Source organism: Bufo gargarizans, chromosome 11 (genome assembly GCF_014858855.1).
Source record: "Bufo gargarizans isolate SCDJY-AF-19 chromosome 11, ASM1485885v1, whole genome shotgun sequence".
NCBI classification, from domain to species: Eukaryota; Metazoa; Chordata; class Amphibia; order Anura; family Bufonidae; genus Bufo; species Bufo gargarizans.
The window spans coordinates 76,695,417-76,805,004 of record NC_058090.1 but is presented as its reverse complement, the minus strand read 5'-3'; the positions used below and the strand labels follow the sequence as shown (position 1 = coordinate 76,805,004).

Genomic DNA, 109,588 nt, shown 5'->3' with positions numbered 1-109,588 from the left:
GTTCATCAATGATGTCCTTAGGTAGAATTGTTGTTGTCTATTTAGACGACATACTAGTCTACTCGTCGGATCTGGTGTCTCATCGAAGACACATGTGTCAGGTTTTCCAGAAACTGAGGGAGAACCGCCTCTGCTGTATTGGATTGGCCCCAGCCTAAGGATCTGAAGGGACTGCAGCGTTTCTTAGGCTTTGCCAACTTCTACCGCAAGTTTATTAAGAATTTCTCTGCAATAGTGGTACCTCTCACAAACCTCACTAACAAGGGAGCTAATCCTTCAAAGTGGACGAGAGAGGCAGACAGAGCCTTTGAAATGCTTGAATTCCTCCTTGACCCCAGGAAAAGACGATCAGTCCTAGAACCCTGGATCAAACCCCCTGATATTATTTCTAGACCTCTACTTATCATTCTCAATAACAGATGTTATTATCACTGGCTTTATTATGACAGTTATATTATATATTATATAACTACACCTGACAATATTACATTGCTTTTATTACTGTCATATTTTAATCTTTCCTAACCTTAAAATTATTATTAGACTCTTATTATTATCATCACTATCTATCTTATTTCTATAGATTGTTGCTGCTGGTGGTATAAGAGCTTGTTGCCGTCCATCACCGGCAGAATGGTCGGAGGATGGTCCAGATGATGTTCTTCTTTCCTCTGAGGTTGGTATTATTGTACTGCTGGATGGACTGCTGGCGGATCCTCTGTCTTCTTCCTGCCTGATTTTGAACTTTTCTCATGGTCTTGGTCTTTTTATCCAATTTTTCTTTGGACTTATTCTCAGTAGTCTCATCTTCCTGCTTCCGGGATGTCTCTGAGTTTTCTCGCTCTCTCTTGTCCTCCTCCACCTTTAGGTCTTTGCACAGTTGGCTTTCTGTCATCAGTGCAGGTTCTGGATCATCTTCATCCAGTGGTCAAGACAGGTATTTCTTATGAGCTTTGTAGTTGGTCGGCATGAGGCGCTAAGAGCAGATTCAGTCAGTGGTCTATGAGGCGTTCTTATGAAACCTTCCCATCTATTGACAGAACATGGAAGAATTGGGTATCTGGACAGCATGATAGGCAGTAGGGTCACTGACCATCCTTCTTGAAGACTGCTGATGGGAGGAATCGCATGCAGTAGATGACGCATTGTAGGTCTCTCTCCTCCACGGTACAAGGATAAGCTGAAGAGGGAAAGACAACCAGACAATGGGTGGAATTTATTATTGACTTAAAAAGTGTGAAACGCAGTGTTTGCAAATTTTTAAAACGCCACTTTCAACAATTTTTGTTATAAGTGTATTTTCTGCACTGCCCTTACCACTTTCAAAAAGTGAACATGGTGATGGCAGGGAGGGGGAGTGGTAAGGGCAAGGACGGGTGGGGCATCTGGACCATCACATTTATCTTCTTTTACGCTAGTTTTCTGGCATAGAAGAAGACTGAAATCAAAAGCAGCTCCAAGCTTCCATAGATTTCAGATTAGGAGCCTCATCATAAATTAGATGCATCCTCCGGCAGGGCAGTGGATCTCATAGATCAGCTAAATCTCCCCCAATGAGTTTTTCAGATCAGTCTAAACCTAGAGTTCAGATCACGTTTTCATAGTCAAATCTTATTAGCAATCATACTGACTTGAGAAGGGTCTGAGGCCACATGCAGTCCTGTCGGTAGTAGATGTCCTGAGGAGAAGAGAATACAGTAAGTGACCACTTACTACTCCTCATGGATGACAGGAAAGGGCCTCAGTTTACCAAGAAGCCACTGACCTCCAGAGTCGTCCTGCCCACCGCCACCCTATACTTGTCCAGAATCGGAGACGTCCTAGCGCCGTCTGTTAACCAGTAAAAGAGAATTAGACACCAACACCGGCTGCTCTCCCCATGTACGGATAGTGATGTCCGCCAAAGTGTAGGACATGTCAGAGAATGGTCACTAACTTAAAAAAAAGTGGCCTTTTGCATCACCCACTTTACACGACTTCTATGTAGGAAATAGAAGATCACAATATTGCTCAGTGCATTTACACCACACAACTGGCATACATCCAATGATAAATCTCCTCCATACATACTGTGTCTCCTCCTTCCCTTCATATAGTAAGTGATATAACTGTCTGTCTGCAGGCACCACTAGGGGGAGCTCAGTGCATTGGACTATATACAGTTACCATTGCATGTAATGGAAGCTGTAAAAATATCTTTGCACTGAGCTCCCTCTTGTGGCAGCTGCTGGAAATTGTCATGGATCTATGTCAGGAACACAAGAAGAGGCAGTTCAGTGCTGGGCCTCCCTCTCCCCAGGGTGTCCCATAGCCGCCCCTGCTTTATTTGAGATAGTGGTGCACCAGCTTTTTGGACATAGGTCACTCCCCTTTTATTTACAGGACTCCCTCCCTGGCATGTAATTACACCAGCTCGCTCCTATCTCCTGGTCATAGACTCACTACAGAGCTGTGACCATTGGGACACTCTGCGGCTGAATGGGAAGAGAAAGGCGCACATCCGATCAGGACCCAGGAAGAACAGCCGGCAGCCTGTGTGACCGCAGCGGAGACAGCGGCACTGGTGGAGAGAGGGGCGAGTAAGTATCAACCAAAAGATCCTTCTTCCACAGGATAGTGCAAAGGACTTTAAAGGGGAATGTCTCATCAAAGAATTACACTCCGCTTAATGATATATTCCAGGAATTTCATGTTATTCCCTTTATACAGGATAGGGGATATATATAAGATTGTTGGGGGGTCCCACCACTAGGACCTCCACTGACCACGAGAACAGGGTACTCATGACCTGCAGGCTCCTGGAATGAACTGAGCGGCAGGATGGGCATACGCACTGTATGGGACTGCTGGAGATAGCGCTGCCCAGTACAGCTATTTTGGGGGGCTCTGTACAGGGCCCTCTGTTCTTGTGACTAGTGGGGTCCCAGTACTAGGACCCCCACTGATCTAATAGTTAACCCCATCATGTAAAAAGGAGAAAACTTGATATTATAGAAGCACCCCTTTAATGAATTATTACAATGGGAAGTGTTACTTTTTATTGTAGTTGCAGCAACAACATGAATGCAGGAAAATTCCTTAAATCCGGCATCAACGGAACCTGACAGATGCCGAATTATCAAATACAGGTCCTTCTAAAAAAAATTGCATATTGTGATAAAGTTCATTATTTTCTGTAATGTACTGATAAACATTAGACTTTCATATATTTTAGATTCATTACACACAACTGAAGTAGTTCAAGCCTTTTATTGTTTTAATATTGATGATTTTGGCATACAGCTCATGAAAACCCAAATTTCCAATCTCAAAAAATTTGCATATTTCATCCGACCAATAAAAGAAAAGTGTTTTTAATACAAAAAAAGTCAACCTTTAAATAATTATGTTCAGTTATGCACTCAATACTTGGTCGGGAATCCTTTTGCAGAAATGACTGCTTCAATGCAGCGTGGCATGGAGGCAATCAGCCTGTGGCACTGCTGAGGTGTTATGGAGGCCCAGGAGGCTTCGATAGCGGCCTTAAGCTCATCCAGAGTGTTGGGTCTTGCGTCTCTCAACTTTCTCTTCCCAATATCCCACAGATTCTCTATGGGGTTCAGGTCAGGAGAGTTGGCAGGCCAATTGAGCACAGTAATACCATGGTCAGTAAACCATTTACCAGTGGCTTTGGCACTGTGAGCAGGTGCCAGGTCGTGCTGAAAACTGACATCTTCATCTCCATAAAGCTTTTCAGCAGATGGAAGCATGAAGTGCTCCAAAATCTCCTGATAGCTAGCTGCATTGACCCTGCCCTTGATAAAACACAGTGGACCAACACCAGCAGCTGACATGGCACCCCAGACCATCACTGACTGTGGGTACTTGACACTGGACTTCAGGCATTTTGGCATTTCCCTCTCCCCAGTCTTCCTCCAGACTCTGGCACCTTGATTTCCGAATGACATGCAACAGTCCAGTGCTGCTTCTCTGTAGCCCAGGTCAGGCGCTTCTGCCGCTGTTTCTGGGGAATGCGGCACCTGTAGCCCATTTCCTGCACACGCCTGTACACGGTGGCTCTGGATGTTTCTACTCCAGACTCAGTCCATTGCTTCCGCAGGTCCCCCAAGGTCTGGAATTGGTCCTTCTCCACAATCTTCCTCAGGGTCCGGTCACCTCTTCTCGTTGTGCAGCGTTTTCTGCCACACTTTTTCCTTCCCACAGACTTCCCACTGAGGTGCCTTGATACAGCACTCTGGGAACAGCCTATTCCTTCAGAAATGTCTTTCTGTGTCTTACCCTCTTGCTTGAGGGTGTCAATGATGGCCTTCTGGACAGCAGTCAGGTCGGCAGTCTTACCCATGATTGTGGTTTTGAGTAATGAACCAGGCTGGGAGTTTTTAAAAGCCTCAGGAATCTTTTGCAGGTATTTAGAGTTAATTAGTTGATTCAGATGATTAGGTTAATAGCTCGTTTAGAGAACCTTTTCGTGATATGCTAATTTTTTTTAATAGGAATTTGGGTTTTCATGAGCTGTAGCCAAAATTATCAATATTAAAACAATAAAAGGCTTGAACTACTTCAGTTGGTGTGTAATGAATCTAAAATATATGAAAGTCTAATGTTTATCAGTACATTACAGAAAATAATGAACTTTATCACAATATGCTAATTTTTTTAGAAGGACCTGTATTCTAGATTATTGGCTGAATTTAAGAGATATAACATACAAATACTAAACCAAACTCTCTATCACAGGCCTGTTCCACTTTAGATCTCGCCTGGAAACAAGTGGCGGATAATCAGACCTTCTGGACTATTAGATGCCGGATTACAGAAATGTCACTGTAATAGGTAACTCAGCGTCCATGTAATAAATGATTATCGGAGTCAGGCTTGTCTATGGTTTTTACATTCATCTTTATTACAGAACATCTGGACGGTGGTCGTAGAATGGGATTGTGTGAAATAGTAGAATTTCTCTCTTTATTGGTTTCCAGCAGGAGGTGAGAGACGTTCTCATAGAGCAGTGAGGAGATGCGGCAGGCGGGGGGCACTCCCGGCACGTTGGGGGCTGTGTCCTGGTAGAAGTGGTGGAAACCTTTCCTATAAGACAGAAGAGACAGGAATAGGACCTCATGTTGTAAGGTAGCGCCCCGTCCTCTCTGTTAGCAGCTGCACATCAGTCAGTGTAGTCTGGCCCGCCCCCAGTCATTTGTTATTGGGCAGCTAGGGGGCGCTCCAGACTACATGGGCAGAGTGCCGCGTTCTTGTAGAGACTGCAGATTTCTCCCATTACATTAATACTAGGGGAATCCTCTGGAAAATTCCCAGTATCCCCGAGATGTGGATTATGTCCTCATGTACACAACGGTATTCCACCTCCCTACAACCTCCCAGTTACATCATGTGGCCCCTAAAGGAGTCTATGGGGCCTCCTACATCTCCATACGCTTCAGATTTCATACTTCATTGTATCTTAGATTACGTATGAGACAAAGGCGACAAAGCCATAGACCCCCATTCACCTGCCGGAGGCCTGACCACAGCAGACTGCACTTTTCCATACAGTGGGTCACCCCCAACATTTTACCATTGTGAGCTGGTGTAGATTTCACTTCTGTCACACGGACCTGCCAGGCAGTGTCACAATCATTAGGAGGCATGAAGATCTCCGTAATTGTGGTGCGTCTGATGCCAGCGGGACAGAGATTAGGACCAGTGTATAAATCACCGCTTCTAACACATCCAGAGCCTTTATCATCCTAGAGCACAGCTCACATCGACTTACCTCCATGTCTATCTGATAACATCTATGACCCTCAGCATTCATTATGGGGTAAGTAGCGTCACAGCAAATGTCCGCGACGAGGCAGCCATTGTGAAGTATTCCGAGGTGTGGTGTAAAGGTGGTTCATAACGACTTGAATGGGTCCACGATCTGAAACATACAGCCAAAGATAGCACATGTTCTATCTTTTTGGGGTGCGGAGGCACGGATCAGAAGCCTATGGAAGCGCTTCAAAGTGCTTCCATGGTGCACCCGATCTGTGCCTCCGCTCCACAAAAGATAGATGAAGTCCTATCTTCAGTCGTATGTTGTAGATCATGGACCCATCCGCACCATATAGTTCACACAGGCACTGGCTATTTGCAGACCCGCTGTTTGTAGGCCACAATATGGGCACCATGGCCATACGATACAGTACAGTTATATTCAGTGACTTACAGGTCATATCTCTGATTGGAGTCGTTCACTTTCCATTTTCTTCTCCTTCCGGCCCAGACTGCCATGAAGACTTCTTCCAGCCACCACTTGTGTCTGCAGAGTGTAACGCACAGACATAGTTAAATCTATTGCTTTCTAGCGTCCTCTGTACCTTTTTTCCACCTCAATGCTGACTATCTATAGTGCCCTAGATGGTAAAAATGCCCCGTATTGTGCCCTACACAGTAATAATACCCTATTTTATGCCCCACACAGTGGCAGTGCACCTTTTGTAGCTCTATACAGTAATAGTCCTCCCCACACAGTACTAGTGGCCCCCACTGTGCCAATAATAACCTCCTCATATGTGCCTCTATATGATAATGTCCCTCTACATTACTATTATCCCCTTCATGCATCCTGAGGAGGCGGATACATTTATACCTGGCACTATAGATCTGGACGGGCCCCCTACCTCTCCTGGTCTGGTCGCACCCCTGTGACGGTTACACCACTGCTCAGGAGACCTACCACTCAGGACAATACATAGATAATGAGATGGGTTATTACCAGTTTGGGGTCACTGGGTGGATGTAATTCTTCTTATAATGTATCTTCAGTTCCTCGTAGGACATAACCTGGAGGGCCCAGTGTGACGTCTCCAGCAGGCCTGGTACAAACCCCTACAAATACAGGACATGATGGTGACGGATGGAAAAGCCTGACGTCTGCGATGATGGTAGGACATTATAGACACCGGTTACCTTGTCCAGGAGGGAATTCCTTCCTCCTATAGATTGCAGCCAGAGCCGGGAACGTGTCTTTGGATTGTCGTCTTGAAGAGTCTTCGTCATCATCGTACTGAAGAGCAAGACGAGTCTGTAACCCATAATGGGTTAGTACAGGAAAGGGTTAAGGCACCTGCATGATAGAAATGATCCTCACAAGGTACAAACCAAGAGCAACAATTACCTGATAGTCTATATATGACGGTGCAATGGTTGAAGCTGGACCAGGGCTTTACCTGCCCCCACGTGATCTGTTCTCCCGCGGTGTATTCACACACAGCAGATTTTCTGCAGAGATTTCTTCTGTATGGAGCTTGTAGAAATCCAGGTGATTGCCGCCAAAACAACTGATTTTCAGTCACAGAAATTTCTCCACCAAATCTTCTGCACTTTCCATGCTTGGGGGAATTGACTTTCTACAGCTTTTTCCTGGTGAAGTCATGAAGGACAGGTCCTCAGTTTTGTAGCCTCCATCCTGCTTTTCCCAAACCTACAAAAACTCCCCATCCTGCTGATACCCCCAATTCTGTGCCTGTTGCATCCTCATCTGCCCCTGTTACTGCACCTGTTGCACCGCAAGGTGCCCCCAAGTATTTTACTTAATATTATTGCCCCTTGTGGCCCCTGAATAAACATGAACGCCCCTTGTGGCCCTTACATTTTGTGCTTAATGTTACTTATTGTACTCCATTTACTGACAGGAGCAGAGATCTTGAAATTGGTGAGGACTTTAAGTACAAATTGTATTTTAATGTAACCTGACTTGTCATTAAACTGTTAAGTGGGACTACAAAGCTCAGGATGCCCCCCATAGATTTACAGAAAACACTACATAGAGGCAGTGGTGATGTGCTAGATGTCCTTCACCTCCATAATGGATGATATAAGCACTGTGGTTTTACCTGCAGAGTGGATCTTGATCAGGTCCAGTGGGTGTAGTAGTTGCATGGAGGAGATGACACCACCGCTCAGGTCGACCACCAGGTTCTTATTCTGGACATTTTGAAAGAGCCAAGGAGGTAGCAGAAGGTAACGGCCGTCCAGACGTGTGGATGTCCTGACACTTGCACTGTGCAGACGTCATATGAAGGACCGGACTGGGATTTACATGCAGCCAGTGCAACCCAACATGCCTCCCCAGCAGTGCCAGACACGCAGCACATTGCAGCACAGAGTGCCTCCCCAAATGCCACAAGGCAGTAAAATTGTACCCCTTCCCACCCCTCCCTCATTGGCAGCAGCATTTTCCCCTTTCCACATCTCCCTATTGGCAGTAGCATTGTACTCTTCCCCCAATAAAAGAAGATTTCCCGTCTCTCCCCCACCAACAGAGCATTTTCCCCTTTCCCACCCCTCCCCCACCAACAGAGCATTTTCCCCTTTCCCACCCCTCCCCCACCAACAGAGCATTTTCCCCTTTCCCACCCCTCCCCCACCAACAGAGCATTTTCCCCTTTCCCACCCCTCCCCCACCAACAGAGCATTTTCCCCTTTCCCACCCCTCCCCCACCAACAGAGCATTTTCCCCTTTCCCACCCCTCCCCCACCACAGAGCATTTTCCCCTTTCCCACCCTCCCCCACCAACAGAGCATTTTCCCCTTTCCCACCCCTCCCCCACCAACAGAGCATTTTCCCCTTTCCCACCCCTCCCCCACCAACAGAGCATTTTCCCCTTTCCCACCCCTCCCCCACCAACAGAGCATTTTCCTTTTCAACTTTCCCCACCCCTCCCCCACCAACAGAGCATTTTCCCTTTCCCACCCCTCCCCCACCAACAGAGCATTTTCCCCTTCCACCCCTCCCCCACCAAACAGGCATTTTCCCTTTCCCCACCCTCCCCCACCAAACAGAGCATTTTCCCCTTTCCCAACCCCTCCCCCACCAAAGAACATTTTCCCCCTTTCCCACCCCTCCCCACAACAGGAACATTTTCCCCTTTCCCACCACTCCCCACCAACAGAAACATTTTCCCTTTCACACCCTCCCCAGTAAAAGAGCATTTCCCCCTTTTCTGGTTCTCCCCCCACTAGACAGAGCATTTCCCTCTTCCCAGCCCTCCCCCACTGATCGCAGCATTGTGCCCCTTCCCATCTCTCCCCTACTGACAGCAGTATTGTCCTTCTTTCTCCCCTCCTCCACTGACAGTAGCATTTCTCCCTTCGTACCTACTGGCAGCAACATTCCCCATTCCCACCCCCAGGAGCACAAATGTTGCTGGAGGTGGAAGGGAGAGTGTCAGGAGAGCTATCCAGGCTTCCCCAGAACTACTGGGTGCAGGACCTGTGGTCAAGAGAACATGATGTCACCACAGGTCCTTTACTTCTTCTGGCCATGGAAACTGCACTGATTATACCGTACTGACATTATTAGTGCAGTTTCAAATTGACCAGGGTGGTGGGCCCCCTGACTGACAGGCCAACCGGGAATCGGTCCTGTGGGGGAGATAACCAGTCCAGGCCTGATTTATCTCTCAGGAGGTAATGTTAAATACAGTCCACTATTCTGCCGTCAGTGTGTCTGCCTGCCTGGTGCCCAAAGCAAAAATGACTACATGGGCAAGAAAACAATTTAGTATGGGCAAAGTAGAAAAAAAAAGATGGCCGTCTGACAGTCAGGATGATGCAAATTATGGCATCTACAAAGCTTTCACTCGGGGCATGTGCAGTGTTGGAGAGAGGAGCCCTCGATAGTTCCCTATATGAGGGTGAAAGTACAAGAAATCTGCCCAGAGGTGAGGCTCGGAGAGAGGACTGTCCATCCCGCAGTCATTTATAACAAGGTACCAAATCGGCAGGCAGAAGAGTAGTCAAGCAAGCAAAGGTCAGGGCAGGCGGCAAACAATCAGAGTAATAAAACAGGCCGGGGTCAGGGCAGGCAGCAAACAAACATGGTCTAAAAACAGGCCGGGGTCAGGGCAGGCAGCAAACAAACATGGTCTCAAAACAGGCCGGGGTCAGGGCAGGCAGCAAACAAGAATAGTCAAAAAACAGGCCGGGGTCAGGGCAGGCAGCAGTCAAAAAGCATAGTCCGTTAGTCAAGCCGAGGTCAAAACCAAAAAAATCAATCAGGATAACAGCAGTGTGCTAAGATGGTACTCGCACGCTGCAGGGAGCTTCACCACTACATTACTACGCAGCAGCAGGTAATATTACCTTGAATAAAGGTACTCAGACTCGGACCATAGATGTGCTGTTTACTCCCCCTTCCTCCACAAAGTTTCTGTATGGGATGGCTTTCATGATCTCCCGAGCCTCGTAACTGATAGGGGCGCCTGGTCTGGTGTCATAGCGCGGTCTCGCAGTGACACGAACGCGCGGTGGTAGGGCGTAAGGCGCACTGCGGACTGTAGATGTTACTTTCCCTGATAACAGTCTCAGAAACCTCCAGATAGATGGTAACCTGGGCATGTGGGGATGGGTCTGCACCTCACCTGGTGTTCTGGTGGGCTTCGGTACCTGATGTCCTTTCTCTTCCTGTGCTGCTATGATGGTCTCGGCAGGTGGTGTTGCCGGCGGTAGTGTTGCCGGCGGTGGTGTTGCCGGCGGTAGTGGTGCTCCTCCCTGCAGTCGAAGGTATCGGCCAGTTTCCTGTCTAGGTGTTTCAGACGGTGATGTTATAAACGGCACGATACCTTCCAATCCTGCTGTCAGATGGCGCGTTGTGAAGCCAGATGTTGTTGGCTTCTGGCCGTACGGGGGCCTCCGGGGACGATAGATATGTCTCCGGGGCTGGAGTTTTCCTCCAGCCCCCGTAGCAGCCATGTGGCTGCCTCTTCCGCCACACACCAATAAAAGTGTATGTGGGGAAGGGGCGGGGGGGATGAAGGGAAAAAAAAAACCGGGATAAAGGTAAGAAATACAAGAAATCGCTCGCTAAAAGTGGTCAGCCTCCTCTCTCCGCAATCCTCGCCTCACACTCACCGATCTCACCCAGTGTTCCAGGGCTCAAGGGCAACGCTTCTGTGATGTCATAAAGCCGCGCTCGGCAACAGGTTGCTAATGCAGGTAAACAACGTTGTCGCCCATGGCAACCAAACCCATCCTAGCTGTGTAGGGCAGGATATTTAGCAGTGTTGAACCCAATGTGTTTTTCTTCCATCTTCTCAGTTCCAGGAGGACCCAGCGGAGATGTTATATTCTTCACAGTCCAGAATTTGCAGGGACTTGGCCTAATTTTTAGAGACAATTCTGGCAAACCAGGGTAGAAAATGACACGAGCCTCGCCCAGAAGCGGGTGTTTACAGATGGGTTTAGTCTGGGGGCTGGGGCTTAGTATACTAAGTATGAAAGTCTCAATCTACCCATGTCTTAGAGTCCTTTCTGACACTAGAAGAGCATGTTGGGAGTTGTAGTGCACATGCCCTTTGCAGTTGACAGCTGCAGTTTGAAAAAAAAGTCAGTTGGATGTTTTCTGTTGAGGGGATGAGAGAGAAGTGATGGCGCCCCCAACAGCTTTTCCTCACCGCCATATGTACTGGCCATGGGTGAGAGGCGGCTGTATTATGCCGCTGTCACCCTGTTTAACCCCTTAGCCACCATGGCATTTACGGGATTAGAGAAGGGGCTCCTGATGCTGATGGGTTGCCATGGCAGCCAGGGGCCCTAACAATATCCCCAATATCTGCCCTTATAGTAAACCTATAAAAAAAAAAAAGTTATGGCTGTCAGAATATTGTGACACGAAAATGTATGTTTTTTTAAAAGTATTTTCACTGTGTAAAAGTAGTAAAATGGACTTCACGTTAATATCTGTGTCATTGTCCCGACCCGCAGAATAAAGGTAACGTATCATTTATACTGGGGTGAAATTTGGAGCCACAGGATCAATATCTGCGAGAAGGTGCCAGATTCTCCGGACAGCAGTAGGAGATGGCTCCCACTGGGCGGTGGCTCTGGAGAGCATGGGGGGGGGGGGGTCTGCCCATTCATCGCTGGTAGATTGGTCACTTTCAGTGGTTGGAGGGTCCGGTAGTGTCATATCAGGTGTGCTGTGAGCAGGTCACGGCAGCGTGAAACGGCGCTGGATGTCACACCAAATACACATGCCAGCTCGCCATTTAGATGCTTTTTTTTTTCGTTTCGCCTTTTTCCGTATGGGATCAATACTTCTATATTTTGATGGTACGGGCGTTTTCGCACGCGATACCCATGAAGTTATTTTTTTTTTTTTTACTTTTTATTAATTTTTAATAATTTTTTTATTCTTTTTTATTTTTAAAAACTTTATTATTATTTTTTTACACTTTTTTTTTATAGTCCCCCATAGGGAACTAAAACAACCAGTCTTCTCATAGACTCCAGTGCACTAGCATTGGAGTCTTGGATGATTTTACTACTTTCCTATGAAGCCCTATTACAGGCAAGGGCTCCATAGGAAACACTGTGCTGAAGCCTCCTGTCATTCACAAAGACAGGGGCTGCTGCACACAAGCTCCGGCTCCTCCGATCGCCGCGTGGGGGAGCCGGAGCACAACCAGAAGTGCGCACTTCCAGTAATACACGCGCTCGGATGCCTGAACGCGGCATCTGAGGGGTAAAATATCTGCTGATCGGCATTACCGCCGATCGCGGACATTAGCCGCGGGGTGTCTACTTTATGAAACAATAGGCACCCACTTTGCTCCGCTCAGGACCGGGCAGCCATCTTCAAAGACCCGACATGTGACGAAGTATCATGTCACATGTCGGGAAAGGGTTAATCAGTCATACATTAAGTCCCGTTAGTGAATAGAAACGGCAAATCTGACGACTGCATGTTGAGGTCCAATTGGGGCCTAAAAAAATATGTTTTTAATAACATAAAAAATTATATAAAAATTAAAATAACCCCCTTCCCCCATAATTTTATAAAAAAGAAACAATAAAAATAACGATCATGGGCATCGCCACATCCCAAAACGCTTGTACTATTAAACAATGTACAGGGAGTGCAGAATTATTAGGCAAGTTGTATTTTTGAGGATTAATTTTATTATTGAACAACAACCATGTTCTCAATGAACCCAAAAACTCATTAATATCAAAGCTGAATATTTTTGGAAGTAGTTTTTAGTTTGTTTTTAGTTTTAGCTATTTTAGGGGGATATCTGTGTGTGCAGGTGACTATTACTGTGCATAATTATTAGGCAACTTAACAAAAAACAAATATATACCCATTTCAATTATTTATTTTTACCAGTGAAACCAATATAACATCTCAACATTCACAAATATACATTTCTGACATTCAAAACAAAACAAAACAAATCAGTGACCAATATAGCCACCTTTCTTTGCAAGGACACTCAAAAGCCTGCCATCCATGGATTCTGTCAGTGTTTTGATCTGTTCACCATCAACATTGCGTGCAGCAGCAACCACAGCCTCCCAGACACTGTTCAGAGAGGTGTACTGTTTTCCCTCCTTGTAAATCTCACATTTGATGATGGACCACAGGTTCTCAATGGGGTTCAGATCAGGTGAACAAGGAGGCCATGTCATTAGATTTTCTTCTTTTATACTCTTTCTTGCCAGCCACGTTGTGGAGTAGTTGGGCGCGTGTGATGGAGCATTGTCCTGCATGAAAATCATGTTTTTCTTACCTTGCAGACTTCTTCCTGTACCACTGCTTGAAGAAGGTGTCTTCCAGAAACTGGCAGTAGGACTGGGAGTTGAGCTTGACTCCATCCTCAACCCGAAAAGGCCCCACAATCTCATCTTTGATGATACCAGCCCAAACCAGTACTCCACCTCCACCTTGCTGGCGTCTGGACTGGAGCTCTCTGCCCTTTACCAATCCAGCCACGGGCCCATCCATCTGGCCCATCAAGACTCACTCTCATTTCATCAGTCCATAAAACCTTAGAAAAATCAGTCTTGAGATATTTCTTGGCCCAGTCTTGACGTTTCAGCTTGTGTGTCTTGTTCAGTGGTGGTCGTCTTTCAGCCTTTCTTACCTTGGCCATGTCTCTGAGTATTGCACACCTTGTGCTTTTGGGCACTCCAGTGATGTTGCAGCTCTGAAATATGGCCAAACTGGTGGCAAGTGGCATCTTGGCAGCTGCACGCTTGACTTTTCTCAGTTCATGGGCAGTTATTTTGCGCCTTGGTTTTTCCACACGCTTCTTGCGACCCTGTTGACTATTTTGAATGAAACGCTTGATTGTTCGATGATCACGCTTCAGAAGCTTTGCAATTTTAAGAAGTGCTGCATCCCTCTGCAAGATATCTCACTATTTTTGACTTTTCTGAGCCTGTCAAGACCTTCTTTTGACCCATTTTGCCAAAGGAAAGGAAGTTGCCTAATAATTATGCACACCTGATATAGGGTGTTGATGTCATTAGACCACACCCCTTCTCATTACAGAGATGCACATCACCTAATATGCTTAATTGGTAGTAGGCTTTCGAGCCTATACAGCTTGGAGTAAGACAACATGCAGAAAGAGGATGATGTGGTCAAAATACTAATTTGCCTAATAATTCTGCACTCCCTGTATCTCATATGGCGAACAGCGTAATAGAAAAAATATCAAAACGGACAATTCACTATTTGTTCTCACTTTACGTACCAAAAAAAAGGAATAAAAAGTGATCAAAAAGTCATATACACGCCAAAATCAGTAAAAACTACAAATCGTCCTGCAAACAAATTAGCCCTCACACAGCTCCATAGACATAATTGAAAAAAATAAAAAAAAGTTATAGGCGGTCAGAATATGACAATGCAAAAAAAATGTTTTTTTCCCCAAAGTTTTAATTTCATTTTTCAGTATTAAAACGCAAGAGAAATGATATAAATATGGTATCGTTGTAATCGTACTGACCTATTGCATAAGGAACACCATAAAAACAACCCGTAAAACTGTGGCCGAATTGCATTTTTCCCCCCCAATTCCACGTATTTGGTATTTTTCCCAGGATCTCACTACATGCATGTATGCAATATTAAATGGCGCCAATAGGAAGCACAACTTGTCCGCAAAAAACAAGGCTGTGTGAACGGAAAAATAAAAAAGTTATGGCTCCGAGATGGGAGCGTAAAACGAAAACACAAAAACTGAAAATTGCTCGGTAGTCTAAGAGTTAATAAATATGAATACAGCCCTGTATAAGAGAACTAGAAGTCCCAGCACGTCCAGGCTGGTATTATGGGATATTAGAAGTCATTACTGTTTGGGAATATGGGAGAACTATAACTCCCAGCATGCCCAGGCTATTATTATGGGTTGCAGAGGACATGGCAGAGAGGGAGCATAGGAGGAGAGCACTACAACTCCCCATATCCCCCACATAGTAATCTCTGTAGTGCAGGCGCAGCGGAAGGCGCTGTGTACTCTTCTAGAAATCAATGGCGCCACCTGCTGGTAGATTAGAATAACGCCACCTCAACCTCGGCTGCTTGACGGACCACTGATATCACGTGATCGCAGTGTCAGCGTGTCACATGATCTCGGCAGGTTCTTGCCTGCTGGTCACATGACCTGCAGGGGTGAGAGCGTCGGGGGCGCGCACGGTTGGCTGTGAGGGCTGGCAGCGGGAGCGTGCCCGGGAGATGTCTTGGCGGGCGCCGTTCGGGGAGGAGGAGGCGGCGTCATTGAGCCGTCTTCGGGAATTCTTCTGCCGGAGTCTGCGGCGGGGGCACTGGGGGCTGGCGCGGGCCTGTCTGCCGCAACTTTCCCGGGGTCCTGATGCTGAAGAAGTGGAGGAAATACTGAGAGGTCTGGTCACAGCCCCGCACCTGCTCCGGTGAGCGCACTGCCCCCTGCTGGACTGCCTGGTCCTCACACACTGCTGACCTGTGACAGCGCACCCATAACAGTGCCATCCACAGCACCCCCATAACAGTGACCTCCAGAGCGCCCCCATAACGGTGACCTCCAGAGCGCCCCCATTACAGTGCCATCCACAGTGCCCCCCTTACAGTGCCATCCACAGCGCCCCCATAACAGTGACCTCCAGAGCACCCCCATAACAGTGCCATCCACAGTGCCCCCATAACGGTGCCATCCACAGCGCCCCCATAACGGTGCCATCCACAGCGCCCCATAACGGTGACCTCCAGAGCGCCCCCATAACGGTGACCTCCAGAGCGCCCCCATAACGGTGACCTCCAGAGCGCCCCCATTACAGTGCCATCCACAGTGCCCCCCATAACAGTGCCATCCACAGCGCCCCCATAACAGTGACCTCCAGAGCACCCCCATAACAGTGCCATCCACAGTGCCCCCATAACGGTGCCATCCACAGCGCCCCCATAACGGTGCCATCCACAGCGCCCCATAACGGTGACCTCCAGAGCGCCCCCATAACGGTGACCTCCAGAGCGCCCCCATAACAGTGCCATCCACAGCGCCCCCATAACAGTGACCTCCAGAGCGCCCCCCCCCCGTAACAGTGCGATCCACAGCGCCCCCATAACAGTGACCTCCACAGCACCCCCATAACAGTGACCTCCAGAGCACCCCCATAACAGTGCCATCCACAGTGCCCCCATAACGGTGCCATCCACAGCGCCCCCATAACGGTGCCATCCACAGCGCCCCATAACGGTGACCTCCAGAGCGCCCCCATAACGGTGACCTCCAGAGCGCCCCCCATAACAGTGACCTCCACAGCGCCCCCCATAACGGTGACCTCCACAGCGCCCCCCATAACGGTGACCTCCAGAGCGCCCCCCATAACGGTGACCTCCAGAGCGCCCCCCATAACGGTGACCTCCAGAGTGCCCCCCATAACGGTGCCATCCACAGCGCCCCCCCATAACGGTGACCTCCAGAGCGCCCCCCATAACGGTGACCTCCAGAGCGCCCCCCATAACGGTGACCTCCAGAGCGCCCCCCCCATAACGGTGCCATCCACAGCGCCCCCCCCATAACGGTGCCATCCACAGCGCCCCCCCCCATAACGGTGCCATCCACAGCATCCCCCCCCATAACGGTGCCATCCACAGCATCCCCCCCATAACGGTGCCATCCACAGCATCCCCCCCATAACGGTGCCATCCACAGCATCCCCCCCATAACGGTGCCATCCACAGCATCCCCCCCATAACGGTGCCATCCACAGCATCCCCCCCATAACGGTGCCATCCACAGCATCCCCCCCATAACGGTGCCATCCACAGCATCCCCCCCATAACGGTGCCATCCACAGCATCCCCCCCATAACGGTGCCATCCACAGCATCCCCCCCATAACGGTGCCATCCACAGCATCCCCCCCATAACGGTGCCATCCACAGCATCCCCCCCATAACGGTGCCATCCACAGCATCCCCCCCATAACGGTGCCATCCACAGCGTCCCCCCATAACGGTGCCATCCACAGCGCCCCCCCATAACGGTGCCATCCACAGCGCCCCCCCCATAACGGTGCCATCCACAGCGCCCCCCCCCCACTAGCATGGAGCAGGCAGTTTCCAGTTATCTGCTACAGGTGGCTCCCAGGCAGAAGCAATCGCTGACAGATGTCATCCTGTGGGCTCTCCACAATATCCTTTGTCTTTATCCGGATACACGTGTTGATGTCGCCCCCTGTGACTGACAAGCCTGGCGGGGGGGTACCTCCCATTCTGTACAGCCTGTTACCTCCTGTCCTAATATTTACACCAGTGCTCCCAGTCCTAGGCTGCCGGCCAGCTCGTAATTCTACCCCGCACCTTTCTATTCCCCGGCTTCTTGATGTGTGTGTACATTATATATCTCATTCTATCTGTATCCTGGAAAGCTGGGTGACTCCCAGTATGGCCGCCATAACAGCCTTTACCCTCCTGGCGAGCCTAGGATACATATTGGCTGTGACCCAGTTCTTGGATTATCCAGTTGTCTTCATCTGATGCTTTCCCCGCAGGTGTGATGAGGAGCGCTCGCCTCAGAGGCTCGCCTGGTATTGGTATGACGCGTTGGACGCTTGGCTGGGCCAGGCTGAGGTAAGTAATCCTATATATGGTAGGTGCACCTAAGGCCGTGTACAGACGGACAATCCTTAGCGGACTCCGCATGAACATTGCTTTATACTGCAGGCAAAGGGGCTTTCTAGGAGTGAAATATCAGTGACCTCTCCTCAGTATCTGATCAGTGACTGCTGCAGCCTCTTCATAGTATACCAAGCACAGCGCCCTCCATTGTGTAGTGGCTGTGCTCGGTATTGCAGCCCAGGTCCATTCACTTCATTAGGACTGAGCTGAGTAAGGCTACATTCACACGCCAGTGAAAAACGGCCATTTTCAGAACCATTGCAGACTATAGGACTGTTAACTGGCCATTTTTTACAGCCAGTGAATAGAGACCGTTAAAAAATAGGACGCGTCCTATTTCTGTCCGTTTTCCTATTAACATCTATGGGACTGTTTTTTTTTTAACATCTTCTTATACATGAGTGCAGCATTATTACTGCTGGGGGCTGCTATGGGGACGTTATTAGTACTGGGGTCACTATGGGGACGTTATTAGTACTGGGGTCACTATGGGGGCCATTACTACTACAGGGGTCCACTATGAGGGACATTATTACTGCTGGGGGCCGCTATGGGGACGTTATTAGTACTGGGGTCACTATGGGGACGTTATTAGTACTGGGGTCACTATGGGGACGTTATTAGTACTGGGGTCACTATGGGGGCCATTACTACTACAGGGGTCCACTATGAGGGACATTATTACTGCTGGGGGCCGCTATGGGGACGTTATTAGTACTGGGGTCACTATGGGGGACATTACTACTACAGGGGTCCACTATGAGGGACATTATTACCACTGGGGGCCACTATGAAGGACATTATTACTGCTGGGGGCCGCTATGGGATGACGTTATTAGTACTGGGGTCACTATGGGATGACATTACTACTACAGGGGTTTACTATGAGGGACATTATTACCGCTGGGGGGCCACTATGGGGGACATTATTACTGCTGGGGTCACTCTGGGGGACATTATTACTGCTGGGGTCACTCTGGGGGACATTATTACTGCTGGGGCCACTATGGGATGTCATTATTACTGCTGGGGCCACTATGGGATGACATTATTACTGCTGGGGACACTATGGGATGACGTTATTACTGCTGGGGCCACTATGGGATGACGTTATTACTGCTGGGGCCACTATGGGATGACGTTATTACTGCTGGGGCCACTATGGGATGTCATTACATTATTACTGCTGGGGCCACTATGGGATGACGTTATTACTGCTGGGGCCACTATGGGATGACGTTATTACTGCTGGGGCCACTATGGGATGACGTTATTACTGCTGGGGCCACTATGGGATGACGTTATTACTGCTGGGGCCACTATGGGATGACGTTATTACTGCTGGGGCCACTATGGGATGACGTTATTACTGCTGGGGCCACTATGGGATGACGTTATTACTGCTGGGGCCACTATGGGATGACGTTATTACTGCTGGGGCCACTATGGGATGACGTTATTACTGCTGGGGCCACTATGGGATGACGTTATTACTGCTGGGGCCACTATGGGATGACCTTATTACTGCTGGGACCACTATGGGATGACCTTATTACTGCTGGGGCCACTATGGGATGACCTTATTACTGCTGGGGCCACTATGGGATGACCTTATTACTGCTGGGGCCACTATGGGATGACCTTATTACCGCTGGGGCCACTATGGGATGACCTTATTACCTCTGGGGCCACTATGAGATGACCTTATTACCGCTGGGGCCACTATGGGATGACCTTATTACCGCTGGGGCCACTATGGGATGACCTTATTACCTCTGGGGCCACTATGAGATGACCTTATTACTTCTGGGGCCACTATGGGATGACATTATTACCTCTGGGGCCACTATGGGATGACATTATTACCTCTGGGGCCACTATGGGATGACATTATTACCTCTGGGGCCACTATGGGATGACATTATTACCTCTGGGGCCACTATGGGATGACATTATTACCTCTGGGGCCACTATGGGATGACATTATTACCTCTGGGGCCACTATGGGATGACCTTATTACCTCTGGGGCCACTATGGGATGACCTTATTACCTCTGGGGCCACTATGGGATGACCTTATTACCTCTGGGGCCACTATGGGATGACCTTATTACCTCTGGGGCCACTATGGGATGACATTATTACTTCTGGGGCCACTATGGGATGACATTCTTACTGCACCATAGAACGTGATAGTTGTCCTAGGGACATGGTGTGACTACAGATCTCCATCCACAGCACTGCCAGTGAGGACTTTCAGATGTGTTGTATTTTAGGACCACACAGTGTCCCCATGATAACACTGCTCCGCTCCAGAGGTGTTGACTGGTGGACCCTAAGGATAACTTCAACCTCTGAACGACAAAGAAAAACAGTTCATGTCTTTATCGTAGGCTGCTCATCCAGTGTGAACATCTGTGAACGTTCTCCTCCTCCTTCCTTTGTATTGTAGAAGCGGCCGCCGGATGTTCTCACAGATGAAACTGAGTTCCTTCTTCTGCTGGAGGAGTTTCAGGATGAAGCATCAGAGCAAGCTGTGAAGGTAAAATCTGGAGAACTAGTTTCAGAACCTGTTCTGTCCAAAGCGAGAGGATCTGAGAACTATCACAGCGAGGAGCTTCACATCTATTGTCACCTCATCGCCTTATATTTACTCGTGCAATACATGAAATCAGGCCTGGACACATCCTGTGCAAGTCCAGCTCTGACACTCCGGTGGGAGACCTCGCTGGTTCACAGTGACTGATACATGAAAAGTCCACAAACACATTGCTTCCAGGAATGAGCGAGCCTTACCTTACTCCTGACTGGAGATTGTGCTCCTCTCTCCAGTAGAGCTTCCCTTAATGGAAGTTAGAGCAGACCCCACTAGTCATCAGTATTTAAGTCCCCGTGGTGTACCTTCCCACTCAGTAGTAAAATCCCTCTTTCCCACTTCTGTGGTCATCGAAGCATGGTCCTCCCAACTATTCCAGTAGTCACAGCAGGTCCCACTTTACCAATAGTCACCACAGTGCCCTCTCTACGTCTCCAGCAGTCACAGCATTGCCCCTCTCTATTCCAGCAGACACGGCACAGCCCCTAATTTTATTAGTAGTTTCAACAGCTTCCCACTTCCCCAGTAGTCACATCACTGCCCTCTCTACGTCTCCAGTAGTCACAGCAGTGCTCCCACCAAATAAAGTTGTCGCATCAGCCCTTTACTTTGCAGTAGTCATATAAGTGCGCTTTCTACAACTATAGTAGTCGCAGCGGGCCCCTTCCGCTTCTCCCGTAGTCGCAGCGGGCCCCTTCCGCTTCTCCCGTAGTCGCAGCGGGCCCCTTCCGCTTCTCCCGTAGTCGCAGCGGGCCCCTTCCGCTTCTCCCCTAGTCGCAGCGGGCCCCTTCCGCTTCTCCCCTAGTCGCAGCGGGCCCCTTCTCCCGTAGTCGCAGCGGGCCCTCACCTCCACTAGAGACTTTGCTGATACATTTGGTTTAGATGACCTCTAAAGCATCTGCTACTGCGTTCCTATATCTTGCTAACACGGTTTTTCTCCATAGGAGCTGTATGAAGCATTTCTATACAGTCACTCAGAAGTAAAGGAAAGAAGGGAAACCCCAAGTCCTCGATTCAGCGAGGCTACCATCTCATCTCTCCGGGGAGGTTTATCCCAGAATCCTCGGCTGGTGCAGGCACTGATAGGTTTTCTATTAGTGGATGATGCCTCTAGTGAATACAACCACTACCTTCTGAACATCACGGTGAACTTCCTCTTAGACTTGTTATCGTCACTCCAGGAGAAAGATGAGGCTGGGGCCACACGTGGACATACTGTCAGTCAGATATACAGGGTCTTAGGCTCTATGCACTTCAGTATGGAGCTCCAGGCCAGCGAGCTCCGCCATTTATGTGAGGAGCTCTTTGAGATTTGTTCTGACAAGAGAATTCTCTCAGAAGATCATGTTCAGGCGTGTTTGCTGAGGAAGCAGAACTTTGGACTCGTTACCTTGTATGGTACTGTGTCTAAGGAGAAGATAAAGGCCCATATAATCACTCAGAAGTCTCCTGGAAAAGGTCTGTAGAACAATATGTTAGGCTTTGACTTACTTTAGGCTACGTAGACGTATATGTCAGGTTTCTATAGGCTCCATTTACCCCTGGAGGTCCACCTCCGTTGCCCTGGAATATTTTGGTATTCCTTTTTTCCAGCTGTATGTAGCAGTCTGCTGTAATATTCAGTACTGTATACCACAGATTATACATTATATAATATGTATGTGTTGTGACCCCCTCCCTTACCTGTTATACATATAGCCTGTGGAGATACCAGAAATGTCTATGGTGGGAAATACAGTTGGTAGAAGATCTATTTATGGGTGTCACCCTCCATTAGGAGCAATGACACTGGCCATAGAGTTGTCAGCCTGCTCTCCACATATGGCATGTAAATGGGACTTTATATTTTCATGTAATAATTTTATGAAGAGATTCTCCTTAAAGGGCTTGTCTGACCGATATTTTTTAGTATAAAAGGCTCAGCACGGCATAAATAAAATCAAAATTGGTCATACCTCCACTGAGACATTTCCTGGGTCCCTCTTAAATTCCCCTTAAGGCTACAGTCAGAGGATAGTCACCCATTAGTATTTATTTCCCATTAGAGGTCTGGAGAGCCTCATGGCTTCTCGTGTCTGTCCACATTGATATCAGTGGCCGCTGTCTTGTGGTTTTATTGCATAAGATTCTGGAGATTTCTTCTGGGTCTCGTTATTTCTCGTTGGATGCATCATCTTTCCATGATAACATGTTCTTCTCCACTTTCTTCAAGGACCAGGAGCAGCTCAAGACCTTAGTGATGCAGAAAGAGCAGTCCTTACTTTATTCTATGATCGGGAGCAGGCAAGGCCGTGGAAGAAGATCTATTTCTACAGTCTGTCTACAGACAAACACTTCCTGTTGCAGATTCTGGTCAGTCGTGTATCACCGCTCTATTACTGAACGTAGAGGACTTCTTTCCTGTGCCGGCTCCTGCTACTGGATCACTCATGATCCTCAGTTACTACTTAGTAGACATCCACACTGATGGACTGAATTAACCTTGCCTTACACATGAGATAACTCAGTCAGAATCTAACATGCCCGATCCTTGTTTCCCTCTACATCTGCAGTCAAGGGTAAAATCAGCGGGCCCCCATGGATATTAGATACCATTGGGTTCAGCTGATTTTTATCCCATCTGTCTGGCAATTTTAAAACTTAAATAAATAAGTTTTCCCATCTGGGACATTGATGGCATGTCACTAGGATGTCAGGTGCAGGTCCCAAGTCTGTTATTCCCCCATGTTATTACACGTCATCTGACCACACAGAATAATTCTGATGGTTCGGAGTGGGGTTCTGTGACTGTAATAAAATAATACATAGCACAGATCTGTTACCTGACTTGTCTGCTTACTGATTGTTTCCAGCTTACTGCCTTGGCCCTCTTGAAAAAAGAAGATTTCTCCAGTCTACACATGCTCCTGTCTAACGAGTTTACGCCTTTGAGACGTCTTCTAGTTCTCTTGGGATGGACCCACCTGCAGAGTACAGAGTCCGCCAAATCACTGCTGCACGTCATGCACAAAAATATGGTACGTGTATTAAGACACAATAGAGGGTCTAGGTGTCTTCTTCTCGTCCGTCCAGGAATCGGACCTGAGGGAACGAGCTTGTCTCTCTTGATCTACAGAAAGTAGGCGAGTGACAGGTGGGGGGTCCGAACTCTGCCTTCTCCTCATTGTTTACCTGCTCGCCGTCGACATTGCAGTGGCGTTACATCTCAGCCGTCTCATTCACTTCAATGGGACGGCTCCTTCCTATTTAAGTGTATAGGAAGGAGCTTTCCCATAGAAGCGAATGGGATGGCTTGTAATTACACTGCATGTAGCGAGCAGGTAAGAAGAAGGCAGCGCTCGGACCCCGCTTATCTGATATTGATCACCTATACTGAAGATAGGTCATCAATATGAATAAAGCAGGCAACCCCTTTAACTCATCGTTAGGATAGGTAATTAATATGAGATCGTCAGGGTCCAGCTCTCTGCACCCCCCGGCAATCAGCGATTTCAGGAGCTGCTGTGCTGGAACCAGGTACTGGAATTATGCAGCTCCGTGTCCCTTTCATAGGAGCCAGTATTTGATAAAAGATTTTTACAGAGTTTATACATTTTATTTTTTATTTATTCTCGACAGGATCTCCACGATGATTCATTATTAAAAGAGTTCTGTGATGGCCTCCTGTACCAGGTGGAAGCTTTGGAGTGGTGCATAGAGCACAGCCGGTGGGTGTCAGCACTACTGTATTTGTATCGTCTCTATACAGTTAATGTGTATATGTTGTACGTTAAATGCTAGATAGATTATTTTAATTAGTACCTGAATTACAGAGCAAATTTGGAGTGCACTCATTTATAAAAGTAGGGTCCTATCTACTGCTCCTCGTCTTTGATTTTTATGACCTCCATTAGAATGAATGGAAACCCTAAGAAGAGGAGTCTGCATTGCTAATTCCAGGGTTTATGGAGTCATCGAAGACCTTTTAAATTGTGACTGACATGGGAAAATAGTCAATGGTGACAGATCAGGAATTTTTATACCATTAGGGTACCAGATGACCCAAGTTAGCTCTCACTTGGTCCCGAAGTGACTGACAGTGGTTGACAACGTCAAGAATACAAATCTAGTTCTAATATTTGGACAGAGAGGGGCTGTTAAAATCTAACCTTAGGATGGGCCATCAGAGGTTGATTGGCTGTGTTCCAAATCTCAGTGCCCCGCCATTCAGGTACTACATTCCATTCACTTTTTACAAGGCACAGCGTCATATATTCTGTAGTGTTTGTGCCTGGTGCATCAGCTCGTTCCTATTCAAGTGAATAAGTGAATATTAGTGAGCTGCAATAACAAGCTAAGCCACCACTGAATATATGGCACTGTGACTTGTAAGCAGTGATGGAGGCATGACATTTCCTGGCATGATTGGCAGGAGCGCTGGGATTCAGACCCCCACTGATCCGATATTAAAAGCTTTTCCTAAAGGTAGCACAAGCTCTTTTCCTTGTTCTTGCTGAATATCTGGTTTGCAGTTCTCCCACACATGGTGGGTGGAGACTAGCTGCCATCCACTCTACACACAGAAAGTAGAGGAAAATCTACTTTCTAGCTGGCTCACAGTCACTCACAAACATGTGAATAATGGAGGACATTACAGAGAAGTATTGACCTGTATGTTTGTGAATGAAGCACTTGTGTGGGGCCTTAACCTTCCTAGGTAGCTGTGCAGTCTCTCCTTGCCATTGCCTGTCTCTGAGTTCCTGCTCACTCCTCCCCCCTCCCCTCTCCACAGACTTGCATTGAGATATTGACTAGAATAATATATATATTTTTTCCCCACACTGCATTAGCCCCACAATCTGATACAAACTCATTGTGTCATAAATTACTATGACAAAGCCAGTTTGGGTCAGGGGAGTCGTGGTCGGCCCGGGAGAATGCGATGAAAAGCATTTAACGAGATAACAGGAGAACTAGACAATTCTCAGAGAAGATATATTACGAAGTTTCTTGTGGCTGCTTCTGCTACTGTTTTATGCAAAGTTGTGTGAAAAGTTTGTGACCATTTTAATCCCATCTGCACAGAAAATTAGGGACTATGTTGTCACCTTCCAGGGGATGGAGGAGACTGATTCTTTAGAGCCCAGTAGTGCAGGTTATCTGTGGGGCGGGCACTAGGGAATCAAAAATGGTGAAAAATATATTTATTATACAAAAAACTGTAAATTACCTTGAAGCGACTATAACAGCATTTCAGGAGTTTTGGCATGAAAATGATTGATGGGATAACCCCTTAACCTCATTCTATTATGTAATAATACAGGCAGGAGATTTCCAAAAAAGACGTTCTCCGTCATTTATGCACCTTGGACAGCCACTCTGCTCTGTACATTCTTCATCATCTCACCAACCTGCCTCAGCTTCACGAAGACGAAGTTCTGAAGCTTCTGCACAGAGGACTCCCACAGGAAGGTGCTGGGATTTGTTCTTATACAGCTTACTAAAGCTCCATGGGAGCACAACATATGTGTGATATTCCCCTCTACTCTAATAAGCTGTGGGTTTAGAGGCCCCGTTCTCTAGCCGCAAGAAACAGGAGGCTATTTTTGATTGGTCCTGTGCAGTGATAACGACTCGCTAGACATATAGAAATAATTCTTTCATGTACAGAAATGTCTTTTTTCTTCATCTGTATCAATATTTCATTTTTTTTTGAGGAAGTGGAGGTGTAAGTCAGGTTAGTAGTCTAGGTTAGTACATGAGGGATCAATACACTATTTGCTTAGAGATCGATGGTGTTGGAGGAGTTACTCCGCCATCCCTGCTGGTTTGAGGTAGCGGGAGGGGTTAAATATAATTTTTTTCAGGAGTTCTACAGTAGTGGAGGAGTTAATACGCCATCCCTGGTGGTCTAGAGTAGTTAATGAGTAGCAGCTAAGTTCATGCACCGTCCCTGGTCGTCTAGGGTAGTAGAAGAGGTTAGTGCATGAGGGGTTATTACATTATTTCCCTATAGTTTTATGGTGTTGGAGGACGGAGGTGCTATAAGGTAGTATGAAGGGTTAAATATATGATGTTCTATGGTAGTGGAGAGGTTAATACTCTATCCCTGGCGGTCAAGGGTAGTGTGATGGGTTAATACAGATGATGTTCTACAGTTGCACATGACTTAATACACCACCTCTTATGGTCTGGAGTAGTTGAGGGCTCCCTTGAGGTCTAGACTAGGAGAAGAAAAAATGCAACCATCCTTGGTAGCCTTATCCTAATGGAAGGTTTTGTGCATGCTTCCCTGGTGGTCTAGGATAGTAGAGGACATAAAGTGTTTACCCCATCACAGAAGATAATAAGGCTTTGCTGCAGTGCCCTGCACGGATACACTGTGAAGGGGCTGCAGCTCTAAACCAGCGCTGTGGCCCCTTCCTTCTCAGGATCGGCTATGCGTTTTAGCTACTCATTGGTCAGAGAGTGATAGTTTTTCCTAGCCATATGCCATCACTTTCTGTTATCGGAAAAGCGCTCCCCTGGTGGGCTAGGTTAGTGAAGGGGTAATAACTGGTGTCCCACATTCACAAATGCATTGCTACAGGTTTCTTTTTGTGACTAATAACCAAGTGTCCAGGGTTTTGTTTAGTGCAGATTGGGGATGGACTTCTCTTTTCTCTTACAGTTTATGCAGAACATCACGATGTACATGAGCAGACTCAACACCGGAACATAGTTGTGTTTCGGGCGTTCTGTGCTATGAAGTATGCCATCTACTCTCTGTGCGTCAGTGCTCCCAGTAATGCCCAGTACAAGGACCACCATACCAACCAGCAGAGCAGCTCACTGGATGACAGCGAGTGTGGGAAGAGCTCAGGTGAGGGACACATCTGAAGGTCCCATTCATCACTTGCAGAAACCTGTCTTCATGGTGGTCACAATATTTCCTTTTCCTTTTTTTTGCAGAATCTCCAAATCTCTTTGTTCAGTATTTAACCAAGTGCCAGTATTATTTATATCCTCTGCCTTTACCACTAAAACTGGAGCTGCTGGAAAACATCTTCTCCTTAATGTTTACTTCCCTGGCCGATCTCAACTCCGAGTCTCCCCTTCCAGAGGGCAGTGCTGGGAACGAAGGTGAAGAAGACTCGGAAGTGAAGGGCGGCAGGCTGAGTAGCCTGGACAGTAGCACTGAAAAAGTGGAGTCTACACTGACCAGGTCTCCGCTAGAATGTTCCTTACATAATAACAGTAGCGCCTTCATCACCGACCTGAATGGTACACCTCAGGCATCAACACCGTGTGCTTTAGAAATCTCCCAGAACAATTTGTGGGACCTGGTGGGATCGAACTATATAGATCTGAAGCATTTCACCAGTAGGTTGAGCGGATTTTTGGTGGATGAGGTTGTGTTGGACACGTTCTTAAAAATGTTGAAAGAACAGGTAGACCTAATTCTAGAGGCCATTCGCATGGACAATCCCAACCTTGGCGATGAAGAAGGGTTGCTTACATCAGAATGGCTTCAAGAATAGAGTAATCCAGTTGTCGAAGTATATTTCTGAAGCCCAGTGGAGGTACAAAGTGGTGATGAGCAACAGGAATGCGGGTACGTGACACTGAGTTTCATTTCTCGACCAGTGATCAGGATAGGTCAGAGATGGGCAAACTGCGGCTCTCCAGCTGTTGTAAAACTACAAATCCCATCATGCCCTGCTGTAGGCAGACTGGGCATGATGGTATTTGTAGTTTTACAACAGCTTGGAGAGCCGCAGTTTGCCCATCCCTGGGATAGGTCATCGGTATCAGATCAGTGGGGATTTGACTCCTGTTGGAAGAGGACTGCAGAGCTTCGGATGGGAGCTTGCAACCTTATACCCGACCTGTGACATCAAGTCTTTTGGTCCCATGGCCTTTGTGCAGCTCAGTCCCATTGAAGTGTATGGAATTGAGCTGCAATACCAAGTATGACCACTATGCAATCTACATTGTTGTACTGTGAAGAGGCCCCAGTGCTGTTTTGAGGGCTGTAGCCCCTTCCTACAGCTCGAGAAAACGAGATTTTTGTAAAACTTACCAGTAAAATCTCTTTCTCGCTCTTCATTGGGGGACACAGCACCCACCCAGTATTGTTGTTCAGCCACAGTTGTGACTGTTGCTGGTTAGAACCTGGTTCGGTTCTTGGCATTGTTGCTGTTCCACGTTTTTTTTCGTTGGTTTACTTGCTTCTCCTACTGCTTGTTCACAAACTGAAGCTCTCTCTCCAGGCTGGAGGGGGTATAGCTGCCAGGGGACAGCTTTTACTAGTGTCAGCGCCTCCTAGAGGACATGGCTATACACACGGTCTCTGTGTCCCCCAATGAAGAGCGAGAAAGAGATTTTACTGGTAAGTTTTACAAAAATCTCGTTTTTCTAGGCCATGTGACGTCACCGTACATCAGTCACATGACCTAGTTGCAGCTCAGCCCTATTGAAGTGAATGGGACTGAGCTGCAGTACCAAGCATAGCCACTATACAATATACGACGCTGTGCTTGGAGAACTGCTTGGAGCTGGTGGCACTCACCAGAGCTCGGGTGAGCGTGGTGGCTTCCTGAAACAGCAGGGGTGCCGGTGTTCTGCCAGATGTCTATACCGGAAGTGACGCTGGCCAGCACAGGAATCAGCTGGAGGAGGGTGTGCGGGCGCTGCAAGCGCATATCCACTGACTTAGCAAAGAATCATTGCAGTGCCGCGCGTGCGCACTTAGGGGTATAGAGATTTTGCAGCGCAAAATGTTGCATCAGATCTCCCTACCCCTGGGTGCGCAGGCGACTGGTGACCTTGGTATCCAGCACTCAGCTCTGCGGTAAGGATGGTCTGCAACTGATGATTTGTGGGCGCCTGCGCACTCAGGGGTAGGCACTTCTGGTGCGGCCGCATCACTTCCGGTATAGACTTTTCGCAAGGTATGGAGATCTGGCAGAACACCGGGACTCAGACCTCTGCCGATCATCATTATCCATTCCTGCCCCTTTAAATGATGGATAATCGAACCACAATGTTAAAGGGGGTTTTTATTCTGGTGTGATGCCGGACTCATTGGTCATGCTTTTCTGGAATAGCTGTTAGGCCTCATGCGCACAACCATATTTTAGCTCCACGATTTTTGCTGATTGCTCACGGACCTATTAATTTCTGTGGGGCACCAAGAAATGTGGACATCACACAGATATCACCTGCGTGCCCTCCGCATCGATGAGACAGTCTGTCCGTCCTGCAAAAGAAATAGAACGTGTCTTTTTGTCCATTTTTACAGTAGGGAGGGATGTGCAGGACGCACGTGTCTTGTGGATTCGTGGCTTGCGGACTGCATGAGGCCCTCCTGTGGGATAAGGATCTTATGAAGTGACCCGCTCCCTGTCGTGTTCATTTATGTCAGTGTTCTTCCATTCATGTTTTCTCTAGAGTGCGAGCTTGTCTCTACACGACTGCAACTGAGAACTTACAAAGCTTCAAGTAATCAAAGACGTAGAAGAGCCAAAGGATGTAAGTAGACTCCAGCATTAGGAGGTGTAAAGTGAAACCACTCCGATTGTGTTTCTAAAAGATTCCTTTACCCCATATGTTCTCATGCCATCAAAAATCATACACTGAATCTACATCCAAAAATCAGCTTGTTTTTAGATTTTCTTATTACGCTTAAGGGTACGGCTACATGGCATCATCGCAGCCAGGTTCACTGATCAGCGGTGATCCCATAGAGGTGCATGGTATCACCGCGCCTATCGTGACCACCTCATCAGTGCTCTGAGCACTGGTTCCATCAGGTTCCAACAGTTCTGCTCAGCTGTCCTCTGAAAACCGAGCGTGTTGTATATGGATCGAGACGCTGTATACGCCACAGGCTTCAGCCGAGCAGAACTGATGAACATGGAAGCCGTTCAGTGCCTTCCGCACCTTCATTTGGCCAGGTCTAGTTGCCCTTTAATGGGAGGAATAGTAGTGCCTACGGTACTATTCTTGACTCCGTTCTAAATCCAACCTTGCACATAAGACCCTGTCGAACACTCTTTCGGCCAACAGATATCTCTCCTAATCTCCCCATACAAATATATGCATGGCCCTGCTTCCCCGAGCATGATTATGTTGGGAATGGGAGAGGGGAGAAAGCTGCTGCTCCGGTAGGTGGCTTGTCTTCACGAAAATAAAAGAATCTCAGGATTTTAACATGCTCGACCAGTCAGTCATCAGTCATAGGAGAGGGTCAGCAGGCCCTCATACATACTGAATGGTCGGCAGATTCCACCAAAATGTGGAGGTTCAACTGACCTACTTGTGTAAGGCCTGCTTAAGTCAGTGGGTTCCACTGGGCTCTACTGGTATCTCATTTGACGCATCTGGCAGAACGTTCTGGCTTCTGTTGTACATGGAAGCCCCAATGCAGATGAGGAGAGCCAGAGCTACTGAAGACCAACATCTGAACATTGTCTCCGAGCCTGCAGGGAAAGGGACTACAGCATGCAAAATGTCATATATTCCCAAGTACTAGTGATTTATGCTAGAAACCACATCAAGGACTGGTACCCTTTAAGGCTACTTTCACACTAGCGTTCATGGGTCCGTTCGTGAGCTCCGTTTGAAGGGGCTCACGAGCGGACCCGAACGCCTCCTTCCAGCCCTGATGCAGTCTGAATGGACGCGGATCCGCTCAGACTGCATCAGTCTGGCGGCGTTCAGCCTCCGCTCCGCTCGCCTCCGCACGGACAGGCGGACAGCTGAACGCTGCTTGCAGTGTTCGGGTGTCCGCCTGGCCGTGCGGAGGCGAGCGGATCCGTTCAGACTTACAATGTAAGTCAATGGGAATGGATCCGCTTGAAGATGTCACCATATGGCTCAATCTTCAAGCGGATCCGTCCCCCATTGACTTTACATTGAAAGTCTGGACGGATCCGCTCAGGCTACTTGCGCACTTGCGAAATTTTTCTAAGTTATTAATGCAGACGGATCCGTACTGAACGGAGCCTCCGTCTGCATTAATATGATCGGATCCGTTCAGAACGGATCCGATCAAGCGCAAGTGTGAAAGTAGCCTAAAAGAGAGAGAAGCTCCTTCCAAGGAGGCAGGGAATTGGATGAATTAAAATCCAGCCCATGGGCTTCCCCCCCCCCCCATACATTCAGTATATAGGATGCTTGCGTCCAGCTCAGTCTTATATTTCACTTTCATTTTAGTGTGATTTTATTTTTTTAAACTTATACTTCAGGGGCACCTTTTGTAAAATATGAAGTGTAGTTAAAGTGGTTGGCAAATATTTTCCAATAGGGCCTCTCTCTTTTTTTTGGTGTGACTTACTGATTGATGCGCCATGACTTACCCCTGCAGCCCACGAGTTCCCATGTGTTGGCTCTGCAAGCTGCTGCATTGATCGGCCGCTGCATGTATAGGCTGCAAGATGGCGACGGTGGAGTGACTTGTCCGTGTCACCGCTTTCTGTGCTGTCCCTGGATGGAACCTCTCCTGCTGTAAGCGCTGGACAGTAAATGAGCATGTTCAGGACATCACAGAAAGCAGTGACATGGATGAATCGCGTCACCTCCGCCGTCTTGGATGAGGATTGTAGAGGTTTACACTGATGGGGACCCAGGGCGGTAGGACATATTGTAGGTCACACCAAGGAGCTATTGGGAAATATTTGTAGAAATTGGCCAAACCCTTTAAAGTACTTATGTCAAAGCAATATATTCAGCTCCTGTGCGATGTTCGTCGGCTTTATCTGCACGGTTTATCCATCATGCAGGCCATAGATGGAAGCAGTCAAGTCCCTCTATGTCTGCATCTGCCTTCAGTTTAGTCCAGGGATCAGCAAGCTTCGGCACTACAATTCCCAGCATGCACACTTTCTTGGCTGTTCTTGGAACTCCCATAAAAGGAGGATTCTGGGAGTTGTAGTTTCAGAACAGCCGGAGGTCTAGTCTGTGGTGGCAGGCAAAGCTTAGAGAGAAGACAAATTGGGCATGTTGGTGTTCAGCCTGTCCAATCATCTGTTCCCCCGGAAGATCAGGGAGGTTACCAGAGCTTCTCTTCTCTCCTGCACTGAAGCCATTGCATGACAAGACTTTTCTTCATCTCTGTCTGTTGCTCGATGTATGGTGACCTGACACCTCTTTGTGTTAATTTAACGCAGCAGGATCCAGGAAACAGACTGAAAGCACGAGCAGCGAACTGAGCACGTCAGGTAACGAGTGCGAGCAGCGAGACCCCGCGTACTGCACGTCCTCCTCACGCCTACACTAGCTCTGAATAGTTTTACGTCTTGTGTTACAGAGAGCAGCTGCCACCAACCTGTCGGCCAGAGCTGACATGGACGGCAGGAAGCTACCTCCAGCAGCGAAATAACCTGATCCCCATGATGCTTTCACCACCAGAATCCCTGCTCGTTTCGTGTATATTGCGAGGAAATTATACCGATGCCCATGATGTAGGTGAACGGTATAGTGGTCGTACTGCCGTATTTTATTCTTCTGCTGGCATTTGCACCCTTGTTGCCTTGTCTCCCACAATATGGAACTTACTTGTGGGACTGTTCGCCTGACAATGGACCCTTATCTGTGTATGTGTACTGATATCAGGATCTGACATTACCCACACTCGTACTGTATGACTACGCAACTAGGGATGCACCTAGGTTTAGACAAGAAAAACACCTAGGATAGTGTGAGCTGAAATACATTGTCAGGACTGCTGCTCATGCGCACACAAGTCCTCTCCATTATGTTGGCGTGGCACAGCAGTCCTGACTGTGTATTTCAGACTAGCTTTGAATGCAAACTGTAGGGGAACCGGGGGCAGTAGGAAAATTAAAAAGTAGTGATCTGGACTCCTTATCTGCAGTATTGTGCATACCTTGTGGTCAAGGGTAGATGTGTATGTGCATACCTGGTGGTCGAGGGTAGAAGAGGATGTGCATACCTGGTGGTCGAGGGTAGAAGAGGATGTGCATACCTGGTGGTCGAGGGTAGAAGAGGATGTGCATACCTGGTGGTCGAGGGTAGAAGAGGATGTGCAGACCTGGGGGTCGAGGGTAGAAGAGGATGTGCATACCTGGTGGTCGAGGGTAGAAGAGGATGTGCATACCTGGTGGTCGAGGGTAGAAGAGGATGTGCGTACCTGGTGGTCGAGGGTAGAAGAGGATGTGCGTACCTGGTGGTCGAGGGTAGAAGAGGATGTGCGTACCCGGTGGTCGAGGGTAGAAGAGGATGTGCGTACCCGGTGGTCGAGGGTAGAAGAGGATGTGCGTACCCGGTGGTCGAGGGTAGAAGAGGATGTGCGTACCCGGTGGTCGAGGGTAGAAGAGGATGTGCGTACCCGGTGGTCGAGGGTAGAAGAGGATGTGCGTACCCGGTGGTCGAGGGTAGAAGAGGATGTGCGTACCCGGTGGTCGAGGGTAGAAGAGGATGTGCGTACCCGGTGGTCGAGGGTAGAAGAGGATGTGCGTACCTGGTGGTCGAGGGTAGAAGAGGATGTGCGTACCTGGTGGTCGAGGGTAGAAGAGGATGTGCGTACCTGGTGGTCGAGGGTAGAAGAGGATGTGCGTACCTGGTGGTCGAGGGTAGAAGAGGATGTGCGTACCTGGTGGTCGAGGGTAGAAGAGGATGTGCGTACCTGGTGGTCGAGGGTAGAAGAGGATGTGCGTACCTGGTGGTCGAGGGTAGAAGAGGATGTGCGTACCTGGTGGTCGAGGGTAGAAGAGGATGTGCGTACCTGGTGGTCGAGGGTAGAAGAGGTTTATATTCTATTTATTGGTGGTCCAGGCTAAAACTGAGGAAAGGGGGTAATGCTTGCTCATCTATGAAAGGGTGTGATGTCTTACTCCTGGAGGTCTAGAGTAAACGTGTGTATGTACTACTGGTCTTTTGGTTTTCTCACCTCCCCAGGTTTTATTTATATGTATTTTACATTGTCTAGGTCTCGAGGATGTTTAATCTGCAATCTTCTCCAAACCACGGCGAGCTCGTTTTTATGGAGCGATATCAAGAAGTCACACGTGAACTCTCAAAAGTGGAGAAAAAAAATGAAAATCAGACCTCCGAGGTTAGCATCAAAAAGCTGGGCAGCAGCCGCTCTACTCTGCAAGCAATAGGAAGCGCAGCCGCAGCAGGTGAGCCTCGTGGTTTACTAGGACAGTAAATAAGTGCATTGGGACATTAGCTCTTCCTGACTGCCCCGTACACATGCATGCCCAGCTTGACCAAGCATGCATACGTTCTGAATGGGAAAGGAGAATGAGGCGCTGAAGGACACCTGCAGGTATCGGCGTGTTTCTCCAACATTCATGTGTATGGTCTTGGGTGTGTGCACATCTTCTTCTCTCTCAGTAAACTCTATTAATGTAGACATGGCACCTGCTGGAGCATTTATGACTGCCCGCAGCTTCCTGGGTCTTTGTACTTTGACAGCCCCCTACACACAGAAAAGGCAGTTCCTATTCTTTTATTTTGCCGTTTTGATCTCACAATCACATTCCGATATTAACCCTTCTTAGGAATGGTCTTCTATTCTATATCTGATGTGACGGACAGGCTGGTCGCTCCATCGGACTGCCTGTTACCGACTTTACAAGAAGACTTCTGGCTGAGAAGTGCGCGCCTGGAGAAGACTGATCGCTGGAGACGTCTGGTGGAAGAGATGAATCCAGCCGCAATGGCAGCTTTTGATTTGGCATGCACACAAGCCCATCTCTGGAAAACGTGCAAACAGCTGCTCGAGGCGGCGGAGAGACGTCTGCAACATTGTCTGGAGAGCAAAGGTAAAAGCGAAATTATAAAATTTATATTCCTCCAATATGAAGGAAGGGCAGATGATGAATAGACGGTCTTAAGCTATAAGAACTTGCCCCATATCCATAAGATAGGGGTAAGTATCTAATCTTGGGTTTCTGACCCGGTCACAAGAATGAGGTCCCTGAAATGAATGGATCGGTGGTCATGCTCGCTTACCATTCTGTGGGACTGCCGAAGAGAAGCCGAATACAGCTGTGTGCATGCAGGACTGCCACTCTGATTCACTCCATGAACTTCGGCACCTGTTTATTATAAAATGGGAATTCCCAGCAATACTCAACCTGCACCACTGTCCCTACTTACTTGGACAATCCACCCTAAATGGCGGCCTCCAACTTGGCGACGGTCCCTGACTTTGCTAAGTGCAGGTGCCTAAACCAAGTGGGGTAAAAAAACAGAAAGGGGGCAAAACCAGGGCCAGATCAGAATCCAAAAGCTAAGTCAGATACTTTGCTGTGGATAACTTCTTATGGTGGACACCCACCTGAAAATGTACATAGGCAAACTTCAACAAATTTTTGTATTATAGAGTTGCTCATTTATTTGGATCGATGTAATACCACGTCCACTGCTTCCCCTCAATAGCAACTATGTAATGTTGGCTTCTCCAGTGCCAGACCTGCAAGGGGATGGGGTTGGCCTAAAAAACCATTTATCACACATTCGCAGAATAGGTGATCAATCTATAATGACGGGGGTTTGGACCACTAGGACCCCCACCGATCACAAGAATACAATCCTCTAGGCCCCTGTGTGGACTGTAGTGAGCACGTGACCACGGCACTGATGGACATAGCAGAGCCCTACGCTCGGCAGTCTCATAGGTAGTTGATAAGTGTTACTTGTGAGCCACCCCCTTTAAGGATTAGACTCTTACCAGGAAAATAAAATTTGTGTGTTATTTTTTACAGGCCGGAGTACTGAGGTGATGAAGGAACATCCTGAAGGCATCAGAGGTGTCCAAGCGGTTCTTCAGCAGATGAGTAAAATCATTAACTACCCCAGCCTACCACAAGGACAGACGGAGATAGGTAGTTCTGAATTACACTATGGTCTTTTGAGTACACAGACGGTGGATTATTTCTAGTAGCCAAATGTGTATCTCCTCTTATCCACCTTTAGGCTTCCTTCACACAAAAATTGGGTCTGGATTTTTTCTCCTGTTACTTGCCTTTTTGTGGTCTCTTTTTTTTTTTTTTTTTCTGTAAATAGTGTTTTTTTTAGTTCATGTGTGTCTTGTTGCCATTTTTGAACAGAGGGCACATCACCCATGCTCTCCATTCACTGCTATGGGACTTCCAAAATTAACCGAGCAAGGAGCTCGCCCATGGTCGCAAGTCTCGTAGCAGTGAATGAAGACCTAGCTGCCCAAGTGAGGCCACCCGCCATTCACCACTACTACACATCTGAAAATAGCCGAGCCAGTGCTTAGGTGTTTTCAGAAGTCACACAGTGGTGGCTGTGCATGCGCGGCTGCTCGTCCCTTCACTTTGTGGCTACATTCTAGAGATCAGTCCAGTTCCTAGAAGTGGGACCTGCACCTATCAGACATTTATGGCACATCCTAGGGATACGCTGTAAGTGTCCAAGTTGGGAACACCCCTTTAAGTTATGTCAGTGGTCTTCCCAGGTCAGCTGAGCCCGTGGAGACCATTCTGGCATTCTGGATTTTATGGTAGTAATCTTTGATCATAAAACGGGTATTCATGGATTTTACGATCGATGGCCATCAACATCTGATTGGTTGGGGTCCAACACCCCGCACCCCTGCCGATCAGCTGTGTCCGTTTAGCTCTGGCACAAGAATTACGTGGCTCTGTTCATTGCATATCTGATGGAGCTGTGTACTTCCGTCGCCGGAGCTACTTGGGAACAGATAATCGACATGTAATGCATGCTGTCTGACCCCCCGATCAGATATTTATGGCCTATTCTAAAGATAGCCCATTAAAAATAAAAATCGAGAAGACTGTGAAGGTTCTGCCACTTTAACCGCAGCTTCACAATATTTAGCGCTGCCTCCCTTTGAAACCATGTGAAATTTTGACCACCAGCAAAAGACACTGTGTGAACGAACCCTGAGGGTCCTAATATTGAGAGAGATCTGATCATGAACCTCTGAATGTCATTGATGTCACACCTTCTCCCCAGACCACTGGTTGAGTCTTTGAGGAGAGCTCCAGTTCTTGCATATCCTTTATTCCGCTGCACCCTTAAAAACCTCCTTCCAAAAGGAATTAGTGGGTTGTAATCCTATTCTTCCCCTGACATTGCAGAGGAGAAGATAAGCGGCCAGCTGAGATGTAGCATAACGGAGCTCTTCCATACCTGTTACTCTGTGCTAAGAGATGAACACATGGTGCGCCATATCACCCTGAGCCACGAGCTGGAGAAGAACAGCGCACAACTCAAAGCTGCAGTCGCTTCCCTCGGTGAGTCCAGTCAGTGTCTGTTCATACAAAATGTGAATACACCCTAAGGGCTGTCGTACACCAACAGATTATCTGATGGATTTTCTGACTAATCATTGGTCAGATAATCTGTTGGTGTAATACGGCCCTTAGGGTCCTATAACCAGGATGTTCACTGTTCCTTCTAAATTGAATAATAAGTGGATTAAATGTATCACCTGTCCCTAGGCTAGGTGGTAAATGTTTGACTGCTGGAGGTCACCTAGTTCTCATTCATCGTCACTCTTATAACCCCAGTGAGGAAACGTTTGAATGAAGTGGCGGTCGAGTGTTATGCTCTCACCGTGAGGTAGATGTGCTAAGCCATTTGTCCGGAAAAGCTGATCTTGGGCCACACACGTAGGCCATGCTAGTGCAGCAGAGCAGGAAGGCAGGAGTAACGAGCTGGAGAGCTAATGTATCCGAACTGTAGACGTAATGCAATGAAGCTAGAGACCAGATGCAGTGGTGTCGAACAGAAGACTGGGGTAGCAGTGATAATGTAGCACAGCTGGAGCAGCATCCTGGAGACCAGCATAGCAGAGTGATGTAGCAGGGTTGTAGCAGCGGACTGGAGACTTGTGTAGCTTAGGCTACTTTCTCGTGCGTGGCATTGGGGGACACAGCACCATGGGTATATGCCCAGCTGCCACTAGGAGGCTGACACTAGAAACAAAAAAGTGTTGGCTCCACCCAGGTGGGCTATACCCCTCTGCTAGAGCCAGAACAACTCAGTCTAGTTCTAGTGTCCGTAGGAGGCAGACATGACCTGCTAGCAGGTCCTTTTTCTGCTAATTTTTTATCTTTTATTTTTATTTTTATTTCTTTTAATTTTTTCCCCTATCCGCCGCACCATCTGGCTTCGTTCTCGGATTCTCTTTTCCTGGTTCCGGCGGGTCCTCGTAAAGGTCTGCCTGCCTCCAAGGCCACCATCTCTCGCTGGGTTCGGTCGGCTGTCAAGGAGGCCTACGCCGCGAAGGGTCGCGCTCCCCCTTCCAGGTTGACCGCTCATTCGACTAGGGCAGTCGGAGCTTCCTGGGCGGTGCGTCATCAGGCTTCGGCTGCCCAGCTTTGCCGGGCCGCCACCTGGGCGTCAGTTCACACTTTTGCCAAATTCTACCACATTCATTCCCTGGCTTCTGCTGATGCCAGCCTGGGGCGTAAGGTTCTGCAGGCAGCGGTGCTTTAGGTTGCCGTCTGGCGATCTTCTTCCCTCCCTCAGGGACTGCTTTGGGACGTCCCATGGTGCTGTGTCCCCCAATGCCACGCACGAGAAAAATGGATTTTTTGTACTCACCGTAAAATCCTTTTCTCGTAGTAGGCATTGGGGGACACAGATCCCTCCCTTTCCTTGGAGCATCTGTTCTTGTTCGTGGTTCCGGCGTTTGCTTGTGGTTGTCGGGTTCCCCAGTTCAAGACTTGTTGGCACTCCGTTTCTTTTTGGTTCAGGTGTGGCGTTCCTACTGCTTTTGGTACTGACTGAGTTGTTCTGGCTCTAGCAGAGGGGTATAGCCCACCTGGGTGGAGCCAACACTTTTTTGTTTCTAGTGTCAGCCTCCTAGTGGCAGCTGGGCATATACCCATGGTGCTGTGTCCCCCAATGCCTACTACGAGAAAAGGATTTTACGGTGAGTACAAAAAATCCATTTTTCACACTCGCGTTTGGCGCGGAAACGTCATGGATCTGCACAGACGCATCCGTTCAGAATGGATCTGTTTCTATTATCTTTAACATAGCCAAGACAAATCCGTCTTGAACACCACTGAAAGTCAATGGAGGACGGATCCGTTTTCTATTGTGCCATAGAAAAACGGATCCGTCCCCATTGACTTACATTATGTGTCAGAACGGATCAGTTTGGCTCAGTTTCTTCAGACGGACACCAAAACGCTGCAAGCAGAGTTTTGGTGTCCGCCTCCAAAGCAGAATGGAGACGTAACGGAGGCAAAGCGGATCCTTTTCCATTCAGAATGCATTAGGGCAAAACTGATCCGTTTTGGACCGCTTGTGAGAGCCCTGAACGGATCTCGGAAACGGAAAGCCAAAGCGCCAGTGTGAAAGTAGCCTTAGTGATGTAGCAGAGTTGTAGCAGCAGACTGGAGACTCTTGTAGCTTAGTGATGTAGCAGAGTTGCAGCAGCAGACTGGAGACTCGTGTAGCTTAGTGATGTAGCAGAGTTGTAGCAGCAGACTGGAGACTCTTGTAGCTTAGTGATGTAGCAGAGTTGCAGCAGCAGACTGGAGACTCGTGTAGCTAAGTGATGTAGCAGAGTTGCAGCTGAGTTAACAAGGCAAAGGAGCTGAACAAAAAACTTAAAGTAGCAGAGTTGATGACCAGCGGCCGGTGTACAGGGACACCCGTAACAATCCTCAATAATAACCTGGCAAAGTGCCATTATAGGTGCGCATTGGGTTGCCATGGCAACCTAACGCTCGGGAGAAACGACTGGACCGGCCAGAGGAGGCGAGAAAGGTAGTGCCCGTCGCTGGATCCAGGACAGCGAAGTAACATTGATAATTGTGATGCACCTATATTTGGCGGTGTGTAATCCTCCTCATCCTCTACCGAGTTACTGTACCTTGTAGCAGCGTCTGTCTGATTTTATGTTTTCAACAGAACCAAAAGGAAATCTGGTCCATTCCTTAGTGGATCAGCTGTCGATGAAACCTCCAGATGTTCAGATCCATCCTGTCCGCAAGCAAATGACTCTTCTCATGAGCAACCTGGATGAACTCGCACTGTTGTCGGACAATCAGGGCTTAACCTTCAGCCCCATTCATTGCTTTTTCACCTACATGGACACTTTGGCCAAAGTCATTATTCAAAGCTTAAATTCAGATTTAGGTAAGTGGGCAGAGGCTGAGGGTTGGCTATACAATCTTCAATGTTAAAGTTGTCATCCTGCTTTTTAGACTGCAGGTATCTGAAGAGATACTAGTCCAGCTCCTGGGGTCACCCGTGATCAGCTGGGGTAGGAGAAACCTCTACATAAGTGATCCCTTTCCCTGCTGCTGGGAGCTGTAGTTTCCCAGGAGGGGGGAGTAAATGGTTTTAGACCACTCTAGTATACATTTTTCAGGTCAGTGCATGACCTTTTCTACTTGGGGGCACCCCTGACTTTTGGAAGCTAGAGGGCCCACACCAGTCTACTGTAGATTAGCTCATCACTGCTGATGACCAGATGTCAGCAGGTCTTCTCCTCCTATGAGTGGCCACTTGCACGGGTTCTGCATAGGGAACAATAGAAAATGAATACAGCGAAGCCTGATCTGTGCGGATTGAGGTGGGGGGGCCAAGCATTTTTCTCTTCCTTGTGAGGCCCATTTGTCCTAAATGCCTGATGGGACAACCCCATGAAGTTTGTTAGAGGTTTGCATGAGGTTAGGCTCTGACCAGGGTTACCGCTCCCTTGCCGGACAGTTGATTTTGCCATGGAAGCTGCAGCCAGTCAATTACCTGTGTGTTCAAGTACTACAAGGATGGCTCACAGAGGGGGTTCTAAAGCTGGAGACCCATTCTTCCTTTAAGGGGTCCTGCAGTTTGTTTAAACTGATGATCTATCGTCTGGATAGATCATCAGCATCTGATTGGCGGGGGTCCGAACCACCGGGACCCCCGCCGATCAGCTGTTTCAGAAGGCAGCAGCGCCGCGGCCTTCTCACTATTTACCGCTTGCCCAGTGACGTCATGACTAGTATCAACTTGCCTGGGCGCGGCTAAGCTCCAATCAAGTGAAGATAGCTTGGCTGCGCCCAGGCCAGTTAATACTAGTTGTGATGTCACTGGGCCTGCCATAAACAGTGAGAAGGCCGCGGCGCTCCTGGAGCGTCGCTGCCTTCTCAAACAGCTGATCGACGGGGGTCGGACCCCCGCCGATCAGATGCAGAGGATAGATGATCAGTTTAAACAAACTGCAGAACCCCTTTAAAGTTGGTATGTCTGAGTAGGGCTTAAGCGGCTTATAATAATAATCTAGGACTTGCTGTTACATAGTTAATACGGTTGACAAAAGTCCATCAAGTTCAACCAAAGGATGGGTGGGGACGCTGTACTTTACCGTGTTCTAATACACTTGCCTCTCACTGGCATGGGGGGTGGTCCAGGAACATTTTTTAATTTGAGTTTGTTTTGTAGAAACCTCTTTGGAAGTAAAGGTGGCAAATCCTTTTGTTCTTCTGCATCAAAAGCCATCACAAGTGGCATCCCATCTGCTGTTTGAACGGCAGGTCCCACCAGAAAGGTAATACTCGCTGTGCTGTGGCACTTATGACAAATTTCAGCATGTCGGATCCTTTTGTTCAGGGGTGTCTGAAGTCCAGATTGGAGTAAATCCCAACAGGACTCCTAGGAGAGACAGTGAGAGTCCTGATTGCTCCGTCCACATGGGATGATTGACAGCTTTCTCTATTTACACATTGAAACAGGGTGGATGGGGTAATCGGGACTCTCATTATTTTTTTTTTTTTTTAAAGGCTATGTACACTTTAGGAGACATTTTTTATGATTGCATTTTTTATATCAAAAATGTCCAGCCACTTCTGAGATGCAAGTGTTAAAAATCAGCTGTCTCTTTGTCTTTTCTTTGAATCCCCTCATCTGACGGCTCATGTGTAGCTCTTATTTCTGATCTCATAAACACTTAGGCTCCATTCACACGTCCGTAATAACGGGTCCGCAATTTGCGAAACGGGTGCGGACCCATTCGTTCTCTATGGGGACGGAATGGATGGGGGACAGCACACGGTGTGCTGTCCGCATCCGCATTTCCGGAGCGCGCCGCTGATCTTCTGGTCCGCGGCTCCGGAAAAAAATAGAACATGTCCTATTCTTATTGCGGACAAGAATAGGCTTTTCTATGGGGGTGTCGGACGGGTGTATTGCGGATCCGCAATACACTACGGATGTGTGAATAGACCCTTATTTAACTCTGTTGCTTAGCAGTTTGATAAGATTTGAGGTTTCATGAGCGTTTGAGGTCAGGGTAGCAGAGATAAGAGCTATACATGAGCCATCAGATGACAGGATTTAAAGAAAACAACCTTTGACAGCTTGCAGACTGATTTTTAAGCCTTGGATAACAGAAACGGCTGAACATTTTTTATAAGGACCAATTGAAAAAATTATTAAATGAGAAAAATTAATTTATAAAAAAAATTGCCCTGAAGGTGTCCAAAGCCTTTAGGGCTCCCTGATCTGCACCATCATGGGCCGTTTAGTGGGGGCAGTTGGACCAACTTTTCCTGTCCTGTGAGATCTACTAATATTAAGTTTTCGAAGATATTTATAGGATTTTGGTGATTATTAATGTCCCGCTTCCTTGTCTTTAAGGTTGTCATCCTTGTTGAAGAAGGAGAATCTGGTCTTGGATGTGGGGCAGGTGATTGCAGATTACTGTTGTGAGAGTCTGTCCTTCTGCAACTTGAGGAGGGTGAATCAAGCCCAGTGTCTGTTACTGAGCCTGGTCCAGTCCGCACAGCAGTGCGTGGACTCTTCCCTTCCTGACGTGGACCTTGTGATGTCCATATGTCCCCAGGACTCTGAGGACTCCGCTGAGAGCAGACCTACGTCTCCTTCTTCTGACTCCAGCCAGTACTCTCTTACAGCATCAGCTCTCAACTTTTTAAAGGCTAAATCTACATTAAACGCAGTCGTTGTGTGCTTAAGTGCCACCAAAAGCCTAAAGCCGGCCAAGTCTGGCCTGTCCTGGAAGGAGTTACGAGGCAGCAAGAAGGAAACGCTGGAGATGGATACCATCGCTAAGGAGTGTGACCTACTCCTGGCAGAGTTCCCGGTCTTACAGAGGTTCCTCACCTTAATGTCGGCACCTTTTCGAGACAGTTCCCAGGAACTTAGTGGGTTGAGTGGTTTTCTGTGTGGGAAGCCATGCACCGCTTCAGTCCTCCTAGGGCTGCACGCGTCCTCAGCATCTGCAGTGCTATCTGAAGCTTTTCAAGATGTGCTCTCCAGGAAGGACTGGAGGAGCGCGCTGCAGTTTTTGAGCCTTTACGTCGGTGATTTCGATCTTAAACAAGTCAGAGATGCCCTTTTGTGCTGCGCTGCTGCTGAAGGTAAACGTTCTAAAAGGGTTTTGCGGTTGGCGGCAAATTTCCCTTTATATTTCTGCATCAATTCTTTGCAGCTTTCCAGATCTCTGTTTGCAGTCATTCAATAGGAACCTCCATTGTTTACTGTATGTGGATAGAAAGCTGTCCTGGTCATGGACATGGGTGACAGCTCTAATAACAGTATAGTGCCCTTTGAGGGGAGCTTGGCATTTAGTAAATGTTGTAGTTTTTTATATTAATAGTCCTTATTACGAATATATTTAGAAAAAGAAGGATGGAGATACCTTTTCGCTGTTCAGGACCCCACGTTGAGAAGCAGACTGGCCCTTCGTTTTCTGGACAGATGGCCTTTGGAGGCGTGCAGGGAGCTCTTGTCTTACTGTGCGTGCGAGACCGATATGGAAGACGGCCTTAAAGGGGAATTGAAGACCAAAAGGAAAGAGCTGGAAGTGTACAGGAAGGTAGAGAGAGATCTCTTGTAGTTTGTACTTCATAAAGTTGTGAAATCAACGTTTTGGGTTTCTTGTCCAAAGAAACTAGAAAAAAATGGGACATTGTAAAAAAAAAAATGTCAAGAGTAAGGGTCATTTGATCCACTAATAGCAGTGGACGTGTATTGTCCCAAAATTACCCTTGTGGCATTATGTGTACACAGGATCCACTTAGAGGGGTTGTCCTGTTTCATGATATTGATGATCTATCTTCAGGATAGGTCATCCATATCAAATCGGTGGTGGTCAGACTCCTGGCACCCCTGCCGATCATCATGCGAGCGCTGCTTCCTCTCCAATGTACAATGCAGTGTCATTAGAGATGTGCAACCCATTCCCTTGAATGGAAGAGGCTGCTGTAATTACAGCTTCCAGCTACTACAATCTAGACGGGTTGCAGGTAAGTATTAAAAGGATGTATCTTTTTGTACAAGTGTCCTGGCCCCTTCAAACATCTGATCATTGGGGGTGCCAGGAGTCTGACCCCCCCCCCCCCCACCACCGATCTGAAATTGATGACTTATCCTGAGGATAGGATCAATATCATGAAATTGGAAAACGCCTTTAAACACTTTTTGTGAAATCTAGAATTGCGAAAAGGGTTTGTTTATTAGTTTTTATTCACTTGCACAGTCTGGTAGGAGTAGGAGTGGTGTTGAATGACTGCAGTCCTTTACTTCCTTCCACGTTAGAGAGCAAAGGTTTATTAGAGATATAGCTAGAATAACTTTAATATGTTACCCAGAGAATTAGAACTGCCTGCTTTTAGAGGGAACTTGCTAGCTAGTAAATCCCTGTGATCACAGCAGCATTGGCAGGGATTAAAGTGCACATAAACCTTCACCTACACTTAAAACTATAAATATATATCTTTTTATTTAGCAAAATAGGCACCTGTTTTCAGATTTATTTTTACCTCAGTATCTGATCAGTGGGGGAGGTCTGACACTTGGGACCCCCACCAATCAGCTACTTGAGAAGGCAGCAGCCCGGCCTTCTCTCAGCTCACCAAGCACAACGCCGTACATTGTATAGCAGCTGTGCTTGGTATCGCAGCTCATCCCTGTTCACTTACATGGGGCTGAGCTGCTCTTAGGGCATGTGACCGATGAACATGACATCACTGGCCTAGGGGAGGCTGTGAGAAGGCTGCACACTACTGCGAGCGCCACTGCCTTCTCAAGCAGCTGATCATCTGTGGTCTTGGGTGTCGGACCCCCCACCGATCAGATACTGATGACCTCTCCTAAGGATAGGTCCTCAGTAAAAATATATCGGAAAATCCTTTTAAACATTGATGACCTATTCTCAGTGTAGGTCCTTAATATCTGATCGGGGGGGGGGGGGGGGGGGTGGTCTTCCAATCAGTTGTTGGAAGAGGCTGTGTAGCTCATGAGAGCAGTGTGGCTTCTGACTCGGCATGTGCACTTGATAACCTACACTGTAGAACAGTTCTCTGGAATATGGGAAATACTTGAGACGTTACCCACAAAACTTGTAACACTGAGTTTTTTCTTTTACTACTTTCTTATAGATTCTGAGCCTGCGTGAAGATGTAGCCTGGGCAAGTTGGCAAGATTTAAAGGAAGACTGCACTAGAGATCCTCAGGCCATAATCACAATTATCCTAGAGGCGAAGGTATTGACCAAAATAGACCCTCCATATCCTCTAATACAGGCATCCTCAAACTGCGGCCCTCCAGCTGTTGCAAAACTACAACTCCCAGCATGCCCAAACAGCCTACAGGTATCAGCCTACAGCAGGGCATTGTGGGAGTTGAGGATGCCTGCTCTAAAAGGACATGTGGCAAGAGTTATCTTCATGACGCCAGGAAAGTCACTGCCTTGTAGGGCTATCTCTGATGGCTTTCACTTAGCGATCCGTTGTTTCATTCTGTAGAAAAAAGTACTTTTAGTCCCTATGTATATGACCAGTTAAGTGCACTGAGGGCGGGTTTAAGCCACTCTGTGCACCCTTTGCTCCTCCTGCTTTTAGCCTCTCCCTTTTCGTAAGTGATGGAGCCAGATGAGATGACTACACAGGAACCTGACCCTGCCGAGGGAGGGACAGGCAGATTAAGCAGGAGGAGCAAGGTTGCACAGAGTGGCTGGGGCCCGCCCTCAGTGCACTTATCTGCTCATTTGCATAGTACAGAGTGAAGCTACGAATCCCTACGTAAAACATCATTATAATTAACTGAGCTAACACTACTAGGCACTGTGCCTGGTTTATCAGTGACTTTCCTGGTAGCAGACTCCCTTTAAAATATACTTTTTTTCATGTGTTTCTAAGGCCGATTTGACACAGTCAGTGATTGGTCAGTGATTTCCATCAGTGATTGTGAGCCAGGAGGAGTGGTGGCCACTCAGAGATAAGGTATAAAGGAAAGATCGGCTCCTGTTCTCTGTTTCTGGCTCACAATCACTGATGGAAATCGCTGACCAAACACTGACCGTGTGCTAGCGGACTCAATCTAAAACCTAATGCAGTGATTACTGTATAGAATTTAAGGTCACCTCCTGCACTTCTGGCCTCTTTCCCGTCTGCCGCGCCCAGATGATCATGGACGTGACGTCCTTATTTTATCTGTGTAGGATTATCTGCTGTGTGAGGACTGGGGACTCTTCTATCCAATCCCGATGGATCTGCTAATAAGCCTGTACCGTGAGCATCTCTTACATCTTCTGGAGAAAAAGGACACGGAGAGGTCCCTGCAGGTAGTAATCCTGACGTCTACTATAGCTTCCAGTCGCAGGTTGTGTTCACACGTAGCAGTCGCACTGCAGTTTTTGCTAGAATACTGTGGCAAAAATGCAGTAAACGCAATCTGGCCACGACATGTGAACACAAGCTTACGACCACCCATTCCGCTTTATACGTGTTTATCCCTGGAGGTAAGGGAGCGCAGTTTCCGGTCCACTTTACTCATACATGTGAACAGCAGTATCAGAATTTGGTGGCACCTGCTTGGTGAGGCATTTACATTTTCCCCTGCTGTTTCTCCTTCTTGTCCACCTTCTCCTGCATTCGGAGGTGGACTGACGTGCTCAGTAGCCGGTGTACCAGTCTCATGGTGAACTGGCCCGGACATATTTCATTCATTCCTATCTCTCTGTAGACAGCAGAGGCGTTATATGCCGTATGTGTCTCTGGAGCTATACCTTAGGGGCCATTTTTCTATGCAGAAAAGGAAGGGGTTAACAGGAGCTATTTGCACTGCGACCTGGGAGATGCAGATGCTTGATTGTATCCTGTGTAGCCGTTGAGGAACGCTGTGATGGGAGAAAGTAAAATAATAGTAAAAGGCATATAATGACCCCCCCAGTGCCTGGGCACATCACATAGATTATACTTACCCCACTCCCCGACACCCGCATCACTCCTGATCCCTGCACGGCCGCTGCTCCATGTTCTCATCGCTGGCCATGCAGGGATCAGGAGCGATGCAGGTGTCAGGGAGCAGGGTATGTATAATCTATATGAAGGGCCCGGGCATTGGCGGGTTCATTATAGGGGTTGGGTAACCCCTTTAATAGGAAAAGACAGAGTGCCGGGATTCTGTTTTACCATACATCGGATCTGCCTGCCCACGTACACTGCGATTCTCTAGGACTGGAGGGCTGGGTTCCTACAATTTCTTGATTGTATCATGTGAGCTACTGCCCACCCACAGCAAGGGAGGAAAGTCCTCCAGATGAGCCAGTCAGTTAGTAAAGAAGTGTTTTAAATGTTTTTTCCGAGATTCTGGTATCGACGACCTAGCCTCAGGATAGGTCATCAACTTTAGACCCCTGCTGATCAGCTGTTTGAGGAGGCTGCGGGACTCTGGTGAGTGAAGCACAGTGGTGTCCATTGGATAGCAGCTGTGCTTGGTATCGCAGCTCAGTCCCGTTCACTTGAATAGGACTCAGCTGCGCCTTGGCCACGCGACTGATAAATGTGACATCACTGGCTTAGTGTCGGACCCCCAACAATCTGATATTGGTAAATATCAAAATCTCGGACAACCCCTTTGAATTCATGGCTTAGCACCTTGTGGGGAGGCTGCAAAGAAATTGACCTTCTGCTGCAGATTACATGAAATCACAGGGGGTCCCAGCGTGACATTCTGTTGATCATCTTGTCGTGCGAGGTTCCTCCTAATAAAAAGGGATTGTCCAAATTGACTTGGGTTTCTCAAAGGGGTTCTCTGGAATTTTCTGAAATTCTTGAAGTCCTTAGACCCTCTGGAGGAATGTTGTAATCTCTGCTGTGCTCAGACTAGGCGGGGGCTCTTTCTGACCAGCTTCTGGAACCCATCCGGTCAGGACCTGAGCAGAAGAGTCCGCGGAGATGGTGGCATTGGGGGCACGATGGAAGGGTCTGAAGACTTTGGGATTTTCAGAAAAGCCAATCCCTTCCTTGCTTACTTGTTTTTGTTCAGTTCCTTAGTCATGTAGATGCTTTGGGCTTCTTGTGCTCCAGGGATTCCTTCATTTATGACCGGCACAGTTTTTATTTTTCTGTCTTCCATAGCTGCTGAAGAGAGTCGAGGATCAGAACCTGCGTTTCGCCGTCACGGAGCAGGCGCTCCTTCAGACTCCTGGCATATTTGCTAGTCATTTTTTATCTGAGTACTTGCTGGCCCATTTTCCAAATAGTCTTTTGGAGATGCGATGCAATGAAATCCGGAATGTATACTTGGGATCAAAGGTAAATGATAGGCTAGGATCTCTAGGAGCTGTGACTTGACATGAGATGGCTACGGACCTGTTTCATTGATAATGGCCTCTCTTACAGCTGTTGCTGGCCCTTCCAGAATGCGCCCACACCAACTATGAACATCTCATCTCCAGCCCGCTGCTGATGGTGGAGCAGCTGCTGATGAACATGAAGATCGAGTGGGTCTCCATGGCGGTACAGACACTGCAGCAGCTTCCCATTGAGTCCGATTTCACCTTTTCTATTGAAGATGTGGACAGATTGCTGTGCAGTTACGCTGGCAAAGCCTTGGACATCCCGTTCTCTTTCAGAGAGAAACGGACAGGTAATGCTTCATTTACACGTCTGTGATTGTGGCCAAAACCAGGATCGGAGCCTCCACAGAGATCAGGTATGAGGGAAAGATCTGCTCCTGTTCTGTATTTGGCTCAAAATCGCTGATGGAAATCGCTGACTGAAGACTGACTGTGTGAATAAGGCCTAAGTCTCTGCTTTTCAGATCTAAGTCCGCCTCGTTAAAAGGTTCTCCAGTCAAGCCTCATTCACCAGTCTGGGAGATACCGGACTGGCATCCTGCTTAGTGCAGGAGTGCACGGCGTCATTGGTTGCTATGATGCCATGCGCTTTGTGCCGCCGCAACAGTACGTATGTATGATCTATACCAGTGTATTACTGTACTGCGGCGGCGGCACAAAGCGCACGGCGTCATAGCAACCAATGACGTCGTGTGCTCCTGCACTAAGCAGGATGCCAGTCCGGTATCTCATGGACAGTGTTCCACGGACGTGTGAATGAGTCTTAAAGAGGACCTTTCATCAGAAAAAAGTATCTAAACTGACTATACCGACGTGTAGAGCGGCGCCCAGGGATCCCCCTGCACTTACTGTTATCCCCGGGCGCCGCTCTGTTCTCTGGTTATAGCCTCCGGTATGTTCCTAGTTAGGCGCCACCCAGGGGAACTTAGGCTCCACCCAGGGGAACCTGCCGCGGTCTCTTTCTCCTATGCTGTAGCGCTGGCCAATCGCAGCGCTCAGCTCATAGCCAGGTGAAAGGTCCTCTTTAAGACAGATTTTTTTTTTTTTTTTAGAAAGGTCTCAGGCTGGGTAAAAAAAATACCTACTGCCGTTCGCACATACCGGCTGCCCACTGGTCTCTTTCTGGTCCTGTCTCGGCAATCGGCCGCAGTGGTGACAGGCCTTCGCCAGTGATCAGCTGAGTGGACACTTCCAACATGTCAAAGCTCGGACTAGGAAGTAGAGACCAGACCCAAAAGTGCAGAAATGGGGGGGAGGTGGGGATCAGTGAGGGGGTGCTCAGCCAGGAGGGAAAGATTTGATTGTTATTAGATCACATGAAAGTGGCTTTGCAAGTAGAATTGGGCTTTAAAGGGGTTGTCCGGGTTCAGAGCTGAACCCGGACATAACCTCATCTTCACTCGTTTAGCATTTCTTGCTCTGATGCTCCCCCTTGCCCTGCGATGCAAGAAGAATGTAAGCGCCGTAATCTCGCGCATGCGCAGTTCATTCCCTGAGGCTGATGCCAGCACAGGGAAGGAACACCATGCCGGCACTCACATGCGGCATACTCGAGCATGTGCGAGATTACAGCACTTCAACTCTGTGACTGTCGGGGGAGCAAGGAGGAGATGCGGAGGATGCGGGCGGTGCTGTGCTCCTTCACAGTGGACGTGTCTGGGCTCCTGAAATGTTGGTAACAGCCCCTTGGGCTCCTTACTGGCCTCATTTGCATATATATATAAAATCGTTTTTTTGATGGAATAAAAGCACTCAGAGCTATGGGAAATGTATATTGTGGATGTGCTAGCAGCACATGTCCTCAGCTCTATAGGCTCAAACTAGCTGACAGAATCCCTTTAATGTGTATGACCACTTACCGGCATCGTAGCAGATCGTAGCGTTTGCATTGATGCAGTAAACTCCATTTCTCTAGATTCTGTCAGTCGCATCCCAGAAAGCAGCAGTCAGTCAGCAGATCCAGAACAAGTCACCTCGTCCCCTCCTGCAGACCAGACTAATTCTCCTTTTGTAGGTAAGTACTTTGAAATGTAAGTGATGTGACTTACAGAAGTTTGCAGGAATTGCAGAGGGTCCAAGTATCTACCTCCTCTTCTCTATTGTCCTGCCCGCTCCAGATCGATCTCGGGTGCAGTCATCGGAGAAAGGGCACAGGAGGAACAAGTCTTCTCCAGAGTTTGTACCTCCTGACAAACCCCCAGCTAAAACACAGTGGATTCCAGATGAAACTGAAGCCATCTGCATGGTCTGCAAGGACGAGAGGTTCACCATGGTAAGTATGTGGGCCGATCTCACGTCTGCTCTGTAGGCTTCTAACCAAGGGCAAAAATATACCGTAAATCCCCGTATAATGCATGAAATCTGTTGCCTCTACTTAAAGGGGTTCTCTGAGACTGAAGTATTGATTACCTACTCTCAGGATAGATCTTTAATATCAGATTGGTGGTGGTCCAACCCCCATCATCCCTGACAATCACCTGTACACTGGAACTCTGGCACCCATTCACTTCAGTGGGAGCAGCAGTGACGTAACTAGCCCGGGCCACCACACAGTGGACACTGCTGTCTATTATCGGAACCAGAGCTCCTGCCTACAGCCGAATGGTGGGGATGATGGGAGTCGGACCTGTCAATCTGATATTGATGACCTCCCCAAAGAGTAGAACCCTTTAAACCTGTAATACTATCCAAAGCCAAAATTTTCCTTTTCAATTCTCAGCAGCTAGTCCGATCAGAACCCTCCCTCTGTGGACATTAAAGGGGTTATTGATATTAATGACCTATCCTCAGAATAGCTAATCAGTATCACACTAGTGAGGGTCTGAGTCCCGGCACCCCTGTCGATCCGCTGCTTCAGATAGCCACAGCGCTCACCGGAGCTCTAGTGATCCCTATGGCCTCCTCACAGCTCACCAAGCACAGCGCCACACATTGTATAGTGGCTGTGCTTGGTTTTGCAGACTCAGCCCCATTGGCTTGAATGTGACTGAGGTACGGAGACATCACTGGCCTAGTCCTCACGGAGTGCCTGACCTCGTCTAACAGCTAACTGACGGGAGCTGGACCTCTGCAGATCTTATATTGATGACCTGAAGATAGATCATTAATATCAATTCCCGTATTACCCCTTTTAATGACAGATCTACAGAATATGTCATATGTGTAGGTCCCGCATCTGGGATCCACTTCTGTCTCAAGAACGGTTCCACCATGAATGGCCACGCATGGGCTTTTCTCTGCATGCTCGCCTATGGTCCATATGTTCATGGGTCTGTATTGTCTCCCCCCGTAGTTCAACCGCAGACATCATTGCAGGCGATGTGGAAGACTGGTCTGCAGCTCCTGCTCCATGAAGAAGATGGTGGTTGAAGGCTGCCGGGAAAATCCTGCCCGCGTGTGTGACCAGTGTCATAACTATTTCTTTGCAAAGTAAGTATTTGGTTTCATAAGGAGATGGAAGGATATTGATGGTAGTTCGTGAAGCTCCTTCTTGCCATAACACTCCATTACTGATAGTCCGTGGTCCATGATATCTGCTCTAATAAAGCATCTGCACAATGACCTGGTGCTCTGGACCAGTCGGACATCTCTAGAGGCTCCTCTACATGAGCCAACGCAGCATTTACCTCTTCCAGCTGGGAGTCAGCTATGATGAGAAAAGGAGTCCTGTGCCACCTCCATTAGAATGGAGCGCTGGTTAAAAGGGTTGTCCAGGTTTAGCTCTTAATCCGGACAACCCCTTGTGCGTCCACTCCCTTCATCTCTGTGAAACTGCCAAAGGGTATTGGTCCCATACAGGTGAATGGACCAGCAACACGCTGCTCCCTACTGACGATTGGTGGGGGTCCCATCGGGCAGACACCAACCTATCACCTATTTTGTGGGTATGGGATGAGATTATGTCTTTGGGATAAGATTATGTGTGTTCATAATTTAAAGCATACTCGTACATTTACTTAATATTTGATTATTATTTTTTCATTCTAGCGCTAACAAGACAGACGAGGATTCAGAGCAATTGGAAGGTAATTTTTTTCAGGCTCAGCAAAGAGCAGGGACAGAGAGAGAAGATGAGGAGGGCGAATAGGGAGTTAGATCGTTCACTGGTTCAGCCATATTACTATGCTTATAACTGGGATAGTATTTGTGGAATGCAGTGTCTCCTTACAGAGATTCGCTCTGGTAGACAGGACAAGCGGACGCAGTATAGAGGCACCAACCAGTTCTTAAATCAGTTCAGTGTTTATTCACACTCTTGGCAAGTTCATCAACAAAAAGTCACATTCAACACAAAAAGTCACCTTTTGGTTTTGGTGTTAGTTTACACCCAGCTGGCAGATCTGCCTCAAAGAGTCCATGAACAGACTTTAGGCGGCCTGTTTCCCCTCACACTGGTCTCAGACCTCCAAGCCCAGCACAAGCCTCAGATCCCAATACAGAGATCCTTTCTGCTGAACCCAGCTGTCTTTTAAAGGCAGCTAAGGGTTGTCAAAACCCGGACCGGCACATGAGTCCAGTCCGGTGTTTGACCCCACCTGGTTGCCAATCAGTCCAGCAGCACACACTGGGAGGAAAATTCCTGCCTCCCCATACAATTCCCTTTACTGTGTCACAGTGTATTAAACGGCGTCAGGAGACTTAAAGGGGTTCTGCACTTTGTTTAAACTGATGATCTAGTCCTCTGGATAGATCATCAGCTTTTGATCAGCGGGGGGTCCAAACCCCGGGACCCCCGCCGATCAGCTGTTTGAGAAGGCAGCGGCGCTCCAGCAGCTTCTCACTGTTTACTGCCGGCCCAGTGACGGTACGACTAGTATAATCTAGCGTGGGCGGGGATAAGCTCCATTCAAGTGAACAGAGCTTAGCCCTGCCCAGACAAGTTGATACAAGTCGTGACGTCACTGGGCCAGCAGTAAACAGTGAGAAGGCCGCGGCGCTGCTGCTTTATCAAACAGCTGATCGGCGGGTGTCAGACCCCCGCCGATCAGAAGCTGATGATCTATCCAGAGGACAGATCATCAGTTTTAACAAAGCGCAGAACCCCTTTAAAGACCATACACGCTCCGCTGGAATTCTGGGAAGAAAGGGATACAAATGAGCTCTTTACAAGCTCTGCCTCTAATGCCACCAGATGTAAGGCAGCTATCCTATAAGTCAATAAGGAGACAAGGAAATATAATATCCCCTGAATCCTGACTTAGACCTCTCGCCCAGTGAAGCCAGTACTCTCTGCTCTGCACTGTCTGCAGATGAGATGCTGGCTTACTTAATATCTCAGTCATGTCTCAAGGTCAAACATTGACTTATAGGATAGCTGCTTTACATCTGGTAGCATCAGAGACAGAGCTCATCTATAACAGGGATAGGCTTGTATCAGCCTATTGTTCTGCTTTTTGGATCCCAGGAGATGCTTTCGGTTTTCTGAAATAATGGAACTGACAACGTAACTGTGACTAAACTGCTTAGAGTGAACTTTATTTAGCATGTCCCAGTCTCGTCCATTAAAACGACTGGTGTGTTTTTGACGAGCAGACACTTTTGCCTCTGATCTCACCTTTAATGTGGACATTGAGGCCATTGTTTGTCAGCACTGCCGAAGGGATTTTGCCTGTTCCGAAGACATTTGGGATGGGGCTCCCTCAATGGCACTGGTGGGGGGGCATTCAACAAACACGGTAAGGGCCTGTTCACCTTCATGTTTACTGGTTATTAAGTCTGAATATTGTTGTTTAACACAGAAAAACCAGGCGGGATCTTGGATCTTTCAGAAGTCCTCCGGCTTTCTAAAGCTGCTGAGGTGCAATGGTGGCTGACGCTCAATGAAGCTGAAAATGAAGTGGAGAGGAATGAGTTTTATTATGAGCAGGTATGTGCGCTTCCATATAATAATGCCAGGGTCCACATTGGGCTCAACACAACGGTTGCAGTTGTCCTAGCTGCTAGTATAATGTGCATGGGGCAGCCTGACGTGGGAGAGAATGGTTGATTTCAACATGTCGCCCCTTTGTTCTCCTGGGAGATGAGCTGATGCCAGAGACACGTCTGCCAGTTGCTTATTCCCTTTTCCTCTGTGAAATAAATTCCTATGGGGGAGTCTGGGTGGTAGGTCCAGCCACGTAATGTGTTTTGCCGACTTTAGGATCTAGTAACCTCTCCAGCGCTCTGCCTTAGAACATATGTTATTTTGGGGAGTTGGCCCATGAGCAATGTATGATACCTGGGAGCCCCCACACATCACGAGAACGGGGGACCCTGAGTCCCATGTGTAATCAGAGCAGTGCACTGGCAGACCCCGTAGATGTGTTTGGCATTCACACAGTGGACTCCCCCCTATAGGTGATAGATGTTGTTCATGGGGCACCACCCTTTTGGGTTATGTAGCACATAAAGAAAGTTGACTTCCCTTCCAGTATCAGATCGACCCCCAGTGGGATGAAGCATGGCTGCCGTGAGAAGGCGTTTGAACGGAGCGGTGGTCGAGCATGTCTGCTCCTGCTCCATTCTAAAGCAAGTATGTAGAAGAATGTGAAGTGTGGTATAAATCTGCATTACTTCATGTCTACAGGCCCCAAGTTCATCATTGTGCTCCGCCATCCTCAATCTGCACTCAAAAAGCGATGAATGTGGCTACCAGCTGATTGAGCGCTGCTGCCTCTTGTCCAAGGGGCTGACCAACCCCGAGATGGACAGTCGTCTTCTGCTGGACATCATTAAGAATTTGCTATTCGGTGCCAAAATGATTTTTGTCAAAGCAGCAAGGAGTAACGACCTGGCGCTGTGCGACAGGTAAGTAGTACGCGCCCGAGCTCAAACCCCCCATTAGCATCACAATGGTTCGCATCTGACGCGTTAGATTTTTCCTATCCTGTTTCTTCCGCAGTTACAGCAGTAAGGTGGATTTGCTGAAGATTTTGGTGGCAGCATCCTACCAGGACATCCCTTCTCTGGATGAGATTGTTAGACCAGCCGCGGTAGTACGGTTAAGGAATCAGCTCTTGGAGGCAGAATACTACAATTTGGCCATAGAGGTACGGTATTTTATTGTGCAGTGAGTGATGCGCCACATGCAGGGCTGTGGAGTCGGTAGATGAATGCTCCGACTCCGACGTATTTAATATGCGAATGTATTTTATACATTCCTTCAAGGAAAGAAAGGCAACATACATGTCATTACCACAGAACTACTGGCGAGGGAGCTGCTGCCTTCTCCTTTGTGAGCTGATCTTCTGCTGAAGAACGGGCAGTGCGAGGATCCAGGACGGGGCATTTATTGTAAAACATGATTTCCCTAGTAGAATCCCATAGTCGTCATGTTTAAAGTTTAAGCTAACAATCGAGTTTACAAGGTTTTATGGCCTTAGCTGAATGACAGCAGTTTTTCTAATAGTTTACAGCTTCAGTCTTGAGCTATTGACCATCCATTCCCTTCACTTATACAAGTGTCTCTAGTCCTGCAAAAAACATATTTACTTAATCAGTTATCAGCGAGAGGCTAGGTTACCCATGGGCGTCGCGTTCCCTGTAACAGCGGAACACAACACAATGGAAAGTATAAGTATTGCCGCTCCTTAACGGTGCGCTGCGTGCCATATAGTGAAGCATATAAAAAGCATGCTTCTTCACGGTCACTGAACGTGTTCGTTTTGCGGTGCGTGACGCACTGCATGCATTGGCCTTTATTCTTACAGTAGAGAATTACCGTATTTTTTGGGCAAAAGTGGGGGAAAAATACCAGTGCGTCTTATGGGGCGAATGCTGCTACCGTCCGGTGAATAGGCTGAGAGGGAGGAGGGGCTGGGGGCCAGCATCTGTTTCTGTAATGGCAGCGGGGCCCGCTGCAGTCACTGTATTCTACTACACCGGGCCCCGCTCACTGTAGTATACGGTAATCATATCTAACTTGTGGGTATTGTTAAAGTATTCCAATCATCTTGAATCTAGCGCTGTACTACTTACTACTAACTTCTTGGCAGTCAGGAGGCCGGGCGGGCGCTCGTAGCGTACGCTCACTGCGCCTGCGCCGCCCACTTTATGAATGAGGCAGGCACCGGGCCCCGCTGCCATTACAGAAACAGATGCCGGCCCCCATTCACTACACAGGGACATGGTTATGGGGGGATCTGTAGATGACACATAAGATAAGATGCTATATATGTGTCATCCACAGATGCCCCCATAACAGTGCAATCCACAGATGCCCCCACAATGATCCCCCATAACAGTGCCATCCACAGATGCCCCCATAACGGTTCAAAACCCACCAAAAGCACACCTTTTGGTTCAAATATATTTTTTCTTATTTTCCTCCTCAAAAGCCTAGGTGCGTCTTATGGGCAGGTGCGTCTTATAGGACGAAACATATGGTAATTAATAAAGTTTTTGTGAATTGGGACATTTAAACTTGCTTTTTTGTATTTTTTTATTCCAATTTAAATCTAGTCGGAGTCGGGTTAATTTTTTCCTCCGACTCCGACTGAGGTACCCAAAATTGACTCCTCGACTCTGACTCCACAGCCCTGGCTACATGACGGTCTTCACACTTTTGTTAAACATGAATAAAACCTGAGTTATAAAAAAAAAACATACCCAAGTATTTTAAGAAAGTCGACACCTGGCACATTGTGAGAATGCTACCCAGGTGTCTTCAGGCGTAGGTTTGGTGAGAAGTGCAGAAAAGTGTGGCTAAATGTCTGACACATTACCAAAAAGCACCTCTGCACATAACAAGCTTGTACAGGGGCCTAGCAGCTCTCAATTTTGAAACTACAATGGCCGCCAATAATCCCCAATAAGATATACAAAGACAATATAAAAAAAAAAATTATATAAATAGGACATAGGACTATATAAATAGTAATTAATACCAGAACAATAGTTGTATAGTACCACTTCAATGAATACAGTAAAGCGGAGATGCCCCCAGAGCTTAAAGTCCGGAGAGACTCTTATTGGCACCAAACAATAGATGAAATATATATTAATAAAAAAGGATATACAGTCAGGTCTATAAATATTGGGACATGGACACAATTCTAACATTTTTGGCTCTATACACCACCACAATGGATTTGAAATGAAACGAACAAGATGTGCTTTACCTGCAGACTGTCGGCTTTAATCTGAGGGAATTTACAGGAATTACAACAGTTTGCATATGTGCCTCCCACTTGTTAAGGGACAATTGGCTTCTCAGCTGTTCCATGGCCAGGTGTGTGTTATTCCCTCATTATCCCAATTACAATGAGCAGATAAAAGGTTCAGAGTTCAGTTGAAGTGTGCTATTTGCACTTGGAATCTGTTGCTGTCAACTCTCAAGATGAGACCCAAAGAGCGGTCACTATCAGTGAAGCAAGCCATCATTAGGCTGAAAAAACACAACAAACCCATCAGAGAGATGGCAAAAACATTAGGCCTGGCCAAAACAACTGTTTGGAACATCCTTAAAAAGAAGGAACGCACCGGTGAGCTCAGCAACACCAAAAGACCCGGAAGACCACGGAAAACAACTGTGGTGGATGACCGAAGAATTCTTTCCCTGGTGAAGAAAACACCCTTCACAACAGTTGGCCAGATCAAGAACACTCTCCAGGCGGTAGGTGGATGTGTGTCAAAGTCAACAATCAAGAGAAGACTTCACCAGAGTGAATACAGAGGGTTCACAACAGGATGTAAACTATTGGTGAGCCTCAAAAACAGGAAACCCAGATTAGAGTTTGCCAAACGAGATCTAAAAAAGCCTTCACAGTTCTGGAACAACATCCTATGGACAGATGAGACCAAGATCAACTTGTACCAGAGTGATGGGAAGAGAAGAGTATGGAGAAGGAAAGGAACTGCTCATGATCCTAAGCATACCACCTCATCAGCAAAGCATGGTGGTGGTAGTGTCATGGCGTGGCATGGAACTGGTTCTCTTGTATTTATTGATGATGTGACTGCTGATAAAAGCAGCAGGATGAATTCTGAAGTGTTTCGGGCAATATTATCTGCTCATATTCAGCCAAATGCTTCAGAACTCATTGCACGGCGCTTCACAGTGCAGATGGACAATGATGACCCAAAGCATACTGCAAAAGCAACCAAACAGTTTAAGGGAAAGAAGTGGAATGTTAAGCAATGGCCGAGTCAATCACCGGACCTGAATCCGATTGAGCTGCATTTCACTTGCTGAAGACAAAACTGAAGGGAAAATGCCCTAAGAACAAGCAGGAACTGAAGACAGTTGCAGTAGAGGCCGGGCAGAGCATCACCAGGGATGAAACCCAGCGTCTGGTGATGTCTATACGTTCCAGACTTCAGGCTGTAATTGACTGCAAAGGATTTGCAAACAAGTATTAAAAAGTGAAAGTTTGATTTATGATTATTCTTCTGTCCCATTACTTTTGGTCCCTTAACAAGTGGGAGGCACATATGCAAACTGTTGTCATTCCTGCACCGTTCACCTGATTTGGATGTAAATTCCCTCAAATTACAGCTGACAATCTGCAGGTAAAGCACATCTGGTTCGTTTCATTTCAAATCCATTGTGGTGGTGTATAGAGCCAGAAATGTTAGAATTGTGTCCATGTCCCAATATTTATGGACCTGACTGTATAGCAGTGCTAGAGTTTACACGGGCCCTCCAGAACTAGTAGCAATCTCACTGGCTTCGTAACACAGTAAAGAGTGAGGTATTAAATAGGCCAAGCACACATACCTAATGTGATGAGGCTCACATCATCGCCATTGCGCTCCTGCCCTGCCCCCAGCTGACGTCTCGCGAGAAGCGCACCACGTGATCAGCGTGGCCACGTCAGCGCGGACGCCTCTTGTAGCTATGGGAACCGGCAATGCTGAGCGCACAACGATGCTGGGCCACAGCGCACATATAGGATGCGTCTGGTCCAGAGTGTAGCTAGAGGGAGCTTCTCAATGTATATATAAGGCTGGAACAAAATAAAGCAAGGCGTAACCAAAAAGAAAAAGAAACGACAGGACTAGTATGAGGGTGACCATCAGTGCGTGTAAAGTGCCAAGTGCATACTCCAAAAAAGCTTCATTACACTCCAATCATGATGTCAGCCAAGTGATCAAAATTAGAATTTAAAAATTATGAATAAAAAGCCATGGTTTCGGTAAAATTTAACTATGTGAAATGCATAAAATGTGATTAATAGCCTATTTATATCATATTATTAAACAGTGGTGGATTAATTCATATTTAGATTAAATAATTTATAATCAGAATTTATAACAACCGTGCAGAAAAGGGCATTCAAAAAATAAAATGGTTCACAAATAAGACAATTTATATTGCTTGTAAAAAAAAAAAAAACTAAACAAAAAAAACTGTATATATATTAAATATTACAAAAGCCAGCTAACATCTGAGTCAGTTAGTTACGTGCAGGGTGCAAATATACATGTAATTGCTCCTGTTGTCATCCCAAAGTGTGACCGTCAGAGGGCCTATATCCTCTCTCATTGGCGAGGTGGGTGATAACATGAGGAAAAGTTCCTGGATTCTCCCCGCCCTTCCATCCCTGGTGTCCCTGGAGACTTGCAGCCCCACCCGCCCCTTATACTTACACAGAATCAAGAAGTAACACTTTGAAAGGGTCACTGTACTTACATTCATTATCATAGGGACATATCAAAAGTTTACATACATAGTCTGATCACTGAGACCCCCACCGATCTCTAGAACGCTTAGCACGCTCTCAAAAAAAGTCAATGGGCCCATCTCGAGAGTGCACTAAGCAAGCGCTTCTCCCTCGTTCTAGAGATTGGTGGGGGTCTCAGCGCTCAGACTTATTTAAGCCATATTCTTACCAGTTTTTATAAGAATTGAGTTATAATAACAGTTTATGAGGTCAGGAGATCATGGATAAGACCTACACATGAGTCATCAGATGACGGGATTCAAAGAAAATAGAAACTAACAAGACCAACTGAAAAAAAAAAAAGATTTTTAGCCCCAAATTAGCAAAATATGCCCATTTGTTGTATTGTATAAAATTTATTGTAGCATACTTTTTTTCCAGTATGCTTCATAGCATTGCTGTTTTTGCATTGCTTCCACATTAGGTATCTACAAAGACCGGACTGGACCCTTCTGGTGTGTGGCACGCCTGGGGCATGGCGTGTCTGAAGTCTGATAACTTACCCGGGGCCAGGGAGAAGTTCAGCAGATGTATGAAAGCTCCTTTAGATCTGAACCAAAAGAATATTGGGTCGAAGCTCTTGGAAGATGTTGTTCAGCACTTGGAGTCTGCAGCCAAACCCATTCTACTGGTGGTAAGATGTCCTCCTTCTGTGATTATGTATGGTCAAGGGGTTTTAGAGACCTGACTGGTCATTATTACTACAAAATGTGAGGGAGAACCTAAAATGATCCACTGCCTTATAGTGACCCTTAGAATAAGGAAATGGGTTTTTGTATGTGTAAGATGATCATCGTGTCGTTTTTAGATCTTATTTTGATGCTCCTTTTTTTTTTTTTTCTGATAAAAGCTCCTCATTCTTCCCGAATACAGTGATTTAAAAGATAACATTCTGTCCGTCTGCAGCTGCCACTAGGGGGAGCTAATTGTATTAATGAAAGGGATTATCTCACAAAACGCTAGGGGATAGGTGATAAATGTTTGCCGGAGATCCAACTGCTGAGATGGAGGGGTAGTAACCATGTCAGTCCTCTGCTTAGTTCACTTCTATGGAGCTGATAGACCGCTGTCTATGTGGTCCTATAGAAGTACATGGAGTGGTGGATTGACACATGCTTTACCGCTCCATTCAGCAGTTGGACCCTCCCCCCCCCGATCCAGTATTCGCCAACCTATCCTAAATATTTGTTGGGTAACCAGTTTTCTACTTTGGAGTCTGTATAACTTCCTTGCCTACGCAGCTGACTGTCCTGCTGAATCTGACAGAGCACTGCTTCTGGCTGGGTCTGCTTCTTCTGTTCCAGCCTCTGTTCTCCCAGTGCTAGATATAGCAGCAGGGAGGGGGAGGAGGTTGTCACAGCAGATTACAGTGTGTGGGGGGCAGATCCCACTGGCTGTAGGTAGGGAGGAAAGCACACACAGTGAAGTCTGCAGGAAGAGTCAATAACATGGGCTGTGTACAAGAGAAGGGCTGTAGAGAGGGGGGAGAGCGCCCACTGTAGACTGGAAAATGGAAAGGAAGAGGGAATTGCGCTCCTCGGCATCAATGTCTGTCAGTACAAATGAGAGGACATCCCTCATGGGCTGAAGAAAGATAAATCAGTCCTGGAAGAAAGTTGTGCTGATATGTCAGCTAGTGAAGGCAGCAGTATCCTAGACACACAAATCTCACATGCAGCATATATTACTGGCAGGGATATGTCTACATGACCTAAATCTGATGTCTATGCATGGGATTTGATGCTCAGAATGCTATAAAGACCTAATATAGATTAAAAACAATGTTTTGTTCAAGGCTAGCCATTTCTCTCCATTGTGGCAGGTTTTACTGTCTTTCTCGGGCTCTCGAATAGTAAGATCATGTGTGAGGTCTTAAGTTGTTTTTCTCCGTTCTTGCAGAAAGACGACGAGTATTTTGCCACCTTGAAAGAACTGGAAGTTACCCTGAAAGCGCGCTGCCTTTGGTACGAGATGATGCCAGAGGGGAAGATCCAAAATAACGCCTATTACCAGGAGTGTCTGTATTACCTGCACACGTATGGCACCCACCTGGGAATTATACAGTTCTATATGAGACATGACCTCATGCGGGATGCTTTGCTGCATCTATTGAACAAGGTAGGGTATCTTGAAGGTTGTCAGATCGTATGTAAGCAAATCATTGCACAATTCAGTTATGGGACTTTCTAATCGTTTTCAAGATCTCAGTTTGCTGTCTATGAATAGTGACATTCTAGACTTCTTCCGTGAGTCTAAAGGGGTTTTCCAAGTTATATTTATTACAGGCCAACTACAGGACAGGGTTTAAGGGGTTGTCTAGGTTCAGAGCAGACATATCCCCATTTTCACCTTGGCAGCCCCCCTGACTTGAGCTGAACTGCGCTAAATCGCGCAGGGCAAAGGCATTTTCTGGAGTTCCGGTCCATGGTGCTGCCAGGCGGAGGCTTCCGCCCAACAGTGAGCCCGGCACTGATGGGTGGGCTTTAGCGCTGCCCTAGCCTGTAAAACGGCTAGGGCAGCGCTAAACCCCACCCATCAGAGCCGGTGACGTCGCTGAACACACTGCTGGGCGGAAGCCTCTGCCCGGCAGTGTGTTTATTGTGAATAAAAGAGCCCTTGCCCTGCGCGATCCAGCGCAAAGCAAAGGAGAGCATCAGAGCATGAAATGCTAACATCAGGGGGGATGCATGGGTGAAATTGTAGGTATGTCCGAGTTCAGCTCTGAACCCGAAAAAAAATACGCAAAAACCTTTAACTCCCTTTCCCGGCCTCCTCCAACCCAGAGTGCTGGTCTGCTCCTCCCGGCTCCAGTATTGATATTCCATATACTACTGCAGCCAGTCTCTGGCCTCAGAGGTGTACAGCATGAGATGGCTGAGGCTCTAGATTGGCTGAAGTGGTGTATGGGATGTCACTGCTGCAACCCGGTGGCGGGGACCAAGTGGCTGTCCTGAATAGGTGGGAGCTGTGTTATGCAAAAACCCTTTGTGCCCTTTTTATAAATACGTTGAAGGAAACTATCAGAATAGGAGAGAGCTTTGTATTGTACATGTCTTTATTGCCTGGACTGGATACAGGTTTAGGTTTCAGCCGCTAGATAAAAAAAAAAAAAAAGATAAAAAAAAGTCCTAATTTACAGACTGCTCCGTTCCGTGGCCCCGCAAAAAAAATATAACATGTCCTATTCTTGTCCACGCTTTGCGTAGAAGAATAGGCAGTTATATTAAAGGCTGTCCGTGCACTTTTGCAAAATTGCGGAACGCACACGGACGCCATTCGTGTAATGTGCATCCGCTTTGCGGACCGCAAAACACACAATGGTCGTGTGCATGAGGCCTTAGTTCACAATCACTTTTTAATTAGGTGAACATTGGCTGAACCTGCTAATTTTTAACAGGACCAGCCAACCACTTAATATATATATTTTTTTTATATAATAGGCAATCTGATCTGACTATTTTCTAATACACTTTATATATACTGTATGTATTTAAAATTCTGCATACATACCTTTCTTATATCAGGAAGTCGACCCCTATATGCATGTAGAATGGTATTTGTAAAAATGGCCTCCTGTTTCTAGGTGATGTTGTAAAATGGCCTCCTGTTTCTATGTGATGTTGTAAAATGGCCTCCTGTTTCTAGGTGATGTTGTAAAATGGCCTCCTGTTTCTAGGTGATGTTGTAAAATGGCCTCCTGTTTCTAGGTGATGTTGTAAAATGGCCTCCTGTTTCTAGGTGATGTTGTAAAATGGCCTCCTGTTTCTAGGTGATGTTGTAAAATGGCCTCCTGTTTCTAGGTGATGTTGTAAAATGGCCTCCTGTTTCTAGGTGATGTTGTAAAATGGCCTCCTGTTTCTAGGTGATATTGTAAAATGGCTGCCTGTCTGGCTCTAGGTGGTGATCTTGCATTTTTTATAAAGTTTAGTGTAAAAAAAAAAAAACACACACAGATCTGCTTCTCCACAGACACTGGTAGCCATGATGAGGTAGTAATAATGTATATACTGTACATGTTTTGCTCTTCATTACACTACTATCACCTGGTCAGTTAACTGAAAGCCAGGTCAGATGATACATGCGAGACTCACATGATGGCTCTCATGACTGATGTCATGTTTGGTCCTATCTATTTCTCCTGTGGATGCATTTTGTAGGACTATAATGGGCCATACCATTTTTTTCCCCCTCATATCTGTTTTCTGTATTTGCATTGCTTTTGCTGATTTTGGTTGACTGCTCTTCATGTAGGAATGCTCGGGAGATATTTTCATAGAAGGCATTTTTGTGCCCAGCTATGAAAGTGGCAAGTTGCAAACGCTTGAAACGATGTTAGAATCTATAGACTCGACTCTGGAGAGTTGGAGCACCTACCTCATCGATGCCTGCAAACATCTCCAGCAGAAGAACTACTACAACATCTTGTATGAACTGCAGCAGTTTATGAAGGTGAGTTTATATCTGTTTGTGGGATAGCCGTCCAAGCAACTCTTCTGGTCTCCATCTATCTGCTTTAAGACCCCTTTACTTGGATCGGGAAAAATGGAGCGGCACCATTTCTCAGTATCTGAGGACCAGCTGTGTACAAGGAGAGCGATGCAGACGGTCAATTCTCTGAGACGTTTGATCATGTAAGGTGACCATTCCTAAATGAGATATGTCTCGGTTTTTGACAGGACCATGTACGTGCAGCCATGACCTGCATACGGTTTTTCTCACACAAAGCTAAGAGCTACCGTGACCTGGGTAACAATCAGACGTGGCTGGTAAAATCCAAGGAGCATCTAAAAATCTACTTACAGGAAGTGTCCCGAAGCAATAGAAGAAAATCATTCGATACATTCAGGAAAAAGATGTCTGCAACCGACGTCTCCAGGTAATTACTCTACAAAGTAAGCGCTTCGTCTAGCGTAAAATGAGGGACTATGCGGGAATGGGTTCATTGAAGTCACCTCCACTGTTCAGAAGGGGAGGTAGGACATTTTAACAGCAGATTTTAGGGCGGGGAAGCATGGTCCACGCGGCTTTCCGACCACCTCTGGAAGGATGGAGTTGGTGATGGAGCAGGTCCTAGTGGTGGTTACAAACACCAGTCTTAGCATAAAGTCCACTGGCAGACAATGCGCCACATTTATTAAGAGGTAAAAGTCTGCATTAAGGACTACCTAACCCTTGTCTCCTAGGCATATCAACACTGTTGAACTGCAGATGGAGATCACGAAGTTCCTGCAGAGATGTGAGAGTTTGCGGACTGCTCAGGTGTACGACAAGCCACCGCCCACGCTGTTCGGAAACAGCGCCATGATGATCGATGTGGCCAGCAGCGTGAGTGCCCTGTTGACTTTTAGCAAATGATAATGCCCGGTTCACACAACGCAGTAGTCCTTCAATCGTTTCTGGAGTTTCTCTTTATTATATAAGAACATGAACTGACCCCAGAAAGGAAAGAAGGATAAAGGAAAATATCATCTTGTCTTCTCGGTGCGATCTGTTCTGGCATTGCTTACAAAAAAAAAAAAGAAGTGAAATCCAGAACTGAACCCCACAACTAGAATAATAATAAAAATTCTGATCCAGCTAAGCACAGTGTCACTCCGCCTCAAATCGTACTTTCAGGGGTCCTCGTCATTTTGGTTATTTAATAAGGTCCTCATATAGTCCATTGCCCTTGTGTCAGTATAATGCAGTGGTTGTGGATTCACTGTGCCATTGAACAGATTTGACCTAGGGCTACTCCTAAATTCCCCCCTGCTTTTCACCCTTTCACTTCTATATAGTAATCTGGTCTTCGCTGCAGGGGAACCACCAGGCCGCTAGCTTTTGGAGTAGTCTCTATTCAGTGACACTTGACCCAGGAAGGTCAGGAGACACCGGTGCGTGGCACCACCAAAAGGGACAGGCAGAATCATAGTCATTGGACAAACCAAGGTCAGGGCAGGTAGCATTTGTTCAATCCGGTAATCAGGCCAATGGTCAGGGCAAGCAGCAGAGGGTCTATACCATAAACAGGCAGATGTCCAGGAAGCAGAACAGGTTTAACACTGTCAAGTCAGACATAGAAGATCAGATGACTCTTTACACCTTTGGAGTGACTAGGCAAGCTAGGAACCGTATTGCTCAGGCAGGTGCCTTAAATAACCTAGATAAGGCTGTCTTATGCTGTATAGGACGCACCCTATGGAAGCGAGAGACTGCAGACAGGAACGTTACAGCCGGCTGACGCATACATATTATGAAGAGAGTGAGGGAACAGTTTTGTTTTCAGCACTTCAGGAGGGACTGAAAACAGTCCAGTCTCTGTATTACCAGTATTATGTGCAGGGGCGGCCAGAGCAGGAAGTTGGTGAGATGAAGCTTCAGCTGATTCAGCTCAGTGAGTGATGTCAGAGAAGGGGATGTCGTTTTGGAAACTTCTGCTGTACAGCCCAGTAACATTGACCTATAGTGTACAAAACCCCTTGGTAAATTACATTTGAGGGATCATTGTGTGTGACAGAAGTAGTGGCCGTGGCGTGTTACGTGACCCTAGTAGCGTCATTTTATGACGTTTGTCCAGAATATCGATGTAATGTGAATGCACGGCTGCAAGTCAATCACAGAAGATCCCGCCACAAGCCCCCTTGCTTGGATGTATATCAAAGTGATATATGTATATTTTGTTTTCTTACACAATTTCTGTAGGTCATATTAGGTGGGAAGAACGTAGAAGAAGGCTTTGGAATTGCTTTTCGAGTCATCCAGGTAAGACGTCTCCACCGTATTGGTACCGTCTACATTTCAGCAGTAATGTCTTGTGCATCTAGTATTCAATGTGTTCAAGGAGAAGTTCATGACTTTCATTCGATGCCTCTGTATCTCATGTGTCTATCTGTATAGTGAATGAACTTCTTTATATCTTAAATTTCAGGATTTCCAGCTTGACGCCTTCAAGGTGTACAGCAAAGTGTGCAAGCAGCTGGTGCAACAGGAGAATTACTCCGAAATCCTGCAGCTGGTCAAGTGCGTGAGCGAGTCCGGGATCGCGGCAGAGAAGGACTGTGATCAGATTTTACTCAGATGCGTTGAAGAAATGGCAGACGTTCCTTCTGATGTAAGATGCTGGTTATTCTGTGGCCAGAATAAGAGGCACAAAACATGGAACAAATTGGCAGCCGTTCGGGTTTAAAGGGCAACCTCATCTGAAAATGTCAACAATAGAAGCGTTACCAGAATTATTGTGTTAAAGAGCACCTGTCAGCAGGATCAATCCTATGGTGCCTGGTAGAGTTGGCCCTGCTGATTAAAATGATACCTGTCTTGTGAAAATCGGTTGTGGAATTCCTGAGAAAATAGACTTTTATTGTTTACAGCTTCAGTGCTCCGAGGGGCGTGGCCAGCAGTGGAAAGCTGGTGTTCACTGAGGGGCCAGGCCACGCCCTTCTGTACTGAAGGCCTCAATTGCACAGTGAATAAAATTCTTTGTTTTTCAGGACTGCCACAACGGATTTTCACAAGACATGTATCATTTTAATCAGCAGGATCAACCCTGCCAGTCAAGATGCTTGGTTTAATAGGGTTGATTTTACTGACGAGTGCCCTTTAAAATCGCTTGAAAAGATGTGCTGTAATGTAAAGCCTCTTTTCTATTATCGGAGTGTAATGGGTCAAAATACATTTCATTTGATCTCCTCTTTGATTCCAGGAACTGGAGAAGCTCATCCAAGGCATGAGAAGTGATGAAATCAAGGTAGGGGTTGAGGTGCTGTAACTGTAAATGACAGATTTTCAGAAATTCCTAAGGTTAAAAGTGATAATTATTGTGTCTGTAGCCTTTGATCAGGCTGTGGTGCGCCATATCTAATGACAGGTACATTTTAATATTAAACCAGAAACAGCGCCACACTTGCCTATGGGTGATATGTGGTACTACACATTGTTTTTTCCCCTAACTACCTTATTGCTATAGTATAGCATTTCTTTTAGCATTGTGTGTTCCCTATTGACATCACTTTCTTCTCACCCTTGAAGATCAAAGCATTTCTGGCCTGCCGCATGATGCGCTCAGCCTACTTGACCGCCGTTAAGCAAGAGCACGAGAAAGCCATCCAACTAGTACAGGAAGTATGGCAAGCGGCGCACAACCTGAATGACAATGTGGTCCAAGGCATCTGCTCCAAGTGGCTTGTCGAGCACCCTCCAGTTTCGAAGCAGGCACAGCGCCATACATCTCGCAAGTGAGCCTGGTGCCTGGAGGAAGAAAAGAGGGGCCAAGATGGGTGACTTCTGTTTAGGAGATAGGAGGACCTTTAGTGATGTACCTGTATTGTGCAGACCAGTGGTCTCCAACCTGAGAGCCATAGTTCGAAGCCACAGGTTGACGACCATTGGCCTAGATGTGTCTACCTCACTCCTTAACCGTAGATGCCTGACTTTTATACTGGTGTTTTATAATGTGTGTGATGGGCTATGTGCATACAGCCACGCTCCTGACCACGTACTATGTGCAGCAGTTTCATTAATTACTATTTGCTTCATTACTGAAATTTTACCTACAAACACCTCAACATGGCCTACATCAAATAACAAGTGTTACAGGGGTTTTCTAGTAGTCGCCCCTTTAAGTGACGCATAGTCATTGACACATTGAGCACTAAGAATGTAAGTTTTCCTAAAAACTTTTGCTGTCATTAGGCGGGGGCTGTTTTTGTGGCAGCCTGTGTCGTAGCAGCGTAGGCACAGTAGATGAGATTTGTCCTGAAAGGCTGCCACCCTTGTCCGTGGGTTGTGTCTGGTATTGCATCTCGGGCCCATTCAAGTAAATCGGGCTGAGCTGCAGTGTCAAGTTACGGCCCATGGGCAGGAAACTGAAATTTTTAGATTGTTTTGCTTGATTTCAGCTAAATATGTCACCACAGAGGGGTCCAGATCAAAGAGGTCCTGACTCTGACCCTATGGAGAACAGATTCTTGTTAAGTTTACTTCTAAAAGGTTCTGGTTATATGATATATGATCTGATTTGTGTTACTTTTATGGATATAGAATATGGCTGACTAATGTATTTTATGTATGTATACATAGAACCTTATATCTATCATTTATGGAAATCAGTCTTAACCTACCTTATGGGCACCATGAAGTACCAGCAACAGGTACTTCTCCTCACATCTAGGCTCTGTACAAGGTCGGACTGACCCAACAGCGTTCCAGAAGATCCTCTGGTGGGCTCGGGCTCTGATACCTTAGTGGGCCCTAAAAATACAGAAGAATTCCCATTTGACTTTCCTCTCGGGTCTATTTCTTTGATTCAAACCTATTGAACCTCATTGATGGTATAGGGGTTGGGCCTTGAGAAAAATGTTCTCTGGTGGGACCCCAATATCCCCAGTCCAATACTGCCCCTGTATGATGTTCTTACTATTTAGTCCTATGGGTATGAAGGGTTTCTGTGTCTATGGCTGTGTCCTATGTGAACAGTGCCGCTGCCGGTTCAGGGGTGAAATGGGGAGATACGGTATACTGGAGATCTCTCTTTATTGATGAATATTAAGAGGGTCTTCTGGCTTTGAAACAAATTTACCTGATAAAATGACAAACCCATACTCTTCTCATAAAGGGATTGTCCAGCGAGAGAGAGAAAAAAAAGGTTTCATAAAAGGAGCAGAATGGGTTAAAAAATTAAATACCGGTTAGCATTACTTGCTGCATTGATCCTCTTCCACTGCTGAGTTGACTCACAGACTGGACCAGAAAGCAGATACCAGCAGGGACCCTTCACCGGTAGCGACTGGGGATCTGTGAAGTGACTCATACTTCTTTTATTTAATTGTTTTTATCCAATAAAGTAAATATTCCCGCTGAAGAACCCCTTTAAATAACACGTGATCAGTGCTGCAGTGTAAACAGTCCAGTGGAGGACCATGGGATCGGCAGCACTGCGGTGGTGGGCCGAGGGGGTTAACAGGTAAGTGTTAGTTTGTCAGCCTGGATATCCCATCTTTTGTATAGGATAAAATTCTGAACATGATGTATTGTGTAGTTCCTGATATGTACAGTGTGCAGTGCTACCTAGAAGTATCAGTATTGATTTAGTTAGTCATTGTCTGCACTGGGTGACAGCCGTATGGCACTGACCCAGGTGGCACGCTGGACACGTCTCATGTGCTTTACTTGTGATGTTGCTGGATGACATTGTGAAGGTTACATCTCTTCCTGATTATGAACATGATGCTGAGCATTATCTTACTTACTGGATCCCGCATATAGGATACGAGATTCTGTGCCAGACTTGTCATGTATGTATATAGCCTAAAAAAGCCATTGGCCCAGGACTCCAGCAATGCTCTGTAGATGGAACGTGTAGAACCCACAGATTCCGATAATTATCTAGGGTGGTCACACAAGCCCCAGACATAATGCATCTGCGCCAATAATATATTAATTTATCTGACATAGTTGTCTTGATTGCTTGATTACGATGGTAAAATATAGGAGATAAGGGACATAAAATAAGTCATCTCCCTGGAGATGTTCTCTTATCCCAAGGTGTTAGAAGACCACTAAATATACAATAAATATCCTCACTAACTCCTCCCTAAACATCCTCCTCTCCGGTCTCATATTACAGTTCAGTGTGTGAGCTATAGATGTAGAAATCTTTTATATGTGTTCCCGAAAAACCAGTCTTTCTCCCTTTTTACTTTTGCACGATCCATGGTCTAGCTGTAAGGCAGTGGTCTGCAGCAGGAGCCTCCTCCTCCCGACTTCTAATGGTCATGACAATGGACGGACACCCAGGTTTCTCAGAAACAGATGTAGCTTGATTGAAGAGGACAACTTCTTCTTTGCATAAATATCTTAGGGCACTTTTATAGATTTCCGGGTTCGACATTCATATATGAAGGACACCAGCTTGCTTTCTCGGTGTGCTTCTAGGGTTTCTGTAGGACTTGTGTAACTGTTGTGTAATAGACTGAGTATACGGTCAACCCTGATGCCCTCAACGACATCTTTCTGGGAAAATCTATGCAATATTTGTAAGTGTGCCCTCTCTTTTGTTTGTAATGAAACGTATGGAAAAATCTTGATTTGCACTGCGATCCTTGCACTTTATAACTGTATTTTGTACCTTTTGTGTGAGTTTTCTTGTCAAGTCTACAATGAGAGTTTTTTGTCTAATACCAAGGAGAATATAATAAATGAATCGGCAAATAAAGTAACAATTTCTCAGAATAGTTGTCTCATCGTTTTATTTGTATCATATTCCACAAAAATGACCTTTTCAAAGGACCATATCTTCCACTGGAGCAGTTTTTTTGTTTTTTTGGGATCCCAGCATTCCAGGGGTCGACGCAATGTATGTCTTCCCTGCATTTATCTCTAAGAAGATCCCCTGTAAATAGGATGTATGAATGTTCTCCATTTTTACTCTGCCCATTCTTGGCCTGTAGGCTCCATGCTTGAAGACTTTCTGGAAACATACCATAGGCATGCTGAATCTCAAGTAGAACATCTCCAGTACTACATCTACATGATGGAGTATAGCAGAAAAAAACTGCATAAAGTTAGTGTCCTATAAGGGCACATGGAAGTCCGTGGCTTTGTACAGCAATTGTAGGGAGCAGAAATACAGCCATGTGCATGGGCCCATGCAGCACTATAGTCGTGCTGCTTACTTTAAAATCTATGTCTACAGAGTACAAGAAGAAACCTTCAGAGGCATTGATGGTGGAACCGCGGTGTAAGAGACAAGAGTTTCCTGACCTCAGGCCATTCAGCTTCCATATTTTTTTTACCATAATCAGGGCTGGACTGGCCCATAGACCCTACAGGGAAGTTTCCAGGTGGGCCGACCCAGCCCTCCTCACCAGTCACCAGCCGGGTGCATAATGATCTGATGTTCTTGGCATTAATGCTGGGAGCATCAGATAATCATGCATCTGGCCAGCATCCGCAGGTGTCCTGCAATCGACTGAATCACTATCCTCAGGACGGTGATACAGTTGAAAACTGCGGCAGGGGTGGGATTATTTTGTTCTGTACTGTGGTATTTGATGCTGCTGGGGTGGTATTTTGTGTTGGACTATGGTATAGCTGGCACTGCCTTCTGTCAGTTTGGACCTGCCTACAACATGGGGCCACTTGTAGTTTTTTTTTCCATGGCCACTTTCGGTTACAACCATTGGTCAAAGAAACTCCATCTTATATCAAGGATACAACTGAGATAATTAAGGTTTTGGATTTCGGTTACAACCATTGGTCAAAGAAACTCCATCTTATATCAAGGATACAACTGAGATAATTAAGGTTTTGGAAGAATTAAAGTGGGAAGATCATTACATCATAGGAACCTTTTTAGATGTAAGCTCGCTGTATACAGTGATAGAACACAAAAGGGGTTTGCAGGCCCTGGAAGATCATTTTAGAAAAAATAAACTACAAGTAGAATGGATACAATTTCTTCTAGAGACGGTTAATTATATATTGTCTCACAATTATTTTGTATTTGAAGATCAGTTTTATTTGCAGCTGACCGGCACCGCCATGGGCACCAGATTCGCCCCCAGCTATGCCAATCTCTTTCTGGATCATTGGGAGAACGAGGTGGTCCGCCCGAGTCTGGTGCTCTGGCGCCGGTATATCGATGATATTATTTTCATATTTACCCCACAGTCCATCACAATGAAGTTACTTTCTTGGATCCTAATATTAAAATAGAAGCCTCCAAAATTATGTGCAGCACTCATACTAAATTAGTAGCAAGGAACAGCTATATACGCTATTTCAGCTGCCATCTACCCAGATGGCTCACCAATTTTTTAAATTCCACCCCCCCCCCCCTCACCACTTTAGGTTCACAGTCTGCCCTTGCCCATAATTTCTTATTTTTTTGCTTGCAAACCTTAAAATCGCTGTAGATAATGTCACCACAATTCTTCCCATTCTCCATATCGCTGGTTCCACAATTTATGAAGGTGAGGAGCTATTTAACCATATAGGTGTCGTCAGAGTGATATGCTGCAGCATGTCTACAGTCTCTGCTGTATGAACATGTGTACGAGTAAAATGCACCTCATTTATTGACCATAGAACCCCCTTTCTATGCATCTCTATCCTCTGAAGCTCTCCATGCTTTCAGCACAGCACGGTATAGGTTTTTGACCTCCTCTTGGTGGGCTTGCTTGCTTGCTGTGCATTTTTGTAGAGATAATTATGAGTACACAAGACCTGTTTGGACAGGTTTAATGTACAGCCAGGTTAAAACCGCCAGACCCTGACAGAGAGTCAACAGTCTGAACGCCTACAGTGGAGAAATGGCCCAGAGATTTATGTTGGTTCATTTAGCATGTGTAGCTTTGTTGGTCATCTTACCTTTCGGGTCCTTCAGACCGATAACTGAAGAAACAATAGATGGATCATCCACCGACGTCTCATCTCCAGAAGTCAATGGATATCCTGTACTGCAGCCTCGTGGAAGGAAAGCAGAGGCCGTGGACCAGATCCCTTCAGAGGAATTTAAATTTGCGGCGGTAAGATTTTTATATATTTTTTTATATAATCAGACATACTGGAGAAGCTGGAGGTGTAGAAGTAGCAGAGCCAAAGTTATCCTAACTTGTTAAGATACTGCAGTCCTATGCACAACCACACGACCCATCATGATGTGATACGTTGTGCCACAAGACAAACTCAACCTTCTTCCATTCATATTATCAGGACAGAGTATGATACGTGTGTGTATTAGGCTGTGCTCACATTATCAGGATAGTTGCACACAGTTTTTTTTATGCACCTTTTTCTTTTTACGATGTTACGTTAGGCCAATCGGAAATTTTAAAACACTCTACAAATACTTCATTTTTTTTTTTTTTTTTTTGTAGTGGTGTTCTAAAACTGGCGTTTTTTTGGACAATATGCTCTGGGTGTAGCATTTTTTTTTCCCTAAAGGGTCTTTTGACACTGCGTCTTTTGCCCCGGATCTCAGTGAAAGACTCCACTGCCATTTGCAGGGCCCATGGTTAAAACCAGTGACATGTCCCTTCTTGGCGCCATGTCCGGGCAGACTCTGCTGTGGGCATCCATTCAGTAGGGCTAAACCCTGAGGGGGCCTGTGGCATTGAAAATGAACACTTCAGTGTAATACGCTGTAGGTTATTCGAGAGGCAAAAATCCACCATGTGAACATGCCCAAAGACTAAAAAAGTCACACAAAAAATGTAGTAAAGCGCGTGACAAACACAAAAAAAAAACACCCACCCACAAAAAAGCTTATATATATATATAACATTTCAACTACATGGTTATCATAATATCAAGATGTGTTGTCAGAGGTTTTACATAGGACTGCAGGTAAACCTATTTAAGGAATCCCAAAATTCTGCAATATCTGTGTATAACATGTAATATAATGCTGCAGATGATTTTTTTGCTATTCCATTAGAATGTGGCTGGAAGGAAGACATTCCTCCTACTGCCTCCCCTCTAATTATCCACAACCCTGGGGGGGGGTGTACGCCCTTGTGCTGTATGTACGACTGCAAGGACATCTTACGCAATATACCGTAGTTGCAAATTAACATTTACTACCATTTGTATCTTTCACGAACCTCACCTGAACATTCTACACATTGATCACGTGTTTCTAGATAGATCGAGATAAGATAGATCGGGAAGGTCTTCAGACCCTTTAACTTTTTTTTTTTTTTACATTTTGTTATGTAGTGGCCTGCTAAAATCAAAAAAGTTAAAAAAAATCTACTTTACTCCCCTCAATCTGCACTCAATACCCCATAATGAGTTTTGGAAATTTTTGCAAACTCATTAAAAAGGAAAAACTTAAATTTCACATAGACATAAGAATTCAGAGGAGGCCTCCAATTTCTCTTGATCATCTTTGAGTGTTCACTTTTTTTATCATCCTGTTATTTTTAGGTCCGCAAGTGTGTGCTCCTATGTTTAAAGTATTTTTGAGGTCAGAGCTCTATTTTTCAGATACAGAACTCCAAATCCCGAAGGATATCCCAGACCTATCGTTAAACTGATTAACCTCTAGCGATCACTGGAGGGAGTTTTAAAGCTTACTCTATATGATTTTTATAGTAAGCTCCCCCTAGTGGTGGCAGCAGGCAGACAGAAGTTTGTTATTGGTGTCTATGCAGAGGATATAGAGCTCTGTATCAGGTCTGTATCAATTTAGACCTAAAAAAAAGGTAGACAAGAACATACATTTACAAAGGTGAGGTGGAAAGGCCTGCACACTACTAGATAACAGTAGATGGATTACACTGAAGGTTACGAGGCACCAGAGATGGAAGCTGACGCACACACAGTAAAGGTGCCTTTGCCCCTTAGAGTAAGTAGGTTTACCACACCATTTCCGTTTTTCTGTTCCATCATAGGGAAAAAAAACACTAAAATGATGGCCGTGCCAGATCCATCATATGACTGACACCAATGTCTATGGAGGCCACCATATTCTCCCCCTGCAGCAGATTCTGGGACATTAGGACTGGGCATGTTGGATGCTTATAGGAGTTCATAAGAAATAGCTATTATGTAAAAGGTGTTTTAAAGGGGTTGTCCCACCTGAACAATTATGGCATAAATGTCTGACAGGTGTCCATTCCACCTTTTGGGGACCCACACGTATGTCAAGAAGGAGACCGTGAATGGGGAGGTGGCCGCCTATATGCAGCTCTCTTCCTTCACTTCTATGGGAGTTCTGAAAATAGCTGAGCACGCTTACTCTGCTGTTGTAGGAATTCCTATAGAGGTGAATGGAGAAAGTCCCACATGGACAGCCACCTCTACATTCAGAGCAGAACAAGATGGGGCCCTTTTCCAGATAGGTATGGGTCTCAGAGGTGAGACCTAAGACTATAGGACATGTATGGAATATCCTGTGGATACATAGTTGGGTTTTATAAGAGTAGATATGAATGCTGGGGATCTCCTCTGAGACAGAAAGCGCACACCATCCATCTTTAGGATTGATGTTGAGTAGACACTAGATTGGAGACATCCTTTGATCTTTTGTCACCCCCCAGGACTATCTGATAGAGTTTGGCTACCTCCCCGATGAGAACTTCACAGATTATGCTGTTCCTGACACTCCATTAATCCCAGAGGACCAGCTGCCAGAAGAGTTTATCAGCGGACTGGAATGGTTTCAGAGGCAGAATGGACTAAAAGTCACCGGTAAGCAGCAAACACTACGGTGAAACCTTTTTTAGATGAGCACCAGTCAAAACTGGTCATCTTCTTGAGTCTTGTAAAGAGGTAGACCTTTGGAGAGGTCTCAGTGTCCGCTCTATAGTGTTAGTGTAATAACCTTCCTAACTTCATGAAGGATTAAAATGGGTTTGTCCAGGTTTAGGAAAGAGTGCCAGAAACCATGGAATACCAGGCTGTGCCTGGTATTCCAGCTCAAGTGGATGGGGCTCCTGAAATTTTTCATACTTTTTTTTGCGTTTTCTATTTAATTCTTGACCCTTTCCCCTCTCTGCACTATCCAAGTGAACTTGTCAGTTGCAGAAGACATTTTGTGGATAATAGACATACATCTATCTACATTGTTTATATGTTGCCGAGATAAATGACTTTAAAGGGGTTGTCCGGGTTCAGAGCTGAACCGGGACATACCCTTATTTTCACCCCACTGACAAGAGCATCTCATGCTCCGATGCGCTCCCTTGCCCTGTGCTAGATCGCGCAGGGCACGGTCTCTTTTGTTTATCATAACACACTGCCGGGCGGAAACTTTACTGTCTAGGGCAGTGCTAAAGCCCACCCATCAGTGCCGGTTACGTCACCGGGCTTCCTGGCAGCACCATGGAGAGCCTGGTACGTCACCGGAACTCCTAAAAATGCCTTTGCCCTAGCGCAGGGCAAAGGAGAGCATCGGAGCATGAACTGCTCCGATGCTCTTGTCTGGGGGCAGCGCCCCTTTTGTCCATAGGCATTGTTTGGTATTGCAGCAGGAGACTGACCTCCTTTTGTGTTGTTTTCTCCAGGTAGATTGGATGATGAAACCAGTGAAGCCATGAAGCTGCCTCGTTGCGGCAAGCATGAGCAGCGCATGTCGTATAAAGTGGGCTCCAAGTGGAAGAAAGATACTCTAACTTACAAGATCATTAACACGACCGCTCTGCTACCAGACAAGCTCGTCAGAGAACAGTTAGTAAAATCCCTGAAGGTACGAATATCTAATACTTACAGAGCACTAGAATTCCTATGTTAAAGGGGTATTCCCACTAGCATGTGCCTTGACATTACGATCAGTGGTGGGGTCTGACATCGCCAGTCCCAAAAACGAATTGGTAGAATCCCCTTCGACTTTTTCCTTGTTCAGCGCTGCATATAAGTGAATGCCCACCAATGAAAAACCTACCTAATACACTTACCTGCTGTATTATGGCTGCTTGTCCATATTGTACCTACAAGCAGCCTATTAGACCCTACCTAATAGGCTTCCATACTTAGCAGACATGGACGCCATTGTTAGGTCTCTGGCTGCCGTTGCGAAGCATCGGAAGCCCCTGATCACTTTGCGGACAGCCTGAAAAGAGGGAGAGGGTTTTCTGAGGGGAGATGCTCCAAATAAAGGCATTCCATGACATGCATGTACGTAATGATGCTGTAGGGACTTTTAAGACCTGTAAGCTCCTCATGTTCATGTAGTGAGCCCGAGAAGGTTGAGAGAGAAGACACAAGTGGCAGTGGTGAGGTGAATGGTGGTAGAGGTAGTACTCACTCTCCTTGCCGGTCCACCAAACCTTCTGTTAGGCTCAAGTCTTCATTGCCTCAGAGGTTGGCTCTCACTTCAGTCACGTTTCTGATAGTTTATATCTCATAGGGCTGGTGTATCCAGTCTACTGCTTCTCCTCACAGACAGTTCCAAACTACAAGGGTGGGGCCAGCCTACACTCAGCAACTGTCTTTAAGGGTACAACCACACGGTGTGCTTGTGTTACAGGTATGACGTGGCTGAGCAACGGTTGAGTACCGCAAGGCCATATGGGGAGCAGCTGACTCTTGTTAACTATTGAAGACCCCACTGTTTAGTCGGTCTGCATTGCTAATGGCCACGTGGCATCTTCAATACCATGTGGCCATTAACAATACAGACCGATTAAACAGTCCGACCTTTATTAGTTATGCACCCCAAACGACCACATGGTACTTTGCCAAATCACAGCCGTGGCACGACAACATTGTGTGGTCGTACCCTTAGGCTAGCTAATTAACTCTCTCACTCTTCCATATACAGTCTTTGGGATTCAAAGTGCAAGTATAACTTATCCCTGTAGCAGTGAACCACTGGGTCACTGCATTCATTTATTGGAAGCAGGTCCTCGTTCAGGCAACCTTGTGTCTGACCACTGGGGCACCCACCGATCATGAGAATAGGGACCCATGCACCCTAGTTTGAATAGAGCAGCGGTTATGCTTGTGTGTGGCCTCTCCATTGAGCTTTATGGGGCTGACAGAGATAGCCAAGCGCTTGTACTCTGCTATATCTGATAGTCCCATAGAGATGACTAGAGCGGCAAACAGCTCATTCACGGCAGCACACCAGCACTGACGAGGCACATATCCACCAACAGCCGATTGCTGACAGTTTCCTGATAGAAGCAGATTTTCTTCTACACTTTTCTACACTTTACAGAGTAAAAACTTAAAACTACTTTGGTATTTTCCAGTTACTGGGGAATATACCCCACCGGGCAGCGGCAGACCGGTCTGTTGTATGAATGTCCTATGTCTATCCTTGGCTTAAAGGTTATTGCTGCTGGTTACAGGTCTGGGAAAGCGTGTCTTCTCTGAAATTTGTTGAAGTGGACATCAATCAGACGGCTGACATTGACATGTTCTTTGTCTCCGGACTGCACAATGATGGAGCCGGTAATGCCTTTGATGGCCCAGGTCGTGTTCTAGGCCATGCCTTCATGCCACCATCCAGCAAGTCCAAGAAATCCATCGATGGAGACTTACATCTTGATAATGATGAGAAGTGGTCAATCAATGAAAAGAAAGGTGACTATCTACCTTCCTACCTCTTTATCTATCTACCTCTCTACCTCCCTCCCTATCCATTCACCTATCTACCTACCTGTCAATCTACTTCACTATCATCCATCTACCTACCTCTCTACTAAAGTCTACCACTCTACCTACTTGTAACCCCTCTCTCTCTCTTGCTGCTTATCTACTTGTCTTTCTAACTATCTCTTTACCTACCTATCTCTACCTATGTGTCTCTTTCGACACCTTCCTCTGTCTATCAACCTACCTACCTACGGTACCTCTCTACCTACTTTTTTAATTTATCCACCTGTCTCTCTACATAGCTGCTTCTCCTTCTATTACCGCCCGACATTCTTTACTAACTGTACCTCTCCTTCCCTTTACCGATCTACCACCTGCCTGTCTATCCTTCTCTCTATCCATCTGTCTAACTATCTATTCATCTTTCTGTCTCCCTCTCTATATCTCCCTGCCTTCCTGTCTATCTCTGTACCTATCTATCTCTGTCTATCGAACTACCTTGCTACCTACATAGCTATCTACCTACCTGCATCTCCCTACCTACCTCTCTAGACCTTTCTCTCTAGACCTTTCTCTCTCTATACCTCTCTCCACACTTATGCACCTACCTCTCTCTCTCTCTACCTACCTTTCTCTCTACCTATTTCTTTCAACGCTTTTCTGTCTGTGCACCTCTCTACACCCCTCTGCCTACGTCTCTCTGTACACCTCTCTATCTCTCTCTTGCTACATCTCTTACCTACAGTACCTCTCACTCTCCACCTCTTTCTATCTTTATACACCTCTCTAACTACCTCTCTACACCTCTGTACCTAACGTTCTCCCTTATCTCTCTAGACCCATCTTTCTCTCTCTCTCAAGCTACCTCTACCTTTCTTTCTTGACTCCTTTCTCTTTACCTACCTGTCTATCCATCTCTCTATCCATCCATCTATCTGCCTACGTATCTATGTATCTATCATCCTCTCTCTACCTATCTGTCAACCTACCTTTTTCCTTACCTTTATCTATCTCTTTCAATCTCTACCTACCTCTCTCTCCCTACCTACCAGTCTGTCTATTAATTTGTCTATCAATCTAGCTACCTACTGTATCTGTATGTTCTTCACTTAAGCTCATTATCCCATATATCCCCAACCACCCTTTGCACCATGAGTCCATCACTGACCTGACATGTTAACGCTATTGGGATGGTTTGTAGAAACCTCTGTTTGAGCCATCAGGGCATAACCACAATGATCATGTTAGTGGGATTTCTTTAGTTTGTGAGATTCACTCTAAAAAGGCCCGGTAAAATAACATTGCTAAAGAATTTTTACTTCAAACTCCATATTGTGTGATCCCTCTATTGTTCTTCCTGGGAATGTATGAAATAGACTGACGTGCAGTAAGCATCTCCTCAGTGGGGAAAGCCAACAAATGTATATATGCCGATTCAAATATTCTACTGCACATGTGTGTGCTTACAAGGCCAGACAAGAGTACGTAGAGGATGCCAGTCCATTTAAGTCAAGGGGAGGGGGAGTAGAAAAGGAACGGAAAGGGAGAAGCTGTGGTGCTCCAAGTGTCTAGGTCCACCCCTTAGTGCACTGAAGCCCTCACTAGCATAATGAATAAATATTTGATTTCTCCTGAATACGCCACAGATTTGAACATGTTTTTGTTTTATCCAGTTGGATCAACCATACCAGACAGTGTACCTCAGGGTTCCTCAACTCCAGTCCTCAGCGTCCACCTGCCGCTCATGTTTTTAGGATTTCGCATCAGGACTTACCACAGGTATTCATTCTGGGGGATAGTCTCAAAACATGACCAGTAGATGGGCCCTGAGGACTGGAGTTGAGGAACACTGGTGTACCTGGTTTAATTGGGATGATCCAGCTGACATATGCTCTGTAAGTCATAGTATGTACATTTTCATATTAAAATATTCAATTTTTTTTCTTTTGTAGGTTAAATAAACATCTAGCAAGACCTGAAATGTTGGCATTGTATCAGTCATTCACATTTCCATTTCTGTGCTATTTTAGGTGTGAATCTTCTGCAGGCGGCTGCCCATGAGCTTGGACACTCTTTGGGGCTAGATCACTCCACCATTCCTGGAGCTCTAATGGCCCCAACTTACAAAGGCTACAAGCCCATGTTCCAACTTCACAAGGATGATATAGAAGCAATCCAAGCTTTGTATGGAAAGCCTCCAGTGAAGACCAACACAAGTGCTTCTTCCATTCCATCCTCAGGGGCCGCAAAAGCTGTGACACCCAGTGCTGGGAAGAATGTTACTGGTGCCAAAGTTACAGAAGAAAAGAACGACCCGAAAAAGCAGACCATAGTCAAGTTATGTAACGATGATGCAATTGACACTTTTGTATCTACTAAGGATGGCTCCATCTACTTATTTAAAGGTTAGTATGGTCAAACCTAAAGGCATTATACAGTACTTTTATATTGTCCTTTTTATTCTTATTCTTGTATCAGTACTTTGCAGAGGACAGTCATGGACCTGCTTAATATGACCTTTTATAATGTATAGGTGAATATTTCTGGGATCTTAGCCATGGAAAACTACCAATGACCCCAAAGAAGAAATACCCACAACTGATTTCTACAAAGTGGAAAGAGCTTCCAGCGTCCATCGATGCAGCCATCAGAATGCAAAACCCAAAGGCAGAGCAAGATGGGAAAATCTTCTTTTTCAAGGTATATAAATCAGTGCTGGTCAGAGAATTCCATGAATATTTGCAGTACCCCACAGCAAGGGGTATCTGCAAATAATTTGTTATTTAGCTACATGTAATGTATTGTTGTGTATTGCAACCAACATAGCTATGTATGGATAGCACAGCCAGGGTTAAAAATCCTGTCTTGGCCCTTGTGGGAGGGTAGGTTGTGGCTGGCTCCACCCCTAGCTTGAAGTTAGTCGGGGGAGAGTTCAGAAAAGAAGGAAACGGTGACCTATGCTCCCTCTTCTCAGACACAGAAAGCTTCACAGACTAACAGATCTCTGCAAAATTAACAGATAAATACAAAGGAGAGAAGTAGAGAACCTAGAGTCTGCATAACAAAGCATAGGAGTCAGTAAGGTACCTGCTACTACAGCCATTATGACTTTGCTGTAATGAGGGACACTCTTAAGACACCCTTCACACTTGGACGTGTCCTAGACAGACGTGCCAACAAGCACCCTGTATCCCTCAATGAACATTACAGCCATTACTGCAAGAGTACTATTGCCCTTCATAGACTCTATTGAAAGAGATTTTAGCAAGATAAAGATGAGGGCTATAATCTCCATCCTTGCCTAAATCCATCATCGCTATATGAGAGAGAATTGCACTGTATGCAGATGGAACCTTGGCTGCTATCGTTGGATGTACTACAACTCCTATTTTGCACTTGAGTAAAGATTGACGTTTACTCATCCACCTCTGGCCTGGTTTCCTGACTCCTACACCATACGGTTTTCATTGCACTCTACACACCCTGCCTTGCACCCATACAAACACTTAACATCAAGGGCACTACCATCAGCCTCTCCTTTCACTGCATCACCCTAGGGAACAACGGTGTGAGGAAAGCCACTGTGACAGCCAGAACCACTACCACTCCCAACCTCCGCTGTGGCTCCTCCTGAGTCGCTGCACATTCAACTTTTGCTCTAAGAGACACATGGGCCCAGCACATCATGGCCAACATAGACTTTACTTCTTATGACATCAAGACTTTGTATCATGTCCTGTTTACTGATGTGTAGATAAAGAGGGAACTCATTCTCTGAACCAATTATGCAATGGGGCACAACCTTGATCCTGTAATGGGCAGTACAGAGATAACTAGACCAGCTATATCCATGTTTTTTCAGCCATCCAGTTACTAAATCAGGAAAATAATTAACCATTCCATACATGTATATACATGGTTACCACCTGGATTTATCTGAGCAATTAGGTAAGAGCCTGCCATTGGATAATTACTGCATGGGCGATGCATTGAGGAGCTTCTCATTTGTTAAACAACCATGTCAGAAGATGCATCCTGTGGTTGCGGAAAAGATGTTCATCTGTTTTAGCAGGGTCAAATTATTGGCATGCATGAAGCAGAGGAAAAATCTAAGTGCAGTACGCAGCCCTGCAGGGTATTGTGATGGTGAGGTCACGGTTACTTAGGCAAACGAGGGTTTCTCTGGGTTACTCACAGTTTCTTGAAAGACCCTGGGCAGGCGTACAGCAGTGATGGAGAGGCTGGCACAGGGGACCTCTGGGGCACTCTCAGTGTATAGGGACCAGGCCTGATGGAAGATGAGGTGCCCTGGATGTTGCAGGTGTTTAATGTGCCGGTGGCAAGATCCCTTTAAGATTTGTGACGCCAGTGCCGGTAACGGTGGCACACCGATTTATGAGAGGAATAATTGAGGAACACAATGTTGTGGGGAACCAAAACTTTCTTTTACTGGAAACAGTCAATTATTTACAGTCTAGGTTCAGTTCCACATGGCAGTAGCAATAATAAGCAGGCTTTTACAAATGGCAGGCACAATGTTCTTGCAAGATACTCAGAGGTTTAAAACACTTACAGATCAGGCTGCACTTTTCCTCAGAAATCCTGTGCACTATTCCTCAGAACTCCTGTCTGTCTTAATCCCAAGGCCCGTATGCCCTATTGATGGCTTTATCCTTGGTCACCAAAACTTCCTCAGGTATATACACTCACCTAAAGAATTATTAGGAACACCTGTTCTATTTCTCATTAATGTGATTATCTAGTCAACCAATCACATGGCAGTTGCTTCAATGCATGTAGGGTTGTGGTCCTGGTCAAGACAACCTCCTGAACTTCAAACTGAATGTCAGAATGGGAAAGAAAGGTGGGCTACAACAGCAGAAGACCCCACCGGGTACCACTCATCTCCACTACAAATAGGAAAAAGAGGCTACAATTTGCACGAGCTCACCAAAATTGGACTGTTGAAGACTGGAAAAATGTTGCCTGGTCTGATGAGTCTCGATTTCTGTTGAGACATTCAAATGGTAGAGTCCGAATTAGGCGTAAACAGAATGAGAACATGTATCCATCATGCCTTGTTACCACCGTGCAGGCTGGTGGTGGTGGTGTAATGGTGTGGGGGATGTTTTCTGGGCACACTTTAGGCCCCTTAGTGCCAATTGGCGATCGTTTAAATGCCACGGGCTACCTGAGCATTGTTTCTGACCATGTCCATCCCTTCATGACCACCATGTACCCATCCTCTGATGGCTACTTCCAGCAGGATAATGCACCATGTCACAAAGCTCGAATCATTTCAAATTGGTTTCTTGAACATGACAATGAGTTCACTGTACTAAAATGGCCCCACAGTCACCAGATCTCAACCCAATAGAGCATCTTTGGGATGTGGTGGAACGGGAGCTACGTGCCCTGGATGTGCATCCCTCAAATCTCCATCAAATGCAAGATGCTATTCTATCAATATGGGCCAATATTTCTAAAGAATGCTATCAGCACCTTGTTGAATCAATGCCACATAGAATTAAGGCAGTTCTGAAGGCAAAATGGGGTCCAACACCGTATTAGTATGGTGTTCCTAATAATTCTTTAGGTGAGTGTATATATCCTTGCATTAAGTAGATCCTCTGCCCTTCAGCTCTCTGGTTCAGCTGGAAACAACTGCTGCTCTGCTCTGCACTTTGTGGGAACTGCAGGTTTCTCAGGAGGTAACTTCTTCCCCTGGTGGCAACTAGAAGCCTGGGCTGTCTAGCTGCATGTCAGGAGGTGGCCCTCAGCTCCTCTCTGCTGAAGTGCACACTCTCTTCTGTCTCCACACAGACTCCTGACTACACAGACCCCTTCCCTGAACAGGACCTGACTATATATATTAGGGGTTCCCTAGCTCCTTCTACTGTCTAGGAGGAGGAACTACACGCTAACAGGCCTGATACACAGATACACAGGGAAAATTCACATAAATAACATAGCAATATACATTAAAATGGACTGTAAAATACAATGCCACTGTTCCTCAGGAGGTGGAGAACAACGTGGCCCCATTGACCCTTGTGTAGTTCCCACAATTACCTAGTGGGACACTACATAAGTAGATTGTTGAAATGACTAAAATCGGGTAAGGAACTGTCCAACACATTATTAAAAAAGTGGAAGGACAGTGGAGAAATATCTTTGATGAAGAAAGATGGTCGAAAAAAAAATCTTGAATGATCGTGATCGGCGATCACTTAAACATTTGGTGAAATCATATCGTAGAAAATACCAGTAGAAATCAGGGATATTTTTATTAGTGAAAGTAAGAGCATGTCCACACGCACAGTGCAAAGAGAACTTAAGGGATTGAGACTGCTGTGTAGCCTTAAGAAAACCACTTGTCAGTGAGGCTAAAAGTTTGCTAGGAAGCATAAAGATTGGACTATGGAGCAATAGAAGAAGGTCATGTGGTCTGATGAGTCCAGATTTACCCTGTTCCAGAGTGATGGGCGCATCAGGTTAAGAAGAGAGGCAGATGAAGTGATGCCCCCATCATGCCTAGTGCCTACTGTACAAGCCTGTGGGGGCAGTGCTATGATCTGGGGTTGTTGCAGTTGGTCAGGTCTAGGTTCAGTAACAGTATGTGCTCCAAGAATGAGGTCAGCGACTACCTGAGCATACTGAATGACCAGGTTATTCCATCAATGGATGTTTTCTTCCCTGATGGCACGGACATATTCCAAGATGACAATGCCAGGATTCATCGGGCTCAAATTGTGAAAGAGTGGTTCAGGGAGCATGAGACATCGTTTTCACACATGGATTGGCCACCACAGAGTCCAGACCTGAACCCCATTGAGAATCTTTGGGATGTGCTGGTGAAGACTTTGCGCTGTGGTCCAGTTTTTGTAATACTTTACCACTTTCCTCACTCAATCAGCTATCAGCCATGAGCTCTAAAGTGCCCTCAATCATTGACTATTTACTGTTTTCCTTTGGAAAGAGTACATGCTCCATATGTAGGTTAGCCATCAGAATTATCAGGCTCCTTTTCTCACCTCTCTCCTCCTCTAGGTGAAGAAACTGGGCTACCATTCTGCTCTACAGCTTGTAAAATTCTGAGCTTGCGCAGTGAACAAGTCAACACGCCCTTTGGAGTAAATGAAAAAAGACAATATTGTACACGTCAGTGTTGACATCACCTGTAAGCAACAATAAACACTGGCGCTGTGCAGTCAAGTAGATTTAGGGCTCCTTCACACGATCATAGGCCGTTCGTGGTCATATTGCTGAGCGCAAACAGCAGGTCCACAATATTGGGGCATCGGCTGTGTGAATCCCATATCACGGATGCGGACCTATTGACTCGAATAGGTCCGCAATCCACAAGATATGGTGCCGAGCGTAGGCATGGATTGGGCTTTTAGGTCCATGCCTCCACACCGCAAAAGATAGGACATGTCCTATCTTTTGCTGTATATTGCGGATCGCGGACCCATTCAAGTCGAGGAGTCCGCACCGCAATACGGCATTCACATTCTTTTATTAACCAAGAAGATAGAGGCAGATTTGTCAGTAACCAGGCATTGTGTGCCTTTTTTTCATGGACAAAGCACCTGTGAAACCCACACTTTCAATCTTATCTTATTTGGTTCGGTCATCACCTGCATCCTGATGCACCATCTGTTTAGTACTTGGTGTTGATTACAATTTCTTATGGGTTTTTTTTTCACAGGGAAATAAGTACTGGAAATACGACAACGATAAAATAGAAGCCGGATATCCAAAGCCGATGAAAGAAGGATTTCCGGGTATTCCTGCCAATGTTGATGCTGCATTCACCCAGCCTGCCATTGTAGCGAAGGGAAACAAGGTTATTCGGGAGGAGAGGATTTTCTTTATTAAAGGTGAGGTGACCGATGCTTGAATTAACACAGGAAAGTTCTATGAGGTTGTACTTGCCCTATTTAGACCTATTGGGCTACAAGAGCTTCTCGGAGTGCACCTTTGGCTTGCATATGATCCATATATCGCACACTGGAAAAGTAGAGCACAGCCGATGGAGTGTTTTTTCGCTCTGGACGACTCGGCATTACACGGACAGCTCATTAACCCTTAGAGGACCCTGCAATTTTCCTTTTTTGCGTTTTCATTTTTCACTCCCCACCTTCCCAGAGCCATAACTTTTTTTTTTTCTTTCCTTCACATAGCCTTATGAGTAGGGATGAGCGAACATCTGTTTTAGAAGTTCGGGTTTAGGATGGGGTTAGTGCAGAATTGCGTTATGGATCCTGTGACCATGGGCCATAAGTTATGGTCTGTCATCATGGGATATAAAACACAATTCTGCCGCAACCCCAACCCGAACGCAAACGTCTAAGACAGAAGTTCGCTCATCCCTACTTATGAGGCCCTTTTTATGCAATTCTGCCACAGTTTTATGGGTTTTTTTTGTTTGCTTTTTTACAGCGCACCCTATGCGGTAGAATTGACCTGTTACCTTCATTCTCCATGTCAGTACAATTACAACAATACCACACTTGTATAGTTTTTCTTGCATTTTAATACTGAAAAAATAATAATAAATTAAAAATGCATTTTTTTTTCTTTTCATCGCCATATTCTGACCCCTATAACTTTTTCATATTTATGCCTATGGAGCTGTATGAAGGATATATATATTTTTTTGGGGGGTGATCTGTACTTTTCAGTGATACCATTTTAAAGTGCGTGACAAAAAATGGTGAATTGGCCATTTTAAATTTTAGTTTTCTGTTACGCTATTCGCCGTATGGGATGAATATTGTTATATTTTAATAGTATGGGTATTTTCAAATGTGGCAATGCCTATAATTTTTTATTTATTTATCTAGATTTTGGGGAAAGAAGGGTGATTTGAACGTTAATATTTTAAAAACTTTTTTTTTTTTTTACTTTTTTTTAAAGTCACCCTAGGTGACTATAACTGGCGGTCATTAGATTGCCACTTCTGTTCTGTGATAGGTATATATCTATACACTATATACCAATAGAGTGCTGCCATCTGCTGGCCTATATTGGTATATACCAGTGATGGGTATCAGAGCCTGCTTGAGGCTCCGGGCAACACAGAAATACTACAGCTTCCCCGATCTCAGAAGGGGAACGCTGTTACAGGCACTTGAGCACGCTTCTGCACCGCTGAGATGTTGTGGTCACATTTGATCATGGTATCTGAGGGATTAAATGTGACCACAGCATCTCAGCGGTACAGACGCGGGAGCCACGTGCCCCCTTGCCTGTAGCAGCGTTCCCCAGCTGAGATCGGGGAAGCTGTAGTATTTCATCTTTTGCCAACCAGGGCACTGTGTAGCACAGTAATGCAGAACTGTAAGAGAAGTTGGGGATTGAGTAAAAACTCAAGATGGACTTATGTCCTAATCCTAGTCTTAATCATGCAGTATTGTAAAATATACCTTTTAATTGTATTAAGGTAAAAAATTCTACGTATATGATCCAGTCGCCGGCAACAGCTCAAGTCCTCAGATGCTACAAGACGACTGGCTTGGGGTGAAGCTTCCCATCACTGCCGCCCTCAGCTTGAAGAATGAGATGTATCTTATCAGCAAAAAGAAGTTCCAGAAGATCCTTCTGCTCACGTACTCCCAGAACCGGGTCTACGGCAACATTCACCAGGCCAAAAATCTAGAGCAGCTGATTGTGTGTGAAACGACCAAATGAAGTGCGGGCAGCGGCCGCCCTCTACTAATAATCCTTTACTTGGTAATTTGTACAGTGCAATCTCTGTCCTACCAGTGCATTCCGTGCAGAATACGCATCCTAACAAAGCGGTAAACAACAAGAATTAAAGGGGCAGCCGACCACTCCAATGGTCCTAGACTGTGCCCCCATTAAAAAAATAAAATAAAAATCACCTCTCTGCAGTCCCAACTAGGTACTCGCGCACAACCAGGAAGGGGTTTGCTCTTGTGACTGCTGCAGCCCATCACTTGCCTCTGCAGTCACATGTGTTGATGTAACATTCAAGCAGATGTGACCACTGAGGCCTGTAATTTGCCAAAGCAGCCATGGGACCACTTCCTGGTCCTGGCGGCATGGGCATGGTAGGACTGCAGATGAGTTTTTTTTGTTAGTTATTTTTTAAATGGGGCACAGTTTAGGACCATTGGGATTGTTGGCTCGTCAGTGGGACAACCCCTTAAAAGAGGACATGTCAGTTTTAGTAACTGCTCGCAATCCCCACAAAATGACTATTCTACAGCAGAAATGTTATTAGAGCGAGTGATCATCATGACCTCTTCATGATATACCAAGCACGGTGCCGTCCATTGTATAGTGGCTGTGCCTCGTGCTCAATTCCACTCACACTGCAAATAGGCCTTGCGACTGATGGGCCAGGGATGCTCAACCAGCCCTTCAGGTATTGCATCACTACAACTCCCAGCATGCCATAATAGCTGTAGGCTGTCCAGGCATACTGGGAATCATAGTTTTGCAACAGCTGGAGGACTACAGGTTGGGCATCCCTGCTATAGGACAAGGAAGATGATGGCACAATTGGCCAAAAGCCAGGTCTGATTTCCTGATCAACATGGGTGGCTGGAGTGGAGCCCCCATCGATCAGTCACTAATAACCTATCCTGATCCACTTATTACACTGAACATGTTATCTGCTATACGTTCTGTATCTGTCCTATCTGCAGCCTATAAATATGAATAAAAAATATGTTTAATTGCAACATCTTCATCATGTGTTTGGTGGTGAAGGGTCACACGGTTCCTCCTGTTTCAGCAGTTTTTAATACCTTGGCCCATTTACGACTACATTGAGCGATGGGTGGCCTGCATCAGCAAGACGTTTAGCAATGAATGGCCAACAAAAAAAGGCGCTCATAGGGTAAATACGTTGGGTACAAATTCCCTCAAGGGGATATATATTATGCTCACCTATTGATGTTGTGCAAAGTTAGGCAGTGAGCTTCAGAGACGGAGGTCGGTGCGGTCAGTGCTATCTGGGTCTCCAGAGCCAGTCGGCCTAAGGAGTAAATGAGCACAAGGAAAGAAATAGGTTGACTACTTGACTCCCACAAAAGAAAGATCTAAATCAGATTAATATTCGGTGTGGCCACCCATTACCTTCAAAGCAGCATCAATTATACAGTTCCACTTGCACACAGCTTTTGAAGGAACTCGGCACACTAACTACAGATCTTCTGTGGATGTAGGCTTCCTCAAATCCTTCTGTCTCTTCGTGTAATCTCAGACAGACTCCATAATGTTGATGTTGCTCTGTAGGGGCTGTCGCCACTTCCAGGACTCCTTGTTCTTTACGCTGAAGATAGCTCTTCATGGCATTGGCTGTATGTTTGTATTTTGAACATTTCTTTCACCAGACCCTTTGTCTAAGAAGACCTCCTTCTTGTGCTTGGGATATATGAAGTTGTTCCCAGGACTGGATTATTGGAGGAGCAACTGAGCTATTGCCCCTGGGGTTTCCACCACCAGAGGCTCTAATCTCTCTGCAACTGCCATGGACTCTGCACTTTGATTAACAGGGGGCGAGGCTGTGAAAATGTCATCACACCTGGTCCTGTCAATCGGCGTGCAGTTGCAGAGAGAGCAGAGCCTCTTGGTGTAACGGCAACATCCCCATTGCTCCTAGAGGCGCATTTGCACAAAGAAGACACCCAGAGGTAATGTCGGTCATGGACATTTAACCCCTCAGATGCCATCTTCAAATGTGAATGTGGTGTCTGAAAGGTCAAACACCCGGATGCGGGCGTTCCATTGCTGTAATAAGCCAGAGCTTGCACTAGGCATCTAGGCTTATTACTTGGATATTGCAATTCAGGCCTGCAGGTGGCAGCACTGTATTAGAATACACCAATCTTTGTATAATGTGTACAATTCCATTACTTAATGATTGCATGTTGGGGGCCTACACCACAATCAACACCTTTTCCCCAAAATCAAAATAAGCATCATTGCGTCTGAAAATGCCCGTACTATTAAAATATACACGTATAACATATGGTAATGGTGTAATGGAAAAAATAATCAATATGGCCGATTCACAGTCTTTTCATTATTTCTCCTCCCCCCCAAAATGTAATAAATAGTGTTCAAAAAGTCATAAACTCCCCAAAATGGTATCAATAAAAACTGCAGATTGTCCTGCAAGAAATGAGCCTCACACAGGTCCATAGACTTAACTATAAAAATGTTTTGGAAGTCACCGACATGAAAAACGGGTATATAAAAAAACTATTATGGGACGGGAGGATCTCTTTAACCCATTCTGCTGCAGATCACTGATGCTGGGTTGTCCGAGCAGGATATGCATTATATTACTGCATACAATACCATCCAGTGCGACAGGGGGAGTAGACTTATTGCCTTAGGGTACTTTCACACTTGCAGTTCCGTTGCAGGAAACTAGAAAAACTTGTGCAAACGGAAACCATTTGTTTGCGGATCCGGTATTTATTATTTTCCCTATTTGAAAGGTCTGTGCATGCACAGACCGGAAGACTGGGTCCGTCAATGCGACAATTTTAATGCTGGATCCGGCATTAAAACATTTCAATGGGAATTAATGCCAGATCCGGTATTCCGGCAAGTGTTCCGCAATTTGCGGAACAGAAGGGGCGGCCCATTGTAGACATGCCTATTGTTGTCCGCAAAACGGACAAGAATAGGACATACTCGGAATGAAGAAACGGATGCGGACAGCACACTGAGTGCTGTCCGCATCTTTTGTGGCCCCATTGAAGTGATTGTGTCCGCATCCGAGCCGCAAAAACTACGGCTCGGATGCGGACCAGAACTACGGTCGTGTGCATGAGGCCTAACAGTTTCTTTTCTCTACCTTCCACTTCCCATTTGAAGGAAACCACATTTTTGGATCTAACTCTGATTGGTGTCAATTACAGTAATAAAAGTAGTTACCAAATTGTATCACAAATCTACCGCCCGTAACACTATCCTCGCTGCTACCGTCTGCCACCCTGAACACACAACATGCAGCACACCGGCGGGAGAACACATTACAGCATGTTCACAAGTGAATGCGATACCATTAATGTCACAAACGGCCATGTTCAGCGTCTGGAGTATCCCTTGCCCCTTGGGAGGTTTATACGAAATATGTCCCTCTTATAGAGTAAATAAACATGACGCCAGTTGCAGTTAAGCAAAGGGGACATGGAGTCCCCTTTGTAGATGGTAGTGTGGGTACCCAGTGTAGAAAGGCCAGAGTGGTGTTAAATAGGGCCACAATATCCCTGGAGATGTTGCGTAGCACTTTGTCACTGATGTTCCTACCTGAATATGGGTGGATCTCAGATGTGGCTGTCCGAAGCAATGCAAAAGGGGTTGATAACTTGGATGGGGTAGAACAAAGTTAAGTCCAGACTTGGTAAACGGTTAAACAGTTGCTTTACTTTGCATAAACTGTAATCCATTCAATTTCTAGACTGTATCTTGGTTTCCAATAGGTTTAAGCAGGCACATGGCAGGAAAATACTTTCTCTGCAAACAAACTCCTCTCTTCTGTATCCTTAGTGTAGCTCTCTCAGCTCTGCTATGTTAGCAATAGTAGTCTGTCTCTTACTGAAGGCAATCCTAGGAACCTCTTGGCCTGGCATTTAGTACATCAAGCTTTAGCTTTAGCTTGGAATTAGGAAATGCAAGCCCAGGGGGGGGCAAGCAACCGTGTAGCCCTTTGCAGGCAGGACCTTCAGGCCCAGCAGAGCAGGCAGTGCTCTGCTGGCCTAAACACAACCTCTCCCTTAGGGCTTATGCACACAACCGTTGTTGTTTTGCGGTCCGTTTTTCACAGATTTCCTCTTCCGTTCCGTTATTCCACAAAACATCTCCATATGGTTTTGGTATGAGATTCATTTTTTGCGGATTGTAAATGGAAACAGTAACTTATTAATCACCAAACACATGTGCAATATGGGCTGAGCATAGCATTTCTACAGTATGGATCCGCAAAATATGGATGACATACGGATGTGTTCCGCGTGCGTTCTGTATTTTTTGCGGACCCTTTGACTTGAATGGAGCCTCGGACCGTGTAAATCAGACAATAATAGGACATGCACAACTTTTTTGCGGAACGGAATACACAGGGAGTACCTTTCGTTGTTTTTGCGGACCCATTGAAGTGAATGGTTCCGCATACGGTCCGCAAAAAAAATGGAACGGAAGCGGAAAGAAAATACGTTTGTGTGCATGAGCCCTTAGCTAAACTCCTCCTTCTCCCTCTAGAGGGAGAGAGAGAATGGACAATCCAGTCCATTCCCTACAATTAGCACTGCCAAGTGTTTGCTTCTACCTACTGGTAGACCAGGCACATTACATAAAATATAACCATTTCATAAAAAGGAATATGCACATTATTAGGAGATGACATAAAATACATTTGGATGTCATACATTAGCGTATAGAAAATTGTAGCAAGGTGCAAGAGAGTGGTAATGACTCCGGGTCATTACAGATGGACAATTCCTTATGACTTGTGATCATCCTAGAACGTTCTCAGCTCATTTCTCCTCGGAGTCTGAGCACATCATTGCATTAATCAGAAAATACCTTCCGATCCTGGATGATGACCTCTACATAACCCCCTTATAATGGCTGTAGATGTTACTGGGGGGACTTGTTGGCCCCTTCTATGTATCTATCAGTTGCTGACAATCCCACATATTGGTGTCCTGCAGGTTTTATAAAGTTGTGTGTTCAAAATAATAGCAGTCAGACATCACTAACCTGATCAATCACTGTTTTCGGTAAAAAAAAAAGATATTTCTACATGGCAAATAATTTACTAGCAGGTGTAGTAGAGTAATAGAAACCCAACAGTCATGACATGCACGCTGCTGATTCTCTGTAATTCAATCACTTATTGAAAGGGTCATAGCAGTGTGGTGTTCAATAAGTGAGGTCATTCCTTCTTTGAAAAACTGGTGGCAATTTTTGACCTTCTTTAAGGAAGGAAGGCAGCAAATGTTGTACATGCTGGTTACAGTGCATTTCTCTCTGAAATTCTAAGGAAAATGGGTCGCTCCAGACATTGTTCAGAAGAACAGCGTACCTTGATTAAAAAGTTGATTGGAGAGGGGAAAACATATAAAGAAGTGCAGGAAATGATAGGCTGCTCAGCTAAAATGATCGCAAATGGTTTAAAATGGCAACCAAAACCTTAAAGACGTGGAAGAAAGCGAAAAACTTCCATTCGAATGGATAGAAGAATAGCCAAAATGGCAAGGACTCAGCCAACAATCAGCTCCAGGAAGATCAAAGAAGGTGTAAAGTTACCTGTGAGTACTGTTACAATTAGAAGATGCCTGTGTGAAGCCAAGCTATCTGAAAAAAAGACATGTGCTGAAGAGGTTACAATTTGCCAAAGAGCACAGTGACGGCCTAAAGAGAAATGGCGCAACATTTTGTGAACTGATGAAAGTAAGATTGTTCTTTTTGGGTCTAGTGGCCAGAGACAGTTTGCCAGACGACCCCCAAACACCGAATTCTCGCCACAGTACACTGTGAAGACAGTGAAGCATGGTGGTGCAGGCATCATGATATGGGGATGTTTCTCATACTACGGTGTTGGGCCTATTTATCGCAGACCAGGGATCATGGATCAGTTTGAACACATCAGAATACTTGAGGAGGTCATGCTGCCTTATGCTGAAGAGGAAATGCCCTTGAAATTGGTGTCCAACAAGACAACGACCCCAAACACACCAGTAAACGTGAGACATCTTGGTTCCAGACCAATAAGATTGACGTTATGGAGCGGCCAGCCCAATCCCCGGATCTTACTCCAATAGAAAACTTGTGGGGTGACATCAAAAATGCTGTTTCTGAGGCAAAACCAAGAAACAGAGAAGAACTGTGGAATGTTGTCCAATCCTCCTGGGCTGGAGAACCTGGTCCCAGGGGCCAGAAGGTGGTGACTCCATGTAACACAGATGTCCAGCAGTTCTCAGAGACAGCGGTTATACAACTAAATATTAGTGAAGTGATTCAAAGGAAAGCAACATCTTCAAACATTTTTCCGTTTATATAGTGAATGTTTGAGTTTGTAAAGAAGAATACAAAGACTGCTATTTTTTTGAACAGTCTAATATTCACTTTACTTCAATTTTTTTTAGAGGAAAAACACAAATTTATATATTTTTCTTCATGTTTTGATTTGGAATAGAATGTGAAGTGTTCCCAATGCATTTGTGTGTATGGAAATAAAACCTTTATTCACTTTTTTTTAAACACACTGCTATTAGTTTGAACACAACTGTATGTGGCTCTGGTGGATGCTAAAGTGCAGATGTGTAACATCAGGGAAAGCAGGGCCGGCTCTTTCATAAGGCAGCCCAAGCGGCTGCTTGAGGGCGCAGAGGAAAACAATTAACTTGCTAACTTACATTTACCTTGCTGAGCCTGTGTGCTGAGGAGCACCGGCCGAAATGTGAAATAATGGAGGGGGCGCCAAAATGTAGATTCGCTTGTGTTGACAAAAATCCTTGCACCGGCCCTGAGGGAAAGCGATTGTATCCACCCAGTGGTGCACATAGAGAAGTAAGGGCCCCATAGCAAGTATCAAACCAGGCCCCCCCACACAGGACCGAAGGATTTTTGCCTAAACCCTTTTCAATGACCCTTGGGACATCTTTCCACTGCCTAATTTGCTAAAAGTTGTTCCTTTAGAGGTTAGAGTCCTGACCAAGTTTTCACCCCCAGTAGAAGAGGAGATAATCCCAATTAAGACTGGGTCCCCTCCTGCCCTGGGCCCCATAGCAGTCGCATGGTCTGCCGCTATGGTAGTTACGCCCCTGTATCCACCGATAGCTTCAGACAACCCCCCACCACCACCACCATTCATCAGAGGTAATAGCGCACATTGTACATGTCATTGGATGTGATCGCTGGAACTGTCAGTGTATTCGCTGCACCACCCTGAACCTAGAGACCAGCACAAAAAAAAACCTGTAAAAAAATCTTTCAAATGCGGTGGGATGGCCCTGTGTGAACGCCTCCAAAGAGACAGCGGTACTCTGCAGGTGAAGGCCACTGAGAAGATCAGTTGGCCAAGGCGAGGAGGAGATTTGAGGACCGATCTCCTTTGCCGTGAAGCATCCACATGGTGTGAATCTAAAAACTGATTTGTCTTATTTCTATGACTGCATCAGTCACATTTACTACCTTACAGAGGGATTAGTTTTTATTTTCCTTTTTTTCCTCCATATAAGGGGTCTTCTGGTTGTGGTTTATCTCTGGATCATTTCTATCCATGAGAGCTCCTCCTTGTATTCCAGACCAGGTTTTACTGGATGCTATTCTCCCCACATGCCTCGTACGCTGTGTATTTAAACCTGTCATTTCTTTTATATACCATGCAATGACTGAGGGTGTTTTCACCTGAAACGCGTCAGCCAGATGTTTGTAACTTTTTTGTGTTCTGAGATGAAATAAAGTTTTTAAAAAAAAATTTGGACGAGTGCTGAACATCCTAGACTATTTATCTGTAATTCTTCCTTGGATTCAGCCCCGCGTGCACTGCCCCCATTATTGGAGATGATGGCATCCTTTTTGCAATTTTTGAACGGTTGGTCCCAACAAGCCCCCTTTCCCCCCCCCCCCATAAAATGGTGTGTGTTTAAACTACTTCTCCCCCGATAAGGGACAATTATTGGAAAGCTTTGTAATGTGAAGAAGCAGAACACACGTGTCGGCGCGGTGTGATAATAAACCCGCTGTATGTTAACGCTGTCACACACGTGTTTCCCCGCAGCTATGTTTGTCAGTGTCACTCAGACATCAGTTACTATTGCTGTCATTGCGTTCTGTCGGGTATTTATTTTATATAAGATATGGAACCATAAAAATATGATTCCATATTTTATGAAAAACAAAAAAAATAAAAAATGAAAATTTAATTGGCGGACATATAAACGCCAGTTCTTTTATTGATGAGATCTAAAGTTAATTTGTGCAGCTAATGAAACAGGGTGCAATTAATTATACAAAATATAATTTATTATAAATACAAGCAGTATAAATGGCATACAAATGAATACAAAGATAATATCAAAATTGACCATAAGATGGTGCTCCACCGTTTACAGGCTGACTTAAGTACAATACAATACTACTTTTTCTTTTTACCAAATTATTACCGATTAATATACTGGTAATCAAAATATTATAATGCAACAACAACAAAAAAAAAAATAATAGAAATGAATCTGTGGAAAATCCCTTATGTTCAATCAGAGAATATGGCAGTAAGAGACACCTTATAAATACGCCCGTTGACCTAACTACGGATAATAAAATCCGATCAGATTCCACTCTGATAGCAATATTACAGAAATTCTAATGATGTGCACGTTCATTAAAATTTCCCATAAAATTAATGATAACACTATTGACCCACTAATAATGGGGTCTCAACTATATGCCAATTGGAGCGATTTATAATTACTGCAAGTAAAATGGATTATACATTACCCCTTGCTTTGGGATAAAGAGCTTTTAGAAGGGACCCAGCTTTCCAAGATTCAGATCTATCCCGTCCTGAGGTACGTTCCTGACGTGTGAAGTGATGCTGATGAATGAATTCCCAAGTGTTCTCCCTGAAGAAGTTCCAAGTGATGTTTGGCTCAAGTCCTCTTTGTCTCCAGTGATTTTTCAAGTGATCTTAGTTTTTTTTTCTCTCCCCAAAAACTGGTTTAGATATCCACATCCTTATCTATGCCCATCCCCTCTTGGATTAGGGATTTCCAATTAGATAAGGTGGGTGTTACGTATGGTAATCATGGGGATGATGTCATTTAATTGGCATTCCTTCTGCCCATCTACCACTTGATGGCACTGTTGTATCATATAGCAATTTTTAGAATTAACATATATATCCGGCTTTATTACACCTCTTAACCTTTGGTCTCTCCCAACTTAAATCAATTAGGAGGTATTCTTTCTGACACTTTAGGATCACTTTCCCAGACATCACGGATCCATTTTGACAGTCAACAGACCATCTTATTTATGGTCAGATAAGAGAACCATAAACTTCTAGCTTTTGCCCTGGTTTGTATACACCTAATTGTCACAGCTATTCGAGTAATGATGTTTGAAATACCATCAGTTCCTCTGAATAGATCCTTCTTTTAAGAACATACAACTTAGCTCTCTATATTCCCTCAGTGAGATACAATACAAAAAGATACATTATTAATTGGTTATAATACATTAATATTGCATAGTATATATGAATCATTAACAAGTTCAAACGCTAAATAAATGCACACAGGAATATATATATATATATATATATATATATACGAAAAGATACCCATTCCACACCAGATGTGTTTTATGGATGTCTCTTATTAGATCTGGCTTAGCCATGCAGCACCCATTGTTCCTCAGATTGATATGTTTAGAGAAACCAGTGTTTTTAAGCAATAACCTCTCTTGGTATTTGAGACAGTTTATGTGAGACCCATTACATTCTCTTAAGATACCACATCTGTTGGCAATAACTTTTAAAACAATATACATTGTGTGCCAGTGACCATCATGATCTTCCCTGGCTTATTCCAACAGAGAGTTTGGCCTCTTAAAGGTAATGTGAATCTCCATTTTGGTTCTAATATTGTCAGACCTTAATGTGCAGATATAAATATGCCCGACAGTTCCAGAGCTTGGGGGGGGGGGGGCGGAGAAATAATTCATAGGTAAGATCGTTTTGGCAAACCAAAGCAAAATCTAAATTCGTCGGACATACTGAATGCATTCATTTGGACTGTAGCTGTAGTTCAACAGTTAAAATCAATCAGTCGCGCTACAAAAATTCGCTCTGTAGCACAAGCTTTATACCAGGGGTACTCAACTGGAGGACCGCGGTCCGAATCCGGACCGTGGTTGCCGGCTGTCCGGACCCCTGCCCTGCATGCACCCGGGTGCCAGAGTCCAGAAGCAATGAGCGCTTCCATCAATACAGATGGAAGCGATCATTGCTGGAGCGCCGGGAGCTGCTGTCCTGTCACTCACCGCTCCGCTCCCCGCGCTCCTCCCCTCCTTCAGGCCGGTGGCTCTCTGAATGGTGAAGCAGGAAGTCTCCTTCCTGCTCCCCCATTCAGCCTGCAGGCTAGAGTGGCCAGACGTCCGGTTTTAGGCCGGACAGTCCTGTTTTCAGGCTCCCTGTCCTCCGTCCGGCGCAAGGCCTGGATGGACACAGGGATGTCCTCCTTTTCAGTAGCTCCCGCTCAGTCCGCAGCATTGTGCTGACCGAGGCTTCTCTCACCCCCAGTCGGTCACTAGAGCCGCAGATATGGCTCCCTGTGGCTGACTTCCATTCACAAAGTTCTTCCCTCTCCTCCCCCATGTTTTTCCCGGCTGGTGGTGGGGGCGTGGTTTTGGCATTTTGGGCGTGGTTTGGGTGTGGCCGGTGAGGTCCGGCTTTCTAGGGTGAAGCCAGTGGCCACCCTACTGCAGGCACAGATCGCGCTGCCAGTTTGTGTGGGTGGAGCCTGCAGTCTGAAAATCTGCATAAGCTCCGCCCACACAGTGCTGCAGAGCGACCTGTGTCTGCAGTGGAGAGAGGACTGTGAGCTTCAGGAACGGGACAAGGTTTTGTTTTTTAACACAGAGGGGGCACAATGGGCATTTCTACTCTGGAGGTGGCACAATGGGCATTGCTAATGTGAAGAGGGCACAATGGGCATTTCTACTATGGAGGGGGCACGGGGCACAGTGCACAGAGGGCATTACTACTCTGAAGGGGCACAGAGTGCATTATTACTGTGAAGGGGCACAATGGGCATTACTATAACAGAGGGCATTACTACTATTAAGGGGGGACAATGGGCATTATTACTGTGAAGGGGCACAGTGGGCATTACTACTATGGAGGGGGCACAGTGCACAGAGGGCATTACTACTCTGAAGGGAGCACAGTGCACAGAGGGCATTACTAATATGAAGGGGGCACAGAGGGCATTATTACTGTGAAGGGGGCACAATGGGCATTACTATAACAGAGGGCATTACTACTATTAAGGGGGCACAATGGGCATTATTACTGTGAAGGGGCACAGTGGGCATTACTACTATTGAGGGGGCACAATGGGCATTTCTACTCTGCAGGGGGCACAATGGGCTTTGCTAATGTGAAGCGAGCACACTGGGCATTTTTTACTTAGGAGGTGGCACAATGGGCATTGCTAATGTGAAGAGGGCACAATGGACATTTCTACTATGGAGGGGGCACAGTGCACAGAGGGCATTACTACTATGAAGGGGGCACTGAGGGCATTATTACTGTGAAGGGGCAAAAAAGGCATTACTATCACCGAGGGCATTACTACTATTAAGGGGGCACAATGGGCATTAATTACTGTGAAGGGGGTACAGTGGGCATTACTACTATTAAGGGGGCACAATGAGCCTTATTACTTTGAAGGGGTACAATGGGCATTACTACTATTAAGGGGCATTATTACTGTGAAGGAGGCATAATGGGCATTATTACTATAAAGAGGGCACAATGGGAATTATTACTGTGAAGGGGGCACAAAGTGAGCATTGCAACTGTGAAAGGGGCACAGAGAGGGCATTACTACTATGAGGGGGCACTTAGGGTATTCATACTCTGTGGGGAGGAACTAAGGAGGCATCCCAATGTGTCAGGGGCACTAAAGAGCATCATAATGTGTGGGGTTAGGGTGTGAGGGTGCACCTAAGGGTATCATACTCTGTGGAGCACTAAAGGGATATCATACTGTCTAAGGGGCATTAATGGGGCATCATTATTGTTAGGGGGCACTGAAAGGACATTCTTACTGTTCAGCAGAAAGGAGATTAGGTGGGCTTGGAGGTGTGGATTATTGTAAAAATAATAATAATAATAATAATGCAGCGCTACACGCTGTTGAGTGCCCCTGCCTAAGGCCTCTTTCACACGGGCGTCATGTTTTTTGCCCGGATAAGAGGCGGGTGCGTTGCGGGAAAATGCGCGATTTTTCCGTGCGAGTGCAAAACATTGTCATGCGTTTTGCACTTGCGTGAGAAAAATCGCGCATGTTTGGTACCCAGACCCGAACTTCTTCACAGAAGTTCGGGCTTGGGATTGATGTTCTGAAGATTGTATTATTTTCCCTTATAACATGGTTATAAGGGAAAATAATAGCATTCTGAATACAGAATGCTTTGTATAATAGTGCTGGAAGGGTTAAAAATAATAAAAAAGTTAACTCACCTTCTCCTCTTGTTCGCGCAGATGCCACTCTGTTCTTTAGCTGTGGACTGAATGACCTGAGGTGACGTCAGATCACATGCTCCAATCACATGGTCCATCACCATGGTGATGGAGCATGTGATCTGACGTCATCAAAGGTCCTTTAGCCCACAGATAAAGAACAGACCGGCATCTGCGCTAACAGGAGGAGAAGGTGAGTTAACTTTTTTATTATTTTTAACCCCTCCAGCACTATTAATACAAAGCATTCTGTATTCAGAATGCTATTATTTTCCCTTATAACCATGTTATAAGGGAAAATAATACAGTGAATAGACTGTCACCTAGAACCCATGCGTGAAAATCGCACCGCATCCGCACTTGCTTGCGGATGCATGCGATTTTCACGCAACCCCATTCATTTCTATAGGGCCTGCGTTACGTGAAAAACGCACAAAGAGGAGCATGCTGCGATTTTCACGCAACGCACAAGTGATGCGTGAAAATCACCGCTCGTGTGCACAGTCTCATAGAAATGAATGGGTCAGGATTCAGTGCGGGTGCAATGCGTTCACCGCACGCATCGCACCCGCACGGAAAACTCGCCCGTGTGAAAGGGGCCTTAGGCCTCTTGCACACGACCATATGGCTTTTTCAGTATTTTGCAGTCCACAAAAAACGAATCTGCAAAAAATACGGATGACGTCCGTGTGCATTTCATTTTTTTGCATAACGGAACAGCTGGCCCCTGATAGAACAGTACTATCCTTGTCTGTTAGGCCTCTTTTTTTCCATTTACGTTCCATTTTTTGCGTTCCATATACAAAAAAAAACGGAAGGTACTCCATATGTTTCCATATTTCCATTCCGTTCAAATATAGAACATGTCCTATTATTGTCCACATAACGGACAAGGATCGTACTGTTCTATCAGGGGCCAACTGTTCTGTTCCACAAAAAATTAAATGCACACGGACATCATCCGTATTTTTTACAGACCGCAAAATACTGAAAAAGCCATACGGTCGTGTGCAAGAGGCCTTATGCGGACAATAATAGGACATGTTCTATCTTTAAACGGAAAATCGTAAATACGGAAATGGAAGGCATACGGAGTACCTTCCGTTTTTTTTTTGCAGATCCATTGAAATGAATGGTTCCGTATATGGTCTGTATACGGAACGTAAACGGGAATGAAAAAACGTTCCTATGCAAGAGGCTTTATACTTTTACTTCTGGCTGATTCCTCAAACCACCTTTCCACTGTATCTATCCCCAGGGAGCAACAGCCTGAGGGAGTGCACCGAGACACATCAGGGCCACTACTACTCCCACCGTCTGCACCTGCTCCTTAGGGGCTCACTGCATTAGAAGAGGCAATCGCCTCCCCTACTTTGTGAATTGCACTATATGGAGCATACTATTGATAGCACTATATGGTGGCACACTGTGACTAGCACTATATGGTGCACAATTGATAGCATTATATGGGGCTTCCTGTGACTAGTACTATATGTCGGCACACTTTGCCAGTACTCAATCATCTTGAGTAATAAGTGGTTCTTCATCAGCTCCTCCTTCTACTCCTCATACTATTATATAGAGATGACTATAGATATTACTGTACTTTATAGTATATGGGGGGGGGTATTCTCTTTATCTTCTCCTATTATCCAGCGGTTTCTGGATGATGCCATCTCCTATACAGAGAATCTGGAAAAGGGGATAAAACCTGAGGTTCCTCTGGGTGCAGCTACCACACTATGAATGACTTAGACAAGTGTGGAGAATATAAAACCTTCCATGAAGAAGCTGCACCGGCTACTAATGGCCACCAGTAAGACTTATCACCCTGCTTTCCACAGACCATGAAGAGCATGTAAAGTGACATTGTGGTGGAGACATCCCTTCTCTCTTACTTCAGCTCTTACTCCCATCTGTCCTGGACACCTGCATGCTCAGTTCAGCCCAGTGTTCATGTGTTCCCATTGGGGTTGAGGGGAATAAGCCCCTGCTCCATCACGTGTTAGGGCAGGTGAAATGATCCTTCCAGAGGGTTCACTTACTGTTTACTGCAGCTGGTAATAGACATTGGCCATTTGCCTCTTGTGATGTGCTACGTGTACCCCAGGGCTACCATGCCTTTAATAGGGACAGTCCTGACAGTGTGCTCATGCTGTGCTTCTTATAGGCAGTGCAGGGTATGATCATAGCCTTGGGTCATGTATGTGACAAGGAGGTACTAGGCTTAGGAACATTGAGAAACACTGGAACTACATAGACAGCTCATCACCTGAAGGCTCTCCTCTCATTGCTGGTTAATGTCATCATTCACCTCCTGGAACCTTCTAGTACTGAGCAGAATGGTGGCTCAGTGGTCAGCACTGGTGTCTTTCAGTAGTGAGGCTGTAGGTTCGAGACCAACCTATGCTGTTATCTGATGGAGGTTCTGTGTTCTCCTGAAAGGTGCAGCTGGGTTATATAAGATGAATGAAAGTATACTTTGTGCTATTCAAGTATAATTTAATGGTGGTCTCCTGTAGTGGAGACCAAGAAACATAACAATCTATATACACTTTAAAAAAAAAAACACCCAAGTCCAAACTTCTTTTTTGTCCCTACTTTATACCCTCTATCACAACAAACATTCATACTGTGCTTCTTATAGGCAGCACAGGGTATGATCATAGCCTTGGGAACATTGAGTAACACTGGAACTACATAGACAGCTCATCACCTGAAGGTTCTCCTCTCATTGCTGGTTCATGTCTCTAAACATAGCTCCTTTCTTCACCAATTACCAGACGGCACACACACACTCCAAGCCGCTCTCACCCTTGGTCAGATTTGAACCAAGAACCTCACTACTTTAAGACAGCAGCACTAACCACTTGAGCCACCACACAGCCCAACAACAAAAAGCCCAGAGGTGAGCAATGACATGAACCAGCAATGGGAGGAGGCCATATTTTGTTACACTATTTTCTTCAACCCATAGAGTTTTCAAAAACACACCTGTGTGTTGGAACTACACACATTCCCACCACTCACAAGCAACTATCAGACAGCTCACACAGTTCTCACCCTTGAGTCAGATTTGAACCAAGAACCTTACTGCTCGAAGACACCAGCACCAAACACTGGAGCCACCACACTGGCAAACAAAAGACACCCTTCGGAGGTGAGCAATGACATGAACCAACAATGGGAGGCAACCCTGACCGCAACGAAAAAACTGAGGAAGAACCCACAATCTTCAGTTAGGTGATGTCTTTGACCAGATTTGAACAAAGAACCTTACTGCTCAAAGACACCAGCACCAAACACTGGAGCCACCACACTGGCAAACGAAGGACACCATTCGGAGGTGAGCAATGACATGAACCAACAATGGGAGGCAACCCTGACTGCAACAAAAAAAACGAGGAAGAACCCACAATCTTCAGTTAGGTGATGTCTTTGACCAGATTTGAACCAAGAACCCCAGCATTAGCAATACACCAGGACTAACCACTGAGCCACCATGCTACCCAACACATAAAAGTGCTTTTGAACACTATAAAATGGTTAAAATTTCATTGCCAAAAAAAACACTGCTTTCACCCTTTCCTGGCTCATGTCATCACCACATTAGTACATGCTAATATTAAGCTGTGTGGTGCCTCAGTAGCTAGCACTGGTATCTTGGGTTTGAATCCACCTGAGATTGATATCTGCATGGAGTGTGTACCTTTTCTGTGAATGTCCTCCAGAAACATGCAACTAGGCAATGGCATTTAATGGGAACAGGGAGTGATGGTCCTCTTTGTACAGGGCTGCAGAGCAAATAGAAGTCTTGCTTGAGGAGACTAACAAATGGTCAGTTGGGTAATATTTATCTTCAAGTTACCACAGCAGCACTATATTACACGGCTATGTGAGGAGCTGTGATATGTCACTGCTGTGTAAGCAAGAAACATAAATGGAGGTCCCATAGAGGAGACCAATAAACGTTCAGTCCCTGCTCCAATGGAGCTTCATATTTTTTTGAGGAGAACATAAAAACTCCATGCAGATATTATCTTTGGTTGGATTCAAACCCAGGGGCCCCACACTACAAGACATCAATGCCAACTAATGAGCCACCACACAGATCAATACTAGCAACGCCTAAAAGAATGGTGACACGAACAGCAACAGAGGGACGCCCAATACTTTGTTTTGACATTCCTTCTTCTTGATGTAAAATCCTTTACAGCTTTTTTACGTGATGAGATGTCTATGTCCTTTACTAGTGTTTCTCAACATTCCTACTCCTAGTACCCCCTAATTATATATATATATATTAGGGTTCATTCACACGTCCATAGTGTATTGTGGATGCGCAATACACCCGGCCGGCACCCCCATAGAACTGCCTATTCTTGTCCGCAATTGCGGACAAAAATAGAACATGTTATATTTTTTTAGGAATCTGCAGACTGGAAGATCGGGGCCGCGCTCCGGAAATGCAGATGCGGAGAGCACATAGTGTGCTCTCCGCATCCATTCCGTCCCCATAGAGAATAAATCAGTTCGCACCCGTTCTGCACAATTGCGGAACACACTTGTGGACGTGTGAATGGAGCCTTACCCAAGTACCAATGAGGCCAGGAAATTATGGTAATCTTTATACAGTGCTGTGGAATAGATTTTGCTGCTATATGAATGTAAGGTTCACTGGAAAAGTTAGTATTTGTTGGTCTCTTCTAGGGAGGCCACATTTTACTTGAATTGAACTGCTCCTTACAGACACTGTCATCTCTCACGATGAAATGTATTGGGAGAGTGGGAGTAAACCCAAGGAGATTTATCAAAATTGCTGTAAAGGAAAACTGGCTTAGTAGACCATAGCAACCAATTAGATTCCACCTTAAACTATAGAGAGCTCCTTTTGAAAATGAAAGGTGGAATCTGATTTGTTGATATAGGCAACCAAGCCAGTTTTCCTTTACATTAGTTTTGATAAATCTCCCCAACAGTCTCCATGCTGATGTCTTTTGGTCAGATTTGAACTAAAGACCCCAATGCTAGCAAAACTATAGTGCTAACCACTGAGCCACCCAACCTGCTGAGGTAATTGGTGAAATGAACAGGCAGAGGACCCATCTTTTGCTATGATGTATCTTCTCCTTGATGTACAACCCTTTACGGACCCTGTAAGTCATGAGATGTCTATGTGCTTTATTGCAGTTTCTGAACATTCCTAAGCCTAGTACCCCCTAGTAAAATACATTACACAATTTTTAATTTTGGCTACATCAGTGGGTCTAGAAATGGTGGCAAAGGGGACCATGCCTGTGCGGTGTACAAGAGCATACGCAAAACTTTGTTATACAGCATGAGTACTTTGCCAGGAGTAATCCATCTGAGACTCTATAATCCAATAGACTTTGGTTTGAGAAGAAAGATAGAGAAGAATCTTGAGAAGAATGCTCGACCAGACTCCCAGGTTTGATGGTTAATGGAAAGGGGTCAGAGATGGACATGTGCCAGTCCCCACTGAGCATAGCTTCTGACTTCAAGCAGTTGACCATGGCACCTTAAAGGGGTGTTCCAGTTGGTTAAAGTTATCCCCTATCGACAGGATAGTTGATAACTATCAGATCTGTGGGGGTCCTACCAACGATCATGAGAATGGGGGCCTATACATACTGCAATTCCCCAGAAATGACCGGAGCGTACAGTCGCACATGTGCATAGCCGTTCCATTATTTTCTATGGGCGTTCCAGAGATAGCCAAGTGCTGTACTCGGCTACCTCCAGATATTTGTGGACAAGGGATAAATTTAACCAACTGAAATACCCCTATAAGCTTGTCTGAACTCCTCACATGTCTGGATGACTGCAGTCTCCGAACGTTGGCCAGTGTAGTAGACGGTCACAGCGTCCATGTAGAGTGAGCACTTGAGCGCAAATTTCCTGGTCCTGGTGCAGTGATCTCTCTAATCTCTCTTTTCTGCCAGACAGACTCTGCGAAGAGCTTATAGCGTATACAAAAAGTAAAGGTGAAAGAGAGCGGCCTTGTCTGACCCTAGAAAGGTCAGCCATTCACCAACACTGCAAGGTGTTATCGCAATTCATGTGATTCTCTTCTTCTTTGTGTGGTGCCAAATCAATTAGAAGTATAAGTATGAGTGCACCATACTGCTTTTATAATGAGACCAGACACACAAGTTGGTTTCATGAAAGCATCTTCTCCTCCCCCTGAGCAAGAGAGCTTTATTCAAGTTACATTCACTTAAATAGCAGACATGACATCACAAAAAGGGTGTTCCCTAAAAAAAGACTATTGAGTCCTTAACTTGATAGGAGTGGTTTTAACAACTTCAACTCTGAGTTTCATTGGCACATTCAAAAATGGCAACCTAACTCCCCCTTCCCCAGTGTCCTTAAGACAAAGAAATGCACACGAGGCTCACAAGGCTCGACAGGAAAGAGTAATACAATACATATATAGAGAGAAATAAAACCTATCTCTCACAATTCTCTCCTTTTGCGGTAAATAGACCAAAGGTGAATAGGCAAAGTGAGGCACTCTCCCAACACCCTAAACAGCGAAGAGCTGGACTTTCCTAATTGCTTCACCAGGTTTCCTCAACTCCCTTTCAGGTTTGCCTTCACCTTGTCCTATTTATCCCGCAACCATCAACAAGGTTTTATTTACTTCAGGATGGAATAATCTTTGTCTTTGACAGGGGCACAGCACATATACATAGTGTGGGCATGGATGTATTAAACATTTTTAAAAACAATTTTCCTAAAACGGAGAACTATATAACAGCCTGCTGAAGCCAAATGCTAAAAACACTGTAGTCACTGAACCAGTTTCCAAAACATTATTCTGGCTATGATGTGAATAATTTCCGAATTTTTCCCGTCAGTTCATTTGATAAAGTCCATCAGTTCCTTCAGATCCTTGGTGATCCTTCCATCACGGGCAGTGTTGTCAGGAATGTAGATGTAGCAGGAACTTCCAACAATCTTGTAGACCTCTCGTTTTTCTGCTGTCAAAGACCAATCGGTTCTGTAGAGTCATCACTGGAAAAAGAGCTCTGTTGTTCCGCCATTCCCTTCGCAGCATCACAGGTGTAATTCACAAATATCTGTTGATGACAATAGAGATGTTAATCCAATCTACATTTTTTTTTATTATTACTGCAGCTATCTGACTTTTAGCTTTGAATTCGTCAGAAACTCTTTCGCAGATTCCTATGGCATCCATGTATAAATGTGAGTCAAAGGATGTAGGGAGTGACCTCCTTAGTCGTGACCGGACATTGTTTTGCTTACTGATTTGATCCAACTCAGGAGGTGAGAATAGAACACATGGCAACAGTACTTGATCAGGGTACATTGACCACTTCATTCCACCTGTCAGAGTTTAAAATCTCCACACAATCACCAGATATCTGCGTTTTGATAATTTTGGTTGATAAACCAATTGTCAGAAACTATCACTACTTGTCTTATTCAGCTAAATTATGTAAGAACAATATCCTGGAGGGAAAACACCAAAGAGCTTTCCTGTGTAAAATCCTGTCTCTAAGGCCAGTTTGTCTTCATATTTTTAAATTGGCCAAATATTTAATGCCAATTATAGGTAAGGATGTAGAAGCCAC

The 109,588-nt window shown here is 45.8% G+C and overlaps 2 protein-coding genes across 2 annotated transcripts; both read left to right on the top strand.

The window, feature by feature from the left end:
• The first annotated feature begins 15,438 nt into the window (after positions 1 to 15,438).
• On the top strand, positions 15,439 to 71,900 carry ZFYVE26 (zinc finger FYVE-type containing 26). The gene is given in 43 exon segments (XM_044271228.1): positions 15,439 to 15,702; positions 17,805 to 17,883; positions 20,384 to 20,473; positions 21,472 to 21,985; positions 22,740 to 22,879; positions 23,380 to 23,544; positions 24,146 to 24,234; positions 25,830 to 25,978; positions 27,177 to 27,368; positions 27,458 to 27,957; positions 27,959 to 28,100; positions 29,939 to 30,019; positions 32,659 to 32,716; positions 32,801 to 32,846; positions 32,848 to 32,952; positions 34,440 to 34,632; positions 35,017 to 35,280; positions 36,226 to 36,345; positions 37,591 to 37,746; positions 40,382 to 40,609; positions 41,900 to 42,005; positions 43,094 to 43,833; positions 44,095 to 44,291; positions 45,856 to 45,960; positions 46,917 to 47,039; positions 48,838 to 49,014; positions 49,102 to 49,348; positions 50,974 to 51,072; positions 51,176 to 51,330; positions 52,351 to 52,487; positions 53,046 to 53,083; positions 54,797 to 54,924; positions 55,624 to 55,844; positions 55,939 to 56,086; positions 61,125 to 61,334; positions 62,600 to 62,818; positions 64,952 to 65,149; positions 65,377 to 65,576; positions 65,884 to 66,025; positions 67,382 to 67,441; positions 67,608 to 67,790; positions 68,382 to 68,426; positions 68,708 to 71,900. Coding segments are annotated over 43 exon segments (7,593 nt in total). The 5' UTR covers positions 15,439 to 15,508; the 3' UTR covers positions 68,918 to 71,900.
• A 1,319-nt stretch (positions 71,901 to 73,219) lies between these two features.
• On the top strand, positions 73,220 to 89,419 carry LOC122921301 (matrix metalloproteinase-18-like). Its single transcript, XM_044271279.1, has 9 exons — positions 73,220 to 73,311; positions 74,064 to 74,205; positions 76,723 to 76,873; positions 77,689 to 77,870; positions 79,477 to 79,711; positions 81,754 to 82,128; positions 82,257 to 82,423; positions 87,435 to 87,606; positions 89,172 to 89,419. The coding sequence occupies exons 1-9, from the start codon at positions 73,220 to 73,222 to the stop codon at positions 89,417 to 89,419; spliced, it is 1,764 nt and encodes a 587-aa protein (XP_044127214.1).
• The last annotated feature ends 20,169 nt before the right edge of the window (positions 89,420 to 109,588 follow it).

What these genes read in the sequence shown, in the direction of transcription:
- LOC122921301 (XM_044271279.1), top strand. Translation starts at nt 73,220, where the DNA reads ATGGGCACCAGATTCGCCCCCAGCTATGCCAATCTCTTTCTGGATCAT. An exon ending in AGTCTGGTGCTCTGGCGCCG is followed by an intron (nt 73,312 to 74,063) that starts GTATATCGATGA and finishes CGGGTCCTTCAG; the next exon opens with ACCGATAACTGAAGAAACAA. An exon ending in GGAAAATCTTCTTTTTCAAG is followed by an intron (nt 82,424 to 87,434) that starts GTATATAAATCA and finishes TTTTTTTCACAG; the next exon opens with GGAAATAAGTACTGGAAATA.